This window comes from Hibiscus syriacus, unplaced genomic scaffold (genome assembly GCF_006381635.1).
Source record: "Hibiscus syriacus cultivar Baekdansim isolate YM2019G1 unplaced genomic scaffold, ASM638163v2 tig00110020_pilon, whole genome shotgun sequence".
Lineage (NCBI taxonomy): Eukaryota > Viridiplantae > Streptophyta > Magnoliopsida > Malvales > Malvaceae > Hibiscus > Hibiscus syriacus.
In genome coordinates this window covers 2,506,185-2,628,080 of record NW_024062568.1, presented here as the reverse complement: position 1 = coordinate 2,628,080, position 121,896 = coordinate 2,506,185, and the positions used below count along the sequence as shown (strand labels likewise).

General features: G+C 33.3%; 11 protein-coding genes and 3 pseudogenes across 17 annotated transcripts; 9 read left to right on the top strand and 5 right to left on the bottom strand.

The window, feature by feature from the left end:
- The first annotated feature begins 7,600 nt into the window (after positions 1–7,600).
- LOC120213260 (APETALA2-like protein 1) lies at positions 7,601–10,228 on the top strand. 2 transcript variants are annotated; one of them, XM_039211422.1, is made up of 9 exons: positions 7,601–8,373; positions 8,474–8,499; positions 8,589–8,619; positions 8,700–8,787; positions 8,869–9,014; positions 9,181–9,225; positions 9,319–9,413; positions 9,495–9,721; positions 9,807–10,228. In XM_039211422.1, the coding sequence occupies exons 1-9, from the start codon at positions 7,844–7,846 to the stop codon at positions 9,993–9,995; spliced, it is 1,377 nt and encodes a 458-aa protein (XP_039067353.1). In that variant the 5' UTR covers positions 7,601–7,843; the 3' UTR covers positions 9,996–10,228. The 2 variants fall into 2 exon arrangements, with proteins under 2 accessions (XP_039067353.1, XP_039067354.1); XM_039211423.1 differs by lacking the exon at positions 9,181–9,225 and having other exon boundaries at positions 7,829–8,373.
- An 8,345-nt stretch (positions 10,229–18,573) lies between these two features.
- LOC120213259 (nuclear transcription factor Y subunit B-1-like) lies at positions 18,574–21,634 on the top strand. Its single transcript, XM_039211421.1, has 7 exons — positions 18,574–18,722; positions 18,912–19,165; positions 19,985–20,114; positions 20,341–20,346; positions 20,454–20,531; positions 20,682–20,720; positions 21,399–21,634. Exons 2-7 carry the CDS (start codon positions 18,933–18,935, stop codon positions 21,444–21,446), a joined length of 534 nt encoding a protein of 177 aa, XP_039067352.1. The 5' UTR covers positions 18,574–18,722; positions 18,912–18,932; the 3' UTR covers positions 21,447–21,634.
- A 4,188-nt stretch (positions 21,635–25,822) lies between these two features.
- On the top strand, positions 25,823–28,315 carry LOC120213255 (probable RNA-binding protein ARP1). 3 transcript variants are annotated; one of them, XM_039211414.1, is made up of 6 exons: positions 25,823–26,064; positions 26,151–26,301; positions 26,414–26,534; positions 26,627–26,669; positions 27,473–27,725; positions 28,250–28,315. In XM_039211414.1, exons 1-6 carry the CDS (start codon positions 25,882–25,884, stop codon positions 28,288–28,290), a joined length of 792 nt encoding a protein of 263 aa, XP_039067345.1. In that variant the 5' UTR covers positions 25,823–25,881; the 3' UTR covers positions 28,291–28,315. The 3 variants fall into 3 exon arrangements, with proteins under 3 accessions (XP_039067345.1, XP_039067346.1, XP_039067347.1); XM_039211415.1 differs by having other exon boundaries at positions 25,827–26,064; positions 28,256–28,296; XM_039211416.1 differs by having other exon boundaries at positions 25,830–26,064; positions 28,230–28,301.
- Positions 28,316–30,520: 2,205 nt separating this feature from the next.
- On the top strand, positions 30,521–32,372 carry LOC120213419 (annotated as a pseudogene).
- A 770-nt stretch (positions 32,373–33,142) lies between these two features.
- On the top strand, positions 33,143–37,149 carry LOC120213418 (annotated as a pseudogene).
- A 400-nt stretch (positions 37,150–37,549) lies between these two features.
- LOC120213257 (general transcription factor IIF subunit 2-like) lies at positions 37,550–41,277 on the top strand. The gene is made up of 6 exons (XM_039211417.1): positions 37,550–37,786; positions 39,152–39,260; positions 39,958–40,088; positions 40,225–40,293; positions 40,457–40,603; positions 41,161–41,277. Exons 1-6 carry the CDS (start codon positions 37,571–37,573, stop codon positions 41,275–41,277), a joined length of 789 nt encoding a protein of 262 aa, XP_039067348.1. The 5' UTR covers positions 37,550–37,570.
- Positions 41,278–42,264: 987 nt separating this feature from the next.
- On the bottom strand, positions 42,265–50,894 carry LOC120213253. Of its 2 annotated transcripts, none has more exons than XM_039211412.1 (5): positions 50,684–50,894; positions 50,325–50,595; positions 48,902–49,768; positions 46,700–47,866; positions 42,265–45,439 (listed from the first exon to the last, which is right to left on the bottom strand). In XM_039211412.1, the coding sequence occupies exons 2-5, from the start codon at positions 50,512–50,514 to the stop codon at positions 42,510–42,512; spliced, it is 5,154 nt and encodes a 1,717-aa protein (XP_039067343.1). In that variant the 5' UTR covers positions 50,515–50,595; positions 50,684–50,894; the 3' UTR covers positions 42,265–42,509. The 2 variants fall into 2 exon arrangements, with proteins under 2 accessions (XP_039067343.1, XP_039067342.1); XM_039211411.1 differs by having other exon boundaries at positions 50,325–50,570.
- Positions 43,034–63,931, bottom strand: LOC120213258. Of its 2 annotated transcripts, XM_039211420.1 has the most exons (5): positions 63,532–63,930; positions 63,136–63,311; positions 62,676–62,879; positions 57,229–57,245; positions 43,034–43,044 (listed from the first exon to the last, which is right to left on the bottom strand). In XM_039211420.1, the coding sequence occupies exons 1-3, from the start codon at positions 63,866–63,868 to the stop codon at positions 62,685–62,687; spliced, it is 708 nt and encodes a 235-aa protein (XP_039067351.1). In that variant the 5' UTR covers positions 63,869–63,930; the 3' UTR covers positions 43,034–43,044; positions 57,229–57,245; positions 62,676–62,684. The 2 variants fall into 2 exon arrangements, with proteins under 2 accessions (XP_039067351.1, XP_039067349.1); XM_039211418.1 differs by lacking the exons at positions 43,034–43,044; positions 57,229–57,245 and adding an exon at positions 62,017–62,244 and having other exon boundaries at positions 62,714–62,879; positions 63,532–63,931.
- On the top strand, positions 58,713–61,868 carry LOC120213254 (MLO-like protein 12). Its single transcript, XM_039211413.1, has 14 exons — positions 58,713–58,855; positions 58,966–59,023; positions 59,132–59,490; positions 59,571–59,631; positions 59,730–59,818; positions 59,918–59,992; positions 60,092–60,186; positions 60,263–60,312; positions 60,469–60,509; positions 60,596–60,769; positions 60,858–60,893; positions 60,988–61,055; positions 61,144–61,204; positions 61,357–61,868. The coding sequence occupies exons 1-14, from the start codon at positions 58,733–58,735 to the stop codon at positions 61,804–61,806; spliced, it is 1,740 nt and encodes a 579-aa protein (XP_039067344.1). The 5' UTR covers positions 58,713–58,732; the 3' UTR covers positions 61,807–61,868.
- Positions 63,932–75,222: 11,291 nt separating the features above from the next.
- On the bottom strand, positions 75,223–83,299 carry LOC120213417 (probable LRR receptor-like serine/threonine-protein kinase At3g47570). Its single transcript, XM_039211575.1, has 4 exons — positions 82,471–83,299; positions 76,691–77,101; positions 76,206–76,586; positions 75,223–76,115 (listed from the first exon to the last, which is right to left on the bottom strand). Exons 1-4 carry the CDS (start codon positions 82,844–82,846, stop codon positions 75,223–75,225), a joined length of 2,061 nt encoding a protein of 686 aa, XP_039067506.1. The 5' UTR covers positions 82,847–83,299.
- A 1,276-nt stretch (positions 83,300–84,575) lies between these two features.
- On the bottom strand, positions 84,576–88,533 carry LOC120213416 (putative serine/threonine-protein kinase). Its single transcript, XM_039211573.1, has 5 exons — positions 88,411–88,533; positions 86,792–87,002; positions 85,604–85,841; positions 85,272–85,422; positions 84,576–84,900 (listed from the first exon to the last, which is right to left on the bottom strand). The coding sequence occupies exons 1-5, from the start codon at positions 88,531–88,533 to the stop codon at positions 84,592–84,594; spliced, it is 1,032 nt and encodes a 343-aa protein (XP_039067504.1). The 3' UTR covers positions 84,576–84,591.
- A 5,950-nt stretch (positions 88,534–94,483) lies between these two features.
- Positions 94,484–101,862, top strand: LOC120213252 (aminodeoxychorismate synthase, chloroplastic-like). Of its 2 annotated transcripts, XM_039211410.1 has the most exons (14): positions 94,484–94,670; positions 95,685–96,067; positions 96,438–96,569; positions 96,794–96,861; positions 97,290–97,354; positions 97,591–97,657; positions 97,794–98,066; positions 98,159–98,282; positions 98,601–98,926; positions 99,201–99,280; positions 99,471–99,573; positions 100,033–100,115; positions 100,374–100,991; positions 101,159–101,862. In XM_039211410.1, the coding sequence occupies exons 2-14, from the start codon at positions 95,743–95,745 to the stop codon at positions 101,643–101,645; spliced, it is 2,751 nt and encodes a 916-aa protein (XP_039067341.1). In that variant the 5' UTR covers positions 94,484–94,670; positions 95,685–95,742; the 3' UTR covers positions 101,646–101,862. The 2 variants fall into 2 exon arrangements, with proteins under 2 accessions (XP_039067341.1, XP_039067340.1); XM_039211409.1 differs by lacking the exon at positions 94,484–94,670 and having other exon boundaries at positions 95,667–96,067.
- A 1,017-nt stretch (positions 101,863–102,879) lies between these two features.
- Positions 102,880–108,361, top strand: LOC120213251 (chorismate synthase, chloroplastic-like). Its single transcript, XM_039211408.1, has 13 exons — positions 102,880–103,159; positions 104,435–104,585; positions 104,817–104,893; positions 105,007–105,065; positions 105,529–105,612; positions 105,718–105,810; positions 106,169–106,249; positions 106,434–106,565; positions 106,715–106,817; positions 106,944–107,038; positions 107,306–107,371; positions 107,904–107,988; positions 108,158–108,361. The coding sequence occupies exons 1-13, from the start codon at positions 103,027–103,029 to the stop codon at positions 108,304–108,306; spliced, it is 1,308 nt and encodes a 435-aa protein (XP_039067339.1). The 5' UTR covers positions 102,880–103,026; the 3' UTR covers positions 108,307–108,361.
- A 5,126-nt stretch (positions 108,362–113,487) lies between these two features.
- Positions 113,488–117,774, bottom strand: LOC120213250 (annotated as a pseudogene).
- Positions 117,775–121,896: the final 4,122 nt, after the last annotated feature.

Genomic DNA, 121,896 nt, shown 5'->3' with positions numbered 1-121,896 from the left:
CATTTGACATAATAACCACTTTGTCTATTATTGTTTTTTTCTTTGGCATTTAGCCCTCAACATTTAATTTTAGGTTAAAAAATACTCCTATTTTGGAGTGTTAATTGTGTGTTAACTAATAATTTTCATCCATAGAGAAAGCTTTTTCTCGAGTTTTATATGTATCATGACATGTTTAGAGTTTATGGTGTACTTCTTGCTATCTCTCTTATGTTTTATATTTAATACAATAATTTTTTTCTGTATCCTCCATTTTTTAAAATTACGTAATACTTTTACGTTTATTTATTTTCTACTTATAATTTTATATTCAATTATTCATCTTTACCTATGGTGCTCAAACCAAGTCCTCAAAAAATAACAATAATTTATTTACTACAAAGTCACTTGATTCGTATTATCTCTAACAAATTACAATATAAAAATTTGTGACATGATGAACGTGGGTTGATATGTAAAAAATAAAAAACTAAAATAATTAAAATGATTTCACCTCTTATTTATCATAAGTAGAGCTGTTTATCATATAAATACGAGCGTTTGTTATTTTAGTTGTACTACAAAAGGAATAGTACAATCTCTTAAGTTTCATTAATTAATTAACATCAGTTAATTGGTCTCGAGTTTAACACACACACGCGCATATATATATATATATATATATTTGGGGGTGGGGGAGGAAAGTAGTTGTTCAAATTTAATATGAATTAAAATTTTATTTCAACCAAAATCTCTTATGGCTTAGGTTAGCAAGTTTAATTTATATTTGTTTGCATATAGAATTACTATTTATTATTTAATCATATCAATAAAAATTTTGGGTAAATTCTCTATTTGGTCATCCTATTTATTCTTATATCTTTGTTTTTGTTGTTCGACTATTTTTTTATTAAGCTAAAGATGATTACAAAGTAGTATATGTTCTAAGTACTTTCAACCATTTAACAATGAACAATCAATCACATTTGTAATCGCTGGTGCTCGAACCCGTGACCTTTGGGAACAACAACAATTTCTTTAACCATTAAGGTAAGTTGGTTCGTGAATCATTCAATTATTTTTTTAATATTTGCTAATTTTTCATTTATATTTTGATCATATGTTATTAAGTTTCATCGTTAACTTTAACGGAAATGATGATGTGATATGATGTAATAATAATTTTAGTTCTCAAAATTTACAAGTTCTATCAAATTGGTCACAATGCGAAATAATTAGATAAATCCTTAATGTTAATCAATTTGATTATCATTTTAATTTGAAATGATTTAATAATAATAATAATAATTTTAATTAAATGATTAAATTATCATTAAATTAATATTAATTTATTAAAATAATAAATTATCATTAAATTATGAAATCATTATTACTAAATTATTAAATTGTTACTAAATTATATTAATATTTATTATTAAATTATTTAAATTAAAATGGTAATCAAATTGATAAAATTTTAAAATATTAGTGATTTGTTGAATTATTTCAAATTATGATCAATTTGATAGAATGTCTAAGTTACGAGGACTAAAGTAATTATTATATCACACTACATCATTATTTCCTTTAAGACATAGGTTAAACCTAATAACAGATGACCAAAACAAAAATGAAACATAATATTAGACATGATCTTAAAGGAAACCTAATTGAGCGACCAAAACAAAAATATGAGAATAAGTGAATGATGAAATTGCTGATTTACCCTAGTTATTTTTCGTTTGAGTTGAATCATTTGATAGCCTTTTTTTTCATCAAAGAAAATATGATCGGTGGAAAATGTCAATGAAGTTAACGGTGATAAGTGATAACGATGTTGATGAACAAAGTCAAGGTACGAGCAACACACAAGAAAAAGTCTCTTTTTATGAACCAGCAAGGATTAGACATACATTTAAGGTAAGGTCCCGAAGGACAAATCCGTATATTAACCCCTTTTTATATATACTTATCAATATTTGATTTATTAATTTAAATCAAGTATTGAAGATGTTTATTATCTAAATGAATTTTTTAATTCAGTTTATTTCATTTATAATGTCAATAATCGAACTTCTAATTTTATTTATAATAAATAACATTTTATACGGGAGACTAAGAGATAACATGGGTCGAGTTTGGGTCGGGTTTTGGTCAATTCGACCTATCCCAAAAATTTTACATCCTTCATCCGACCCGACTTGACTAGAAAAATATATATTCTCAAACTGACTCGAACTTGACCCGATTTTTTTAGATAAAATCCAAACTCGATCCGACTCGAATTGAAATAATAAAAAATATTATTTTTATTCAACAAAAATAATTATTTAAATGGAAAATAATAATAATATACAAAGGTGTATTATTGTAATTATTCCTAAATATATAAAGTAAAATTATATTTTTTTGGTTCGGGCCAGATCGGATATTTTTCACTCTAAACCCCAATCCGACCTAACCTGAAATCACCTTTAAAAAACCTGAACCCATTTTTTTTTAAAAAAAACCTGATTCGATCCGATTAGGTCAAATCAAAACCATCGAATTCAGATCTCATGCTTATCCATTGGAAGACTCACCATAATCAGGTGTACGAGCCTGGGTTAATCTTAATTAACTTAGGCGAAGCCTTAAAAACCGAAAACGAAAAAAAATCGCGTATATTTATTTTTGTGGTGTGGATTCATTCTAGATTGATAAGGTAGCCCCAACCATCCACTAATTGAACAATTATTATACAAGAACCAATCTATAAAATTATTGGGTACACTTTGCATTTAATCACTCATGTTTCACTTAGTTTATATTTTAATCATCAAATTTTCAAAAATTTTGGTTTTCTCACTCACTTTTTATTTTCATTTTTTCATTACTTGATCGTGGACTGTGTATCGTCATTTAATATTTTTGACTAAATTTATGCAAAAGCTTATGAAACTTATTTATCACTATTTTTTTTTTCAAATTCAAACAATATAAAGATCAAGAAGGAGAAGAAAAACAATATTCATAGACTTTACGATGAGCGGACAATGGAGATTGTGACTTGAACCAAGATAAAATCAAAGGTTTGATTCGTATTTTGTTGAGTTGAGATAGAGTGACAATTTTTTTTATCAGGATTAAGAAGAAAAAATGTTGAGTTTGAGTGAGAAGCTTAAAGTAGGTTATGATCCACTTACATAATGTAATTTTTTTTTATAGTTTTACACATATTTAGGATAGTTGAATGAGTTAAAATAGAAGATTGAGATTAACCCCTTATTTTTTTAGTGAATATATTCTCATTTCATAGTGTTAATCTCAATCTTCTATTTCCAGTCATCCAACTATCATAAATCATTGTAAAACTAAAAGAAAATTATATTATATAATTGGATTATATATATATATAGGTTTACGATCCAACTATACAATATAAAACCCTTTAGATTTACATAAATTTAGGACTATTAGATTAGTGAAAATAGATGGCTGAGATTGACTCATTGTTTTTTTTCTTCTAGTGAATATATTATCATTTTCTACTGTTAATCACAACCATCTATTTTCAATCATTCATAAATTTATGTAAAACTAAAAAAAAAATACATTGTTGTAACAAGATCATATCCCGATATATATAAGAGTCAACATTGTATTTTGAGATTAGGATGTTGATATATCCGTTGGCCGCCCATGGTCGGCCCCCATTTGGACCGGCAGAAGGTGGCCAAATTGATTTAGTTAATTTATGTGCTATGGTTTGAAGGTTTTGTATGCTTTTCATGAGATTTCACACATGATGGACCGACAAGGGAGAATTAGTTGAATTCATGAATACATAAATGATTCATTCCAATTTCATGTGAATTTCATTATTTGTAGTTATATATATATATATATATTATCAATATTTTAGTAGTTAAATTTATTAATATAATTTCATTTATAATTCACATATCGATATTGAATAAAAGATCAAATGATTTTTTTACGGAGAAATAATTTTTTAATGCATAAAGATTAATTTTATTTATTTTTAATAGAGGGGTTAAAATGCAATATCTGATAATAGTATAAGGACTATTATAGACTACTAACTCCATATCTATTTTGTAAATATATGTAAATCTGCATGAAGTGTAAACAAATTATTAAAATATCAATGGTACAAAAAGGTAAACTACATCAGATACCACCGAATTTTAGGTCTTAATCATTTATATAATTACATTTTTAATTTTACCAATTATGACATTGAACTTTAATTTTTGTTTCAATTATACCACTGAACCATTAACTCGTTAACGACTCAATAACACGACTGGCAACTGCTGGTGTAGCTGATAACTGTCAACGTAGGCACCTCACTAAAATTATGTCATTTTGATATGATTGTTAACGATTTATCGACCCATGGATATAATTAAAACGAAAATCAAAATTCAGTGCAATAATTGATAAAATTGAAAGTTCAGTGGTATAAATAATACAATGCCTAAACTTTGATGATATCTGCTATAGTTTGCCCCAAAAATATCAAATGTACAAAAATTTAAGAAAATATTTGTCACACCACCACATGAGCGGAAGAAAAATATTATATAAGAAATATATATATTATAAAATCCAATTAATAATAATAATTGAAAAAAAATATATATGTAAAACTTATTTAACATGAGTTTGATAATTAGAAATATGATTTATGTAACATCCTCAATATCGGGTTAGTGATCAAATTGTAAAGTTTTAGAATTGGGTGACTAGAGTAGAACCATGGATTAGTTCAATGATTTATTTGGAAATAAATCATAAAAGTTGTTAGTAATTATAAGATGAATTGAAGGACAAAAGGGTCATTTGGCAAGGAAGATTTTTTATTTTTCTTATAAGATAAGGAAATCACGTGGGAATAGATAAAAGGTTCCAGAGTTATTTTCTCTTCTCTTCTCTTCTCTTCTTCCTTTTTTATACGTGAAGGCTTGACTCAAAGGTGAGTTTCTTGGTTTATTGATTAATAATTGATTTTAAGGTTGGGTTATGATCATTAGATGATAATTAAGCTTAAGGAAAGCTTAATTTGTTCTAAAACAACAAGATGAAAGATATAAAAGAGATTAAAGAAAATGAGTTTTTAGATGAATTTCTGTAAAAGAGTTAATAAGTGGATTTTGAGAAGGAATTTGACTTGTCATCACTAAGAATAAGAAATATATGAAGTTAGAAAGTATTAATAACAAAGTTGAAAGTTTAGTAAGATTCTTAAATTTTAAGAATCATGATGAGATATGGAAGATAAATATGGTTTACATGGATATAAGTTGGTTTAAGTAATGGTAGACGAATTTAATGACATAATAGGGGCTTAAAATAGAAGAATTGAATGAAGAATTGATGATTTTCGGGTTTAAAATGTAAATTATGGGCAAGGTGTATCGATGCATATTCAATGTGCATCGATGCACTCTTTAAAGAAGAAACATCGAATGCAATTGGTGCATCGATGCATCCCCTTAAAATGAAAACATCGAAGGTGATTTGTGTATCGATGCATGGGTAGTGCATCGATGCACATGTTAAATAATGCATCGATGCACTTCAAGGGGAAATCGAAATAAACCTTTCTTTTGGTCTAAGAAATGATAGATTAGAGTATATTAATTGGATACTAATATGTATCAATGTATGATTATGTAGATATCGAACACGAACAAGTTCCGGTATGATCATCAAGTTAAGATTCGATCGAAAGAAATGAAATCATAAAGGGGATCGAAACTTAGTGAGGCCAAGGTGAGTGCATCTTATTGCATAGGATTATATGGAAATTGACTTGCGATAAGTCTATTCTGATAGTATAGTACATGAAGTATGTGATTAATATGAAATGTATGTATGCTTGATAGAATGAGTGTATATGTGCTATGTGAATATAGGGTTATGGAATAAAGTATGTAATACTAAAATGTTATTTGAGTTACTTAACAATAAGTCATAAGATTACAGGCATAGGTAACATAAGTTATAAGATAAGAAAATATATGTTTACATGTTTTTGCGGATATATATATATATATATATATAAGATATGATATATGTTTATGTAAAACCATGCAAAATGATATGAGAATGAGATAAAGAGCCCTGTGATATATGACATGAGATATATGAAAGAGAAAGTATATATGACAAGTGAAAGTGAATCATATGATTATATGAAGATGGGAAACGATATAAAGATATTGCTCATGTTATGTGTTATGAGATCTAGAGATATAGTTTGCATGCCAAGAGTCGAGGGTCTACGCGGTCCTTCGGGACACAGTGATCCTTCGGGACATTTCATAGTGGTCCTTCGGGACAAATTTCATAGCCCCTAGTGGGACCCCATACGAGCTGTGGTGATAGCATAGTGCTCAACCTCAATAAACTCACATATCTACAGTTCTCGCATGTATGCATGGGCTAAAATAAAGGATATAATATGAGAAAAATGTTATGTGATACTATATGTTTGTTTGGTAAAATGACGTGTATGTATGTGAAAGTATGATGATAAGATGATAAAGTTATGAAGTGAGGGATGATATGTGAGCATATGGATAATTATTTTATAGATGAACACATGAAATGTGTATAGTAGGAATTAGTATATGTATATGTGGGTATGGTGCTTGTATGTGATATGTTAGTAGAAATTGTTCAAGCATTATTACGAGTTAGAGTTTTATTATATGTTTTATGCCTTACTAAGTCAACGACTTAGCGTGTGATTGTCTCCCACGTAGGTATGAGAAACGAGAGGGGAATAGCGATAAGCAAGACATGTCAGTATTTTCCTTACGATGATCAGATCAGAAACATATTGAACATATGTATTTTGTTTATAGAGTTAGTTGACATGTAGTTATAAAATTTTAAATTGAACATGCTTTGATGGTTTTAAAGAAACAATTTGATTGTAATTATTAATGTAAAATACTCATTTTCTTAAAGGATGAAATTAATATTTTAGTGGATTTTTAAAGAACAGAGTTTTAAAAAGTCAATGTGATATCTCAGACTCAGATACGGGTTGGGGTGTTACAATTTATATATATATATATATATATATATATTATTTTTAAAATAATAATTATAGTTTAAGTTTTATTTTGATACACTATCGTTAAAAATTTAATGATGACATTGATATGTCACCATAAGATAATGTTGTATCGTTAAAAAAATTAAAAAATATCATATCAATAGTTTTATTAATTTTTAATAACGGAATACTAAGTTGAAACATAAATTAAACGTTAAATATGGTTAAAAAAAGTAAAATTTAAGTATTAAAACAGAATATAAGTAATAATTTATAAACTAAAAGCGGACTTTACCTCTTTTTTAAAAAATGTAAAATAAAAATGATGCCTTCAATAAAAAATGTAATAAGAATAAACAAATGGGCACCCTTGCCCAAAAGGGAAAGGGCAAGTGTTAACTATGCTACCTTACTGTTAACACGTTCCTATCTTCTCCTTTTTTTTATTGTTTCTTCTTCCTTTCACCTTTACTTCTCTTCTTTGTCACCAATCTCTCTCTCTCTGTCTCGAGATCAAATTCTATTTTATTTCCTCTCCATTTCTCTATACTGCCGTTCTCATTTTCTTCTTCAAAGTTCAAATCTTTTCACCCTTATTTAACACATCTTTATCCAATGCAGTCTCGTTGATGTTTTCTTATATCATCAATAATTTCCAAGAGTGGAAAAACCCATCTTTTTGAAGTTTGTTTTGGTTTTGTTTCACTGAAGAAACCTCCTGAATTTCTGTAAATTTCTGGGGGAAAAAACGTTGGTTTTAAGAGAAGAAAACAAGGGGGAAAATAAACCATGTTGAATCTTAACCTTGAGATGGTCTCAAGTGAGTCATCTTGTGATGAGAACATCATCATCATCAACAACAACAACAAGATGAATTTAACTCTAATGGAAGATTCAGGTTCTTCAAAATCTTCAATCATCAACGAAGAAGATGTTCCATTATCCAATGCAAAAGATGAGGACTCCTTCAACGACGCTTCCCCGGCATTCGTTTTCGATATCTTAAAGAAGGAAAAAGACGATGCTACAATTGCTAAAACGGTAGAAAACCCTTCGCCGGACTTCGTTTCTCGACAGGTTTTTCCGGTCACTGGAGTAAAAACGGGTCTAGAGTTGGAGTTCGGAACAAAAGCTTTGGCTAGTAGTAGACCCCAATGGTTGAATTTATCTTATGCTGAGTCCACCGGTAAGGCCGAGCTGACGACTGCTCCGATAAAGCCACCACCTAGGAAGAGCCGGCGAGGGCCGAGGTCCCGGAGCTCACAGTACCGCGGCGTCACATTTTACCGGAGAACTGGCCGGTGGGAATCACATATATGGTAATATATATTCATATACAAATATCTAAATTTTTTAAACTATTTTTAGTAATATTCAAATGTAAAATTATTCTAATTGTTCTTGTTTCTTTGTGAATAGGGATTGTGGGAAGCAAGTATATTTAGGTAATTTAAATGATTTATTTTGGTTGAGAAATTGAAGATTTTTTCGAATAATTTCATGCTTTTTGGATTCTTTGTTCTCTGTATTGCAGGAGGATTTGACACTGCCCATGCTGCCGCCAGGTGAGATATTCTTTGCTGATAACTTGTTTATATGTATCATATCTGGTTTAAAATTTTAATAAATTCTTGATCTTATTTAGAGCATATGATCGAGCTGCAATCAAGTTCCGGGGAGTTGATGCCGATATCAACTTCATTTTGAGCGATTACGACGAAGACATGAAACAGGTAGAAGACATAGCATGATCTCTGCAACTTTTTGTATGAATCTATAACTTGATTTTGGTTGTAAATCGTATTTATCTGCAGATGAAGCACATGAGCAAAGAGGAATTCGTGCATTCTCTTCGTCGACAAAGCAACGGATTCTCGAGGGGGAGCTCCAAGTACAGAGGGGTAACTTTGCATAAATGTGGTCGATGGGAAGCTCGAATGGGACAATTCCTCGGAAAGAAGTGAGAATCCGATTCACCAAAGCTTTCTTCTATTTGATCTTTTGGTTGTGGTTGTATTGTGTGTCAATAGATGATCGAGATTAGGCTTTTAGTTACAAACTTATCGTGTCATGGTAAGGGGGGTAAAGATTGTATAGGGTGTGAAATTAATGATCCTTGCTTGCAGGTATATGTATCTTGGATTATTCGACTCTGAAGTAGAAGCTGCAAGGTCTTTTATGATCATAGTTTTATGTTTCGAGACTTTGATTTGATGAAATATGACTGATTCTCATGATTTTCGGTTTTCGGTTTCTGATTTTAGGGCTTATGATATGGCTGCCATGAAATGTAATGGAAGTGAAGCTGTGACCAACTTTGAGCCAAGTACTTATGAAGGGGAGACTACAAATAGTGGAGGTATTTACAGATTTTTGAGTCTGTTATTGTTATTTAGAACGAGTTCATTTGGTGATGAATTTTCCGTTGCATTTGATGCAGCCAATTATCATCACAATCTCGATTTGAGCCTCGGGATTTCAGCACCTTCGGTCGCTCAAAGCGGGAGCCATTTTCATAACGCTGCTAGCACAGGAGAGAGGCTGCAGTTTGAGAGTTCTGCTTCTGCATCTGTGGGCGGACAACCTCAACACAATCTAGCATTTGTAGCTAAGCACCCTCCGATGCTGTCCGGTGTTTACCCCGGTGCTCTTTTACCGTACAATGAGGCACTTCCCTTCGTTTGATTGGCTTCCTCGCCCGTTATTTCCACAATGTTGGACGTAATGAATGAATGATGTTATGATGTGACAGGGAAGGGCAATGCAGAAGAGAGCTGAAGCTGTTCCGTCGTCGACCGGATTCTCGAACTGGGGATGGCAAATGCAAGGGGATCGTAAAATTAACCCAACCCCGGTGTTTCCTACAGCAGCATCATCAGGATTCTCTTCGTCCACCGGCATTGCTTCATCGACTATTCTCCCGTTTAATGATTCCGGATGAAACCTTTGCCTTGCAACACCGGCTACGTCCACGAATAACACTTCTCATTACTACAATTACAGGAGCACTTTACGGAAACTTTTTGTAATGCCTCATTGTGTAAGTTTGATTAGTAAAACGAGTGAAAGCTGTAACAATTGTAGTAAATCCATGGAGTTTGCATTTGTTTCAAGTGTGTAATACAAGAAAAACACCTTGTACTTGTTGACGTTGCAGCACTTAAAAGTTCTTGCTCTCGTAACATTTTCGTGGTCTCGATGTTATGAAATGTTATAAAGTCCTTATCACTCGAGAAATTCGAAATAACACTGAGGTTAATTAAGTCGGATTAGTCCGGGGTGGAAAGAAAGGCTTCTTTAGAACAGTGATTTGGAGATTGAAGAATGAGTGGTGTAAAGAAGCAAGCAAAGAAGAGTTGAGACTTATGATGATGTTGGGGTCCCCCATAAAAAGGAAAGGAAAAGAAGACAAGACTTTGGATTGTAGCAATCAATATTTACAAGATTGGAAACTTTAAGAGATGTTACGATACTCAGGAAGGTAACATGTAAAAAGAGAACGACTGGAAAACAACAATACTGTGATTTACCTGAAAATTTCTAAAAAAGAAAATTACAATCATATCAGAGAAATTCAATATAATATCGAAACTACAAGTATTTGTTACTACAAGACTCGCATGAATTCAAAGGTTTCTTGGATTACCTCTGATCCATGGACGTGTTACCAAAGCTACGTATAGTGAGATTGTTGATAAAGTGAACTCGAGGTTAAGTGGTTGAAAAGCTAAATCCTTGAGTCTACTGGGACGAACCGCTCTTATCAGCTCGGTTACGTCGGCTATATCAACTTCCACGGTAATGATGGCTCGATTGTCGGCTGGTACTATTAAAGAAACTGACCTTGCCAATCGTATATCTCTATGGGACGATAGTGAAGGGAAACGTGCTCAACGTTTGATTGCTTGGGATGAAGTATGCAAGCCGAAGTGAGATAGGGGTTTGGGGCTCCGACAGATGAAAAAGCACAACTATGTCCTCCAAAAAAAACAATGCGTTTCTTATGTAAACCCGATAACATATGGGTTAAAGCGTTCAAATCCTTATATGGAGTTAATGATGACCCGCTCATGTACGCTATGAATCAGCCCCGTAACAAGCCGTTGTGGTCTCATACCTGGAGGGGATTGATATATGGCCTTCAAGGATTAGCTGATGGTATGATATGTCAGATTGGAAATGGGGAAGATACCTCGCTTTTGAAGGATAATTGGTTGGGGCAATCTATTTGTGAGTTCAAAAATGTTTCTGCTACACTTGTGGAGGATTCGACAATAGTAAGTGAATTTATAACTGCTGATAAGATATGGGATTTGGAGAAAATTTTTGCGCAGCTTCCTATGGAGGTAGCAAGTAAGATAATGATATATCTGATACCGAAATTCTCTTCCATGCAAGACTCTCATTGTTGGAAACATTCTGCTAATGGGATTTTCACGACTCGATCAGTGTATATTTCGTTTCTTTGTGAGGATAATGGAGAGATGGAAAACCGATTCGAATCACAAACTTTAACAAAAGAAAAAGAAAACAATCTTTTCTCAATCCTATTCTCTCACCAAAATCCCTTTATCTTTGATCAACCTATCCCTTGACTCCTTGTCTTGTCTCAATCAAGGTAAACCGGCCGATTATTTCTGCTTTCTTTCAAACATTACATAAACAATATTTGTATCAAATATTTATTCGCATTCGATCTCAAATCCGAATAATATAGGTCCAACGAATAAACTTGATGTCCCAATTTACTCATACAGGACCAAGTTGGTTGAGATGTTACAAAAAGGTCCTCAATCTGCTTTATTTTTTAAAAATGAAACCCTATGCTCCAAGCTTCTATATTGATTACTCTGCATTAAATTCAACCTACCAGGCCCAACTTGTATCCCCACAGAGCTCCAAAATCTGATTGTACACTCGAAATTGATGGCTCTTGTAGGGGACCCATTAAATGCTAAAATGCAATATTTTCTTTGTATTTCAGACCCAATAAATGTATGGCTCTTTTATTATGACATATTTATATTTAATTCCAACTTAAATGGTATTTATTTCATATGTGTATAGAGTTGGTACGTGACTAGATTTCCTATAAAATTTGGTAAAATTGCTATTTTTTGGAACTAATGCCAATGAATGTGTAATCTGATGAGACTAGCATCTTTACTATTTAAGGCATCAGTAAAATTACATTTAAAAGTCATAATGAGCTATACTTATGATCATTTAATTATGAAAAGATTTTAATATGATTATTAATTTTAAATTTTAAGTGAATGTGAATTTAGTTTTTGATCCACCTGAACTTGATTTGATAATTATAGTCCTCTATCCACACTTGACCTAGATTTATGAGGGCTCCACCTGACTCAAAATGTGACAAATTTTTTGAGGTACAAACATACATTCAATCTGCTTCGATATGACGCATATAATTATTTTTGTTAAATAAAATAAAAATCTAACTAAAAATAATAATATAAAGATGAGTATTAATATAATTATTCCTAAATATATAACTAATAACTTGAAACTGGTCGGAAACTCGGGGGGAAGAAGCTGATCATCGAGGTCGACAACAAGGTCTGGGAAACCTGCAATATGCTCTGATCGGACGGATTTGGAAGCAACAGTATGTTACTACATAGCTGGAATGATTTGGAAAGACTGGGAGATTGAAGCAACGCACATTTTTCGAGAGGAAAACATAGTTGCCGACGGAAGGACCAAACTGTTCCGGGACACAGAAACAAGAAGCTGTAGAATGGACACACCTCCAGAAGCAGTCTATAACTTCTCGTTACAGGAAAAGGTGATAGAGTAGGTTGGTATAGTAGTTGAGTTTGTTTTCTTCATTTACCGAAAAAAATAATATTATGTAGGGTTACGATGCAATTTTCTTAATAAATCACCGGTGATCGATATATTTATCGATCTAACACCGATTATATTATATTTCTCGATCTAACACCCGTAACAGTAAAGTGCGTCTCCTGAACCGCGCTATACGCTGATTTAGCTCTACGTGGATATAACGCGCGCCCTTCCCCGCGATATACGGTGATCTGGCGCCACGTGAGTATAGCGCGCCCCTAATCCACGCTATACCTAGATATCTGACACGTGAGTATATCCCAACCTTTCACGTCCCTATCCTCACTATAAATACACTCATCCTCAATCACTTTTATCACACTAAATTCTCTCAAATTCTCTAAATTTCTCTTAAATACACTATCTTTTTAAGGTATATTTTATAATATTTGTACTATTATGTATTTACTTTATTTAATATTTTATTAATATAATTCTTTTGCAGATATATAATGGAAGACAGTCTACTTTACTCGGATGGAAATCATATATCTCTACACTTTACTGATACGGTAACATTTTAATGTTTTAATTTAATTTAAATTATTAGTAATATTTAGTTGATTTATTTAATGCATGATTATTATATAAAGAATTAAATATCTCGACACTTTGCTGATACGGTAACATTTTAACGTTTTAATTTAATTTAAATTATTAGTAATAATTAGTTGATTTATTTAATGCATGATTATTAAATTAAGAATTAAATATCTCGACACTTTGCTGATACGGTAATATTTTTAACGTTTTAATTTAATTTAAATTATTATTAATAATTAGTTGATTTATTTAATGCATGATTATTAGAGTAAGAATTAATTTTTGTAATTATTTATTTTTAGGAGAAGGACCGTGTATTAGATCCTTTTATTAGGAATCTTAAGTTAGTGATACCCAGCCGTGTCTTGCTGTATTTAGTAGAGGCTAGATTCAGTTACATAGGTAGATATCAGGGTCACTGTAAGATAGAGTCATACCTGATTTCTGCCTTAGTAGAGCGATGGAGGCCAGAGACCCATACATTCCATCTTCTGTGCGGAGAGTGCACGATTACGCTTGAGAATGTTTCTATGCACCTGGGGCTTCCGGTGGATGGAGATGTGATATCGGGGATAACTTCCGGTTCTTGGACTACTTTGTGTCGGGATAGTCTAGGATGTGTCCCGGAAAATTTTACCGAAGGTAGGATACCGTTAAATTGGTTAGATGCCAATATTCGGGAGTTGAGCGCAGACGCCTCTGAGGATGAGGTTAAGATGTATGTACGGGCATGCATACTGTAGTTGATAGGAGGGTTGCTGATGCCGGACAAATCGCGCAACCTAGTTCACTGCATGTGGTTGCGACATCTTAGCGACTTTCGTCTCGCCGGATCATTCAATTAGGGCTCGGCAGTTTTGCCTTAGTACAGGGATATTATTCTGCTACTTCCAACATGAATCTTCATCGAAATCTTCGTTATCAGCTCCTCAAGAGTTATGTTTCTCTTTAATGATATTTTAACATACTCATTTGATACGAAAACAACGCCGATTTCATCTTCTCGAATTTCACCATTGTAATAAACAATAGCTGAAAATCGCGCCATTATTTGAGTTTAAAAGTGAGGTAATATTATATCTGCAAAAAAAATAACTTAAACAAACCTGATTAAATAAATTATATATGAACGAAAATATAACACAAAATTTTTTTACACATCAACGTAAATAATTTAAATAATATAATTTTTATATTATTACCTGCACCGCAAAACTATTTCGACGTATGCTCCCGCTTTTCAATTTTACAAACATAAAAATTAATTAAAAATAATTATTATAATATTTTTTCAAATAATGATAATAAACAATAAGTATAATTAAAAAATTATAACAAAATTACCTTATAACGAAAAATCGCACGAACTTCTAAATCAAATATAAGAAGATTGTCAGAATTATTACCCGTTGACGGAATTATTGTATTAATTTATAAGAGATGAGAGATGCGAGGAGATGTGAGGAGAGATGCGAGAAGATGTGAGGAGAGATGCGAGAACCGATATTTATAAACATATAAGGCGCGATATCTGCACCGCGTTATATGTAATTATTATATAGCGCGGATCAGGGACCGCGTTAAATATAATTTTGGTACGGCGTATAGCGTGGCCCCTGATCCGCGCTATACCCCTACGTGGCGTATAGCGCAGAGCAGGGGGCGCGTTATACCCCACGTGTAACCCAGTCAGCGTATAGCGCGGTACATGGGGCGCACTATACTCCACGTGACGTCAAATCAACATATAATGCGGTTCAAGTGGCGCGCTTTAGTGCTACGGGTGTTAGATCGAGAAATATAATCTAACCGGTGTTAGATCGATATATATATATCGATCACCGATGATTTTTGAGAAAAATCGTCGGGTTACGATGGCTCAGAATTTTTTTTTATCTTAAATTAGAATCTCACTTTATTTAACCTTATCCACCTTGATATGTCTAAATTGAAACTTAATTTATTTTAATAAAAATTAACTCGATTACATTGAACCCATCGAATTCGAATCAAATATTCATATTTAATCTAGATCAATTGACACTAATTATTAACATTTAATGAATAAAGTGATATAATTGTTAAAAAATTAATATAATTATATATTTTATTACATATTCTATCGATTTAATCATATTTTTAATTTAATTTAATAGTGACACGATAATAGAGGAGTGGAGAATCAAACATGGCCGGCTTGAGAATTCAATACACATCCAAACATTGAGTCTAAACCATTATATGGTCTATATATTCGTATATTTAATTTCCTTTTTAATTTTATATTTTTATGATTATTAAATGAGTAAAAATAAATTGTTAAAATTATTTTATTATTTTTAGTGAATATTTTTTATATTTATTATTATTAATCTCAACTGATTATTTTTTCTCATCCAATAATCTAAAAAAATATAAAATTAAAAGGTTTTATAAAATATGAACGAATCATACCTCTCATATATATATTAGAAATCCACTTACGTCGATAAAATTTTTTACAATCAATATTTTAACAACTTATTCATTGAATTTTATCTAAAAACTTTTTAACCATTGCACGAACCCAATGACATCGATGATAAATGAATTATTGTTATTCTTTAATATTTTGAGTTCGAGCATCAACAATGTAAGGATAAAAGCATTCAATAACAAATGATTATGGATTATCTTTAAACTGATATTACCTTGTACTTATCCATATTTATATAAAAAAATATCCCCAAAAGTTTAAAAGTTTGAACCTAAAATTGAATGTTAAATTTCGAAACCCGGAGTTATAATTTCATCATTGGTTTATTTATAATTTTGCGAAATTTAAAGAACTTGTACAGGAATGTAACCATTTTAGGGTGGTTAAAGGCCCCTAGCGCCGCCCCTGCTTCTGCCATACCCTACTAACCTATTTGATATTTTTTTTGGATGTTTTAATTTTGATAAGAAAATTAAGGGTTTTATTTGATTTTGATTTATTGTAATGTTTGAGGATATTTGATCTGAAAGTTTTGATATTTTATTATAACGTTGGGCCTAATTTTAAATTATATTTTTCTAATAATCACAATTGAATTTTATTAATAAAAATAAAATAATGAATTGAAATTACAATATACCCAAGTATAGAGAAAAAAATGAGGATAACAATCACAAAAAACTCATAAAAAATTATTGACTCTGTCAAACGAGACGCTTTACGAAATGATAAAGGAGTGATGAGCAAATCAAATTATTTGACAGGATATTTTGCTACGCAACACTAATTATATAGAAAACAATCTTTTACCAAAGAGGGGATCTAACTATACATGACTATCAACAAACCAATAAAAAAATAAACGTCGTTTGGGCGAGCATCAAAATGACTGCAAAAGTATGCGAAAAACGTAACAAAAACCATAAGGATCCTGACACAAGAGCAAAAAAAAAATATGTTACAAGGATAGAGACTTTTGTTCATAATTGAAGAAAAAACAAAGCACATAATATGGGAAAAAAAGAATTAATAATAACTTACAGTCGACAACTAACATTAAGAATAATACCATCGTCGACTAAACAAAATCTAAAGAGAAAGAGAAAGACAACACAAAAGTACAGAGATAACTTAGATTAGAAAAAGGAAAAAAACGAGTTGAGTTTGAATGTTATTCCTTATTATTTTTAAATGTGAATGAATTTTAAAATATATAAATCTCATACATAAATTTAGTCAGAATACATGAACTTGATCTGATTGGGAGACTGATGCAATTTCAGAAGAGAATTTTACCAGAAAACCATGTGAATCAGTAGAGAATTTGGTACATGCATTTCGAATGGTGTTTCCTTCACCTGCTTGCCTTTCACACAATACCAGCATGACCTGCTCTCCTCGTGATTAGTGATATCGTATCGGTGTATTTACATAGACGGAGTAAAGAACGAATATTGAATGAAATTAAATTATCAAACTTTAAATATATAAAAATTATGAAATATTTAAACTCGAAATTTAATTGTCACAGCTTGCTGAACTCCTTTATAAGCTCCCCTAACTCAGCTTCAATGATGAGGAGCACATGCTAAAGCTTCGACAAAAACCATCGTTTTTGCCAACCGTTACAATCACGAGTCTCACCGGCAGCCAGAACATGACCCGAGCTTGATTTCATTGCACCATCCGTGTTGAGTGTTTACCCATTTCCAGTGGCACCACTGTGTACCATCCTTGTAAAAAAAAATGCACAATTTGTACGTTTCAAAGTGATTTTTTTTTGGTACTTTTTAAAAGTGCAAATGATATTAGAATTTCGTGCTCAAAAAAAATTAAAAGAGCTCAAAATAGATGTCTAATCCGATCAGTTTAAGTCCATAACAAAAATTCAGTTTTTAATTTGGAACATATCAGAATATAGAAGACCAAAATATCTCAAATTTACATTAATTAGATTTGAAGACTAAAATTTGATGAATGGTTAAATTACCGCTAGGTTATGCAAATATCACTATCTTCTCTTCTTATCATATGTTATGTTTGCGAGGTGACCAATACATTTATTTTGATTATTGTTAATCAGTTTGATTTTAAGCAAAATTTTCAGAAAATATTTATTGATTCGTTCATGAAATTAATGTTACGTTCTATGCTCTTTAAGTATTTAAAATTAAATATAAGATGTTACATTTAATGATATCATAAATTTTTTACTTTAATAAAAAACAACTTTGAACAAAGTTATCAATATCTTAAAATTCATTATAATTCATTGAATATTTTTTAATTTGGGATAAGTCATTACTTTTCTCTTTAACAATATTTTTAAATTTTACAGAAAAAAAAAATTAAATTTCACTTAGAGAATACTAAAATCATTAAAAAAGAAAAAGAAAAATAAAGGAGTGATTGGATGGGTTAACGAGAAAAAGGAAGCAGAAGCAGCCGAAGAACGTGGGTGTTTTCGCCTTATACATAAATATACAGATTCTTTTTCTTCCTTCTTCCATCGTAAAAACTCCATTAAAAGTTTTCATTTTTAAAGAAAAATCCAACGGTTTTGATAAACCCAAAACCAATTTTTTATATAGCAAAAAAAATAAAATATTCCCAATTTCCATTTTCTTTTTGTTCTCCATCGTCCGATCATCTTTCCTTCATTCTCCAAATAATAACAAGTATTACTAACAATTTCTACCAATCCCCTCCTCTCGCGCGCCAACTTAAAAGAAGAGTGTCATTTCTCTTCTTTGCTTCTTAGTTTTTGCTCATCAGGTTACCTCATCTCTCATTTACACTGTATATATAATGTTTTTTTATGATTGTATGTATGTATATATGCTTTGGGTGTGTTTATTTAAGCATGTGTGTATCTGGGTTTCACTTTGTTTGTTAAAATGTATATAAATAATTTTTGGGTACTTTTGTGTTTTGGTTTTGGTTTTTTGCTTTTTCCCCCCTTAGTGATCTAGGTCTTCAGGGGACATGGCGGATGATATGACAAGGGGACCAACGAGTCCAGCAGGAGGGAGCCATGAGAGTGGAGGGGAGCAGAGTAGTTCTCTCTCAAACGTGAGGGAACAAGATCGTTACCTCCCAATTGCTAATATAAGCAGAATCATGAAGAAAGCATTGCCTACTAATGGCAAAATTGCAAAGGATGCTAAAGATACTGTTCAAGAATGTGTTTCTGAGTTCATCAGCTTCATCACTAGCGAGTACGTATACTCTTAATCTGGGATTTTGTTGATAGTCGTTTTGGGAACTTTTGTTGTTCTTTTTTCCTTTTCCCTACTTTTTCTGGACTTGGGAGTTCTATTTTGGATGTAGAATTCTTGTTGGTGCAGTGGTGCTTGAAAAGTTGTAAGCTTTACTTGGTATTATTTTTTCTTACGGGGTGGTAAAGATTTTTTAGGGACTTGATATGCAGTATAGAAGAGGAAAGTAGGCATTTCTGTTGTGGATTGCAACATATTGATACTTTCTTTCAGGAATTTTGGTGGAAGTTGGAAGTGGCTTCACTGGAGTTTGTTTTACTTTCTAGTGGTAAAAGTTTACAATTTGAGGGATGTTGGTTTCAGTGTTTGATAAAATATAGATCCTAATGTTTTTCTGAGTCACTTTTTAAATCAACTATAGAAGCCAAATGTTGTTTCATATTGGTACTTATTTTAATGTTGCTTCTATGAATTGTAAATTGGGGATATGATTTTGAGACTTTGGCTGTTGTTTCTGACATATGCTGATTGTCTGCTTCTCAGAAAAGCTGGAAGTTTGACTGATGCTTTTTTACTTTTGAATGGTGAAGGTTTGGCTTATGAACAATGCACTTTCATATAAAAAACTTGGGTCCTTGTGTTTTTACTTTTTTAATCCAACCTTTAATGATATTTGTGATTTACCTTATGGTTTACATGAGAAGCAGAGTGTTCAATTTGTTGTGACTGGTGTGAAAGATATGCCTGTTTAATGATTGATTTCTTTGTTGGAATTCAGGTTTAGTTTTGTGAAATGATTTGGGATGTTTGTTTGTGCAGGGCTAGCGATAAATGTCAGAAAGAGAAGAGGAAGACAATCAATGGTGATGATCTGTTGTGGGCGATGACAACATTAGGCTTTGAGGACTATATTGAGCCACTTAAAATATATCTGGCCAGGTACAGGGAGGTAAGTGGAGCTTTAACTTGGTACCAATTTGATTATTTACATCACTTTGCTCAATCGAAATGTTTGGATATTTCATTGCATACAACTAAATAATATATAAGGCTCAAACTGACATGATTTAGGAGTGCAAACTTGGTGCTTTGTTCTATTTAATCTGATTATTTCTTTCTTTCTTTTTTGGCCTCGTTCTTGGGGCTGATGTTATTGGAATGATCATGATGCACAGTTGGAGGTAATTATACTCTCTTGTTCGTTACTAATATATATATATATATTGCTTGTAGTTTGTATCTTTTGATAGTGCCTCCTCTTTTAACTGCGAACTTTGTAAACTGGCAGGGTGATGCTAAGGGATCTGCTAGGGGTGGTGAAGGGCCTCTTAGAAGGGATGGAGTTCTTGCTGTCCAAAATCCACAGGTGAAACAATGATATTTACTCTAGATTTTTGATCTTGGAGTGAATTTTGTGTACTTTGCTCTCTTTTCTTTGTTCTTTCGAACATTCCGTAATATACTTGACTGAATTACCATGTTATTGTTCTGCATTGGCGGTGAAAAAATCCTGCAGTTTCCTATCCAGGGGTCATTGAACTATATTAATTCCCAAGTAATTCTCGATCTCTTTCTCACACATATCTGGCTTTTTGTTATTAATCTTGCAAGTATAATTTGCACAAATTCTTGAAAAATGAGGTGTTGAATTAGTAAAGCTTTGCACATCACGGTATGTCACTTTGCCTATCATACTATGCTTTCTGGGTAACATTTTTCACCAATGAGGTCAGGATTCTTCAATATTCGAGGATGAATGATTGGATTATATTATAATTTTCACGGAGATATTGATTGATTGGAGAACCACCTCTATGCATATGATAGATTATCTTCACTTTTACTTGTCTCTCAACTTGTGATTCGGGACAAAAAAGTTCACCCGGAGTCGTTTTTAGCAAAGGTCTAGCCGAACCAACCCATATGCTTGAAAACACCCGAATCAATCATATGTTGCAAGGATTATTATCTGGCGGTGGAAAAAAATATTTCACAAGAGGGGCTGTATCGATATCATATGTTGTATTTAGAGTTTATGGTCATTCAAATATGTCAAATGGCATATATTTCACCTGCATGTTTTTATGTCGATGCGTTAGGTATAGAAGCAGGCTAGCTATACTCTCCACCATCATATACCCACGCTGGTTGCAGTAATTAATAACATTACAGGATTGTCGGATGGATCACCGAAACTTTTATTACAATGATTCGAATTTCTTAAACGTTGCAGGCACAAGGACATCATATGATCGTTCCCTCGATGCAAGGCAACCAGTAGCTGATCCAAGCTCCCTCTACCACTTTCACAAGTGTATTAGGGCTGGTTACATTGTTTAAACTCAAAACTCTTTTAGGATCTTCATTTTGGACTAATCTTGATTATGCAAAGCTACACCACCTTGGGGACTATTTAGGTTAGCTTGTTCCAAGGTGATATTGAAATAGATGATATATCCTTCTACTGTCCATATTGCATCCATTTCGTATCGTTTTTTGTGCGATTGTTATATTTCAATAGATTTCGAAACATTCGTATTATATTGTGTATGTGGTGTTATCATTCCGACTCTTTGGATTGATACATGGGATATTCAGCAGCTGTGGTGCTGACGATCCCGACCACCAACTATGGGGCTGCAACATAAAGTGGAGCCTCCACATCCCTCAAATGTGCACACATCAAGATGGTGCTGTTTCTTCCATTACATGTTCGCAATCATGTAATCGTACCGATCTCGATCCGGAATTCTTGATTTAACGTTATAATTACATCATAAACGCTACTGACCACCGAACAATCTAGGCAGGACTGCCGTGTCTCAACCCTTGCAGTCGAAACCTTGTCATTAGCAACCTATAGCATGAACAATCTCATCGAATCCGGCCACACCTTATCATGTCTTGCTTGGCCCCTTCCCCAACTTGGTTTTCTGGCTGAACTGTCTCTCAATCTTCTCTCTCTGCTCTCTTTGATTCCCCTTTGGCTGCTGCCCACTCTCCTTCTCCCCTTAATCTTATGTAATTGATGATTGAATTTTAGTTCGATTGATATTATTATTGTTGGAACTAATACTACTGTAAAGCATTACATTAGCAATGACTAGTAAAGTCTACATCACAAGAAATGAAATATATTTACCGTGTCGTGGAGAACTAATGATTTAAAAGTGATTTTAGTTTCAATTGGAACCTCGTTCTCAAGATTAACATATAAACTTTCAGGTTCAGATATCCGATTAAGGACGATGGAACTCGAATGAAATTACTCTTTTTCGAAGGAAGAGAATTATGACAATAAATTAAAGATTACTTTTTAAATAAAAAATTGAAGGGGTAAAACTGCAAAAAGAAATGGACGTCCCAAAGGAGGGGTAGTTAGAGGCAAGAAGGACGATGGAACATTGTTTTAGGGCACTATGTCCTACAATACAGTGTCTTTCCCTTTGCCAACTCAGACCACCATCAACCCCTGTGTGACCCCTCATTCCTCATATATTTATTAATTTCTTCCCACGACACTTGGTGGTTGGCCACCCCATCATATTCCCATTAAACTACTTATTATTTTATACACCAACATTCATTATTATATAATTAGAGTATACCAGAGACTACTTAATTATGTTTAAATGATCGTTTTAGTTACTAAATTTTCTTAAGTTAGAAGATGACTATTAAACCTATCAAATTATTATAAAATGGTTAATAAATTTATTAAAATGTTATAAAATGTTCATTGAATTATCGAACTTTTATGCTTATTATAACGTTACAATGATAATTTTGTAATAATTTAATAAATTTAATGATATTTTATAATTTTTAAAAAGTTAATGACTAAAATGATTATTCGAATGTAGTTTATTGACCTTAGATGTACTTTACTCTTATTATATTTATAAACAGACAGAGGAATACAATGGCATTTGCTTGCTGCAAGACAGTTGGCCACGTTTCTTGTGTATCCATTTATCATTGGATTTGAAACTTTCTATGTATGTATGAATGGTGTCATGTAAACTTTCTATGTATATATTATGTATGTGTAAATAATGATCGTGGAAGTCCGTCGGTGTGTGGATGAACGTTCAATGATAGTGAGGATGGTTGTCGACGGCAATGGATTTGAGATGAAGAATTTTAGGGGTATTTGAGGTTTTTGTGAATTTTTAGGTTGTTTTGTGGAAAAAAAAATAGATAAAGTTAAGATTTTAAAAAATAAAAAATGATAATAAATTAAAAATTATGTCACGTGTCAAACAGTAGTTAATTGATTGATCGTTAACATATTTTTTTAACACTTGTGACATAATTGACCTTAAAATGATAATTTTGAAAAAGATAGACACATACTTTGATGAGAAAAAAACTTTAAGCACCTACAGTAAACAAAATATTAATTTGAGCACTTATTTTTTGATTGAGCCTTAAAAAGAATACAATGAGTATGTATAACAGTGTGGATTTGGTCTAAGTTTCAACTCGAACCGACTCAAAATTTTTAAAAGAAACCAAAACCATCACATCTTCAAATATGTTTTTAAAAAGAAAAATTTTAATAGAAAATTTCAAATTTCTTTATATTTTAGATATTGTCTTTATATTTTTTTATTGAAAATATGTTTTCACCCCTAAAATTTTATGAGTTTGTCTCCTAACATAACATAAAATTTTATTTCTGTCCCTGATTAAGGAGGAATCAAAACCTGGTCAATTTATGATTTTTTGGTCAGTAGTTAGGATTAAAATCTTATAATTATCAAATTATCTTTAAAAGTAATTATATAAATCAAATCCATTAATTGAAGGATAATGAGCATTCAAACCCATATCTTTATTATTATTATTATTATTATTATTATTATTGGGTCGTTAAAGTATTAATAGTTGGATGTTGTGACAATTTGATGTTAATGTGTGTTGATGTGGAAGTGAGACAAATAAATTTTATTCTATTTCATCATTTTTTATCAAAATTATGATTTATTAAATCATTTTTTAATCATTTTTAGAAATCATCATAGTCTGATGTCTTTTAAGATCACCCCAAATACTGATGAACGATTATTACATTATATTGTTCTATCATTTTATTAATTTAATTTTTCTGAAATTCTCTTCAAAATTCATTATTTTTTTAAATAAATATTTTGAATTTTTTATTTGAGGTGTTTGTTCAAAAGTTCATATGGTAAGAATTGAGAAACCCTCTTTTGAGAAGACAAACAACAAAACTTAAAATTTGACACCACTAAGTGATCTTAGGAAAAGACCAGATCATTAGAATTTCAAAACTTTACATGGATTTTATCGAATATGAGCAAGAGCCGTGAAAAACCATTTCAAGAAGAAAAAAGCATAAACGATGAAATACAAACGTTTAGATATCAATCTTATCGTGAATGACAACTAGTGTCAGGCATAGAAAGAACAGGTGCCTTGGTCCATGTCAATTTGTTTTTTTAATGTTTAATTAATACTAAAAAATATATATTTCAAAGAAATAAATAAAATAATTTTTATCGGCCCCTTAATTGAACAAATTATATTTCTGAGAAATAAAAAAAATATTTTTACCCTTTAATAAATTCATAATTTTGCTCCTGGTGACATGCAATAATTGACCCGACAGTAAGAGGAGTGGATATTTTTTTTGTAGAAAAACGAAAAAGAAACGATCACATTATCACAGTGTCAACAATTAAATGACCTAATAATAAATAAAATAATATCAAAAGTTTAATGCTAAAATTAAAACATTTTAAAGTTCAATGATAAAAACCATATTCAAATTAAAGTTCACCTACTAACGAGATAAAAAAAATGAGATATTTTAAAGTATATAAATGGCCTGCAAATGGTTAATTTATGTGTAGACGTGCATGCAAATTTGATAAAACAGCGTGCTGAGAGCATCTAAATCCATCGTCCAAAACGACATCTCCTTGGGACTTCACGTTGCGTAACTCAAAATTCAGTTATCTTTGTGGGTCTCTTTTCGTTTTCTTCGCCGGCTTTTAGCTGTCTCTCCCTCTTTCTTCTACTACGCGCCACCCTCATCATGTCTCACGCGCCTCTCCTATGGTTTTCTTTCCTCTTTTGAATTTAATTTCGATCCACAAGATTACTATTATAACATTCAGAAGGACGTAAATTCAAATATATTTAAACGCGTATTAACTCTTGATATACAACTAATGTGAAGTTCGAGATATTTTTTTTATATATATTTTATCCTTTATGTTTAGAGTTTATGATTCTTACTCTTAACAACGTCATCTTAAGATTAAAATATGTATTTTCTTTTGAAATTCTCCATATTCATTTTACCATCAGTGTTAGGAGTTTATATCATTTTCAAATTTTGAACTTGATTTTTTTCCTCGAAAATATAATATAAGTAACGTATCTTATCATTATATTCAACATAAAATCAACCGGAATAGTAAATAAGATGTGTGATCACGTTGATAATGTAGTTATGTAGTCATAAGCACAGAGTCTCTCTGTCTTGCCTATCTGTCTCCTTTTGTTTTTCTTCATCTCTTCCTCTTCCTTAAATTTTCCCTTTCCCTCCTCATTTCCTTCTTGGGTCTCTCTATCCAAACACCTTATTTTTCTCAATTTCCTCAATTAAGTCTTTATTATTTTGGGAAAGGAAATCATCATCGGTTTTCTTATTCTGCTTTCTTTTCTCGTCGTTGCTAAACGCCATGACTATGAGTAACAGTATTGGGCAATTAGGTGACACAACTTTAACCAAAGTTTTCGTTGGCGGCTTAGCTTGGGAGACTCCCGGAGATGCCATGAAAGAGCACTTCGAGAAGTACGGTGAGATCCTTGAAGCCGTCATTATTTCCGATAAACTCACCGGCAGATCCAAGGGTTATGGATTCGTAAGTTCCTTTTTTAATCAAATGCTTCCGGTGTCAGCTGATTCGTTTCTGGATTTTCTTAAAGTTTTTTTGGGGGAAATTTTTAGGTTACATTTAAGGATGCTGAAGCAGCTAAGCAAGCTTGTGAGGATCCGAACCCTATCATCAACGGCCGCCGCGCCAACTGCAACCTCGCCTCTCTTTGTGCTCGCCGCCCGAGGTCCACCTCGGGCTCCGCTGCTCATCCACCACAACAAGGTATTTACGTATTTTTTTATTTTGAAGAGAGAAAAAATGGTGTAATGGCATTTTTGTGAATATAAGCATCATGGGGGTCTAATATATGGGTTTTGATCGAATTAAATTGAAGGATCAAACGTTGGACCGAGGGCCACGTCAGCTGCACCTGCTAATCACTTGCAGTGGTATTACCCAGCAGTGGGGACACCGGCGTCACACTTTCATCATCATCAAGCCGTTCCTTTCTATAGGTATTTTATTTCTTTCGATTTTTATTGAAGTTGTATGGTATAAAATGTAGACATCGTCGTATCTTATAATTGTCTCTGCTCACTTGTTTCAGTTACTCTCCCACGTACATTGCCACTGATATGAGCTACAATCATGTAAGTGATTATCTTTTTCCTTTCTTTTTCTTTGGGTCAAGTACATCAATGGTCATAGAATTATACTCTAATGATCGTTTTGTTTACTGGATTTTTAAAGTTTATAAAATAATTATTAAATTTATCAAACAAACTGTTACAAAATGGTTATTAAATCCATTAAACTTTTATGTTAATTATGACGTCTCAATAATCATCTTATAATAGTTCGACAAATTTAATGATCATTTTATAACTTTTGAAAGTTTAATTATCAAAACAACTATTTGAACATAATTTAATAACCTTTGGTATATTTACCCATTTTTTTTCTTTTTTTCTCACCTATGTAATAGTAGTATATGATAAGAATTTCAATTAGATCTTTAGTTCCAATTGAATAGGGTAAATATACTATTTGGCACCTAAAGTTATTCTTAGGCTTTAAATTTGTACTTGTGTTATATTTTACTTCAAATCGTTACTTGAACTTAATTCAGGGTTCGAATTGGTATTTATATTTTTTTTCTTTCCAAATCGATACTTAAACTTGGCTTTCATCGAACATGTTGATACCTAAACTCGGTTTTTGTCATTACATTATGGTACCTTCAACTGTGAATATAACATAAAATATAAAAATGTGTGGTATAAGCTAAATTTAGAGATCGATTTAGAAAAAAAGAGTATATGTATCAATTTAATCCTTGAAATTAAGTTGAGATATATAATAATGTATATTGAAAGGATGAACTCAACTTCTAATGGTACAATTTTTGAAGAAATAAATTTCTAATACTTCATATGTTTATATGAAGCAACAGAAGCTAAGCTACAATGGAGGATCCTACATGAATGGACATTTCTCCCAAGTGTATCCAGCAGGGCAGGCTATTGCAGGTGCAAACACATTGATGCCAATGTACCCATTCTACCATTATCATCAATCACAAACAATGGGGTTACCGGCATCAGCCACACACATCTTCTCCTCAACAACGGCTGGGCCCATCACCACAATTCCAACCGCCGCCGCCATCATCTCTAAACCTGCTGCTGCTATTGCTCCTAATTCAGGTAACAATCCATTGGTACTTCATGATGGTCACTCTCATGGTAACATGCTCACCTCCTTCACATTATAATTAATGTTTTATGTCTAAATGTGGTCTGATGAAATGAATCATGGTGTCACGTGAGCCCCTGTTTGATTTTGGATTTGGGTCCACTGCCAACTGGTTCTTTCAGGAAACCATGTGCTGGGGGTTGGGATTGATCCACTAGGTTTAATATGCAACTATTTGTTTTTAAAAAAGAAAAGGATGAATGATTACATTATAAACCCTAAATTGAATTAATTAAATCTTTTAATGATATTATTATCAAGTAGTAATACATAATAGTTCTGTTTAAGAATAGGTATGTGAATCAGATACGACCTGTTTTATAGAGTTGAATTTTTTTATTAAAAAGATATTTTTATCAAATTGTATTAGTTGGAAAATCAACTGGACCCATGCCCATCTATATTATTTTTAGGTAAAAAATAAGACAATAGAAGAACTGATAATAAAAAGACAGTTTGCTTTGCTGTGGAATAGGTACAGTTGGAAGAGGTGAAAGCTTGAAGAAGATTGGCTAAAGGGGGAACCTTTGGAAGTTGGAAAAGCTGCTCAGATCAACGTGATATATTATATGATCTGTAATTTCCAATATATATCAATATTTTATGAAACCCCCCAAAAATGTATTATTTAATTAACATTTTTTTTCAATTTTGCTCAATCTATTATATTTATTATACTGATTTTAAAAGGATCAATCCATTTGATAAAAGACAGATCTCAGCTTGGACATGGGTTCTGATATTTTGGACAATGATTTTAGGCCTACTTAAGCTGGTTATGGAATTTGGGTTTAAGTTTAATATTGGGCTTGGGCCTGAACGAACAAAATTGATGTCTATAAAACTTTTTTTATTAAGTTACGGCGAATATAAAATAGTATATGTTTGAATGATTTTCAACTCTTTAATTATCAATTGAAAGTTTTGACTTAAATTTTATCAATTTTGAAAAAAAAAAGAGGACAAAAGGAGAATGATTTTAGTGTCAGTTAAGTCACAAATATAGATAAATATCAATTGAATGATTATGAAGAAGAATGTCGACTAAAAAGAAAAAGACGACTAAAATTTTAAGTTAATTTTATAAACAAAAATACTTAAAATACATCATTTTGGTGTTGTAATATCACACAATTAAACAATTAACGTTCGAATGATTTGAACAAATAAAATTCAAAAAATTAAAGATGACTTAAGAAATTTTATAAGGGAAAATTACTTCAAATACCATTGAAGTTTGATCGATGACTCATTTATATTACTGAACTTTCGATTTTATCAATTATAATATTGATGTTTGATTTCCGCTTTAATCATGTTACTTCGTCGTGAAGTTAGAAATGAGACGATGATATGACTAACGATTAGTGACGTGACATATTACATCAAAATGACATCTTTCTGGTGTAGCTATTATGATGCATAGAATAACATTGTTTTAGGCAATGAACTTTAGAGATGTAGCATGAACCCCAGTGACTTCGGCAGTAAAGGAATTGTTGTTATTCCTTGAGGTCTCGGGTTCGAGCATCAGGAATGCTAGAGGTGTGAGCGTTAAGTGTTCAAAGGCCGAGAGTGTTTTTTGAACATATATTACCTTGTACGTACTCCGAACTATATAAAAAACTTTAGCGACAAAGACGATCAGTGACGAGCGGTGATTGATTATCAATGATAGCCAAAAAGTGCAGTACAAAAAAAAAATTAACATGTTTAAAAGTTCAATGATAAAATTGATACACCCCTAAAGTTTAGAGTTTAAAACGACGTTATTTAAGATATTAGAACAGTTGCATCAAAATGACATCATTTTGATCTGACATATTATGTCAGCAACCGTTAGCCATATTACGGTCTCGTTAGTAACTTAACAGTGGAGTGTCATAATTGAATATAAAACTAAAGTTTGATGCTATAATTAGCAAAATTAAAAGTTTAATGGTATAAACGAGATAATGGGAAAAGTTCAGTGGTATATAAAGTAGTTTCTCCTTTTTATAATTAAATGGCCAAAAATTGTCACAACCGAAGTTAAGCGTCGCTCATTCCTCTTGTCCAGACCAACTGTTGAGCTGAAATAGATGTCCAGCACAGGCCATGGAATAACCTTAAAACAAAACGACGTCGCTCACTCCTCTGGTTCAGATCACAAAAGAAAAAGCAAAAAAGCTGGAGCAGAGCATTCTCTTCACTTCCATTCTCTTCTCTGGTAATTTCTCATTTTTTCTAAATTCCCATGGTGTTTATGTATGAAGTATACGTAGTTGAATTTATTCTCCCTCTGTTCTTTGTTACACGTCTTCGAATTCTTGAAAGTGTTGTTTTCGGTTGATTCAGTCAGCTGGGGTTTGCTTAAAACCTTTTTTTTTCCTTCAAGTTCTTGTTACTGAATTCGCTCATTTTTCTGTGTTCTTTCTTGACTTGTTTAGTTCTTCGTTGCTGTTTCAGTGGAAACATAAGAACAATGAACTTAACTCATTGAGTCCAGTAGGTTGCTTTAGGCGTAGTTGTGCAGATTTTGCTTTTTATGGGAAGTTTGAATTTGTAGTTCTTGAAATCTAAACTAGTTTTGGCCAATTCTTCCTGCTTTCTTTAGGAACTTTTGTTTATATTTAGCTGTTTTCCCACGTAGTATCTTTATGAATTGCATACGTTCTTACCGTTAGCTATTTCATGCATAATCTCATAATTTGAGCACTTACAGGATCAAAACAGCAACATTTCTCGATCCCGCTGATAAGTGAGGAGTTGCAATTAAATACTGGTTATGTGTGTTTTGCTTCTTCCAGATCTTAGAGCACAAGTGGGCATGGCCGTTTATGCAACCGGTAGATATCAAAGGTCTTGGTTTACATAAGGTAATGTGTGTTGCATTAATGCATTTTTCCTTTTGTGTCATTTTAGTTTTCCAGATATAAAGTTATTAACTGTCCATTTACTTGTTATCTATCCTGTTTGAGTTGAGGAATCTGGTGGGTGTATTCTAGGAATGCATATGAAAATCGATAATTTCTTGAGTCGAACTATAGCGTCCTTTTTAGGCATCACTAGCAGTAGTATCTACCTGTAAGAACTGCTGCATGTATTATTGGTGCTTATCTGACTCTTTCTAGAGAGTTTTGGAAATGGTTTCCTAGTTTTATTGATTAATTATGTTACCTTTGCTAGGTTATTGAAAACCCAATGGACTTCAGTACAATAAAAAACCAAATGGAGGCCAAGGATGGTACTGGATATAAGAATGTTCGTGCTATTTGTGCCGATGTAAGATTGGTTTTCGATAATGCAATGAAATACAAGGAGAAAGGAAGTGATGTTCATCTAATGGCCAAAACGTTGCTGGAAAAATTCGAGGAGAGTGGCAGCTTCTTCTTTCCAAAGTAACCGAAGAGGTAACTCTTGTTTCGGGCAGTCTTGGCATGACTCTCTCCTTTGGATTTTGTGGCTTGTAATCGTAACGTCACTGGGTTCAGTAGCATTTCTTGTGCTCGAGTAGAATAGTAAATTGTTTCCATCTTTTATTTCCCGAGTTTGTAAAGAAAAATCTTAAAATTTTGTGCTCACAGGAGAAAAGATGTGAAGAGGAGGAGGCCGAAGCACAGTTAAACATGCAGCTTGTACGAGGGTCTTCTCATGCCGAAATGTTGCAGGCAATATCTAATGAGGTATACTAAAATTCTGTAAATAGCTTGATATCTTCCGGATTGCCATAATTGATTTTCCAATTTTCATTATGTAGTTCAATCTTCAGAGTATTTACAGATACCTTATTCTTTTCAGTTTTACGAGGTCGATACACATCTCGAACAGCTCAGAGATACCGTCATCCGAAAATGCAGGTGGTTCACGATGTTATACATGGCGAAGTGAACATTGTTGGTAGGTTACAAGTTGAATGCTATTCGTTTAGTGTGATATTTATTTATCTTTTTCAAGTCTAACAACAACTTATATAGTTGGGTGCACGTGTTAGCTGTTTTTCTATCGACAACATAGATCAACAACCATTCTGATGAGCCATTATACTTGGATTCTCCTGTGGGTATCAGACACGGATATGTTCGATTATTTTTAAGATTTTTATGTATTTGGAGAGTTATATCTCCACATCCATGTCCAAATATGCATCGAAAATGGGCATCGGAATTAGGTATTTCAAGAAAAATGAAGAATAGTTGATGAGTGGAATAGTTCAATCTGTATGTTTTCAAACATAGGCTGTTGAATGGTAAAATTTGTTGTTTATGAGTCTAGTCTTCTTCTGTAGCATGTTCTATGATTGAAAATTTCACTTTGTTAGAACTTAATGCAAGCTTAGGATTGTCATTACAAGTTTGGCTCTGGAAAAAGAACATTAAAAAAGAATGAAGAGTCGGAGTAACATAAGCCTTGCATAATGTGGTTTGTTAAGTTTTCAATTCGAATATTCTTTATTTGTTCCGGAACAATGAACCTAATCTTGGAAATGGCCTTTCAGGAAAATGTCAACCGAAGAAAAAAGAAATCCGGGGACTGCCATAGCTAGATTGTCCCCGGAGGATCTTAGTAAGCATAAAACAAACAAACATGAGAACTTGAATTATTTACTACCCGTGTAAAAATAAGTGGATCTCATAAGGATACAAATCGGATCATCGGGTCATTTAATTGAATTCAACACTCAAAAAAAAAATTCTTTTAAGTTATAAATCAAAAGGGAAAAAATTCTCATTTACGATTCATGGTCGATTTTCGTCGAAAAACCTTAAAGAAGGCTAAATCTCTATAAACATCTATTTGAAAGCCTTTTTTTCCTTATTCACCGGTTTCTTCTCATCCGACGGAGTTTTAAAAAGAAAAAAATCAAAATAAAAAAAAACAATAATAAAAGTAAAAAAAACAATTAACTTCAAATTCTTTTTATTAACTTGTATCTTTCAAATTACAAAACTTAGGTGATTCCTCTTTTCTTTTTCTCCTCTAAAAAATTGTCCTCCCTTTTTTACACAAGTGCCTATAAATAGGCTCCTAAACACCATAAAAGACTTTAGCATATTTTCATTAATGCTAAGTACATTAATTAAAAAAAACTAAAATAATAAAAATATCTTAAATTTCCCTAAATAAACTATGAAAAGTATAAAAATGAATTTAATCACAAATATTTAATAAAATAATTAAAAATTTGTAATAAATTAAAATAAACATATATTGGGTTCCTATGTTCGATTGATGCCTTTCAAAATGCTCATCGGTGGTTTTTTTCGGCAGCAGTTGGAGGAGGATCAGAAGCTAAATCTACTGATTTGAAGGAAACATATTTGTCAGAGAGTATGGATTCCTCCAGGAACAAAAAAAAAAAAAAAAAACAGTTAGTAGATCATAGCACATGACTAAGTTCTTTCGAATTGTTATACTTGTGGGTTGGTTTCAGTATGATCATCAAGAAAGTGCTGATGATTATTGCTTACTTATATGGAAGCACCCTTTGTCTTTTTTTATCCCAAGGTCGTTGGTAACTTTTGACTGGTTGCTTATTTTTTTTCTTTTCTGGAGGCTAATCTTTATAGCAATTCTAGATGATTATAATAATGTTCGTTTCAAGAAGAAGAAGAAAACCATTTGACCATGTATGTTAGTTGCAATGCTGATAGTTTATGACTATGCCAAGTGTCATATTTTTCAAGAGTACGACAGTCTGTTCAGTGACGTTCAATTTATTCAGAAGTTACTTGTATCAGTTTCATCTATGTAAGTGAACTCGCCGGTTTAGTTCTTAGGAAACCACTGAAACCAGGCACAAGAATGCAAAACGTACATTAAAATCTGGAAAGGAATTTCTTTCAAATATCAACAAGTTCTTGCAGAAAGAGATGCAGGTAAGTTGAAATAACATTTATGATGCCAAAAAAGTCACTATCACTGTATCACATGATGTGATGAATATGTTGGTTTAGTTACCTAAGACCAAATTTTATTGAACCTTCATGATAATAGGAGTTGTTTTGCTGTGAAGATACCTTTTATGTTGCCAAAAAGGATACTTGTTCATGAAGGTTGAAAACTGGTTTTTAATTCTGCCATATGCTATATGTTGGATGTATACACTTTCTGCGTCTTCAGTTTGACAAATTTAAAAGTAAATAAACAAATTAAATGCGAGTGTTCAAGTATGATAACTATTGCTATTTGTTACGATCTATTCCAAAATACTATAATAATCATACCTAGTACAATGTTGCCTGTTGTCTCTTGGAAAGAGCTATTCCTATATGAATGCAATTTAAGTTATGAGTTCTTTCTTCTTTTGTTGGATGAGAAAGTATTTTGACCTCACTGTACCCAGATATGTTCATTTCCTTGGAATCAGTGACCAGCTAAATGTAGAAGTTATTGTTGAATATTAGGTTTCATATGATATGAATGTGAAGGAGGCACATATGACACATCGGTGAATATTATAATCTCTCTTATATATCTTTAACATCATGAAACTGATTTTTGTTTCTTTGCCTTCTCGTGTAGCTATTGCTGTCAGAGATAAACTTGAATCACTTTGTAGGGAGTTACAACGTCAAAACAAAATGTTAATGGTAGTTTTCTTTGGATGCTTTGTCACTTTTTGATTTATTGCATTCTACCGAATATTTGTTCTTGATACGCTTTGCACATAGTATGTTGACCTTATGATTATGTTACAAACCAACCATAAAACGATACAAATAATAGTTCTGATCTCAACTGTACTTCCTATATAAAGGGGCTCTTACGTACGTTTTAGTGTTACTTGCTGTGATAAACATTTTTTGAACCTCTGGTTTCTTCTGTAAGTGTTTGACATACTTTTAATCAAGTGATAGTGAATCTTCACGACAAATATAATTATCGAAGAAAGCAACTTTCCTTTGGTTTTACCATTTCTAATTCCGATATATTTGAATTCGTCGATGGTGATTTCTTATCATTATCTGTTTTAAATTTTCTATTTCCGTGACGAAGATTTACTTGTGCTCTTTGAGCTATTTGTCTTTCTTTTATTAAGGTGCTGATGGCTCGCTCATGATTCCACAGGACGAATGTAAACGGGTATCAACAGAAAGGCAAAATATAAGATTAGATGTATCGGCGGGGTTCCATAATGCAATCAAGGTTTGATGCTCCCATTTTGATTTTGAAAGTGGTCATGGTGAATATGCTGACTGGTCCATCTCTCTGCAGCCATGTTAATAAGATCATTGTCTAAACTGTTAAACGTGATTGATACCATGACAGCGGTTCACATAGCATATTTGTAGCATAGGTCAACAGAGAGTAAACGCGGTAAAGGGAACTGTGTCATAACTCGTCAAGATAGAACTGCAAGTCTATTAGTTGAATTCGAGAGCTGAAAATTGCATCTCTTGTTGGATGAATCTATGTTACTGGGACTTAAGTTTAAGATTGGTTCCCATAAGAGATTCACCCTGAACATATTTTACTGGTAGTTTCTTAATCTTCTTCCCCCTTCCCCCTCCCCCCCTTTTCTTATAGGATGTGACCAATAAGCTGGAAGAACAGAAGAATGAGTGCCTATCTCAACTGAAGGAGAATGAGATGTAAGAGACGGGGATTGCATGTCCAGTTATTACAAATATTGCCCTTCAAGATTGGTGTCATCTATACTCTGAATGTTACTTGAATCACTAAATTACATCTCTTTTCTATTCTGTTTTTCTTTTTCTCTCAAGGATAATTTAATTTGGACATCCGATCTCCCTTTTGAAGTTTTCAAATATATTGGCTTTTCCAAGTAAATTTCCAAAGAATTCCTGCAATCTGGGAAAGCCTCATCTCACATATATAATTTATTTTGATTTAATGGATTGTTTTAGCGGCAGTTTGTCATTACTTGGTACTTCTGGACTTGTTCATGTATAGGTCAATAGATAAGTTGAAGCAGTTCGCTGATCAATATGATCTCGCTGAACAACAATTTGAACAAAAGATACGGGTTAGATTTACCGGTATAGCGAAGGTTTTCCATCTCAAAATACAACCAAATTGTGTTGTCTAGAACTGTGAGCTTAGCCTTGGACATTTGACACAGCTAAAGCAGAAAACACTAGAACTAGAGCTTGCTGATCTAAAAATTAAGCAACATGAAGAGAGATTGATCCAAGAACAAGTGCAGATGAAAGCGTAGGCAGAGCAACTGTCACAGTTATTGGCAACTGAAAAGAACTTACGCGCGCAGTTGACAGCCGATGGAGAAAAATTCCAACAGTTTCAGGTCCCTTTTTCCATGTCGTTTATCATTTTGTTTTAGTTTTATTCTTTTTTCTCTTTAAGCTGATGAATATAATATTAGGTATTGTGTGCTTATGTGATTTGTCTTGGATGGCTGACGCCGGATTTCGGTAAAGAGGTCTTATCGGAAGGTTTGTTGTCACATGCACAGCATCATGATTTAGTATAAAGCTACAGTTTAAGTATCCGTGTCCAATACCCGTTTCCGATGCATATCTGGATATAGATTTTGGGACATGATCCTTCAAAGATCCTCCAAATACATGAAAAGAGCTTTAAAAAGTTGAACATACCCGTGTCCGAATAACTGAGACTTTAAAGTCCTTTCGTTGTAGGAATTGTAGTGGAATGCTTTTGTAATACCTTTCTAGGCAACTAAGAAGTCACTCATTGAATGCACTTCACTGGTTCGACATCCTCTGCGTATCGACTGCTGATTAGTGTCTCCATGCACTTCACCCGTGTCTTCATTATGTTTGACACTCCACTAAATTTTGCAGGATGCCTTGTTAAAGAGCAATGAGGTCTTTGAAACATTTAAGCAAGAGATTGATAAGGTACATTGTTTTCCTTTTACCTTTGAGGGAGATACATTTTCCTAGGATACGGGCAGTATCCGACATCCATATTTGATGCATATCCGAGCATAGGTATGGGGATAGATTCTCTAACGACATGGAAATCTTCGGAAAAGGCGAACATATCAGTACGATAAGTACGATACACAATCATGTTCGACACTCGTACCCGAATCAAGTCCCGTGTCGTGTTACGATTTTGGTTAAGTTACCAATTATTTTTCCTTTTGCATATAAATTAGATGGGAAAATCAATCGAGGAACTGAAGAAGGAGAATGCATTCTTGAAGAGCAAATGTGACAAATCAGATGTTACTCTCGTAGAATTTGTAGAGGAGTTCGCAGTTAACATGTCATTTTCATTCTTTAGGAATCATTCTCTCTTTCAAGAAGTGTTTTATCTACCACTAATCATCGTTCGTCTTTGCTCGAGCAGCGCGAACTGTTGAAGAAACAACTGGAGAAGATGAAGAACCAGAAAGAAAAGCTCGAATCGTTGTGCCAACTGGAGAAGATGAAGAATCAGAAATAAAAGCTCGAATCGTTGTGCCGATCTTCCGAGTTTATTAATATGTAAGGTGATAGTAAAAGACGTAAAAAAATGGTAAAAAATATATTATAGAACTAAAATCGATGAAGAAGATGACGAAACAAAATAAAAAATTAATTATTGAACATCAATGTTTATACAAATCAACGTTAAACTATCACGTCACCCAAATATTAATCGATGTTTATATTAAAACTAAAATTCAGTTTTAAAATTAAAACGTTTTATAATTTAATTATAAAATTAATTTTAAATTTTAAGTAATTTAAAATAAAATAAAAACAAACAAAAGATCTTCCGAGTCCCAACTCCGTATATCGTTTACCAAAAGTTTGTATGTTCCTTTCCTTCTTTATTTCTGCGAAATTATTTTTAGACATTTCGTCTTCCAAAGGAAATCTCCATGGAAAACAAGGATATCTACCTTGAAACAAGCAAAGCCGAAAGATCAATGTGGTTAATGAAGTGCCCTCGTTTGGTTTCACGCTCTCTCCAACGCCCTCAACCCTCCTCCTCTTCTTCTTCAGCTTCAGCTTCTCCTTCTCATGCGGTTGCCAAAGTTATTCTTTCCATTGACCCTCGTGTCTCTAGTGATGACAATGACTCCTCTTCTCCTCAGGTTTCCATCTTTTTGGAACGATAACACTGTGTTTATTTGTTGGGTTTCGTTCATGGCATGCATTTGTCCTTCTTTATCGTGTGATTTTTCAGGGATTTGTTTTGTTTATCTGGCTTGATGGGTTTTAGAGTTTGGAATCTCTTTTGGTTTTCTGGGTTTGTTTCACTGCATGCATTGCTTTTCCCCCTTAGTGGAATTTGATTTTTTTCTTCGCTTTTTAGTTTTCCTCTTATGTTTTGTGTTTTTTACGAATTTTCTAGTATAACTATCGGTTTCAACCCATTCGATAACAAATTCTAATCGGATACTGTAGAGACTCATTATGGGACGATACTTCCAACTCAATTTTATCTAGTTTTTTTTTAGGATTTTTGAAATTCTGGTTTTTCATGCTGTTTTTTTCCTGTTTGCTCTTTGGGTCATAAAATAATGAATCTTTGCTGAGTAGTGTATGCTGAAAGCTTTGAAATTCAGTTGGGTTTTGTTCTTTACCATAGTAATGTATTAAGCAAGTAACGTGTTTTGCTCTTTGGGTGAACTTATATGTTAATTCACAAGAGATTGCTTGCATGGATAGTTTGTTAGTTATAGAGAGATGAACTTTTTTTCTATAATTATTATGACGTTCATATGGAAGAATGAATCTTGTTATATTGGTGGCATTGGCTTATATATATGTATATGTGTGTATGAATATATATATATATATATATATATATATATTATTCCTAGTTGTGTTGTTGTTGAGTGTTAGGTTGTTTTATTCATAATTGATGATTTATAGAATGGCTTGATGGTGATAACAGTAGTCATAGTAATGGAGTTGGTTGAAAGTTGAAACCATAAAACTTATGACTATCCCTGTTGATGAAAGTTAGCTGAAAGAAATAATATGGTTTCAGAAGTGGTTGAAAGACCCTAGCAAATGATGTTTAATGATAGAGCTTGGACAAACCATTAGAAATTATAACAAAATGCTCAGCCTCCCAGGGCTTAAGATTTGTTTTCAATGGAGTTGGGCAGCTTTTCAATCTCGTTTGGACGAGAAATTCAAAAATGTGGCATCAATGTCTTGAAACAAAATTAAGTTTGGTTCTTCTTAGCTGTCATAAAACTATAGTGAATCACAAAAATGAATTTAGCCCTCGATCAAACAATTTAGGTAGCTCTGAATTTACTTTTTCTAGGTGTTTCATATGTTCGGGTTCCTTTGATTTCCATTACATTATTTTACTTCCCACAGTTTGTGCTGTCAGTTGAGTTTTCTTTATCGGTTGACTGAGCAAGGTGGAATCATGTTCTTTTACTTGGAATAATAATGCTTTGATTGTGTTCGTCTTACATAAGTTGTTTGTTGAACCTCAGTTTACCATGGATTTGGTTGGCACAGAAACTGGAGATGTACCGAAGAGTTATTCCATGGACATGACCAAAGACTTTGTTCCAATGTCTGTGTTTTCACAGACATCCCAAGGTAAGCCTGTGTCATTCCAGGAGAGACCAGCCTTTATACCTTGCCATGGATAAAATGTTTCCACGTGTAAGTTTGTCATCTTGCATTTTACACGATATCGATTTCTGAGCTACTTCTAATCAAGTCTTGTGCCGTCACTTTACACGGAAATTGGGGAATTGGGATATTACTTTTTCTCCTATTAGCACTAAATTGTACTGCTATAATGTGTTCTTTCTATTCTCTAAAATAGGCTCCTTGACAAATATTTGAATGTATTATCAATGTTGCGATGCAACACATCACCTTTTTCAACTAAGGGTTATTCTCCTGGACTTAAACTGTTTTTGTTATAACTGAAATATTGATAGAACAATTTCGCTTGACTTTTCATGTATTGGTTATGCATAGAATCTGGGAGATAATCCATTCTATTTGGCTTATTGGAAGTGTAGATTCTAAAACTGTCATTCTATTACTTTGTTGACATTAAATTCAGTTTAAGAAAATTCCTTTTTTCCAACAAAAATTCAGGTCCAACCACTTATTTGGGACACTTCTATCTTGAAATATTATTGATGATCAGATATGTTAATAATTGCCCTAACGGAGGTTCTTTTGAATCATCAACAAAATATCTGTTTAGTGCAGTGAATAAATTCACAATTTCCTAATTAACACTACTATTGATATTTATGAAATTTGTCTTATGTTGCAGGAAAGCTTGCAGTTGAGGGGAAAATACTAAACAAGTTTGACATGAGACCTCATGATGAAAACATCGAGAACTATGGGAAACTCTGCCGTGAACGGACAAATAAATCTATGAACAAATCCAGACAGATACAGGTTCTAATAATTACTTTATATATCTGTGTCCTTATTTCCTATACGGTATTTTTGGTGTTATTATTTACCACATATTTTACATTCCCTCGTCTCCTTTCCCTTTCCCACAAATTTTTTCCCCTATTTTACATTTCAGGTCATCGATAATGACAATGGATCACATATGAGGCCAATGCCAGGGATGATTATCGCTGCTGTATTCAATGTCCGCATGCCTACGTTCTTTACATGTTGAATTATCTAAATATTATGTTCTTTTACTGATATTTCCTGTGGGGTCTGTTTTCATTTGCTCTCATATATGCAATCAGAATATATTTATAATATGTCCACCATATGTATGAGAAGATCTGACGTGTTTGCAATAGGAAAAGAAGAAGGCACCTGCCAAGACATTAGATACAAAAAGAACACGGAGGGATCGTGGAGAGATGGAAGATATTATGTTTAAGCTCTTTGAAAGGCAAACGAATTGGACTTTAAGACAACTGATTCAAGAGACAGACCAACCAGAAGTATGCTTCTTACTCAATTATTTCTACTGACATGGTAACTTTTGAAACCTTAATGCTATTGGCATTTCTATTAATTCAATGCTAGCTGAGCCTGTTTTAAATTAAAGAGGGTTTGGAAAAATGTTTCAGAAGATATAGTATTTAAAATCAGCGATAAAGATTTGTTAGAGATGAATTCAGTCTAGGGTAGGTGTTATTTTCTATGTTGCTCCGATTTGTCTGGCACTAGTAAAAAGCTGAACATCCGTGTCAAACACTGCCCCTTTTTCGGCACTTATGTTCGAGTCAAAGAAACATAGGCTATTTCTTTAGAAAAACAAATCTGAAATTATTCTAGCGGGGTACAACAAGTAGATTGCTTGAAAATGTTTAAGATTTTTCTAAATGGATCATCAATCTACAAAAAAAGTCAGGGTATAACCTATTGGATTCCACTAAATATGATATTCGAATGATTAATTGTCATCGACTCAAAGCATAAATGACTCATTGTCGTATTGCATTCCGGACAATAGCTTACAGTTCTCTGATTCTCCTTCATACATCTCTCTTTGAAGCAATTTCTGAAAGATATACTTAAAGACCTCTGTATATACAACAACAAGGGAACTAATCAAGGGTCATATGAGCTGAAACCGGAATACAAGAAAGCTACCGATGGCACTAACTCTTAAGTAAGTTTACTATGCTTTTTTTTTTTCATTTGGCCAGAAAGTTCACAATGCTTTATAAAGATTTTCTTCAGTTGATGTTCATTTGCTCTTTTGCATGTTCCTGAACTACTTCATGCCTTCTTTTATGTTTCTTCATTGCATTGCAGAATTATCATCCAATTCAGGAGAAGGTTCAAGAAATAACCAAAGACCATCTGATTCTTCTTTTAGTATATAGATGGTTTCAACAGAGAATACTAAATGATGCCATTTTTGTCATTTCTCAACTTGGCTCAAGCATATTGGGGTTTCATTTGCAGTGTTTTATCATATGACATCATTGGTTTCTTCCAAGTTTTTAATTATTTGATTTCATTCTGGTAAATATGGCTTTTTTATTGTTCTTTTTATGTCGAGGCTGATTTGTTTCTTTTTCAGATGATTGAGGATATATGAATAAGATGTTTATATATTTTGGGGGTAAAGAGATAATTTCAATAATGTTAAATAGAAAGACAAATTCACCCCTAATCACCTATAATTTTATTTATTTTTTCTATTTTTCTTTTTTATTCAACAATTTCAGTCTATTTAATTGTAACCCACGATTTTTAGAATGAATAATATTTTCTTTTATTATTAATGGTATAAAATATAACAATATGAAATTAAAATAATTAATGATATATGCACCTACAGCAGCTACAGAAAAGTTAATTTTATGAATATTAAGGTTTAATAATGTAATATTAATACTTTATTAATAAAATTAATATAATAACACGTTTACTAAGTATTGTAATCAGAGAAAGGTTTCTTCTCCTCAATTCGAATTAATCTACAAATAAATTAAATATTAATAATTATTAAAAAATCACACATAAAATAAATTGGATATAATGGAATTAGTAACCAAAAGACAAATGTTCTCTAAGGTATATCTAAATTGAAATCGAAATTTCTTTCAACCTGAACTTGAAAGACTATCTCGTTTACACCCATTTACCTACTAAAAACAGCAAAATAGCAGGATTACCCCTCCTAATCTTTTACATATTATTTGTGTATTTTCCATCAAATACAACAAGTACAAAGACAGCTGCTACAAATATTACAAAAGGCACCTAATATATTTTTTCTTTCTACAAAAAAGGACCCCCCCCCCCGGGTCATGATTTTCATCAAAAAAAATAAAAACTATTATACAGCGTGCAGCAAAGAGCTATTTTGGCTGCCGAGGAATTTGGTTTCTACTACCTGCGTATGTTCATGTCTCCCTTACCTTTACACGACTCTTCTTCCCTCATTCTGCTCCCACTCTGTCCACCATATGGTTCTGTTTTCACAAACTGCATCCGAAGCATAGCCACGGGATCAGAAAGATTAGAGCAGGATCCCCCTACAACATTCACTCCAACCATTTCCCTTCCCTGCTGCGGTAAATGTGAGATTGCATCAAAGTCATTTTGTCTTTGCATCTCAGAGTACATTCCTTGATGCTGCTTTATATCTGCAGCAAATGGTACGACCTTGGTACGATCATGCCCCCTGTACGCTTGATAATCCATCATGGTGCTGGTGCTGCTTATTTCTCCTGGGATCAAAACTGAAACGCCGTTCAAATTTCTCTCTGTTTTCCGAACAACAGTCTGCAATGCCTGATGCTCCCTTTCAGATGAGGATGAAGGATAATTGACAAATGCAGCAGGATACTTTGCCACTAAAATAGCAGAGTCTGGCAAAGATGACAACCCAGTTTGTATCCTGTTGCCATCCCAACAACCATAACTTATCTTGGGAGCATTTTCGGGTGCAAAAATAATGTTTTGATCAAACTTCGATAAATTTCCATTTCTGTTATGACCTGACAAGTTTAGATCTGAATATTCCGCACTTTGTTTCGAGAAATGAGCCACCTTTTCATCATCATGGGAACTGGAATTGAGTATCTGACCAAACAGCTTGACATTTCCATCCCTGCAAGATTTTCCTGTATCCAACAGACTCCGAGAGTGGGATTTCTGCCGACTGTTGGCTACCTCTAATTTTTGTACCAGTTGTGGAAGCTCGGCTGCTGGTTTTGGACCACTGCACTTATGAAGATAATCTCGAGACAAAAATAAGCCAGTAACACCACTATCTGATGTTGAATGCCTTTTAACTTCAGGCAACCGACTACAACCGACATCAACATTTATTTCTTTCAAAGTTGAGATTTGCAAATCAGCAAGATCCACCAAAGGCTTTCCAGAAAATTGCTCGGGTTCGTGTCCACTAACAGCTTTATGAGCCTGTTTGTCTTCAGTCACCGGAGAAGCAAGTGTTGATGACAACCTATCTTGGTTGCATATGTTCTCGCATTGAGAAGTATCAGAATCATGTAATGAAGAAATTTTAGCAAACAAACTTTCATCTGGCAATAATAAGATAGAAGGCTTCCCGGCGGAACCTAAATCAGGCGGGACTTTATGCAGACCTTCAGGGTTGAAATTTTTATCAATGGACCCATCGCCAGTTCCATTTGAATCCGGCCTACATATAATTTGACTGCCAGTCTCTGCATTGCATTTTGTATCATGTTCATCCGTACATTTTTTGGACAACAAAGTTTTCTGTGCCCCCCTATTATTTCCAAACCCCTTAATAAAACAAGTAGCATCAGATTTGGGCTCAACCAATGCATCTAAACTAGAAAGACAAGGATCAACTGTCCCCCCATGAGATGCTGATACTGCAAGGGAAACACCTTGTTCAACAACGAGATTTCTTAGAGTATTTAAATTGGCCAAAGCAACACTTTTCTGAACCTGTAGTGACTCAGCCTGGTTATCAACATCCATATCATCAGTACCACCTTCGGAAATTGGCCCCGTCTGGTCTACATCAGAAAAAATAGCTTCCACTGCCTCAGAATTTTTGCTATCTACTAGCCTCCTATCATTTCCCTCTGCTATGATCAAATCAGTTTGCAAACTCGCCTCTGTGGTAGGATCCAATTCATCCACGTTCATGCTCACGATAGTGGGAGGCAAGTTGTCTTCCACATTAGATCCCAACTTATCACCACAAATAACTGAGCTCTCTAGGACAAAAGCTTCTTCTGTATCAGTTCCACCACCGTTGGCATCATAACTCATGGGAGTACCTGAGTTTCTGGTTCTCTGATGCATCAAGTCGAGTCCAAGGCATTTACGGACCTTGCTAAAGAAAATCTTGCACTGATCATTGGATCTTGTACCAACATAACGTGAAATCATTTCAAAATCTTTACCATAAGAGGAGACAGCCTGTATAAAGATGGTTTTTTCCTCATCAGTCCAATGAGCAGAATCCATTTCCCCACAACTCTCATCTGAACAGGTATCCTCGTCAACATTCTGCAAGACATCAGATGTTGAAGGCCTTTTTACCACAGAATCAACTTTGTGGCACATCCGGTCATGATGGTAACTCTCTCCAGGACCAACAGAACTAGTGATACAGGAACTCATTGCCTCTGAAGAGAAAGAACCACATATACCTGCTAAAACATCAGCAGCAACAGTATCTTCATCACTTCCAACAATATCAAAATTAGATGACCTTATAGCAATGCTATCATCAACTCGAGATGTTTTAGAATCAAACTGCCTTCCTAAAGAGATCCTACCAGAAGATTTATGCCGGTTTTGAATGCTACTTTCAGCATGAGCTGCTATAACTGAAGCTGCACCAAGAACATCAAGGGATGCAGCATTTTCACAGCTCTGTTTTTTCACTGATGTCAACAAGTAGGTATTCACAGCAGACTTCCCCTGCTTATTGAGATCATTCTTGTTCTTTGTTTTCTCAAAACATTCAGACTTGTGATTTTTGTAATAGAACTCCACACAGTCTGCAGTAGTCTTGTGATCAAGAAAGGAGGCAATTTTTCTGAAGTCCTTCCCAAAGGCAGCCAATTTATCTATAAAAATTTCCTTCTCCTCTGATGTCCAAGGATTGATCAAAGCTCTTTCCTTCTCAATAGCAAATGGATCTTCAACCAATCCATTACTAGAGATAAACCTTGAAACCTTCTCTTTCTCATCCAAAATTAATGCTGGCATTTTCAAAGCATTCCTGTGAATCCTTCCATGGGAATCTGGTAGTAGTTTGCTAGCAGAATTGATCATCTCAGCACTAGGTTCCAGGACCAGATTTCCAGCTACAAAAACAACCCCAAATATTAATTATACACATCATCACAGATAACTTCATCTTTAAATAAACAATTTTCAAGAATAGAAAGGAAAAATGAAAATCCAAGTCAAAAGCCACAGGCTTAATATACTACAAGGAATTATAAAAAATTACAACCATCAGGAGTAACAATTTTCTTAAATGAAAGCATTTCAGTGAAAAATATATATATATAAGAAGATAGTACATGTGTTAATCAAGTTTTGCCAGGAAAATCGAAGCAATCAAGCAAATCCCAGCTATGACTAAAACATTCAATTTTAAAATAGTTCCTGACGACCATGATAAGAATATTCTTGCAGACAAGCAATCTGTGCTAACAGCGCATACATATAATACATAAGGCATTGAGGAAGATAACAATCCTACAATTTACCAACTATCAACATTGGAGGGGAATGCAGTAACACACACCAAAATAACAAATTTCATGCAATCATAATAAATGCAATAAGTTTCACCAGACAAAGGTCAAAGTATGGTTGCTTTCTATTTACTCCGAGTTATTATCAAATATCCACTAAAAACCCAGAATCTCTAATACCATTAAGGATTGGTCATTTATGAAAATGCATATAAAAGCCCTTTGTAACCAAGAAATAACTTGAACATGTCAAACAATGCATCTTCCACCACGAACAGAGATTTCATAATACAGAACAATGAACTGACTCCCAGAACTAGCATTGTGCAATTCTTTATCAGAAAAGGATTGTCATGGAAGTTTTTATATGCCTTGTTAGTGTTGATTAATATTTGACTCAATATCAACTGAACACAGTTCTCTTGGCTTGCCTTGATCATAAAAAATTCAACATCTATTTACTTGGCCTGAGAGAACTGAACCTTGATTATCCACTTATCTCTATTGAAAATAGAAACCTAGCTTATAGTCCATTTTTCCATTCAAGATTTTCCTTTATTTCCGATACTGATTTTCAGCAACACTTCTATAGTAATTTCATTTCCAATAAAAAATGAAAAAGATGGGGTATCACAGTTTTAATCTTATGAAAAATAATCCTCAACACTGCACCTTACATGCATCCAAGGAGACAAATGATCAAAAGATTAAAGGTAATTGGAATGAGATAACAGATAAGAGAAGAGGAAACAATATACAAGTGTCACATAATCTGAAACAATGCCACTCAAACCACATGCAAAATCATAACAAACTGGCATCAAATGTAAAACATTCCAAACAGGAGGCTCAAACAATTACCAGGAGAAGCAACTCGAGAACGAATGGAAGATTGATGCTTTTGGTAGCCACCATGAGTTGAACGTAAACTTATTTCATACTTCTTCAGGGACTTTGCACAGCATTTTCTCATCGAAAGCGAACGCATATCTTCCTTCCATGCATTCTGAAATGCTTTAAATTTAAATGTCAGAACTCTCTCCTTAAATCTTAAGTACTGCTTCCGCATTGCAATTTTTTCCCTGATTGCAGTATCAGACTGTGTGCACGCTACATTAGCAATTTCAGAAATCTCAACGCCGTTGAAACTTTTTGCCAATAGTTCATTAAATACATCAGAAGCTACGTTAGCCAATTCCTTATTAGTGGCCAATATTGTTTCGTACATAATTTTCTCTCCACTAGCATCGGAGCTTGAAGATTCTGAAACAAGTGCATCATTATCAATCTTTTTTAGCACACTGCCTTCCGCAGAAATGGTAGTCGCAGTCCCTTCATTACCTGAACCAGTACGTAAAATCACTTCCTCCATTGTCATCAATTGAACAGAACCCAAATCACCAGAACTTTCATGGAATTTGACAATATCAGATGGAGAAACTGCTTTCTCCAAAGACAATGGTTCCACAAATTTAGATGTTGCCGTTCCAGGACTATCAATATCCCCAACTTTAACATCATCATTAACTTCTTCCAGCGAACCATTAGAAAGGTGCAGGTTCTCCACAAGAGCATCACAATAATCAATCTTCAAAGGGGCAGGTCGAGAGATCATACCGGACGCAGCCTCTGGTTCCCCACGAGCTTTCCCATGTTCCTCAACAGGAAGAGAACTAGACGTTGCTGGGCAAGGACATTCCTGTCTGGTGTCACCTTTCAAAGACTTAAATTCATTTTCATGTGAATCAATTTCAGATTCAGTCATCTCCAAAGCCTTCAAAACATCACCTTTCAAAAGTAGCAACTTGCTTATTGCAGTAGAGAGAACAAAACAAGAATCTACTGTATCATCAGGTTGAAGCAAATTAATAAGAGAAGTGCCCATATTAATAATTGAATTGATATCCGACTTTTCTAAATTAAAAGAGGGTTCTAGATGATTTTGAGACCCAATACTTGGAGAACCGCATAAATTAGTAATATCATTACCAATATTTGCAGATTTGCTAAATGACTCTTCTTCCAAACCTGAAACCAGGAACAATGAGGTAATAAATGAGAAGCATTCTCATTACAATCAAATGCAAGAACAAATATACAGAGAGAAAGGGAATCATTTAGCATCCAGCAATTTGATATTCTCCTATTAATTAGGAAAAAAGAAAAAAACTCTAATTCGGACATGGTTTGGAAACTATAAATGCAAACATCCAATATAAAATCAACTATTAATAAGTGGAAGGACCCAAAATTGATTATACAACCACAAGAAACCCAATTCTGATTAGATGTGAGATAAACACCCAACCTGTAAAACTAATTGGTAATAGGTGACTGATCAATCTTGAATATAAGATAAGACACACGATACTTAAACAAGTGGGATACCACTGTTTATGAATGTGAAACTTAAAAAAAAACAACTAAAGAATAAGTCGGTCAACAATAAAGCAATCAATGCACAGAAATCAAAAGTTTCTTCTAACACATGGGTCAAATTCTCAAATGGGAATAACCAATCCAGACGTTTTCATCCTTAATAACAAAGCCCTAAAATTCAACAGACATGCTACATGCATTGACAAGTGAAACTTAACTGGTATAAGGAAAATTGATATCACCTCATAAAACCATAGAGTTAACAGATAGTGTTTACTCTGCGGGAGAAGTGGAGTGTCAAGAATGTATAAGCACTCAAATAATAGCTCCTAAAGCAAGGGAAAACAGCAAAATGCCATGCCAATGAAAAGAACCACATAACTGTTTAAGTTTGTTATGGCCTTAAAAAGGTGTATGTTGAATGCACAATAACAGTATCAGTATTCTAAAAATAATTAATTGGCATAGGGGCGTGCTAAAACACTTGTGAATTGTGAATGCTTTGTACATCATCCAACACTACATTTCATGTTATTAGAAAAGGTCCGGTAGGCAGAGAGGTAGCAAATCAGGAACATTATTAAACAAAGAATCATGCCAAGACTGTGCAACTCCAAATATATACCTATTTTAGGTAATCTCCTTAAAACTGAAAAAAAATATATAACAAAATCTAATATTTACCAGGTGAGGAACTGCAAGCAACAGATGAAGGAGTTGCAGGAGAAGAACAGTCAGAAAATCTAAGGACTCTAGGACTCTTAACTGCCAAGTTAGAACTCGGAGAATTTTTCAACTCTGTATTTCGGACAGAAATCGTAGCACCACCTCTGTTTGTGCTGGTATCAGGGCCTTCAACTTTCTTTTTCTCATACTTGGCCAGACCCTCACCCCATGCAAGGCGTGCCTTCTTTCTTGACATTGTCTCAACAGGTCTAACAGATGTGACACATGCTGCTGCATCCCCAGAAGGAGACTGGATGGGGTTCAAATTTTTCTTTTGCAACTCAAGTTTCCCTTCACCAGAGTCTACACCTCCTAAGCTCTTTGAGCTACTTGAATGGCTAAAGCCTGACCCCCGTGAAGACAAGCTTCCAGAACGACTCCACTTCAGAGGCTTCCAATCAATTGAGCCTACTGAATTCTCTCTTTGACATTTTTGTCCGGTGCCTAACCCATTTACAGCACTTGTCTTATTGTCATGCTGGCCTTTTTGAATTTGATCCCATGAGTTTACATGGTCAGAATGAGTATGAGAATGGTAGGATGGCATATCATCCACCGACCGCCGCTCATTATCAACATGATGAGGTCTCCCAGGAGTGCTTGGGGACCCATTGCAGCTTTCCCAAGAATGACCTCTCCAATCTCTCTGGCTATAAGACACACTGTTGTTTTCCCTACTGTTTTGAGCATATTTCCCATCTACACGAGGATCTGAATGACAGAACTTCTCATCATCCAAGATCTTGTTGCCTGGTCGCGATGGGACATATCCATGACCACCATTTTCCTCAGCAAACAGGTGCCAACTGCCCTGCTTACCATGGCCTTCATAGAAATTAAAGAAACAAAGAAAAGGTAACAAGTATTAACATGTGCATCGTATGTATATTCTCCAAATGGGAGGGGTCAAAAAATCATACACCCAAATGAGAAATATTTAGTAGAAAACTAAAATTCTCCATTAAAACAAAAATGGCCAAGTAGAATACTGTAAATTAAAATAAAAATCTCAATTTATATAATCAAACTATATGATCTTCTATGACTGAAAAATAGTAATCAAAATTCCTATCCCTAATGAAAAGAAAACCCTACCTAGAAAATCAAGAACGTTGATTACTTAAATAAAGCAAAACGAGCAGGAAAAAAACTGCCTGGGAAAAAAGAAAAATCTCCATTAATTAGAATGAAGATATATATAATCTCTAGTAATACAAAACATAAAAAATCAAATATTCCCAAAATAAACTAAAACAAAACATTAAAACCCACGGATCAGACCGGTCCTTAATTCCTAACACCATAAAATAATGAGGATTGAAATTTTAAAATAAGAGACCGCGGGTGAAAAAACGGCATAAAAAGGAAAGAAAGAACTTACCAGGAGGGCGACGGAAGTCGCCGGATCCCCAACGAGTAAATTCTCTAAAAGACCCATGCTGATAAGGCGACATCGAAGAGGACTCTCTCCATCGCTCTGTCAGTGACTGCTGAGGCAGCGACTGCGTCCTCTCGTGCGTCCTCTCCCTGTAAAAATCCTTCCGATCCCAAGGCAACGGTTCAGACGGCATCAAATCGCATTAGGCAGCAGCCACCGTTTTTCTTCTTTTTACCCGATTACCGAACCCTAGACAAACCTATCTTCTAAAAACCTAAGAATAAAGAAAATAATCTTCTATGGCTTCTAAGTTCCAGAAAACTTCAAATAAACCTATGAAACTTTTTCCAACACAAGCTTACCAAACCGGACTTTGCGGTCTCAGTGAACGGGTCCAACTCCGTTGAAACGGTGGTGATCTCCAGCCTCCGAAAGGTTTTCTTCAATCCGGGAGAACCGAAGAGTGAAATTTTCTAAGATTTTCTCGTCGCTTTTCGGACGAGGCTTGTTTGGAAAGAAAATCTAAGGCGACAAAGTGTGAGAACATGAAGGTAAAAGCCGATATGAGATAAAGAAAGCCCTAGAGAGAGAAAAGGAGGAAGAGAGAGATAAGCATGGTGTCCGTACCTCAACGCTGCTATTAAACCAGAATTGAATCAATTTTCACGTCCGATAAATTAAAAATATTATATTTAAATGGACCTACCCCTGATTTATTGCTCCTAAATTACCCTTGAATTTGATTGAAAATTACGACTCAGTCACTTTTTTATTCTATTGACTGATTTGCCCTTGTTAGATTTCACGGCAAAAATTACATGTGGTTTATTGATATCATATAATTATGGGACACGTTACATTTTTACTCCTTAAATTTGATTGTTTTCAATTTGATCCTTAATTATATATATTAATTTTATAATTTTTAATAATGTGGTATTATGGTATTATATCATATTATAGCTAATATATATATATATATATATATATATATATATATATATATTTATAAATCTCAAAATTTTGTGTAGTATTCATGTACCCATTTCATGTTCTATAATATTATTTTATATAATTGTATAGTATCTATATTTAAAAATATATATAAGAAGAGTAATTTTCAAATCAATACTTTTTACCTATATAGCATGGTAAAAAAATTAAACATCAAAATAATATTAGTTGTTTATTTATTAAAATAGTAAGTTCTTAATGTCATATGAGATAAAGATATTATATTAATTATGTTATTTAAAATATATCATATCAGTTGTCTTTTAAAGGTGCGTATGACAAAATATGATACTAAAAGAATGTATTAAACGATCAAAATGAAGAAAAAAGTCGCGTCTACAAGTAAAATTAAATGAAAATTTTATCTAAAAATACGGGTGTTGTATGTCAATAACATGTGGTTGTATAAATATGAATACGAACATAAATTAAGCGACAACAACAAAAAGTGTGTATGAATTTTATCTTTTATCATTTAACGAGATTATTTAACGAGGATATGTATAAAAGTTTATAATTAAACCTCTGATAAATTTTATATTTATTCAAAATGAAAATTAAATTTTTTAAATATATATATATATAATATAAAATCTAATAAAATGACGGAGAAAATAAATTGTGAATGGTCCACGGAAGCATGATTTATATAAGGATTATTAATTCAACTTAATTTATTTTATTCATAATGTTGAGATTCAAATTTATGATCATAAATAATTATAAGTAGGTCGTCCATTTAACTAATTCAAATTCAGCATAAAATTTAATCGATTAATTTAAATTAAATAAATGATCTCTAATTGACGCAAAGTCATTATTTTCTCAAATCAAATGGATAACATTAACCGTCTCAATATGAATTAATTTATTAATTTTTTTTTAAATTAATGAGAATTATAGTTTTTTTTAAAATATATTATAAAGTTTTCAAAAATTTTCAAAAGTTTATTTGATTAGTTTATTAACATTTTCTCTTGTTGGTGTTACGATTTAGAGAGAGAACCCGCTAAAGAGTTTTGGTTATATTCAAATTCTCAAGGTTTTTTTTAGTATTTGTTGTGTTTTTTTTTGTTTAATATAAAAGTAAGTGTCTAAATTATACTCTAAGTTAATTTTAAATGTAAACAAATCATCAAAAATATATGTCTAACGTTTTCTCCGTTACACATTTAGGTGTCTAACGTTTTCTTTGTTAAACTTTTAAGTGTTTGCACAATAACGCATGTTAAAAAACCGTTAAACGATACGTGTCACATTTATATTTTTGGTTAATGTAAAAGTAAGTATTCAAATTATACTCTAAGTTAACTTTAAGTGTCTAACATTTTCGACATTACACTTTTAGGTGCTTATATAGTAACGATCGTTAGATTCGTCATTATCTCACACGTGTTACATTTATATATGTATTTTCAAATTTTCATTTATTAAAAATAAATATTATTTTGAAAAATTAAGAAAAAAATTCCTCCCCCACCATGGCTTGCGCAAAAAAATTTCTTCCTCCTCAGTTCATTCAAAACCCCTTTATTATCCTCGTAAATCCTTAAAATTAACTTAGTTGAGAACGATAAATTTCAGATTAATGGATTTAAGTTTGAATTTATGGATTTAGGAGGATTGAGACAACGACAAGAGGGATGGACGGCAATGGAAGTCCGACGACAGTTGAGTGATCGTTCAACGATGGTGAAAGCGGTTGATAATGGTCGATGATTGTCGGTAAAGGGATTGAAATGATATATTTTAGGGTTATAGTGCTTTAAATTATTAATATTATCATGTTTTTTTCTAAAAAATATTTTTTAAACATATAAACATGATATATATCACTTAATAGTTTTTTTTTAAGTGTCGTTATTGCATAGGTACTTAGAAGTGAAACAGAGTAAACATTAATCACCTATTTTTAACAAAAAAAATCGTTAGGCACTTAAAGTTAACTTATGATATAATTTGGTCACTTATTTGTGTATTAAGATTAAATATAAACTTGACACATTAAATATAAACTTGACACGTGTCACTTAACAGCTCTTTTAACTATCGTTATTGTGTAAGCACTTAAAAGTGTAATGGAGAAAACGTTGGGCACCTAAAGGTGTAGCAGATAAAATATTAGACACATATTCTCTTACGAAAAATCCTTTAGACACCTAAAGTTAACTTAGAGTATAGTTTAAACACTTATTTTTGCATTAAACTTTTTTTCTTTCTTTTTGCTAATAAAGTATATGGATAAATTATTTTGTAGTCCCGTAAGATAACCACTCATGTAATTACCCTTAAAAATAATAAAAAATTATTTATCCTGATTATAAGTTATTTCCATATCACTTATACTATATATATGTTTGATGGAAATAAATGAATTATACTAACTACAGACGGTTCATTTTTTTCTAATTTGAAGGAATAACTACAGTTGTTTGGCTTTGGTTTCCATAAAAAGGTGAAAGAGGGATAAATAAAGGAGTACTTTTTGATTTTTTCTCTCAATCTCAATCGAATAGTTTTACAAAGACTCTTAGTGTTAGCATTAAACATAAAGTCATAATAAATAATTATTTGTAAATTAATCTTTTTAATAAATATAATTAATTTTAATAGATCACATGAATTTACTATACGTAGCTATCTCCCGATGAGTGTTAGGCGTATAATATCCCACCTCTGGAACTGCTCTTCCAAAACCTTCACTACAGAAATTAACCTTATGGAGAAGATTAAGAAGAAGTACATATAAAAGTCACATCAACAATTATCAATAATAAAATATACGTAAACTCCAAGAAAGAGACTATTTTGCTTTTGTTTGAAATATACATATATTAATTTGCTCATTTTTCCAATAGAAAAGCTAAATTACAATTCGAGATATAATACAGAGACTGTCGTGATAATTTTACCCTCAAATATATTATTTTTTAAAATGAAAGTAATTTGCATCTAATTTTTTATTAGTTATACTAATTTAAAATAAATATATAAAACAAGGTCGTAAATGTAATTCCCCGCAAAATATACGAACAAGTCAAAGCCACGTAACGACAAAAGGTGGCCCGACGTCAGTACACGGCACGTGCCGTCGCACATGCAAATTTTTTTTTTGGGGAAACGTCATAGGCAAACACGTGTAAACAATCTCCCACTTGCCGTCCTCTCGCTATCCAAGTAACTTCTTGCACACGCCAAAGCAACGCGTGAGAATAAATCCAGGCTGACGTGGCGGATCGAAGGCGCCATTTCCGCACCGTCGGCAGCAAAATGCTGATTCTTTTTATAATATTCCATTCTCTTACATTATAATATTGGGTGAAGTAAATAAATTGCCACTTAGTTATGTTTATATGATTTTTTACTATTAAAGTTTTAAAAAGTTATAATATGATCATTAAACTTTTTAAACAGTTATAGAATTATCATTACACTATATCAAATCACTACAAAGTGGTCATTAAAATATCAACTGTTATAAAATGATTCTTAAACTTATTAAGAAATTTATCATTATTCTGTAACGTGCAATGACCATTTTGTAATAGTTTGATAAATTTAATAATTACTTTATAATTTTTGAAATTTAAGTGATCAAAAATTTATTTTAGTATGGTTCAATGACCATTTAATGTCCTTTACCCTATAATAGTCCATCTTGTTTTTTTCACATATAAAATGGGTAAAGTATATTAAAAGTCAATAAACTTGTTCAAATGATCATTTGATCATTAAACTTTTAAAAATTATAAAATGACCATTAAATTTTATTGAATGTTATAAAACGATTATTAAATCTATATTTTTACACTTATTTTAATATTACAATGACTATTTTATAATAATCGACAAATTTAACTAATTTTGTGAAATAAAATTGATGATTAATGTTGAGTAGATGCAAATGACAATGACGTGATTATGGGAATTGTCGTTTATTCGGCATGGAGCTTGAGACAAGAGGACCATTTTATTTGATTGTTGAGATATGAAATTCGATTTTAAACCAACACGTTTTTCGATTGTTTTAAAAGTGAAAATTATTATACACTTTAAAATCAATGGTCACTATGATGGCCGCATGCGTCATTTCAGACCTCTCAAATAATTCAGATCAGGTTCAGGATGTTACAGATTTAGTTGCAAGATTTTCTGGATGATTAAATTGACAGCATCGTAATAATTAAGTGACCATTTAAGTAATTTACCAATCTTTATGTTCTTTTTGGTTGTTAGGGGTTAGTTGAACAATATTTTATCCTTGTTTATTTATGGATAATTTAGAGGCCCAATAACTATGAATTGCCCTTTCGTTGTTTGGAAATGAGTTTTCAATCAAAATTTTATTTTGGTTCAAGTCCCACATTATTTAAGCAATGTTCAAATTTATTTGTAAAATAGGTTTATTGGTTTATTTTAATTGAATTAACCCAAATAAAAATATCTCTATTAGACCCAAATTAATCTAACTATAAAAACTTATAACAATTTTCAATTAATTTAAAAATCGACATAATTAATCAAACTTTATTTGGTTCAATTAATAATATTTTAAAAAGATTGATTTGGTCAACTGTTAAATTAAAAATTGATTATTTCAATTTTAACTCATTCGGGATAATCATTGACCAAATTAATCGATTGAACACATATTTAATTATATTTTCAATATTTATTAATCAATTTATGTTTTTGTAAAAATTGATATATTTTTATACTCTGAAATTATTAAAATATAATATTTATTCATCATTTTTTTCACATATATATATATATATATAATCGATTTTATACATTATTTGAGTAAAAGTTTGAGTAATAACAAGTAATAAAATAATAAATGATAAGATAACGACAACCGAACTAAATTAACTAAAAAAGTCGGCATTTGTGTGTGGTTTTTCATTCAATCGGAGAGGAAGCGAATAAATCAAAGACTCCGAGGTTCTTCTCTGTATTTGGTCCACTTTTGCTGCTTTGGATAATTTAAATTATTAAAAATAAAGGAATATTGAGAGAATTTATTTGTATAAGTTTAAAATAATAAGAAATTATTAAATATTATATCTTAAAATTAAATAAAATTAAAATCTAATTTAATTTAAGTTTAAATTAACATAGACATAAAATATCATTATACTAAAATTTTTAAGAGGACAGGAGCCCCTACCACTCCTAACTTACGTACTCTATTATTTTTGCAGGCAGGGAATTGGAGTGCAAGATAGGGCATTGACTATTATCCAATATTAATGTGTTGTTTTTGTCATGGGTTTGCATCCATAATTAGTCCATTCGACCTACCAAAGATGAAATTAGAATCAAGTGTTAAGGGGATAAATAGTCCATTATGCCAAAAAATTTAGATCTCTCCCTCCTTGCATATCTTGTCTATGTTACCTATCGAGGCTATCCTATTAGAGACGAATACGAGATTCGAACTCGATGAGTTTTGACTTGACCTAATAAGATCGAATTTTTGAAAAAAATATGGTTTCAGGTCAAATTGTTTAGATTATGAGTTCAAGTCGAGTTGAACTCGGGTTTAGAGTGAAAAATACATGACCCGACCCAAAAAATAATGTAATTATACTTTATATATTTAGGGATAATTACAATAATATATCTCTTCATATTATTTTTGTCAATTGGATCCCTATTTTATCAAATAATATTAAGAATTTTTTATATACATTTGTTTCGGATCGGATAGGGTACGAATTTTATCTCAAATGACGGATCGAATTTCGGACGAATGAAACCACTCTAAACTTGACTTAAGTCAAATTTCGGATAAATAGTGTAATTTTATTGAGTCAGATTAGATTAACCAAAATCTCAACCTAACACGACCCATATCTATCTCTATATCTTGCCTATTAAATGTTTCGACATAAAATCAAACAAAAACTTTTTCTTCATTATTTTTCTTTAATGTCAAGAGATTGAGAATTATCTTTGAACAGATAATGCATTGTACTTAGCCCAAATTAATTAGAATTAAGTTTAAATGTGAGGCTTATTGATTTTTTTCTGGTTAACAAACGGTTAGTTAAAATTTCAATTTTGTAAGCCGAAGTCGCCCATGATAGAAGACTCAACTCAACCGTCAATGCCAATCATGTGAAGACATGGTGGGGGAACTCATTTTTCAACATTCTTATGATTCGTTTTTGAAAACTATAGGTTACGAAGATTATTCCATACATCGACTTCCACACTTTTAAATTTTAGGGCACCAAGAATCCATAAAGTGAATTCAATTATAAAATAGAATTTTATTATTTATAAAAGTTATAGATTCGAATAATTATATTTATATGTGTATATTGTTAATTAGTTAAAAATTTTAGACATAATAATAACTTTTTTTTTTCTCCCAAAATTTTCTGCCAAAATGAAAAAGCAGAGGTGGTGGTCAAACCCAAAAAGGTTAGACCTTAGCAGAAAAGGCATTTTATTAACAACAAAAACAATGGGAGGTGTCATTTTTGCTACACCATACGCGGTAATAGCTTTGACTTAAAATTTCAAAAATACCCTGCTAAGCTCTAATAATTATTTATTTATTTATATCTTCAAAAAATATATATATTTATTTACATTTTGGACTTTGATTATTTTGATAAATTTTCTTTTACTGGCATCTTTTATGGTTGGAAGATCTCTCCATTCTTGGGTGAAATTTTTATCAACCAATAGATATTGTGTTCTTGAATTGTTTTGCGACGTTGTTTTAATACGAGTTTTGTTTCTCGACTCTAATGAGGAAAAATATTAGATGGACATGATTTATCATGTCATCCATGGTTACAATCAATAAATTCCATTCATCTCATTTTTTAAGGTGAATATTCATTTCTTTCATACATATAAATAATGAATAAATAATTATTTAAAAATTATTTTGAAACGAATGGATTTTACTAGCTAAAATTACAGATAACATGATGAGTCGAATCCATAAAATAATTTCTCCCTAAAGAGAGTCTTAGAAGCACAAAACGATATGATCTATCTATTTATACAAAAAGTAAACGTAAAATGGTATAAACAAAGTGGTATTGACATAATTGACGAAGATTAATATAGTGGATCTATTGACGTAAATCATACGTGAGTTTATGATTTGAGTTGATTTTAGTTATTGGTCTACAAGATTTGGCCTTTACAAAAACGGTGGGGGATTTGGGTCAACGATTCACTTTCTCTCTGAAAAAGTCGTCGTCTTCTCACCTTGTATATGCAATAATGGTTATCTGCAACTCAAAAAAACTATTATATAAACATCACCTTTCCTGCATTCTTTATTACTTAAATCACTTTGTTTTCTGGTTCAAATTCTTAAGAAAATTAACAAACGAAGAAGAAAGTTGTTCTCTTTTCCGTCGTTGGTAATGGCGGATGCTAATAAAGCACGTTCATTGGAAGAGACGCCTACGTGGGCTGTTGCTGTGGTGTGTTTTGTTTTGGTTATCATTTCAATCTTCATTGAACATGGCATTCACATTGTAGGCAAGGTAATGCATGTTTCTTACTGTATTCCGATTTTTCATTTTTCTTGAAATATTCATGATCGAACATATACTAGTATCTGACACTTGTAACGTTGTTTCGACCTTTTACGCAGTGGATTAAGAAAAGACACAATACATCTCTTTATGAAGCACTTGAGAAGGTTAAAGCAGGTGATTGAACTTCACTTATACTTCTTTAATCTTGATTTATTATCGGTTTCGAAAGATGTTAGGAATTTGGAAGCGGAAAAAATTAACAGATTCTTCGTTCCTTTGTAGAGCTTATGCTCATGGGATTCATATCCTTGCTGTTAACAGTATTTCAAGGCCCCATATCTGAGATTTGCATACCAAAGCATGTTGCAGACACTTGGCATCCGTGTGATAAGTACGCCGAGGCTCGAAAATATTCTGAAAAAAGTTCGGGTAGGAAACTTGTTGGATTCGATGACGATGATGACGATCGTTACTACGTTCCTCGACGCAGTCTCGCGTCGAAATCCGATAAATGTTCGGAACAGGGAAAAACTGCATTAGTTTCAGCTTATGGTATCCATCAGCTCCACATATTCATCTTTGTGTTGGCAGTTTGTCACATTCTTTACTGTATCATAATCTATGCTTTGGGAAGAACTAAGGTAAGGAAAAATGAACAGAAAATTTCATTCACTGAGGTTTTCTTTTCTTCCCCTTGCTTTAACAATGAAATGAATTGCAGATGAGGAAATGGAAGGCCTGGGAAAATGAGACAAAGACAATTGAATATCAATTCTACAATGGTATGCATGTGGTTTTTGAGTAAATTTCTCTAATACGTGCGTCGAACATATGCACGTTTATTCATTTAGTTGAACAAAGTCGAACTGTTCCGTTGCAGACCCGGAGAGGTTCAGATTTGCAAGGGACACATCATTTGGGCGTAGACATTTGAACTTTTGGAGCCGTTCTACCGTAACCCTTTGGATTGTAAGTGCAACTGGACATGTCGGAGACTCGAGTAATTCAAGAAAAATGAAAAATCGAACTATGGTGCTGAATTCAGATATAATTCTTTGTTGATTGCAGGTCTGTTTCTTTAGGCAATTCTTTGGTTCAGTCACAAAGGTTGATTACTTGACACTGAGGCATGGATTTATCATGGTAAGCTTATTGGCCATGTGATTCTATGGAGATTTTAGGCCAATTTCTTTGCTGTTTCCTGTTGATAGCTGAAACTGCAATCTACCATGCTCTCTGCAGGCACATTTGGCACCCGGAAACGAAACGAAATTCGATTTCCAGAAATACATCAAGCGATCGTTAGAGGATGATTTTAAAGTTGTTGTAGGGATCAGGTTGGTTTCTCAAGTCCTTCAGTTACGTTAGTTTAAATGTTTACAAATTCTAACTTAATGATTTATGCTTCTGCAGTCCAATCATCTGGTTCATTGCTGTTTTGTTCTTGCTTGCCTACACACATGGTATGGATTCCATCATGTTCATAAACTATTGGATATGTTAACTTGTTTTCCAAGTTTTACCAAATATTTGGAGGTTCATATCTGCATATCGATGTTGAATATGTGTCTGATATGAACTCACTCATTCTTTTGCTGCAATTTTCTCTTCATCAACAGGATGGTACTCTTATTTATGGCTGCCGTTCATGCCCTTGATCGTAAGTACAATACCATGTACATGTTTTTTTTCTTTTTGGTTCGGGATAATGAGCAAGAAATTGAATCCGAAATTGGGGCTTTGCAGATAACTTTGATGGTTGGAGCCAAGCTGCAAGTGATCATCACTAAAATGGGGCTGAGGATTCAAGACAGAGGGGATGTAGTCAAGGGTGCACCCGTGGTTCAACCGGGTGATGACCTCTTCTGGTTCGGACGCCCGCACTTCCTTCTTTTTCTCATTCACGTCGTTCTTTTTACGGTAATTCTCCTTTAATCTACCAACGTTAAGCCGACCGTCATAATAATTGTGCTAATGCCTATACATTGATCATCCATTTCACTTGCAGAATGCATTTCAGCTGGCCTTTTTCGTGTGGAGCACGGTAAGCAATCCTTGCACTTCTTTTCCTTCCCGTAGCCTGTTCAACTGATTGATTACCGTATCTAATAACTGCTTATTTTCATCGTTTTTTTCAGTACGAATTCACCATAAAATCTTGCTACCACGAACATGTGGAGGATGTCATCATTAGAGTCTCAATGGGGTGAGTACATGGAACTTTTTAGGCCAATGTTATTGCTTTGGCAATGTGAAAACTTGGCTGATAAATTGCAGAATGTGCAACTTTTCAGGGTCATTATACAGTTTCTTTGCAGTTACGTGACTCTTCCACTCTATGCTTTGGTGACTCAGGTAAGAACAGAATCGAACCTTCAATAAACCCAAAAAAGTTATAAACATGATGTAAAAGCATTGTTTGATCTAAAATAATCAAAATCGAACTCGAAATTCAGTTTATAACAATGGAAATGATACTAAACTTGTATGTTTCGTTTTGTTTACAGATGGGGACTAATATGAGACCAACCATTTTTAATGATAGAATTGCAGCTGCACTCAAAAACTGGCACCATACAGCAAAGAAACACACCAAACAAAGCAGGCAGCTGCATTCCGAAAATACAACACCGTTTTCGAGCAGGCCTGCAACTCCAACTCACAGGATGTCACCGGTTCATTTTCTGCATAACTATCCCCGAAGCACTGAAAGCTATCGTATGTCTCCGGGGCATTTGAATGATCAATGGGATCCCGAATCGTTTCGTTCTCCAGGACACCACCATGAAATCAATGACCTTGCTCATGATAAATCACTGGTAGAAATGAGGGAAGTAGATAGGGTAGTTCAAGAATCTAACTCTTCTTCACAGTTCCCTGCTACGGCACCTCGAATGATTCGAACACAACATGAGATTGACATCATTCCGTCTGATTTCTCGTTCGCGAAAGAATGATCGAGTTGATAAAGATCAACTCAGATTAAAGGGTCACGAGGCAATAATTGTCCAGTTGTAGATTGTAACAATACCCCTAAATTTCCGATGTCAAAAGTCATTTCGTTCCGAAATTTAATTAAATTGAATTTTCATGAAACAAAGTCTCATATTAACTGAGCAAATACATTGGATTGATTAGGGCACTGAAAGCTATCATCAAGTGTGTAAATACAAAATAATATTTCGAGGTATAAACTAATTTGTAAGAGTTTTTAAAGTGTTGTGCCTATTGAGTGATTAAGGCAGACTTGTGCATAACCTTTGTAGTTAATGGATGAGACTCTTCGGAGCAATCAAACGTGATCGTGTCCGTCTATGTGCGGCTCTTCTCAACTACGTCCGGCAGCTAATCTCTCAGCTGCCAATCTCTCTTCCAGTGCTCTAGCCCCTCTTTCCCTGCAAGGTCACATAGAGGTTAGAAACTGATCTTTTCTCATCACAATGCCATTGTTCTGTTCACAATCAAACAAAATCGTTTATCATCTTAACCACACACATCTTATGCAATATACGCCGGGGAAGCACCCCAGAAAATTAGAAGCTTCATCATTTGTCCTAGAGATAGAGGATACATCGAATTATCCGACATGGGTGAGGTTTTAAGTATTTGGTCTTTAGATTTTGTTGTAAGCCAGGGTAAGTTTGGTATATAGACTGTAATTTGCTTCCCTCATATTCTTATTCCTAAATTATACAACTTCAGGAACAAGGCCAGATTCCACTACAAATTTCATTGAAATGATGTCACTGAACTTACTAAATGCGGCTGAAGCAGTGATTGGTGCCATTCCGGCATTTTTTATATATTTAATGTATCGGTCAACGACATTAAGTGCTCAAACTTCAACTAGACCACATTTCTGACCTTTGATAAAAGTGGGGCCAAGGACTAGCAATGTTTCTTTCAACACCATCCCAAAGTTGTACTGTGAAGAGTTCTCATCAATATCCTTAGCTGGACTTGATATTGAGAACTTTTTGACCCCTGTCATGCGAATTCTAATTGCAGCAGAGGCAAAGGATGAGAGAACCTTGCAGAACAAAAAAAAACATAAGCCCCAATAGACTTGGTGTAACCAAATGTTCATGGAGATAATACTAGGAAAAGCGAACAGAAAATATAATAGATGTCGAAATAGTATGCCTGATTTAAATTTAGTCAAGAATAATATGTATACATATATATTTGAATCAATGTCTCATCCTATAATCTTTTTTAAAGGATAGATAGAAGAAGTAGAAACCAAATATTAGTCATAACTTGATTGATCAATCATTTCTAACTACCTCAAGGAGTCGAAAAGCCACTACATGGGGGCGGAGACTGAAATAATCAGCTACTTCTTCCGCATCATAAACTTCTGGAAGTGGCTTTGACCATTTCTTTGCCTGGTAGTAGAAATAACTCGCATAAACCTCCAATGCTTTGAGATCAGCCATCATCAAATCCAAACCAGACAGTTCTATCAAAACAATCATATTCGACTGTCAATAACTAAAATCAGGATAAATTAGAACTAAAAACTTCAACTAAATTTCATCCATGTATGGTTTCTCTTCAATCATTTCTCACTTCTCACCTCTCACCTCATTTTCCTTTCTCCTTAACTAACAATAATCAACAATTAATTACGAATTAGGCCAAAAACAAAAGAAACAGAAAGAAAAGGCTTCAAAATGAACCTGGATAGTAAGGTTGAGGCCACAAAGGCGGTTGCGGAGGGGGAGAGAAGTTAGGATCCTCGAGATTCCGAAGCCAAACGACGTCGTCAACAGCTTTCTTCGCTTGAGAGATCCGAAAGGTTTCGCTGGCCCAATCCACTCCTCTTTTAACTCCTTTCTTCAAGAACTCCATGTCTCTACGTACAACATCACCGAAATGATTGAAGTTACCAAAAACAGCCTGTACGCGTCGTGGTGGTTGCTTCTTTCTCCTATACGTCGTCGTCTTCACTGCCCCTCTGTTCTCCCGCAGCGCCGTCACCGACATCGACGATGTCGGTGACGTTAGTAAAGCCATCCTCCGATTTTTTCTCTGTTTTATCTTCTTCTTTATTTATTTATTGGCAACTGAGTTGTGGTTTGTGGCTGAGGAGCGAAGGAAGTGGAGAAGAGAACGAAGCAGTGACAGTGTGGGGATCTACTACGGTCAATCTGAATTAAACTTGACGGTTTGAGAGTAGATGATTGGTCAAGCAAAGTTATCTGATATCTGGCGCGCCAACTGTAAAATGACAAGTGTCGATGTCTGGTCGAATTCGGATGAAACCCGAAAGATCAGGGACTTTTTTCACCGCAGCCAAAATTTTAGCAGTTGGCGCTTTAACTTCGTATACCGTTATGAGTATTAATTTGAGTAAAATACTCAAATGATCCATTTGTTTCGATATATTCTGTTATGGTAACTATTTTTGTAAAAGTTTGATTTTGATCACTTATATTTTTGGACTATAACATTTTGATCAGTTGTACGTTAATATCCGTTAGATTACTGACATGACACATTAACAGAAAAAATAAAAAAATTCTCTCTTCTTCTTTAACCCTGTCTTTTTTATTATTATCACCGTCGTCGTCGTTTACTACCAATGTCATCAATCGCCGCACGATTCTTGCTCAAAATCTAACCCTTTTATCAGTTATGATCCATTTTCTTAAACTATCAAGAGATAGAAAGGAGAGGAGACAAAAACTATGAAGTGGAAAACGCATGCAAATATCATATCCTCTACAAACAGTGTGGATTACGGAATGCTATTAGAGACTTGGTTAAATATTAAAAGGAATAACCGAATATGCAATTTGCATTAACACAAACCAACTCTCATATCACACAATACAATAATTTTATCATTGTTAGTTGGATAACCTAATATTTGAACACCACCACCAATGAAGCCTTGGTAAAACTGGTAAATTCAAAGACCTTAAATCCTTAAGATGTCAGGTTTGAGACTCATTATATATATATTATTATGTATGAACTATAAGTTAGTTTATCGAGATGAAACGGTTAAATCATTTGAATGACAATGGAAGATGTCATTGAAGAGCTCTTAAAGGACCTGTGACATTTGTTTGTCAAAATGATGACCTAGTTAGAATAGATTTGCTTTGTTTGTGGGCTGTTCTCTGCTATCTTTTTCTACCACTTTGTATTTGTTTGGTTGTGTTTTGTTTTCTTTATCATTTTACTCTTTAAGAACATTAATACTAACAACAAAGAGAAGCTGCAAATCAACATACTAGTTTTAATTACCAAAACAATATTATAATTTATTGATTCACAAACGGATGTGGTTTATGTTTTATAAAGATTACATACACATACATACATATATTTATATATATATACATATACATACATACATACATATATATATATGTATATGTTCTCAAAGCAGAGTTTTATATGAGAAAACCGTAGTTCTTCAAATACCACCAGATGCAATGTGAATAAACCAGAATACTGCACTTTGTCTGACAAAAGCCTCTCGAGTCCATTAATATTATGGAACCTTAGGTACCTGCAACATACGAAATTTTCATATAGTTCAGTTACTTTACTTTCTTTGTATTTTCTATTGATATCTAATTTTACACCCCTAAATTTATAATATAACTTTCTAAAAGTTTACACCCTTGAAATAAAATCATGCAATCGTCCCCTGATTTTATGTGCCTTTAAGTCATGTAGTGACTGATCATTTTGTTAAGAACAATATGTTTACTACAGCATAAGAAGGCCTTATAGTATACCTGCAGATTGAGCAGCATATAAAGTTTTGTGCTCACGACGCAAGCGTGTTGGACGAAGAAGCTTGTCTCTAATAGAACAAAGTTTTGAAACAACATCACTCATGTTGCTCCGCTCAGTAGGTGATTCAGCAGAACAAATGAGTCATATTTCAAATACTGAATTCAAGTGTTGAAGATGTTTGTCATTGAGAGTGATATTTGTAAGTGTTCCTTGTCTAGATTTCTCTTGAAGAAGAATGGGATCGATAAGTTCAGTCACTCTATCAGGCAAAGCTGCCACAACAAAGTTGTGAATGTTGAAACCTTCTTTGAACATATCATTAGTCGGTCTTTTTCCCGTAAACATCTCTAGCAATAGAATGCCATAGCTATACACGTCACCTTTTGTTGACAACTTGCCTCCCATAGCATATTCTACAATTAATTTATTACAAATTATATAGTAACATTTGAAAAACTGCTTCCAGATTATGTAACATCCTCCATGTCGGGTGAGTGATTGATTTGCAAAGTTTCAACATTTGGGGATTAAAGTAGGATGATTATATAGTTTAAAAATAAAGGTTAGTAAATATGAAATGAAGGTAGGGACCAAATGGTCATTTGGAAGGAAATTTTTTATTAAAATAAAATGTTATGGGATATATGAGACCCACGTGTGGCATAGGTTCCAGAACTCTCCCATTTCTTCTTCCTTCTTCCTTATTTTCTTCTCTTCCTTCTCTCAACGTGGGGCTTGCAATTAAGGTAAGAAACTGAACTTGGTAGTTTCTTGGATTGTTAAGATTGGAAATGAAAGTTGGTATGTTATATAAGATAAAGGAAACCTTATATGACATTAAAACAACAAGATAAGTGATTTAGAGAATGATTTGGAAAATGAGTTTTTAGATGAAATCTTGATAGGAATGAGTTTTTGATGTTTGAATCAGATTTTTGACTTGTCAGTAAGCTAATTAAGAAGTATGAAGTAATAGAATGGAAATTAGAACAAGTTGAAATTGGAGTAAGATTCTTCAATTCTATATGGATGAGGAGTTTTCTTAGTTTTAGAGGTATTGAATGGTTAATAATTAGTTTAAGTAAGTGTATGAGAGCTAAGAGTGTTAAAGGGATTGAAATAAGTATGTTTGAGCTGAAATTAGATGATTTCCGGGCTCAAAATAGGATTTCTGGGTTAGGGGAATCGGTACCCATTCAAGGGGAACCGATACCCCTTCAACGAATATGATTTCCAGAATGCTAGAGGGGAATCGGTACCCCCAGGGGGGGAACCGATACCCCCTCATCGTATAAGAAATTCCAGAAGGCTATAGGGGAACCGATACCCCAGGGGGGGGAACCGATTCCCCCATGAGAAAAAGAAGAAGAAAGAAAAGAAAACATGACTAAACTATAGATTCTTTAAATTAGTAAGCTATTAAAGCTTAATTTCAAGACATAGACATCTGATGATCATCTTAAAAATTATGTTTATGTAGATACCGAGCCTACTCGAGTTCGGGAACAATCTACAAGTAGAATCGATCGAGGAAAAGACAAAGAAGTATAGGTGAGTGCATATGCATAGCATGAATATAGTAGTATATTCAGTTCTGGACTTGTGATAAGTCTAGATTCCATATTTTGACATATGATTACATTCCATATTATGATACATGACATGAAATTGTATTAAATGTATTACATGACATGAATTATATTATATGTATTACATGACATGAATATGCAGAAAAGTTATATGCACTATGTGATAAAGGTATGTAAATGATATGCCTATGTGTTAAAGGTATGGAAATACTATGTCTACGCGATATGAACTACGGGAAATGTATAAGCCCATGTTATGTAGATGAGAACTATAGGTATAGTTGGCATGCCAAGGGTAGAGGGTATACTCGGTTCTTTAGGACACATATATATCCTTTGGAACCTGTGTGAAGTCTTGAAAGACACATACTTGATCCATAGTATATGTATATGATTCTTAAGGAATTCTACGTGGTCCTTATGGACAAAATTCTACGGGCACTTCGGTGCAATTCTACGGGCACTTCGGTGCAATTCTACGGGCACTTCGGTGCATTTATACGAGCTGTGGTGACAGCATAGTGCACAACCTCACATTACTCAAATACCTTAGGTTCTCAATATGCTATCATGGGCCAATAAATTTATTAATACAGAATAATGAATGTTACAGTCATACGCTTACAGGTATGGATATTGATGAAGTATACTATATTGATTAAGTACATGTTTGCATCTCATATCATATGATCCTGACATTTTGATTACATTACATTGCCTTATTATTATTGCCTCACTAAGTCGATGACTTAGCGTGTGAGTGTTTCACACGTAGGATCCGAGGAAATTAGACGAGACAGGTGAAGCAGCTTTACAGTATTACTCCTGCAACCATCAGATCAGAAGCAACTTATCAGTAGGTCATTTTGTTATGTAATAGCAGTTGGCATGTAATTAAAGGGTTAAGTTGTGTATGCTCTGAATATTTTTGTAAACTCATATTACAGTATGTATATTATTGTATTTTCTTAATACAAGTTCAAATATTTTACTATTATTTATTAAGAGTTGTGTTTTAAAGTCAATGTAGTATCTCTGGCTTATATCCGGGTCGGGTATGGGTTGGGGGTGTTACATTTAATGGTATCAGAGCTATGGTTTAGCCGATTCTAGGCATAAACCAGAGTCTATGGAGTCTGTAAATGGAATACATGCCAACAAATAGCGAAAACTTCTGATCTGGTATAGTATGAGTATGCTGTTTTGCTAATAGAACAATGTGTTTATTCTGATTAGATGTCCGGACATAATAGCTCCCGAAGTGAAGCGGGAGAAGATAGGCATGCTGAAAGCAGTAATTCACCTGCCCTGGCCAGGCACGGTGAAGAACAGGCATCTCAAGGAGTGCCTGTGCAAGATCAAGATACGTTCTTCAGAACGTTAGACGCTATTCTGACGCGTCTTCAACCTCCTGCTCCACTAACTCCAAGAATTAATGTAGCAAAAGAGTTGAGAAGTTTAGGAGCTCCCGAATTTAAGGGAGAAGCTGAGGAAGGTCCGGTGTCAGCGGATCTTTGGTTGAATGATTTGAAAATCATGTTAGATGGTCTCCACTGTTCCGAAGTGGAGAAATTAGATGGAGCTGTGTCTTTATTAAGGGGTCAGGCGAGGATATGGTGGACGAACGTCACCATGAGGATGTCAACCGACCAGTTGAATTGGTCTTTGTTTTTAGAAGAATTTAAAAGCAAGTATATTGGGGATCAGTTTATCCGCCAAATGAAGCAGGAATTTATGAGTTTGAAGCAGATGAGCCGCTCTGTGTATGAGTACGAATGTGAGTTTAATAAGCTGAGCAGGTTTGCAGCTGAGCTTGTGCCTACTGAAAAAGACGCTTGCGAGTGGTTCGTGGAGGGCTTGCGCCCTAGACTTAAAGAAATGTTGATAGTATTAAACCTGTCCTCGTTCCAGGAGGTGATCAATCGTGCAAAAGCTCTTGAAAGGGCTCAGAATGAAAGATTTGGGGACTCGAGAGTTCAGACATCAAAGAGGACGACTACTTATTCTGGTTCAACACCAACAAAAAGGGGAAGAGACTCGGGATTCCGATCACAAGCTAGATCAGAATCAGTTGCATCGTCTGCTAGGGGAGCAAGTCAGGCAAGACCTAGACAGACGCAGTCAGTGGAATCTGGTGTTGGGAGATCTACTCCGGGTCAAGGGAGACAGTGTCAGCAGTGTGGGAAAAACCATTATGGAACTTGTCGTATGGCAGCTGGGACTTGTTTTCGATGTGGAGAGGCCGGACATTTTGTCCGTGATTGTCCATTGATTATTGGTGAGCCGGCACCATCTGGAAGAGCTGGTTCTTTCTCACAAAGAGGACGAGGAAGAGGCAGAGGAAGAAACCCGTCTGAATTCTCTGCTCAACCTGAAGTGCGATCCACTGCTCGAGTATACAACCTAAAGACAAGTGAAGACCGTGATGACCCTGATATTATAGCAGGTACTTTTCAGTTGTATGATAAATTAGTACTGGTACTGATTGATCCGGGTTCTAATTATTCTTATATTACAAGTAAGTTAGTAAAGGAGTTGGGGATTCCCTTAGAAGCTACGAGTAATGAGATTATAGTAACAACTCCGTTAGGCCAGAGTGCCCGGGTGAATAAAGTTTGTAAGGGGTGTCCCATAAAGATTCAGGGAATTGAATTCCCTGCTAATCTGATGGAATTACCCTTTGACGAGTTTGAAGTGATTCTGGGAATGGATTGGTTGTTCCGGTATTATGGAGATGTTAGTTGCAGATTGAAAAAGGTAACTCTGAAAAGTCCAGAAGGAATAGAGATAAGTGTGAGCAGTGAAAGATTTAATCCTTTAGCAAATGTAATATCAGTGATGTCTGCCAAGAAATTATTGCTACAAGGATGTCGGGGTTTTCTTGCAAATGTGATTGATTCAAGAGCTCAAGAGAAAAGGTTAGAGGAAATTCCAATAGTTCGAGAGTTCCCTGATGTTTTTCCTGCTGAATTGCCAGGATTACCTCCGGATAGAGAGGTAGAATTTCAAATTGAAATAATGCCGGGAACAGCCCCGATTGCAATGGCACCTTATCGAATGGCTCCGAAAGAATTGCAAGAGTTAAAGAATCAATTACAAGAGTTGCTAGAGAAGGGATTTATCCGACCAAGTGTATCGCCTTGGGGAGCTCCGGTGTTATTTGTTAAGAAGAAGGATGGATCAATGCGTCTTTGCATTGACTATCGACAGCTCAATAAGGTGACCATTAAGAACAAGTATCCCCTTCCGCGCATTGATGATTTGTTTGATCAACTAAAAGGAGCTTCGGTATTTTCAAAAATCGATCTACGTTCGGGTTATCATCAATTGAAGATCCAGGAGAAAGATATTCCGAAGACAGCTTTAAGAACGAGATATGGTCATTATGAATTCATCGTAATGCCATTCGGAGTAACGAATGCACCTGCTGCTTTCATGGATCTTATGAACAGAATTTTTCAGCCCTACTTGGACCAGTTTGTTGTTGTCTTTATTGATGACATACTGGTGTACTCGAAATCCCCTGAAGAGCATAGCACACATCTGAGGATCGTCTTGCAAATTTTAAGAGATAAAAAGTTGTATGCCAAATTGTCCAAATGTGAGTTCTGGTTAGAGGAAGTAATTTTCCTGGGGCATGTGATCTCGGCAGTTGGGATTAGAGTAGACCCTCAGAAAGTTAAAGCTATAATGGATTGGGAAGTTCCTAAGAATGTGTCTGAAGTTCGGAGTTTTCTTGGACTTGCCGGTTACTATCGAAGATTCGTTAAGAATTTTTCGATGATTGTGCTGCCTCTAACAAAGCTAATGAGAAAGAATGTAACATTTGTTTGGACTTCTGGATGTCAAGAAAGCTTCGAAGTTTTGAAGAGAATTCTGACGGAAACTCCGATATTGGTTCAACCGGAATCTGGCAAGAATTTTGTAGTATACAGTGACGCATCCCATAACGGGTTGGGGTGTGTACTAATGCAAGAAGGAAAAGTAGTAGCGTACGCATCGAGACAGTTGAAACCACATGAAAGGAATTACCCCACTCATGATCTAGAAATGGCTGCTGTAGTATTCGCTCTCAGGATTTGGCGTCATTATCTTTATGGGGAGCGTTGTTACTTATATACGGATCATAAGAGCCTGAAGTACCTGATGACTCAAAAAGAATTGAATTTGAGGCAACGTAGATGGGTAGAGTTCTTAAAGGATTACGATGTGATAATTGACTATCATCCCGGAAAGGCTAATGTGGTAGCAGATGCTCTGAGTAGAAAGACGTTTGCAGCTTTACGAGCTATGGATGCAAGATTATCTTTAACGGGAGACGGTGGTCTTTGTGCAGAATTAACCCTTAGACCAACATGGTTGGAACGAATAGGAGAATTGTAAGGTAAAGATGGAATGTGTTTGAAAAGAATGGAGCAAGTAAAGAACAAAGAGATTAAAGACTTTGAGATTAAGTCAGATGGAAATCTATATTGTAAAGGAAGAATTGTAATACCCGACAATGAAGACTTGAAGAAAGAAATATTAACAGAGGCTCATTACAGTCCGTTAACGATGCACCCGGGTGGAACCAAGATGTATATGGATTTGAAGAATCGATTTTGGTGGTCAGGGATGAAGCGAAGCATCACAGAATTTGTGTCTAAGTGTTTGATATGTCAACAAGTCAAAGCCGAGCATCAAGTTCCATCAGGATTATTGCAACCGCTTTTCATTCCTCAATGGAAGTGGGAAAATGTTACGATGGATTTTGTTTCGGGGTTACCCTTGACTCCGAACAAAAGAGAATCAATCTGGGTAATTGTTGATCGATTAACTAAGTCAGCGCATTTTCTCCCTGTTAGAACGGATTTCTCTATGGAGAAGTATGCAGAGCTGTATATTAGAGAAGTTATTAGATTGCATGGAGTACATGTTTCCATAGTCTCTGATCGAGACCCTCGATTCACTTCTAGATTCTGGAAATCTTTGCATGGAGCGTTGGGGACTCGTTTAAACTTTAGTACGTCTTTTCATCCTCAGACTGATGGGCAATCAGAGAGAACTATTCAGATATTGGAAGATATGTTGAGAGCATGCGTAATGGAATTTAAAGGATCATGGGAAAAGTATTTACCGCTGGCAGAGTTCGCTTACAACAATAGTTATCAGTCTAGTATAAAGATGGCCCCATATGAAGCATTATATGGAAGAAAATGTCGTACTCCATTAAATTGGTATGAACTCAAAGACCGAAGTGTTCTTGGTCCGGATTTAATTCAAGATGTAGAACAGAAAGTTCGAGAAATTCAGCATAACCTCAAAGTGGCCTCTGATCGGCAAAAGTCCTATTCGGATCTTAAAAGGAAAGAAATTGAATTTCAAGTTGGAGATAAGGTGTTTTTAAAAGTGTCTCCATGGAAGAAGGTGTTGAGATTTGGTCGGAAAGGAAAATTGAGTCCTCGGTTTATTGGACCATATGAGATTGTAAAGAGAGTAGGACCTGTAGCATATCAGCTAACTTTACCACCTGAGATGGAAAAGATACATGATGTTTTTCACGTTTCAATGCTTCGAAGATATAGATCTGACCCTTCTCATATCGTGACACCAGAAGAGATTGAGGTTCGTCCTGACTTGACTTATGAGGAAGAACCGATTCAAATTTTAGCACATGAAGTTAAGCAATTGAGGAACAAGACCATTCCTTTGGTCAAAGTGTTGTGGAGAAATCACAAAGTAGAAGAAGCAACATGGGAGCGTGAAGAAGATATGCGACATCAATACCCTCATTTGTTTGTGCAATGAAAATTCGAGGACGAATTTTCTTAAGGGGGAGAGATTTGTAACATCCTCCATGTCGGGTGAGTGATTGATTTGCAAAGTTTCAACATTTGGGGATTAAAGTAGGATGATTATATAGTTTAAAAATAAAGGTTAGTAAATATGAAATGAAGGTAGGGACCAAATGGTCATTTGGAAGGAAATTTTTTATTAAAATAAAATGTTATGGGATATATGAGACCCACGTGTGGCATAGGTTCCAGAACTCTCCCATTTCTTCTTCCTTCTTCCTTATTTTCTTCTCTTCCTTCTCTCAACGTGGGGCTTGCAATTAAGGTAAGAAACTGAACTTGGTAGTTTCTTGGATTGTTAAGATTGGAAATGAAAGTTGGTATGTTATATAAGATAAAGGAAACCTTATATGACATTAAAACAACAAGATAAGTGATTTAGAGAATGATTTGGAAAATGAGTTTTTAGATGAAATCTTGATAGGAATGAGTTTTTGATGTTTGAATCAGATTTTTGACTTGTCAGTAAGCTAATTAAGAAGTATGAAGTAATAGAATGGAAATTAGAACAAGTTGAAATTGGAGTAAGATTCTTCAATTCTATATGGATGAGGAGTTTTCTTAGTTTTAGAGGTATTGAATGGTTAATAATTAGTTTAAGTAAGTGTATGAGAGCTAAGAGTGTTAAAGGGATTGAAATAAGTATGTTTGAGCTGAAATTAGATGATTTCCGGGCTCAAAATAGGATTTCTGGGTTAGGGGAATCGGTACCCATTCAAGGGGAACCGATACCCCTTCAACGAATATGATTTCCAGAATGCTAGAGGGGAATCGGTACCCCCAGGGGGAACCGATACCCCCTCATCGTATAAGAAATTCCAGAAGGCTATAGGGGAACCGATACCCCAGGGGGGGAACCGATTCCCCCATGAGAAAAAGAAGAAGAAAGAAAAGAAAACATGACTAAACTATAGATTCTTTAAATTAGTAAGCTATTAAAGCTTAATTTCAAGACATAGACATCTGATGATCATCTTAAAAATTATGTTTATGTAGATACCGAGCCTACTCGAGTTCGGGAACAATCTACAAGTAGAATCGATCGAGGAAAAGACAAAGAAGTATAGGTGAGTGCATATGCATAGCATGAATATAGTAGTATATTCAGTTCTGGACTTGTGATAAGTCTAGATTCCATATTTTGACATATGATTACATTCCATATTATGATACATGACATGAAATTGTATTAAATGTATTACATGACATGAATTATATTATATGTATTACATGACATGAATATGCAGAAAAGTTATATGCACTATGTGATAAAGGTATGTAAATGATATGCCTATGTGTTAAAGGTATGGAAATACTATGTCTACGCGATATGAACTACGGGAAATGTATAAGCCCATGTTATGTAGATGAGAACTATAGGTATAGTTGGCATGCCAAGGGTAGAGGGTATACTCGGTTCTTTAGGACACATATATATCCTTTGGAACCTGTGTGAAGTCTTGAAAGACACATACTTGATCCATAGTATATGTATATGATTCTTAAGGAATTCTACGTGGTCCTTATGGACAAAATTCTACGGGCACTTCGGTGCAATTCTACGGGCACTTCGGTGCATTTATACGAGCTGTGGTGACAGCATAGTGCACAACCTCACATTACTCAAATACCTTAGGTTCTCAATATGCTATCATGGGCCAATAAATTTATTAATACAGAATAATGAATGTTACAGTCATACGCTTACAGGTATGGATATTGATGAAGTATACTATATTGATTAAGTACATGTTTGCATCTCATATCATATGATCCTGACATTTTGATTACATTACATTGCCTTATTATTATTGCCTCACTAAGTCGATGACTTAGCGTGTGAGTGTTTCACACGTAGGATCCGATGAAATTAGACGAGACAGGTGAAGCAGCTTTACAGAATTACTCCTGCAACCATCAGATCAGAAGCAACTTATCAGTAGGTCATTTTGTTATGTAATAGCAGTTGGCATGTAATTAAAGGGTTAAGTTGTGTATGCTCTGAATATTTTTGTAAACTCATATTACAGTATGTATATTATTGTATTTTCTTAATACAAGTTCAAATATTTTACTATTATTTATTAAGAGTTGTGTTTTAAAGTCAATGTAGTATCTCTGGCTCATATCCGGGTCGGGTATGGGTTGGGGGTGTTACAGATTATATGTTATGTTTTTAGATTATGTTATGCTAAGCTAAAGTATTTAAACGATGACTGGAAGAAATGGATAAACTAAACTGACCTGGTGGAGCATAACCAATAGTTCCTCTTAACCCAAGAGAGCTTGACTGATTAGTAGAATAGTTAAGCAAATCTTCAGCAAGGAATTTTTCCAAGCCAAAGTCACTTAGATGACCAACCATTGCCTCATCGAGTAGAATATTGCTTGGCTTGAGGCCGCAATGAATAATTGGTGTTTCACAATGGTGGTGCAGATATTCAAGTGCATGAGCAACATCGATGGCCACATTAACTCTTTGGAAGAAGTTTAAGTTTCTCATCATCTCCGGTTCATTGATAGCAGTAGATGGATGCAGCCAATTCTCCAAGCTTCCATTTTCCATGAACTCATAAACCAACGCTTTAAAATCATTACCTTGGTAATCGACACCTGAAATGGCTGTTAATACCTTGACAAGATTCCGATGCCGAATGTTCTTCAAGGCACATTCAACCATGAAACTCCTAGAAGCTCTCTGATTCAGAAGATTAAGCACCTTTATTGCAATAGTTTCTCCACTCTCTTCAAGAATTCCCTTGTACACAGAACCAAAGCTTCCAGATCCAAGAAAATTCTGCATGGAGAATCCATCAGTGGCCTTTAGGATCATTTGGTACGATAACTGCAGAAGTGAATTCTCAACACAAGTTGTTGTTGGTTGCTCTTTCTTCTTTCTAAACCACAAGACGAGGAGAGAAGTGAAAACCAAAGTCACTCCAAAAACCACAACAACAATTGCAATTTTCAAGGAAGTGTTTGATGATGTTTTCGAGTTACATCTAGACAAGTGTAACTCAGGGATTCCTCCACAAAGCTTATTGTTTCCCTCAACGAACGTAGCGCTTGCATTCTTAAAGACTCCTTCAGTTGGTATCGCTCCCTCAAAATCATTAAAAAAGAGATTTAAATACTTTAACGACTTAAACGTCACTAGAAATTCTGGAACCCCACCTGAAAGATTATTGTCGGACATGTCCAATCTTACAAGACCTCTCAATGAACTAAAAGATGAAGGGATGGGCCCTTCAAACGAATTCCCATCCAACAACAGCTTCTCTAGACCTACACAGCTGCCAAGATTGTTTGGAAGAAAACCAGATAACCTGTTCCTGGAAACATCCAATTCACCTAGTTTTTCTAGATTTTCTATTTCAAGAGGGAGCTCACCAGTCAAATAGTTTGATGATAAGTCTAGTGCAATGGACATGGATGATAGTCCAAGTACTTGAGGAGGAATGGTTCCACTAAGATTATTATCAGAAAGATCCATTACCAGCAAATTTTGGCACTTACCTAGACTTGAAGGAATGCTGCCCTGAAGAGTGTTAAGCTCTAAAGCAAGTAAGGTTAACAATGTTAAATTTCCAATAGAATGTGGAATAGTCCAGAGAGAAAATTACTATCAACATAAAATATGTTTAGCTTATGAAGCTTGCCAATATTGAAAGGAATATGACCTGATAGATGATTTTCTGATACCCTTAGCGACTCCAAATTGATGAGATTTTCTATCCCATCCGGGATTCTTCCCCACATTTTGTTATCTTCCATTACTAATTGTAAGACGGCACTGGAAAAATTACTAATGCATTTGGGAAATACCCCTCCAAAATTATTTATGCTTATATCTAGAGATTCTAGTTTGGTATCATTCACTAAAGTGCAGAGAAAGTTCAAGTCACCTTCTCTCCCATGTCCCAACTGGTTTGTGAATACGGTTAGTATCCGTAGTTTATCCAGTTTTTCCAATGACGGCACATTTCCATTGAGTCTGTTACCATCCAATTCAAGTACATTCAGATTTGAGGCATTGGAAACTGAAATTGGGATTTGTCCAGAGAGTTGGTTATCTGATACAGAGAAGTACTCAAGATATGTCATAGTGATTGCTAAGTTAGACTGAAGTGTACCTCGAATCTTGTTTCCACCAATATCGATGACTCTGATATTAGAGAGATTGAACATTGCAGTTGGAACAATGCCAGAAATTGCATTTTCAAATATGGTGAAAATTGAAAGATTTTTCAGCTGCCCCCAAGCTTCTGGTATGATCACAGTTAATCCATTAAAAGAAAAAATAATTTCCTCCAGAGATGACAAGTTCCCCAAGGAAGGTGGGATATTCCCTGTCAACTGTTGTTGAAAAGGTTCAAGACTTTCAGATTTGACAAGAAACTCAGTGAAGCAGGTATTTCTCCTGTTAGCTGGTTGCCTCTCATACGAACAACTATAAGCTTAGAACAAGCAGATAAATTGGAAGGAATTTCACCACTGATGGAGTTATTGGTGAGGTCTAATGTTTTCAGTCTTCTTAATCGACCGATTTCTCGAGGAATCTGGTCATAGAAGCCGTTGCCAACAAGATTCAACTTCCTAAGAAAGCTCAGGTTTCCAATGTACGGTGATAATGATCCTGAGAATTTGAGGAATTGCAGTTCCAACTTGGTGACTCTCCGATGCTTGCGACCGCATGTAACACCGTGCCACTGACAGAAGTGAATAGAACTATTCCATGAGTCCATAACCTTGAGCTGATCAAGAGTTATCTTGCCTTTGAACTGGAGTAAAGCTTGTTGATCAGTCTCGTTTCCTCTGGCTAAAGGGATTGCTGTTGCTAAACCAAGACTCTGCAAGTTGAAGCATGAGAGAATAATTAAAACTTGAATGGAAACAAGGGACAAAGTGGTGGAACTTCTTGATAGCTCCATCAACTTGAATCAATTTCTTAACTGATGAGATTGATTTGTGTTTGAGAGTGGTTGGTTCATCAAAAAGAACTAAAGTATAAGTAGTTTCTGAACTCTGATATCACCCAATTCTATCTCCATTCAATTGGTTCAAGTTTTCCCCCTTCCAAAGTCATGTGGCTACGAGTTCCATGGGACCCTGCTCGAGTTAGATGAGTCTATACGGGGTTGTTTTTTATGGTCAATATCCCCCCATAACTCGGTAATGTCCACAACTTCCTATCAGAAAACATTAATTTCTAGTATGATAATGGGAGACTTCTCAAGTAAACGCTGCATTGAAAATTATCGTTTAAACTGGAATATGCATACAATATTGATCTCTGCTGTCAGCGACCCAGAGATGTAGAGTTGCCAGACTTGACTGATTCTAATAGAGAAAATAGTCAGTTGCTGTCATCTTCAACATCAGCTTTCCTATGACTATAGTGACGCCTAATTTTAAAATTTCGCTCTCCAAACATAAAATTATGTGTCCGTTCTACCGTTACAACAACTGTGATATACCAACAAGGTGAACTACCCTCAACCACCATCCCTAAATTTATCCATCAACAAAATACAGTTGGCAATAATATTTGCATTTATATATGCTTATATGTTTTTCGTTTGTTTCATTTAAATTTTTTACATAAATTTGTGCATGTTGTATTTATATTATTTTCCGTATAATGTTGTGTTTTGTATAGTTATTCATAATATTTAAACTTAGGTAATAGTTTTATTGTTAATATCACATTGTGTTTAATTTACAATATATTTTACATTATTCATTATCATGTGTTATGTTTTCATTTTCTCAAGTAAAATATTATAAATTTATATATTTTTACAAGTTAACAATTCTTCTTACATGGATTTTAATAGTTATGATTATTTCATTTTCATAATACCATAATATGACATGTTATAATTAATTTAAATATTTAGTGTTATGATTCAATTCGCTTCATAAGTTGTATAGTTTTATTATAATAATTTAGTCAAATGGAATTCGGGTCATAATCTCTAACGAATTTATGTTTTATAAAGATGACAGACAAGCGCTATATAATTAGATATATTCTCAAAGAGGAGTTTTCTGCAAATATCAGATGCGATGTGAATAAAAGAGAATAACTGCACTTTGCATGACCAAAGCCTTTTAAGTCCATTGATATTATGGCACCTTAGGTTCCTGCAACATATGGAAACAAGGAAACCTATAAGCCATCAAATTTACATGTACTGAATGTAACCAAAATATATTTTACTCGTTCAAATCATTAGAATGAAGAATACCTGCTGATTTATCAGCACCTAAAGTTTGGCACTCATGACGGAAGAAGCTTGTCTCTAATAGAACACAGCTTGGAAACAACATCACTCATGTCGATCCGCTCAGTAGGTGATTCAGCAGAACAAGCGAGTCCTGTTTTGAATATAGAATTCAAGTGTTTAAGATGTCTGTTATTGAGAGTGACATCTGCAAGTGTGCCTTGAATAGCTCTCTCTTGAAGAAGAATGGGATCTGTAATCTCGTTCACTCGATTAGGAAAAACTTCCACAATAAAGTTGTGAATGTTGAAACCTTCTTTGAACATATCATGAATCGATTTTTTCCTCGTAAACATCTCTAGCAATAGAATTTCATAGCTGTACACATCACCTTTTGTTGACAACTTGCCTCCCATGGCATATTCTACAATTAATTTATTACAAATTAAAGAGTAACATTTGAAAAACTGCTTCCAGATTATATGTTTTGTTCTTAGATTATGTTATGCTAAGATAAAAGTATGTAAAGAATGATTATAAAAATGGAAAAGATGAATAAAGTGAACTGACCTGGTGGAGCATAACCAATGGTTTCTCTTAACCCAAAGGAGTTTGACTGGTTAGTAGAACAGTTAAACATGTTTGCAGAAACGATTTTTGCCAAGCCAAAGTCACTTAGATGTCCAAACATTTCCTCATCGAGTAGAATATTGCTTGGCTTGAGGTCACAATGAATGATTTGTGTTTCGCAACAATGGTGCAAATATTCGAGTGCATGAGCAACATCTATGGCCACACTAACCCTTTGGAAGAAGTTTGGGGTTCCCATCGTCTCTGGTTCATTCAAACCAGTAGATGGATGCAACCAGTCCTCCAAGCTTCCATTTACCATGAACTCATAAACCAAGGCTTTAAAATCATTGCCTTTATAATCAACACCTGAAATGGCTGTTAATTCCTTGACAAAATTTTGTCGTCGAATGTTCTTGAAGGCCTCACATTCAGCCAAGAAACTCCTCGAAGCTCCACGGTTCTGAAGATTAAGCACTTTTACAGCAATAACTTCTCCACTCTCATTAAGAATCCCTTTGTATACAGAACAAAAAATTCCTGAACCAACCAAATTTTGCATTGAGAATCCATCGGTAGCCCTTAGAATGCTTTGGTATGATAACTGTAAAAGTGAATTTTCAGCACAAGTTTCTATTGGCTGTTGTTCTTTCTTCTTTCCGAACCACATGATTAGAAGAATCAACAATATCAAAGTCACTCCTAAAATAGCAACAACAATTGCAATTCTCCGTCGGAGACGAGTGTTCGATGATGTTTTCAAATTACATCTGAACAAGTTTAACTCAGTGATGCCTCCGCAAAGCTTATTGTTCCCTTCAAGAAATGTAGCGCTTGCATTCTTAAAGACTCCATTTAGTATCACTCCTTCAAAATCATTGAAAGAGAGGTTTAAATACTTTAACGCCCTGAAGTTTACATGAAATTCAGGAATCTCACCGGAATGATTATTGTCAGATATATCCAATGCCTCAAGACCTCTCAATGAACTCAAAGATGATGGAATGGGCCCTTCAAAAAAAATTCCATTCAAGAATAGCTCCTCTAGGTTTTTCTAACGAAGGCACGTTTCCACTGAATTTGTTCTCTTGAAATTGAAGTGCATTGAGATTTGAGGCATTGGATATTGAAATTGGGATTTGTACATACATTTGCCTTTGGGCGGCGTTTGGTTGGATGAAATCCCTTAAAATGGATAGGAATTGGAATTTAATTTCACCACTTTCCTATGTTTGGTTCAAGTTTTTCAAGGGAACCCTCACATGAGGGAAAGTGAATTTCATCTAAAATTGGATGAAATTCAATTCCCTTGTTGGAGGGAATTGAAATTTGACCATAATATCTTCATCAATTCTTTGGTAACTTATTCATATATTGAATAAAAATATTTTTTTATTATTTCGGGTCGGGTTTCTAATTCATATATTCGGGTCAGGTCAAGTCGGGTGAAACTTTATTTTGGTCGGGTCGGATCGGGTTTTTTTAAGTGTGATATTCGGGTCGGGTCGGGTTCGGGTTTAGGGTAAAAAAAACCGGACCGACCCGAAAATATATATAATTCGGGTCGGGTCAGATTAAGTCACTACTTTTATTAAATACAAATAATTTTTTTATTATTTCGGGTCGGATTTCTGATTCATATATTCAGGTCGGATGAAACTTTATTTTGTTCGGGTCGGGTCGAGTTTTTTAAGTGTGATATTCGGGTCGGATCGGGTCGGGTTTGAGTTTAGGGTAAAAAAACTGGACCGACCCAAAAATATATATAATTCGGGTCGGGTCGGATTAAGTCACTGTTTTTATTCAATAAAAATAATTTTTATTATTTCGAGTCGGTCGGATTTCTAATTCATATATTCGGGTCGGGTCGGATGAAATTTTATTTTGTTCGGGTCGGATTTTTTTAGGTGTGATATTCGGGTCAGGTCGGGTCGGGTTCGGGTTTAGGGTGAAAAAAACCGGACCGACCCGAAAAATATATATATAATTTTACCTTATATATTTATGAATAATTACAATAATACCCCTCTATATATAATTTTTTTCAATTAAGTTAATGTTTTTATTGAATAAAATAATTTTTTTATTATTTTGAGTCGTGTCGGGTCGAGTTTATAATTCATATATTGAATACAAATAGTTTTTGGTATATTTTTTGGTAACTAATTAACATACTCCAATTGGAATGTATCGAAATATTGCTCTATTTTTTGTAACTTATTAACATATTTTGATTGCGATGATTTTAACTTATAATGTTTATTAACATGATTTTTATAATTTATTGAAATGAATAATCAATCAATAAAATGAAAAAAATAATATTTTTTAATCTTTTATAATATATTACTACATGTAAGTTGTAAAATAAACTAAAATAAAGAAAAAAAATAAGAAGGGTAATTCTATCATTTTACATTACTGAAATCAAATTCATCTGGCATGTCTGCGAACAAAACAGAATATGAAATTTGAATCCAATTCTATTTTCTACCAACCAAACATAATATGGAATTGGATTTTAATTCCATTTACTGCCAATTAAACAGAATATGAAATTTGATTCCAATTCCTACGGATTACAATTCCTTCACAGATTCTAATTCCCTCGTAAACATTCCAGCGAACCAAACGTCACTTGGTTTCCGCTACAGAAAAGAATTCAATATATGGCATCGTGATAGCTAGGTTAGAAGGAAGAGTACCATGAATATTGTTGTTTCCACCGACCGAAAAGAATCTGATATTGGAGAGATTGAACATTGAGACGGGAACATTCCCAGAAATTGCATTTGTTGCTACTGTGAAATATGAAAGATTTGTCAATCTTCCAAGAGCTTCTGGTAGAATCCCAGTTAATCCATTAGCCGCCAAATCAAGTACCTCCAGGGATGACAAGTTCCCCAAGGAAGGTGGGATAGTCCCTCTCAAACTGTTGTTTCTAAATCTCAAGAATTTCAGGTTTGTCAAGAAACCCAGAAAAGCAGGCATTTCTCCAGTTAGCTGATTACTCCTCATATCAACAACTGTAAGCTTAGAACAAAGAGATAAATTAGAAGGAATTTCACCGTTAATGGAGTTATTAGCCAGTCCTAGTGTTTCCAGTCTCCTTAAACGACCTACTTCTTGAGGAATATGGTTGAAGAAGTTGTTACCGTCAAGCTTCAACTCCCTGAGAAAACTCAAATTTCCAATGTATGGTGATAAAGATCCCGATAATTTTAGGGATTCCAGTTACAACTTGGTGACTCTCTGATGCATGAGACTGCATGTAACACCACGCCGTGACAGAAGTGACTCGAACTATTCCAGGACGCCATAATTCTTAGCTGATCACCGGTTATCTTGGCTTTGAACTGAAGTAAAGCTTGTTGATCAGTCTCATTTCCTCTGACTAAAGGGATTGTTGTTGTTAAACTAAGCAAGTTAAGACTCTGCAAGTTGAAACAAGAGAGAAGAATAACAACTTCAATAAAGTATTGTTCGAAACACTTTTAATCATTTGAAAATGAACACTCAAATATTTCTACATACGTCATGCTCGAACATAGAACCTCTAAGAATAATAATTATCTCTTTAATCATCAAGTTTGCGTGATTTGTTCTCCATATTAATCATTTCAATGGTTTTTATTGCAAAAAATCATTGTTTGACTCAAATTGAAGTTGAACTTGTAAGCTTTCATATATTCAGGATAGTTAATGCCACCTGTGAAGAGAAACCGAAGTTTCAATATCATCAATTATTTCCACGCCATTCAAATTGAGAAGATATCGGATTTTGCTGAAATAAATAATTAGTACATTTACTTATTTACTTATAACAACAAACTATTCACTTAAGATTATATAAAGACTGTATAAAGAAAAATATTAAAAAAATCTACTTAGAAAGCTCAAATAAAATATAAATACGAATAGATATGATCGTATTGACAAACGAACCACAAAAGAGATCAAGCTAGTTAAAGACCACTGACAAACTACAAACTAGAGCCAAGTGTCGTGAGAAAACTATCTACGAATGCAAATCACGTATCCAAATTTAATTCGATGGACCAAAGTAGGGAAGATCAACATGACAACAAATAAATATCATCTTGATCAATCATGACAATATGAAATCCAACCCCGAGAATGATAAACAAAAACAACGACCAAATGATCGAAAACATGCCAAAAGATAAAAAAAAAACGTGACAAATAAGCAGAAGAAACGTATCATAAGAAAGCGAAGGTAAACAAGAAAATATCAGCGACGGTGACAAACACCAAGGTTGGTACCGCCTGCTGCCAACCAAAGAAAGAAAAGGAGCAAGCGACTGAATTTTTTTTAGGGTTCAAGAAAAAATCTTTTAAGGTTTGGTGAGATATCCTTTGCATAATTTATAACAATTACAATGAATATATATGTATACTTGTAACAAAAATCAATCAATACGACCATATGATTATAATCCTAATCAATGATTACAATGTACAAATATAATTATCCAGCACTCCACACTATAAATCTTATAGTTTGTCATTAAACCGAACAACATATTTTAAAATTATATACTATTATCAAAAATAAAAAAGAAAGTATGTTTACAGAAAATTTCAGTGATAATTTTTTTAAAAAAAGGTTCAATTTTGATTTCAGTTCCACTCCAATTTTAATTTGACATAATTCCATTAGGATCAAAATTATAATCAACCCTGAAAAACTTAACAAATTGTTATTTACAATCCATGTATACTAATACAAGTATATGATCTTTTTATGAAGGTTGTAGCCGAGGGCTTAACATTTTGGTAAAGCTTGACGAAGGGGAACGTCGATTTCCGATCTTTACATCCATGATATTGGTAATGAGTCCCGGATCGGATATCTGCGAATCCCGAATATCGACCTCGTCGCACATCATTTTAATGGCCGTCGACATGTACGGTCGAAGCCCACATTTTTGTTGCACACAGATCAATCCTACTTTGAGGAACCGATCCACTTCTTGTTCCGAGAAGCTCCTCTTGTCCAACACCGGATCCACCAAGTGGACCAACTTGTTTGATTTGTACATCTCCCATGCCTTCATAAAAAAAACCAACTCATAAGATATTAAGTCTGTTAAGTAAGATTAGACATTCAAATTATAATATTTCGAATGAAAAATAAATAAATTAAAATACCGTCTTATAACGAATCTTCAAAATATTTTATATAAATTAATCAATTAATAAATTAGATATTAATAATAAATCTTTAATATCTATGAATTGTCAAAAACTACTTTATTGAGAAGAAAATTCAGTCAGCAACTATAAAATTTGACTGCCAAAGTTGGACGGTGGGCAGGTAAAGTTCGGTTGTATTGTTACATTAATGGAAATATGTTTTTTATGTTGTCGTCTCCTAAACAAAGATATAGGAAGTGAAAGGAAAAATAAGAAATGCATATACCTTTTGAACAAGAAAGAACTCGCCAACTTGGAGATCGAAATCGATGGCGGTTCGACCACTCACAATCTCGAGTAATAAAACTCCAAAGCTATAAACATCTGATTTTCGTGTTAAGTGTCCACTCACGGCATATTCCGGAGCAAGATAACCTCTTGAATACAAAAAAACAAAAAACAAATAATTAGATGATGATATAGGTCACCTAACCATTTTTTAAAAGATGAAATTTATAGACTTAAAGCTTGATTCCAAACATTTGTAATTCTTTTTTTATTATTATTTTGATTGTGATCTAAAAGAAAAAGAGATGAAGAAAAGGGATAGAAACTTACAATGTACCTGCAACTCCGGTACTAAGGTGAGTGACATTGTCGGAGAAGAGACGGGAGAGACCGAAATCGGAAAGTTTAGGGGTGAAATTTTGATCGAGAAGGATATTACTAAGCTTGATATCACGATGGACAATATGTGGCTTCACCTCCTCGTGGATGTAGGCAAGTGCCCGACCTATCCCTAGTGCTATTTCTTTCCTTACTTTCCAACTTAGCTTGGCCCTATTTTCCTCTCCTCCTGTTATACAACAAGTATCGAATATATATCATAAAATAGAAAATGTAAAATATTATATAAAAAATAGGGACGGAGTTATTCAAGATATAAGAGAGATTCCTACTCCCAAATTTTAGGTTTTAATATTGCAAGTTTAAATATTTATCATAAATATTATATTGAACGTTGGTACCCTTATATTTATGGTGCTTGAATTATAGACCTCAATGAATAACTAAAATTATTTTATCACTAAGGACGCTTTGATTCGTGCACTTTTTAAGTTACTATTAACTTTGAAGTATGGATGGGCATTTTTTACGAAACTAACACGTTACCCAATCTAATCTTATAGGGTTATTTTCTTAATTAAAAAAATCGGATTTAGATTTGATTAGATTTAAAAAAAAAAGTTTGTAAGGTTGGGTAAGTTCAAGTTTAGGGTTTATAAAAAATACTTGACCCGGACTTATAAGATCGAATATATATATATATATTTTTTTAAAAATTAGGTTTGTGTTAGGTTGGATTTTTATATGGTAAGATCAAGTCAGTTCGGGTTCGGGTTTGAGTCTAGAGTGAAAAATATACGATCCGAGAATAATTGTATAATTTGATTTTTATATATTTAGAGATAATTGTTATAATACCCCTTACTCTATGTTTTTTTTTCACTTAGTTTCCCATTTTACCTAATGAAAATGAGAGTCACATATATTTGTGTTGGATCGGATACAAATTTTTACTTTAAAAATTAGGTCAGATTAAGGGTGGGTGGAGTTTTTCTAAACTTGGGTTAAATTGAGTGACAAGTGAAAGAATATTATATTCTGGTCGAGTTTAGATGGGAGTCAAAATTCAACTCAACCTATATCTATTCCTACTTTAAAATTAGACGATTTAATCTTTTTCATTGTCTAATCTTAATTATCTGATAAACATATACATATATAAGAGAAGGAGAAGAATACCGAGTAAGGTTTGAGCTAGACTGTTGTTGTCCATGTAATCATAAACAAGAAGCTTAGAGGGTCCATCGATGCAGCCACCGTGGAGTTTAACAAGGTTTTGATGGGTGATGTTTGAAATGGAGGCTATTTCGGACATGAACTCCCTGTTGCCTTGCTTTGATTCAACTGATAAAGCTTTCACAGCTACCCTTCTTCCATCCTTCAGCCTTCCCTTTATGTTCCCAACCAAACACCATGTTAGTTCCCAGAAAATGTTTTTTCTTTTTTCCTTATTGGAAAACAAGAATAGACAAAATTTTGATGATGTCTCAAAGATTGAGCTAGGTTGGAGCCCACCACGGCGGCTCCCTAATAAGTTTTTCTTGCATTACTAAATGCATCGCATTTAACATGAGAATGACACATCTATGTATTTGATAAAAGTGATAAAAAAATTGAAAAAAATATTTTTATTTATTATTTGATAGAGTTAAAAAAAGAAAAAAATTAAATTAAATTTTAAAAAATATATATTTCAAAATTAACTATAGTCTCTTTTACACTTTCTTTCGTTATTTATCTCTAAATTGAAGTGTTTTTTTTCATACGTAATAATAAAATTGACCACCATTCTAATTTTGTTTCTCGTCAAATCTACTCAAAATTTATTTTCTTGCTATATTTTTGTTATATCTTCCTAATTTTCCATTCAAATAAAATTTAATGTTTTTTTTGATGGAGTGAAAAATGAAAGGATTGAATGAGAGAGATAAAAATAAAATAAAATAAAATAAAAAATTTAGCGTACTCAATAAAAAAAGTTAAAGAAATCATTTCTAACGTTATACGTAAAAATAAATCATTAGGATATAGAATGTAAAAGGAAGAGAAAATATGAGAGATGTAATTAGTTCATAATTATATTTTTTTTTCAATTCTATCTAACAATAAACTGAAACAAAATTATTTTTTTCTTTCAATTTTTCATCATTTCGGTTAAGTATGTTTATAAATGCTGTGTTAATTATTTTATTGATTTTATAGAACGGGTGTGCCAAAATTTAATAATGCTACTTTAAAATATTCATTAATGAAACTTATTGTGATTATTATAATTTGTAGCTATACAACTTTGCTATAAATGTTAACCCCCTAATCATAACATATAACATAAAGTCGATGCATGAACCTGAGTTTTCTAAATCATCATAAAAAATTAACAATAAGAGATTATATATACATATTTTTTAATTGGAGTAAAGTACAATATAGGTCATTAAACTATGTTCACATAATTAATTTGAACATAAATTTTTTAAAAATTATAAAATGATCATTAAATTTATCAAATTATTATAGAAGAGTTATTATGACGTTGTAATAAATATAAATTTTCGATAAATATAATAATCATTTTGTAACTTTTAAAAGTTAGTGACTAAAACGATCATTTGAATATAACTTAGTAACTTTTAGTGTATTTTACCCTTTTAATTATCGTGCATTGGTAGATATATTTGTATAACGAGAACAAATTATTAGAAATCGAACTCAAATATAATATTGACCATGATATTATTTTAACATAATAATATGGATCTTGAAAGAAAAAATATATTTAAAAAAGAAAGTAAAAGTACCTTATAGACAATACCAAATCCACCTTCACCAATTTTATTGTAAGGTCGAAATCCATCGGTTGCAGCTTTCAATTCATCATATGAGAATGCGTGAATGTTCCAAAGTGTTTGTGAATCTGTCATTTCATATAATACATTAAACTCCCAACTAACAAAAAATAAATAAGGATTTATTTATTTATTTATTTATACAATAAGGATTTTTTTATTAAAAAACATAAAAAAATGATATATATAAATGATGATGATCAGTGACAAACTAACAAGGGAGTGAGAGGAGTATTGGACTCTTTTAATTGTAATTTTAGTCTTTATTAATTTAAATACTTATAAATTAAGTTATGATTTCTTTCAAATTCTAGGATTAAATATTTATTGTTGTTATTAATTTTAAAGTTTGATAATTTAATTTCCTTTTGTTTAGAGATGATAATGGATCCGGTCGAGTTAGATTTTCGACCAATCCGAACCAACTTAAAAAGCATACCCCCTTTTTTAGAATCTGATCTGATCCAAGTTTAGAGAAGTCACATCCGACCTAAAATCTGGCTTGAATTTTAGAGTAAAACCTACATTCGACTTGATCCAAAAAAGGGGTATTATAACAATTATTATCTAAATATTTAGAAAAAAAATATACTATTATCTCAATTTGGATCGTAGATTTTTCATCTTCAATTCAAATTTGACTGACCCGAACTCATACTTTACAAAATCCTACTCAAACTTGCTATTTTATTTTTTTAAATTACTAATTCTATAAAATCAAATTAATTAAAACTCATCAAATTCGAATCAAATTATTATCTTACTCCTATTATCAAATCATGATCGTGACCCCATGATATGCATGAATAATTATAAGGTCAACTTGAAGATAGCGATACTTTAAAAAAGCTATTAGTATAAATAAATAAATAACAGTTACATATTTATATTTTTAAATTCCATTTGATATTCTTTGAATTTATTCATTGCCCTTGGACAATGGAAAAGCACATTGATTTCCTCTCTCTCTCTTCCTAATTTCACCACTCTTTAGTTTCAATCTTAAATATTTAAACTATTAAACAAACTTAATGAAATATATACATACTGAATTTAATTCGATTAATATTATTATCGATACATTATATAAGAAAATATAAGATCATACATATTTAAACATTCAATAAAAAGACTGGATATTATAGACATTATGCAAAAAAATTGATAGAATACATCTACACATATTACATTATATATATATATATATATATTAAACCATACACATATATATGCACATACCAAACCCAAAGATAGAAGAAAAGCATGAAAAAAATACAAAGAAAATGAAGTAAATAAAAAGTTTTGGTCCTTTTGGATGCAAAGTTTTTTATGTACTAATTGCATACCTCGATCATTATGATTTGAAAAGTCTTCTGATGAAGAAGAAAAAGAAGAAGAAGAAGAGAAACAATTCAAGCTTGAGAAACAGAAATTCATCATGTCGAATCGACCGTTTCGAATCAGTTATGTGAGAAAAATTTCCTTTTCTTAATGATCCATCAAGAATCTTGGAAATTAAATGCAAGAAAATAGGGAAGAAACCTGAAAATTTTCAGTTGAATGTGGAGCCTCAAGAGAGTTATATATAGAACAATAATGGAAGGAAACGAATTATATATACATAATTGGATATTATTTAATATTAAGTGCAATTAGTCATCAATAGAACACATAGACGACAAGGCAATAAATGCAATACACACTAGACAAGCCCCTAATGAAATTGGACGGTTGAGATATTTGGGTTTACGTTTTTAACATGTATTTAAAACCGTTGGATTGGATTTGATCAACAGGATGGGAATGGGGTGGCTGCGGCTGTCTATGTTGATATATTATTTTATGGTACAGTTTTGATTTTATTTTCATTTAATAAATTTGACTTGTTTGATGAAATTGCGCAGTGAATATAAGAAAGTCCAAATATAAGCTTCGAAAAGTCTATGGAAAACTGGTTGGACCAGGCAATACCAATATTATTATTACAAGTTATGTATTCAAATATGTAGCGCACAGTAATTTCATTTCTTCCTCAAGTTCTATATGCATGAATGCTCTTTTTACATCTAACTCCCGAAGTTCGAAATCATGCATGACCATAATATCAAACTAGGCTCCAATTAAATTCTGTTTAACAATAAAAGAAAACACATTGTGAAGTGTACATTTAGAATCTGATTGTAATATTTTGAAATCAACCTTACTTGGATTCTTCAACTCATGCAGCACTCCTTTATTTCTTCTTAAACACTCATTTACAGCGAGCATTCATGTATTATGTTTGTGAAGTGATCTCATCTCTTCTTATGTAACAATCATCCTTTTGTTTGAATCGTCACAACATACTATCTCAAAATAAAGAGATGTACTTAATATATCTAAGCTCTAATTTACAGTTATTAACATGAGCATCTGCATGACACTAAAAAATCTTAAAATTAGAGTATTTTGTAGGAGTACTGCTCCGTATCTTTTATGGAGTCTTTTTTCTCAATAATAGTGGACGAATATTATTTTATTAGAGAGTATGACGAATTGTAAAGTGTTTCACAATACTTCTAATTTTCATAATACATTAAACAGATTATAACAAAACTTTTGTTATTTCGATAATGTACTTAACGAGTCATGATTATTAAATTTAGTTCTACATATATTTGTCATGTTACAGAATCTATAACACTTACGTACAAATTTATTTAAAGAAAGTCTTGGAGATAACAAATGACGTTGATTATTTAAAATTTTGTATCCCGACGAAGAGTGATGATTATTATATTATATCATATCAATAGTTAATGAGGAGATGAGATTCGAGTATCCATAAATTACTAATAGATTATCAGATTAAATCTAATGAAACTATACTAAATAAATTATTATATTCATGTAACTTTACATACATGAAATGATACGAAAATGTTAAATTATATTCAATATGTGTTGTTATATATATATATATATATATATATATATATATATATTGTCGATGATTTCACAGATTTTCTAAATCTCGTTTTATTTTTAACTATTTTTTTGTAGGATTTTAATTGTGTTAAGAGTGATCTAGATAATATATATTATTATATATAAACTGTGCATGGTAATTGGAGAAAAACATGGGACTCGGTCTTTTGACACAAAATAAATAATTTTGTTTGACCGAAACTAAAGATTTTAACTCAAGAAGTAATGAGACGGTCCAATATTCAAAAGAAACAAACGAGGAAAAGTCGGTCAAGATCTAGAAGTCCACAGCAGTCTTACAATTTTGATCCCTAATTTTTAAATTTATTTATTTATAGGATACAGTCCTACAATTTTGATTTTATTTTAGGACCAGGTCACTTGAAATTCCTCCTTCTTTCCTCTTAGTTAATTTCGTATAAAAATAAAAGATTTATTGGTATATATACATATATAGCATTATTGATATTTGATTTACTAATCGATTAATTTAAGGGGTCTAATATCTCATCCTACTAGATCAATTGATAATTTATACATATTCTTTGATATTTGATCGTTAAACAAAATCAATAAAATCATATAATTAAATGAAATTTTTTATTATAAGATATAAAAAATAAGAGAAATTTAAAGAAAAATATATAAATGTTTATAACTTGATTAAATCGAATCTAGTGAATCAAAAAAATTTAAAGACACATAATGAAAGGGTCTTTGTTACATAAATGTTTATAATTTGACTAACTTGAATTTCACCTAAATAATGGGTACTGTATATAATTTCATATGAACGGATCTTATTATTATCATTAATAGAGTAAATTATACTTGTGACACTTAATTTAGGAATTAAAATATTATCATCAATATTTTAATTTTGTTAATTAGATCACTTAACTATTTAAATGATGATAATCAAACTATCTATCGTTAATATTTAACGGAGGAGGTAATATGTCAATTAACAAAATTATTATAATTATACACTTAATCTTCATTGCTTACACGTTCTATCGATTTGATCTTAATTTTATACTAATTTTTTTAACTATCACATTAGCTTGTCAGTCAAATGTTAACGACAAATAACTTAATTATCATCATTTAAGTAGTTAAATGGTCTAAATAACAAAACTGAAAGATCAATAATTAAATAAAATTATCCTATAATTAACTGGTCACAATTATAATTTATTAATAATAATAATATTATTATTATTATTATTATTATTATTGATGATGATTCTGTAAAAACTATTTTTGTTCTTTAAATTAAGTTGTTTAGATACCAGAAATATCCATTTTCTTGGAATGGATATCCCCTTATGACTATAGGTCCAATTTAGGCCCAAATTAGTATGGACATGAGCATTGGCTTAAGCCTAGAACATTTAAGGTCCAACTTGTCTTAATATGATATGTGTATATTGTTGATACAAATGTTACATATATCTTTATTTTAAAGTAATAAGTATCAATATAAAAATAAAAACATGATTTATTATTTTAAAAAATCAAAGTACTATGAATCATAGGGTTATTTAAATAATTAAAGTATTGTGAAAAATAAGGTAATTTTTTCATTCTAATCTTCTATGAATCATCGAACAAGTATGTTTAGATCTAAGATGATTAATCAATGACTTTCCACTCAATTTAAAAAATATAATCCATAAAATATTAATTAATTAATGACTCTTCGTCTAATTTAAATTCATAAATTGTTGATCAACTTTTATCATTCACAACTCATTTAATTAACGTAAATCTTCATTCCATATATTTAATATTTACCGTTTAAAATATTCTTTTAAAGAAATGTGTCACAATCCGTTGAGCGATCTCAATGGTAAAAGGGAATTTTGTTCTGTCTAAGTTTCAGGTTCGAGTAATATCGTCTACAGAGTGTGTGCATTCATTAACGATTAACTAATAAAATTCTAAACAAATATTATTTTATAATGGTCATATACTACTACTAATAATAATAATAATTAATGAACCTCTCTTTTTTTAATTAGATTATAATAATGAAGTTGATGTTATAATTAGAGCACTACCAACCTCTCTTTGTCCCACTCATATGAAACGATTATATGAAAAATAAAGTAGAAACAAGGGTCACCCCTCACCAACCATTTCCATTAAACAAATAAAAACCTCATCAACAATACATATAAATATAAAAACATTTTAAGAGTTAAAATATTATAATGGGAAGTGAACATGAATTAAACAATCTATCTCGTCAAATGAAATCACATGTTGTTCATTGTTATTTAAAATGTAATAAATATATTTATTTGCTTACCTTTTATTCGTTTTGTTTATTGCGTAATCGTGTTGTTTACAAAGTGAACTACTTTTGAGTTACCAATTATCTACAAATATATACAATTATAATAGTGAATAATGAATAAATAAAATATCATAATATTATATTACGTCATCATCAATTAAAATAATTTTATATTTTTTCTGCTATCATTGTCTTTAAAATATAAAGCGATATTTTCCATTTAAAAAACTATTATCGTAATACTTCATTTTTTCTGAGAAACTTCTAATTTATTAGTGTTAACAATCTTCCTTCTTACTTATCTCAAAGATTTTAATTAAGTGATCAAACTATAATATTTAAAAATATAACCTATTTATAACAGACATAATAATGGAATGATCTAGAATTTTTAATTATAAAAGATTAAACTTATTAAATTCTTTTGAATTATGACTAAATTAATAGAATGCATAAATTTTGAGAGACTATATCAGATTATATTAGACTTTTGTTTCAATTTTAACGATAAATTGATCTAGTTGTAATAATATTTTAATTAAATAATTAAATTATAATTTTACAAACATAAACTTAATAATTGAGTGACCTGAAAAATAGTTAACCCTAATTTATTACTTGTATTGATATGGGAATGCATGTATGGAAAATCTTGGGATTTTGAAAGGCGGTAAGATTTTGTTCAATTTCAATTTTTATTTTGATTATTGACATCCATATATTGTCCAATGGCCAGCATAACCATGAAATCTGGTGTCCACCCCATTTTTGCCCCTTGTGCTATTATCAGCCCGGCTTAGGCGCCTGTCTTCCCCACTACCTTCAATTCCCCGTGTTTCTTCCTCTCATCCCTCCACCATTCTTTCACCACAACACCGCCTGTTAATAACACCAATATCCTCTGTAAAACCATCAGTTTTATTTATGTTCTCACAATCTTAAGGTACCCATCTCTTTCATGCTCTCTTTTATTCTCTTCTTTTTTCATGTGTAAGATCTGCTTATCATCCTTCAGCCTCTTTTCTTATGATGTTTTAGTAGTTTAAGAAAGAATGGATTTTTCCCATTTCATGTGTTTTGCTTTTCGTTTTTTTTGAGGGCATTGGATTGAACGTGCGGAGATTTCTGATCCAGTTAAAAGATATATGCTTTATCTAAAGTTTCTTTCTTTTTCTATCCCCAAGTGTTAATTGATTTGCTGACAAAAGCTTCTTTTGTTTTCTATCCCCAAGTGTTGACTCTTCCTCCTTCCATTGCGAATTTCGTTTGTTACTGCTAAATGTTGGTTCTTGCTTACTTTAATATGGGTGCTTTTTAAATTTATTGAACTGTATTGGATTGTGATCTCGGTGTTGTCTTTCGTTGTTAATATTTGCCTTTGTAATAAAAGTTGTCACTGCGAGTTCATATTGCACCCATGATTTAGTGGGTTATTAGAGGTTCCATATCTGATTTTAGATGACAATTGATCTGATAATTGAACTTCAACAATTGGTCCAAAAGTTGGTGTTTATGGCTACTAATACTAGTTAGGCTCTTCACAATTTGCTTTAAGATATTAATCAGTTGAATCAAATTGGTAAACTGGTAAAAAGGAAGTTAAAAACACAAAAGAGCAAACGTGATAGTCGGCTGCTTGTCTTTACCATGTTTTTATCTGTCTTTCCGACACTCAGTCAATCCCTGATCTGTAAAAGTTACTTGAATGTTATACATGGTTTCCCCTTTCAATGGCTATAGCTGTATTGTGGAATAGGTTAACATCAAAGGCATCCATTGGTAGAATTCGATTCTAAAGTAAATTTGTTCGTTTTAAGCATGGACCTTAAATGCCTAAGTAGTTTCCTTGATCTGTATTCTGTAGACGGTGAGAAGAGCACCGTCACATTGTGTAGTAGTCATTTCGGTTTGGAAAAGTATAATTTAAAAAAATCTAATGAGAAGAACTTTTTTGCAGAAGGTAAGGGGAGTTCTTGTGAATATTTTTGCCAAACTTCCCTTTTGAGGCAAAAAAAATGAGCTTCAGTTTATGTTCTTCTGAACTCATATACCCCGATATAGAGGGTTTGAGGAATACAAAGGCAAATCCAGTGGCATCTAAATCTTTTAGAAGGGCTGGTGATTACATCAAAAAGCATTATTTTCTATCCTCGTATTCTGATGCTAAGAAAATGGTGATATCAAGTCATCTAATTCCTGGCCATTTAGAAGGATCATTCATGGGAAACAAACGGCAGGCAGATCCCAGAAGGAAGCTGGAATTTGTGAGGACATTGTTGATCGATAACTATGATAGCTATACATACAACATTTACCAGGAGCTAAGTGTCATTAATGGCTGTGAGTTTTCTCTTCCCATCTCCTTCTTACTTGTGTAAGTCATCGCGTGTTGAATATATTTTTAGCAATCACTTACTGTATTTCTTATTTAAATTCTTTGTGTTGAATATAATCTTATGTAGCTTAGAGTCAGAATGGATCTGTTCATTATGGTCTAGAATGGTTTTTCGAATATTTTTTAATTCACAATTTCTTTTATTTTATTGCTTCACTCGGGTAAATCATTCCAGTTCCACCCTTGACCTCTAAGCTTTTTTATTTTGTTTTCTGCACTCTGCATGATGGAAACAATTCTTGTTATTGAAGAAACAAACATTAACTTGATGGAAGCTGTCTCGACATCTTTCCTTATGGTCTGCAATTTTTTCAGTGCCACCAGTAGTTGTGCGAAACGATGAATTGACATGGGAAAACATCTGCTCTTTCTTATATGAGAAGGGTGCATTTGATAATATTGTTATATCACCTGGACCTGGTTCTCCAACATGCCCAGCAGATATAGGTGAGACTGTTAGAAGCAGAATTCAATTTTTATATAGGGGCCTTTTGGCTTATATAGAAGACTGAACGAGTAGAGAGTCAGGGCTTCGAGTTATTATGAACAATGGATAGTAATTTAAGTAATATAATGCAATCAGATAGTTTTTGACTTATCTATTTGGGTTTCTGAGAGTTTCTGATAAACCATTTTACGACATGGCTAATAAACCAGTTTGAAAATGACAGGAGTGTGTCTTCAGCTGCTGTTGAAGTGCTGGGATATCCCTATTTTGGGTGTTTGTCTTGGACATCAGGTATTTCATTTACATGCATTTGCAATGCACTTATTACCATTTTTTAATGAAACAAATTTGTTGTAACTTCTTCACTAGTATGTGGTTATGTTTGAATGTTTATTGTATGTATTATTTTCAATTCAGTTCCATTCGACCTTGATAGACTTAAAATAGAGCTATTTAATGAGGCCTTCTAATCTTATCAAAAAAAAAAATAGAGCTATTTTTTTGTTCCTATGCGAAATTCTTTTTCATTATTTAATCTATGATTTGAGATTTTGTTTGCTGGACTTGAAAGTATTTGGTCAGCATTCTTTTTTATGATGAAAAGCTTCAATGAAGGTTCTATTTGCACCTATTGCATTCTGATCGATTTTCTCTCTTTCAGTCTCTTTCATTGGAGTCTGTTTGTCCGTATTTAACTCGATTGAAATTTGATTCGGCAGGCTCTAGGTTATGCTCATGGTGCTCAAATCATCCATGCATCTGAGCCAATCCATGGACGCCTAAGGTATTATGATCTATGATTACAAGTTTGTCTTGTTTGCTTCATAATGAGTTGTGAAAAAATTGGAGAAAGTTTGCTTTGTAACGAGTTTTGACAATTTTCACTTCAACTAATTGTTCATTACATAGCATTGAGTTTAATACTGTTATACACACATGCAAAACCATGTCTTACTTGCTCCTAATACATGGAAAAAGTTTTTATTTTCATTAGTATTTAATGTTTCTTGTTCTGTACAGTGAAATTGAGCATGATGGCTGCAAGCTATTTGCTAATATACCATCTGGCAGAAATTCAAGGTTCAAGGTCAGCCTTCTCTTATTTTTTAGCTTGAATGTGAAAACAATGGTCTCCCCGTTTCTTTAAAAGCTCTGTTGTCACATTAAACAGCCGATGTCAGGAGGTGATTGTGTAGTTTAAGGTTGGTTCTTTATTTTTACAGGTTGTTCGATATCATTCACTTGTTATAGATAGAGAATCTCTCCCGAAAGAGCTCATACCAATAGCTTGGACCTCCTCTGATGACACACTTTCTTGCTTTGAGAAGTTTGATGCCATGCCAGATGCTTATGAGAGTGAGAGTCCACAAGCAAACTTTGATTCTTTTTCAGCACGAAATGGGAGTTATTGCGCTTCCAGACATGTTAATGGAACAAAAAGTAGAAATGTTATCATGGGAATTAAGCATGCTACTTGTCCTCATTATGGCGTGCAGGTAAGCTCATGGATTATCTCGTTTTAAGCTGTGCTTATCTCATTCTATCTGTACTTTTTGCCATTCTCTTGACATCCATCATATTACTTCAGTTTCATCCTGAAAGTGTTGCAACAACTTACGGGAGACAGATATTCAAGAATTTTAGAGAAATAACCGAGGATTATTGGCTACAAAGTTCATCATTCAGCAGTGACAGAAATATCCACTATACTGGTAAAATGAAACTCCTTTTAGAAACATAATTTTGTTATTTTTGTGTTGTGTACTTGCTTTCTACCCTGCCCTCCTCTTGGCTGTTCACGCTCTTTCTGAGATGGGCATTTCATTAAAATAATAACTTGGAATATCATTTTTATGATATTAAATACGATTTTCTTATGGGGCCTCTTATCATTTGTCTGAGTACTGTTTAGACAATTTGAAATTGCTTAATGATTCGACTGAGACATCTACTTTACCTGCTGCTTTTTTTAATCTTCTGCTTCGTCTTTCGAGATGCATATGCTTATCTGAGCAGTAAACTTGTTTTAGCGTCCATGCAGGTACCCCATGTTAATAGACTGTTTGGAGCCATTCATACAGGGAGACAATCAGTGAAAAAGGAAGATATCCGGTTGGATGGAGAAGCTCCTAGCAATGGGGAATTTATGCAAGGTGCAGACCAGAGAACATTTGGATTTTTTGATATGGTCAATGTTTTGCCGCCGAGCGTGGGTGCTAAGTTTCTAAGGTTGAAATGGAGGAAGTTTGATCACTTGGCTAGTGAAGTTGGTGGCGCAAGGAACATATTTTCTGAACTTTTTGGGAAAAATAGGGCTGAAAACACCTTTTGGTTGGACAGTTCATCAAAAGAGAAGGTTGGTTTATCACTTTGCGAAATCTCTTTCAAATGGAACATAGCAATTTTCAGTCATGATAAAACTTTTTGCAATAATGCATTATTGATTATCAGATCTAAGTTTAAATTATCTGATTGGCCGAAGCAAAAGACATAGTAGTCTGTTTAGAAGCAAGTCACCTGAATCAAATGGTCTATATTTTAGTTCTGGCTAGACATAATATAGGTGTAGTAAATAGCTCTATTTTATGATCAACTATCCTCTTGATCTTAATTTTCTCCTTGACATTCAGGGAAGAGCACGGTTTTCTTTCATGGGGGGCAAAGGTGGAGATCTTTGGAAGCAATTAACTTTCAGATTGTCTGAAGAAAGGTTTGAATAAAATCTATTATCTGTCATCTTCCAACTAATTAATCAAAGTTTCTTTTTGTCTTCAGAAATATTTTGAGATCTTTATGCTTTTACCCCGGTCTATTTACATGATTGATTGCTCAACAGTCGATTTTCATTAGTTGTTTTGAGTATCATAAAATAGTTAAGAAGAACTTCATCCCTTTTGTAGCAATGCAACTGGTAAATGCGGAGGTCATTTATTGATTGAAGATGCTGAAGGCTCTACTCACAGCAAATTTTTGGAAGAAGGTTTTTTCGATTATTTGAACAAGGTATTTATGGATTTTGATGGATGTATTATTCATCCCTAGTCAGTACATTAGATAGCTTCGATCGAAGATTTCAGAATATAAAGAGAAATTCAAACATACTTTATATGTTGCTCTCACTCTTTTTTCCTTCGAAGGACTCGTAGCATACATTTGTGTCCCAACATATATCTAGACATAACAGTGGAAATACCTAGGACCCTCCAAACGCATGGAAAAACTTAGAAAGATCTGAACATACCCGTGTCGGAATTCATCCCATTGTATGTTGGTTATCAAATGGAATTCATGTTAGTTTTTGGGTTGTATGCTCCAAGTGTATATAATCTCTCTCGATGACTGTATAAATATGTTGGTTATGCTTCTTCGAATCGCACTGAAAATTATTTTCTGTTTTCATTCTAATTTATATGATTAAACAATTCAGTTTTATAGTAATTCACGTTTCTACTCATGTAACAGGAGCTTTTGTCACTCTGTCATGAGGTAAAAGATTTTGAAGGACTGCCATTTGACTTCTATGGTGGATTTATAGGTTATATAGGGTATGTTGTTTGTACAAATGTTGATTTCTTTCGATTATTTTCCTCCCCTACTGAAACAAAAACAAAATGTTCTTTGAGCTTGATAGCTGCAATCATATTTTACCTCTAGCTATGATTTTATCCGCTTTTCCTTCTCGTGTGTCGTTTCCTTATTCCGATAATACCAACAGTCACTTGGCTCTGAGTGTATTGGGAAATGGATTTATCATGTTATAATCTAAATCTTTCTCATATTGCATGAATTTGCTCCTATTGCAGGTATAATCTTAAAGTAGAATGTGGTGCGGCATCTAATGCTCACAAATCCAGAACTCCAGATGCATGTTTTTTCTTTGCCGATAACCTTATAGTTATCGATCATCATTCCGATGATGTTTATTTGATGTCCTTACACGAAGGAAATACAATTATAACACAATGGCTGGATGATGCCGAAAAGAAGCTTGTCAGCTTGAAAGGTTCTGCCACAAGAAAGTTAGATGAGTGGATTTCAAATGCTGTGGCGAACTCTCCGCATGAAGCAGGCTTTCATTCTGAGAAATCCCGAGAGCAATACCTTAGTGACATTGAGAAATGCCTGAAGTACATTAAAGATGGAGAAAGCTACGAGCTCTGCCTCACAACTCAGTTTAGAAAATTCATTGGGGAAGTAGATCCTTTGAGACTTTATCTTCATCTTAGAGAGAGAAATCCGGCTCCCTATGCTTCATGGCTAAATTTTTCGAAGGAAAAATTATGCATATGCTCTTCTTCTCCCGAGAGGTTCTTACGACTAGACAGCAATGGTATACTAGAAGCCAAACCGATTAAGGGGACCGTTGCTCGTGGTGCAACATCAGAAGAAGATGAACGGCTCAAGTTGCAGTTGCAGTACAGGTAATTCCGCTATCTGTATCTGGTGGTATGCGCATGGTTTTACCAGATTTCGAACCTGTTTAACTAAAATAAAAAGCATGATTGATTTAGAGTCATAATGTATGTTCATATCATTCTCTTATTTCATTTGGAGTTTAAGTATTAACTAGCTCTCACTCTTCCCGCAGCGAAAAGGATCAGGCTGAAAATTTAATGATTGTCGATCTTCTAAGGAATGACCTGGGTCGTGTTTGTGAACCAGGCACCGTACATGTGCCTCATCTCATGGAAGTGGAGTCTTATGCAACTGTTCATACTATGGTGAGTACGATCCGAGGGAAAAAGCAGTCGAATGTTAGTGCTGTTGATTGCGTCAAGGCAGCGTTTCCCGGCGGTTCAATGACAGGGGCTCCGAAGTTGAGATCAATGGAACTTTTAGATTCCATCGAAAGCTGCTCCCGAGGTATATACTCGGGCTCCATTGGATTTTTCTCCTATAATCAGACTTTCGATCTCAATATCGTGATAAGAACAGTCGTCATACACGAAGATGAAGCATCTATAGGTGCAGGAGGGGCAATCGTTGCATTATCTGATCCAGAGACGGAGTATGAGGAAATGGTGTTGAAAACACGTGCTCCGGCCAATGCCGTGATGCACATTAATGTCACTTAGTGTCGCCGGAATCAAATACAAACATTCTTTGACGTTAGTTTTCATTTCAGAAATATACGTCGGATCTGCAGAAAAATGCAGTAGCAATACAATGTTAGCTTAGTTTACCATGTTTCTTATACCGGATTTATTTCTGCCATAGCTAAACCAAAGTTCTTTGTTTCGAACAATGATGTTCTGAACTTTGTACTATAAATTTCTGGCAATACAAATTTATGTCTCTGAATCTACTGTTTTGCTTGTATGTCTCAGATTGATGGATTATATATGAACTTATTATGTATTTATGTGTGTACATATATTAACTGAGCTCAACTTTAAAAAATTGCGGACTATCAAATTTTTAGGGGTAAATTGTAAATTTCATACGTTAAATCATAAATACAATGATGATATGACAATCATATGTACGTGGATTACTATATATATTGACATGAAATCTAATGTTATCCATGCTATTTTTATTTTTTGTCTTTTTTTATCTTCTTCCTCCAAAAATAAAAATTTTAAAATTTTATCATTATTTTACGTCGGTATTACAATTATCATTTTTCGACATCTTTGATCACTCAAGATATCAAAGAACTTGTTGTCTCCTACCATTATATCAGTTTATATTTTACTTAAATCACTTTAAAATTCATAAAACTCAACCTCAAATCTAAAACTCATGGAATCCTAAATCACTCTTATCTATACTATTCACCATTCAATCACCATGGAATCAAGATATACAACTCGCTTCTTCCTTCTCCATCTCCCACGTTAGGATTTAGAAGAAGATGTTTCGTCATAAAAATTCAAAGGAAATTTTTCTCACAAAAATGATGAAAGAAAAATGTTCAATCATAATATCGTTAAATATTTAACGATAAAGTGACCGATATAAGAGCATATTTAAAGTTATGAGTAAACTTAAAAAAAACAATTATAGTGACCAAAATAAAAGTGATAAGAAAGTTAAGTGACGAAATTTGTAATTTACTCATTATTTTAATTAAAAAAAACTAAAATTTCATGTTAAATCACTTACCAAGTTACCATAACCTTGTTCTTAAATCCCATAAAAATTGTAAATATTCTGAAATAAAAAAATAATTATTTTCATTGATTAAAGATTTGTGTAAAATATTTTTTTCTAATTAAACTTGTAGAAGAAAACGAAGAAGTGTTAGGTGAGCATGTTAGTTATAAAATATAAAAATAAAAAATAAAAGAAGCACACCAAGAATCACAAAACCCACCAACCATAAAAAAACCCCACCAACCCACCATCCTCAAAATCCTTCTTCCACCGAATCCTACATTGTCATTTGCTCAATCGCTTCTTCATCTCTTTCCAGCTCTATCCATTTTCGGTTTTCAAGTTTTCAACGCTTTCATGGCTTCTTCCATTACACTCAAGCCTTTCCTTGGAGCTACTAAACCCAACTCTTCCCTTAATTCGGATTTTCAAAGACTCTCTATTTCCTCTTTTCGCATCTCCATCAAACCCAGAACCCACAAAAATCTTCGTAAGTTTTGTTATTTGAGTTTCAGTTTTCAGCTTGGTTTCTGAATATATATATATTTAAAAGATTTTGCTTTGCTTTGTTTTGTTTTGTTTTCTTTTCTTTTTTTCTTTCTTTCTTTGTATCTCTTTATGGGTATTGGGTTTTTTTTATTGATATATTTGAATTGGAAGCAACACCTTTTGTTTTGAAGTTGGGTCTCTTTGCAAGATTATTACTTTCTGGGGAATTAGATAGTTATTAACTTAAAATTTGTATGTTTTATTTGTAATTTTTGTGTGTTTTATGCATAGGACTAGTGATTAGGGTTTGATTGATCACTGTTAGAACTTTGCATCACGTTAATTCAATGTTAGGTGTTATTTTATGTTGTTTTAGAGAAACCTTGTTGTCATCATGGAAAGAAGACGTTTAAGGATGTCTATATGGTATTACAGTGATGCGAATTTATGTAAATCAATGGCCACAAATGTTGACTTTTATGCTATATTTTTGTCGTTATACAAGTCCGTTTGTTCTAGACGAATGTTTGATTTTAGGTTCATATGTTTATGGCAGATATAATGTTGTTATGCTCATTTGTTTTTACCCTGGGAGTGAGCTGGTCTGATCGATGAGATTTTTAAGTCCAATAAATACAATAGGCTAAAGATAAATGTAGAAATCTATGGTGTTACGTGCTAGTTGACTTGATTAGAGTTTTCATCATTAATATTGATGGTCTGTAAAGTACACTGAAATGCTATTTTTTTCTGTTTGATCATAAGTATGTTACATGGACTTGGATGTGAGCTTTGGGTGTGGGCATGTGTCCGACATGGATACACACTACAGTCCCATATTTGAATATGTACGGGGCACAAGTGCTTGGAGAATGAAGAGTCCAGTCTACACATATAATAACCATTGATTTTTCTGTTTGATCATAAGTATGTTACATGGACTTGTATGAGTTTCAAATATGGGCATGCTTCCAACATGGGTACACTCTCTTAAACGGTGTAATTATGTTAGTTTTATAACCCGTGGAATTCTTCTGTGCTTGAATCAACTTTTTGTGAATCACTGGAGTTACCAGGAATTCAACCATTGGAATTACTACGTTGAGGGCGTGTTTTTGTGATGTGCTGATGAAGCTTAAATTATATGTTTGTTAGACATTAAACTTTTTTAGTGTATCCTTGCTGCACCTGTAATATTCTTAGAAATAATTTCTCCAAAAATAATACTGGGGGAAAGTTGAGCTTCTGAAGTCTGACAAACGATACTGCCTAACAGGGATACAGGCAGCTGGGAGCACATTTGGAAATTATTTCCGTGTCACAACTTTTGGAGAATCTCATGGAGGTGGTGTTGGTTGTATAGTTGATGGATGTCCTCCTAGGATTCCTCTCTCAGAAGCTGATTTGCAAGTTGATCTTGACCGAAGGTACTGGATTTTGAGAATTTGGCGTTCTATTTAATTCTTTTGCTTGCCTTTAGATAAGGTCAGTGTGATTTGTGTTCATTGCACGTTGATCTGGTGGTAGTGCTTGTGAACAGGGTTGGCCTATTAATGATGGAACACAGTACCATAACTTCTTTTTAGTCATATAATATTTCATCTCTTTGATGCAAATATCTCTGTTCTTTCGGACTAATAGTCAAGAGATTTCTGCAGGAGGCCAGGTCAGAGCCGAATTACTACCCCAAGGAAAGAGACTGACACATGCCGAATATATTCTGGAGTTTCTGAAGGTAAATCTTCTTTTTCCCTGGGTCTTTCGAATTTTTAGCGTTATATTGAGCCATCATTGTTGCTGTTTACTGTTCTTTTTTGTGTTTAAATAGAATTTCATGACATACTGCAGGAGTGACTACTGGAACACCTATCCATGTATTTGTACCAAATACTGATCAGAGAGGACATGTGAGTATTATATGTTTCTAGTCTAAAATGGGAAAACTAAAATGAAGTTGAACAATCATTCTGTTGGTCTTTTGACTTCTGGCTTAGGATTTAAAATGTGTACAATATATTTTGAGACGTCGTTTGAAATTAATCTATTTTTTGGTTCATCATAAGAGAGTTGATATTACTGAACAATAAATGGAATGATAGCTCATTAAAGAACCAAATGATGCAACTATATAAATAGTGAACGAAACCTGATTATGCAATCAAATGTCATACCCATATAAGCCAAATTAATCAGTTAGATAATGTGAAAATCCCCTTCAAAAAAAAAATCTCTAGTTGCCCCCTCCCCCAAAAGTCAAGTGCCAAGATCCATCACTGCATATAAAACAGCAAACATTTGCTCGGTTTTGATTTCATCATTTGTTCCTATGGGATCTAGAAGGATTCATTAATGATTCCATTCTACTTTCAGGATTACAAGGAAATGTCAATAGCTTATAGGCCATCTCATGCAGATGCAACTTATGACATGAAATATGGTGTCAGGGCGGTGCAGGTAATACCTTTTAGTTATCAACCCAATATCGCATTCTGTTCCATCATTTTTAAGAGATACTGACTTGTTTGAACTCAATCATCTGCATTGAACTTGTAACTTAAGGGTGGTGGCAGATCATCAGCGAGAGAAACCATCGGAAGAGTTGCCCCTGGAGCTATTGCTAAGAAAATTCTCAAGCATTTTTCAGGAACTGAGGTATGCTTCATGCTAGTGGGGTTGAACATTTATCCTTTAATCTTGTCATGTGTGATTGAATTTATCTACTCCATTCTTTGAATTTGTGACAATGTTTGTACTTGGTGCATTAGTTGTGTGCTTGTTTAATATGTTTGCACAAAACAATAAATCCACGATTTTACTAACAAATACAAAGATATAGCTGTTACCCTGACATCCGTGTTTCACATTCAAAACATCTGTTTTGTGTTCAACTAGATGTTTAGAATCACTACAACTCTTCTTTAACTATGTGTTAGGATTTTCCACTTATATTACCGAATTGTCTGTCTTTTTATCTTTGGAGTTTCTTCTTAATGTTTGTCTTGTCTTTCAGGTTCTTGCCTATGTCTCACAAGTTCACCAAGTTTTGCTTCCAGATGGCTCAGTTGACCATGACACTTTAACACTTGACCAGGTCTTGAACTCGGCACAATTACTTTAGTCTTAATCTAAAATCATCTCTTTCTTCAATTTCCTCTGATTTGATTTTTCAATTTCTGAATTGCGTTTTTCCCAAGATATATTATTCATTTTGGCCTACTTTCATTTCTTACCAATCAGTTTTGGCCATTATCCAACTATTTTCAAAATGTTGCCAGATAGAGAGCAATATTGTAAGGTGCCCAAATCCCGAATACGCCGAGAAAATGATTGCTGCTATTGATGCTGTACGGACAAGAGGAGATTCTATTGGCGGTGTTGTCACATGCATAGTGAGGAATGCCCCACGTGTATGTAATCTCTCCTCTCTGATACTCGCGTTTTACATTGAAATTTAAGATAGCCCTTGACGTTAAAATGATGGAAATGCTTTAATTATGCCATCGAAAGTCTCCTGGAAGTTTCTATAGAACTGAAAATCTACATTCCTGTATGTCAGGGGCTTGGTTCGCCGGTTTTTGATAAGCTTGAAGCAGAGCTTGCTAAGGCTGTAATGTCTTTACCTGCAACCAAGGGTTTTGAATTTGGAAGTGGATTTGCAGGTTAAGAAATTTCTTATACTTTCGTGGTACTATTGTTTCACTTCAAGTTGGTCAATGGTTTGTGCGGTAATTTTTCAGCTTAGACTGGAAGTTTTGTTTATTGTCGTGTAATAAACTCCCTTACAGGTACTTTTCTAACCGGTAGCGAACATAATGATGAGTTTTTTACTGATGAACATGGAAGAATAAGAACAAGAACAAACCGCTCTGGTGGGATACAGGTATTTGGATGACTCTTTATTTTTCTTGAACTAGCATCTCCAACACCAATGTGCGGCTCATATCTGAATATGGTATGGGGATATGACCCATCAAATACGTGGAAAAACATTGAGAAAATTTAAGATATCCATGTTGGACACATACTTGTGTCCGACACTCACTCCCAAGTCCAAGTGAATGCGTTTGTTTCTCCAACTTCTTAATTCTTGGGCTAAATACACGACTTCAGCACGAGCATAATATGGGATTGAAATGTTGACTTACAGGGTGGAATTTCCAACGGAGAAATTATAAATATGAGAGTGGCCTTCAAGCCAACAGCAACGATTAGTGTAAGTTTGATTTTCTTTTTCCTGCTTATACAATCCTACACTTTAGCTTTTGTGATTCGTGTTATATATCTTTATAGCATATAATTTTTTTTCATTCTTTAAATTCTGTATGGATTAGTAAAACAATAAGTTATGAACTCGCCAAGGTTGGCATGAAATAGTTCTTCAGTTTTTGATGCTCTTCATGGTAACTACACGTTTTTTATATGTTTTCCGGCTTCATTTTTCTTAGAAGTAGTGGTGTTTGATAATGGTGTTCAAATACATACCTGGACATGGTTATATGGGTATATCACCCTCTACATGCATAGAGAAAACTTGGAAGAAAACAGAACATACCATCCCCGATGCATACCTATACTCATATTCGAGATCGAGTAACATTGCTGCTACCTTTGCTGATTGTTGATTAATCACACTTTTGTATTAAATTAGATTACAGTAATCCTATTTTTGTTTCACACAGTTCTTTTCACACGGTTTTGGGTTCTTAATTGTGTTGAAATTGTTGTTTTTGTGTTATTTTTTGCAGAAGAAGCAGCACACGGTGAATCGAGAGAAAGAAGAGATAGAACTACTAGCCCGTGGTCGTCATGATCCTTGTGTCGTCCCTCGAGGTATTTTGTTGAACTATAGTTATCCTTTGTTCTTTCTCATCTTTCCTAGATTATGCATTTTCCTTTTGCGGCTGCCATGTTCCCAAGGCAACTAGATTCCTTGGCTTGCAAACAATGTCCCACTAATAGCTAGGATTTTAATCTCTGGTTGTTGATTCGGGTGATGCAGCGGTTCCGATGGTTGAAGCCATGGTAGCCTTGGTGCTCGTGGACCAACTAATGGCACAACATGCACAATGTAACCTTTTCCCTATTAACCCGGAGCTACAAGAACCGTTGAGCTTGAATTTCCCGAACTTCGAACCGGCTAATCTATAGAATGGTTATGGAACCAGTAACACCCTCTTGCTTTCATCAACTCTTGAATTTTCTTTCTTGAATACCAAGCGTTGAATACTCCATTTTGCATGAGAAGGTTGTGGTTTTAAGGCTTTTTTTTTATAAAAAATCCCAGATGTGCTGTTTCTGGTTTGCCCTACTTTATTTGTTTGTGTTTTCTCTGTAATAATAATTCTAGAGCTTGATTTATTTCCCTTAGCTTGTAAACAAATTATTTGATATTAATAAATGATTGTCGAAGAATTATGAAAATACAAAGAAAATGGTTAAACTATATGAAAATTTTGAAATTTTCAGAAATGCAAGTCGCTCCCTTCAGCACTCTTCTCGTCTCTCTGTCCATTATTGAGTAAAATAATAATACCAACATAATAAGATACATGAATGGTTTAAATATAAATATTTGAGTTAATTTCATCAAACGTCTCTAAATGATGATCATTGTTTTAAATTGGTCATTAAACTTTTAAATATTCTAATTTTATTCTCAAATTATGATTTTCGTTTTTAAATTAATTTTTAAACTTTTGAACATTTCAATTTCATCTCTAAACTATGACCCTCATTTTAAGCTATTCCCCAACTTTTGAATCTTTCAATTACATCCCCAAAGTAATCCAAATTTGTAATTAGTTTCGAGTATAGTTTAACCAATTTTTTTTAAAACATATAATAATATAACTCGGCCTAATGATTTTATTAACAAAGGATGTGATTAATATATACATATAGTTTGGGATGAAATTGAAATATTCAAAAAGTTTGAGGACTAATTTAGAATGAAAGTCATAGTTTGAAGATGAAAACGAAATGTTTAAAAGTTTGAGGATTAATTTAAAATAATTTATTATTTAGGTAAGAAAATGAAGTATTTAAAAATTTAGGGTTTAATTTTAATGATGTATGATGCAATTAACTCTAAATATTTATATAGTATGTGATAGGAGGTTCTATCTTCGTGAGAATAGAACATATTCCATGGTTAGCCATTTATTTTTTCGAAGAGTATTTACATTCAAAAAGATTAATTATCGATGTCTTTAAAGGTTATGAGTTCGAGCACCAACGATTGCAATGGTGATCGAACGTTCATTGTCAAATGATTAAGAGTATTTAGAACAGATACTACTTTGTAATCACCTTAACGTAATAAAAAATTAACCGTTACTACTAGTAATTGATGTCCTAATTTCGATTAAAAGTATGATTATAATATGAAAAAGTATATGAATTAGTAAACCTTTGAATTGACAATTCTAAAAAGAAAAGGCCCTTTCTAATGGCTCCCCCCCCCCTCTTTGGTATAGGTAATAATTAAATATTTTCAGTTTCTTTACCTTTACTTTCCTTTGAAAGCACTTTCTCAAAAGGTGTTATATAAGTTGTTTAAAGTCAAAACAATATTTGATAGGAAGAAACTCTTTTTCAAAGGTAAATATAAATATATATATTTTCTTCAAATAAATATATTCTTTGAATTGTTTAAAAAAAAATACACATGTGCTTTAGTATGTCATTGTTTTTATTCAATAGTTGACATTTCACTTGCAAAAGGTGATACTTTCATCCTCACTTTGAATGACACAACTTTTATATAGTATTTTTGAAGAAAAAAATAACATTTTATTTGATGCACTATATTGGTCTGATCATTTGATGCCCCATGGGTTTCTGTTAAAGTCGCTTACAGCTAGAAGCTTGCAGATCCTTCCGGGAATATGGGGAAGCAGTGCTGCAGCACTTGGAAAACTCCATTGCTTCGAACCCCAAGCTTCAGAAAGCCCCAGTGATTATTGAAACGAAAAGACATCAATTTATGTCCAACATATATCAAAATTAATTAACACGAGAATACAATCAACATTCAACAAAATCGAACAACGTCCAATATCTCTCAAGATGCTATTCTACCATTCTTTAGATATCCGCCTATTAGTGTCATGTATATGTTGTGATTACTAAAGAAAATGATAGTAGTAGTCATTGTATGACTCAAAAACAATAATACAACATTAATATACGATGGTGTAGTCTTAATACCAAATAATCATAGATAAACCCTAAACACAAATAACCATAACCCTAGTTTAACAGCAAGTAAATTTTTTTTTTGGTAATTTAAACAATAAACGAAAATTAATATATGGATTAACAACGGTGTTTCTTAATTCTAACACCCAATTAGTATCAATGCCGCTAAGGGCTTTGAGTTGGGACCGAAGCACCGCAAAGAGGGCAATGCCTATTCTTAACCAACCATTGATCTATGCAAGGTTGATGGTATAAATGTTTGCAGTTAGGCAGAAGTCTATAGGAATCTCCGTCTTTGAACTCTTCCAAACATATAGAACATTCGGTGTAATGTGATTCGATTTCTCCATTCTTGTATCGAAAATCGGTCCCGCTTATGGTTGGCCTTGAAGTTTGGTTGAGCTGTTGCACGACGTTAATGATTATCACATGACTTGGTAACGGATTTTCGACATCTTCGTTATTAGTCCGACGTTGTGTGACACCGACTACCGGATGGTTTGCTCCCTCCCGTAGACATCTAAGCAGTAGCTGCGGGCCGTTCCCGGGATCTATTTCGTTCATTAGCCGTAGGCATATACGCACTTCCAATACAATTAGTGCAACCATGAACGGCACAAGAAGACAAAACACAATGTATGCTACGATGTGTAGTAGCATGGTGAACAAAATAAAGAGATTCAAAGATTTGTGAGAGAGATTTGTAACACTGATGGATTTATATGTATATTTATTATTGTTACAGTTCTATTAAAATTAGAATTCTTTGTATTTATTAAAATATAATATATTTTCCTCTTTTTTCTAGGTATCTCTTATTCTACTAATATTCTTTCACTTCATTTTTTATAACATAAATATTATTTTTAAAATATATTTAAAAACAAATATATTTTTATATATCGAAACTCACACTAAATTCAATTGTGTTTATTTATTTTTTTATTTTTGACTTTTTCTAACTTTTGAAGATATTTTTTTTAATTAATAAGATATAATGATAAATTTAGTCTTACAAAGAATTCTAATTCTAATATAATTCTAACTTATAAATATATATAAATCCATCATTATTACAAATCTTTCTCACACATATTTGAATCTCCTTATTTCGTTCACCATGACACCATTCCTCATAGCGAGCTTAGTGTTCATTATTGTATGGCTGTTTACGGCTGCAGTGATATTTACGTTTGTTGTATGTCTTCAAGATATCAAGGATCGAGATTTCAGAAATGAATCGCGAGCAAGCTATCCTGTAGTCGGCGTCATGCAACGTCGGACTAACAATGAAGATCTTGAAAATCGGTTATCAGGTCATCTGGTAGTCGATCACGTCGTGCAACAAGAACCATCGCAGATTCAGCTTAATGAAACTTCAAGCCCAACCATGAGTGGGACCGTTGTTTGATACAAGAATGGAGGAGAAATCGAATTACGGTGCACCACCGATTGTTCTAATGCGTAATATTAATTTTTGTTTATTGTTTAAATTACCAAACTTATTAATCCATTGAGCCATATTAATATTTTTAGTCATTTGCTAGTATGACATAATAGGATGTTTGCGTGTATATATATATATGTCTAATAATATTTTTTAATATCATTTTTTCAAATATTTTAATCATTAATTTTTCATCTCTTTGACCTTTAATTTTTTTTTTAAATTTCTAATAAACTCAATTAACTGATAAAAATAATAAAATTATTCATCTAACATAAATTAGCTCATCTTTTTTATCACTACTAAAGCAAATTATTTAGTCTTTTTTGTGTGAAAAAAATCCAAAAGTTATTTAAACATAACACAAATATTTAAAAATAAAGCATTAAAATTTGTAAACATATAGAATATATATTAAAATTATTAAAACTGTATAAAAACAGAAAACGTGATTTTTTTTCAAAGTGGAAAATTTATTATTTTTTCTGTTAATTAATTTAATCTGACAAAAAGTAAAAATGAAAAAAAAATTAAATACTAAATATTATTTTTCAAAATAAAAATGTCATTAATATATATATATAACACATTTATTTATGTATGTTACTTATATTTGAATTCAAATTTATTAGAATATCTAAACCCTATTTCATGTTTCATAAATAGTTTATTCTTAAAAGTAATTCAATTTATATAGTCATGATTATTTTGATAAACTAATATGCTCATAGAATTCATTATTAAAAGATCAAATTAGTTTAAGTTTGAATTTGTTTGATGGCTTGAAATGAAGCCATATTAGCCGGAGTCATGCACCCCAAATTTAAAAAAAAAAAAGGTTTTAACTAGTTGAATACGTTCTGTTGTAAACCTTAACCAAACAAGGTATTTGGTTCTGTGTTTCTGCCGCGTGTAGAGGGCCTTCATGTCCTTGTTTCAAATCCCAGTAGTTCCATCTTTTTCTTGACTGCACTTTTGCCTCGAGTAGAGTTGAAAGGTGCTTCCCAATCGTCTCTTTCCATGAGCATCGCTTCACAAACGGGCTTCCCTTTGCCTCTACTCGCCACAACAAGCACCGGCGGCAGAAGCTGCGGAGAGAGCTCTTCATACGATAACAAGAAGCAGCAGCAAAAGACACCGACCGACGTGTATGAATATTGCCCCAAACGGTGCAAGTGAAGCCACTCCAAGGAAATCTATTTTACACTTTTGGCCAAGTAACTTCCATATACCGTGGTGCAACAAGGCATAGGTGGACTGGTAGCTACGAGGCTCATTTGTGGGATAACAGTTGTAGAAGAGAAGGGCACATCGCACACCGCACAAGGAAAGGAAGGCAAGTATATTTGGGAGGGTATGACAGAGAAGAAAAGGCAGCTAGAGCTTATTGACATGGGGCTAGACTGTCGGCTTACTGGTCCGTGCGGCCCTTAGATGTCTTGCTCGATTGCTCAACGCCTAAGGCTGCCTAAACTCTTCGGTTGTTGTTGCTATAACGTAAGAACGATGGGAAAGTAATGAATACCTAATAAATCATTTTATTTTTCTTAAATAGTCTAATATTTAAGTATCTGTTAATATTTAATTTGATTTCGTCCCTGCATGGAATGGAAAAAAATCCATATAATAATTATAATAAATTATATTTGGTACAAATTTTCTTGAGAAAATTTTTCTTCTTCTCTAGGTGGTGGATTTAGGGTTAGGTTGCTTGAAAGCAACAGTAGGAGCAATCCGACAGCTCTGCCTCTGATGTTCGAGCACAAGTTGAGCGGCAAAAAAATCGAGCTTCTCGAAATTGGTTTGGTCGGTCAACTTTTTTCCGTCGAACAATACCGATTCGACGTTCTTTTTGCTTCAGCATCTCGTCGGCGATGGCCGTCAGCATCTTTACATTGCTGGGGCTGGGATTTGTATCTATGTTCGCCTCACATCGCCCTAAACTGCTTCCATTTGCCTGTCCCACCACAAATTTTATTGCAACAAGAGAATATAGTCGATGACTACGAATATTGAATATAAATACTTTTACGTTCTTCACTTATGAATTGAAAGATAATATATTTAAAAATATTTGAATTTATGTCTTCTTGTATGTTATAATAACAACTATATTAATCAAATTCAGACTATCGATAAAAAAATTAAATATCCATAATATTAGAGTTAATTACATTACACTCCTCAAACTATGACCTAATTTTAAAATAGTCTCTATACTTTTGAACTTTCCAATTTCATCCTCAAACTATGATTCTCATTCTAAATTGATCCCCCAAACTTTTGGACGTCCCAAATTCGTCATGAAACTATAACTCTCATTTTATATTGGTCACTAGACTTTTGAATGTTCTAATTTCATCCCTAAACTTTTGAATGGTTTCGGGAATGTTGTTGGAATATTAACAACTTTAAAGATTAATTTAGAATAAGAGTCAAAACTTTTTGATGAAATTGTAATGTTGAAAAATTTATAAACCAATTTAGAATGAATGTCATAAAATATTATCACACTATATAAAAGGCTAAAAGTTAATTTGATATTGATTTTCAAAACTACAATGTATTATGAGAAAGTATTTTTTTTTAAAAATTTGATTTAATATTTAAATGTTTAGCATCGATGACAAAATATGTTATTTAAGAAAGTAAATAATTATTCTAAACATGACCTTGTAAGCTAAAAGTACACATTGAAATGATATTTAAATTATAAAATATTATAATAATAATAAAATATATCAACTTGAATTATGATAAAAATATATAAAAATATATTTTTAATAAAAAGTAAAATTATAATGATTCTACATGGTTTATGAATAATTCTAAAAGTATATTTCAAATGCAATAGTCGGAATTGTTAACTTTCACATTTAGGTTTAAAATTAATTTCCAAATGCACTTTTTTCCTCAAAGCTTATTTGTTTAACATCGTTTAGGATTCCAAAAGTAAATTTTAAACTTCAAAATAATTTTCAACTACAATGTTTTTTTTTTTAGTAATTTAAGAGGATTACAAATTTTTCTTAATTATTAATAACATATACACATTCCGCAAATGTAGTTATTCGAACCTATAACCTCAAGGGAGAATAACACTCCCTTTAACCACTGAGACTACTTATGAAGTTATAATAGAGACGGTGACATGAATCTTAAATAGGGATGGACATGGGTCTGGTTGGGTCAGGTTTTCAGTCAACTCAACCCGACCCAATCCAAAATAATATATTTATAAAAATATTACTTCTATTCAATAAAAAAATAAAGATTTAATTGAAAAAAATAATATATAGAGGGCTATTATTGCAATTATCCCCAAGCACATAAGGTAAACTTACATTTTACTTTTGGGTTGGGTCGAATCGGATATTTTTCACCCTAAACTCAAACTCAACATGAACATAACCTCTACAAAATTTGACACAACCCAAAACTGATTTTTTTTTAAATTCGAGCTAATAAGATCAAATCGAGTCGGAATCAGATGAATTTGGATCCCGTGTCCATCCCTAATTATAAATGGCATATTTTCAGCATTACTCAAATGATGTCCCCACGCACTTAACCATGCTTTTACTTCTAACAAACAATGCAACAAATCAATTGGAGGTTTTCTTAGAAGTGTAGGAAAAACATTACCATAGGACTCAATTCGAAGCAAAATAGGAAGAAATTTTGTGAAAGTTTTCTCTTACACAAATTCAATGATGCTTTAAGTGTCCCATTCTCAAAATAACCGTCAAATTTGAGCAAGAAGGCACACAAAATTGAAACAACTTTAGTTTTCAAATTAACCCAGGGTAAGTGTATATATTTAGGATTGATAATTTAACCGAATTCGACAGGTTATGGCTCAACCTATACTATCGAAGTTTTTATATAAAAATTTAAATTCAGTTGGTGTTAGATTTTGTAAAAGATGAGGTAGAATTCATGTTTAGGGATTTGTTTTATTTAAAATAAATTATTACCTAATTCAACCTAAAAAAATAATATAATTTTCTTTTATATATTTAGGGATAATTGTTATAACATATTTCTATAAAATTTTAATTAGTCCCTAACTTATTGAATAAAAATAATATATATATATATCAGCTCAATTCAGATGTAGTAATCTTTACCCCAAAGTTCTAGTTGTGTTTCCGATCAAATAAGACCTCCCTAAATTCAAGTCAAATCAAATACGATTGGAGAAGGTATACTTATTAGGTCCAGTAAAGTTGGTCAAAACTTGAACAACCCGTTATCATCCATATATATATTTCCTAGAATTTCAATTATGATAATAACTAGAGATGATTAAATTATTTGAACCAACTTATTTTGATTGAATCTAATCTTATAAGGTCAGAATTTTATTGATCGAAATTGATTTTAAGATGAAAATTCCCGACCTAACACGTGATAATAATATAATTCCCCTTTATTATATATATATATATATATATATATATTATAATGCTCATATCTATATATTATTCTATTAGCTACCTATTTATCAAAAAAAAATTGTGGTAGATTGAGTTGAGACAGGCAAAAATTTTACCTCAAAATTTGAATTAGATTCAAATCGGGTGAAAAATCATCAAATACCAAGTCGAATTCAAATGAAAGTTTTTAATTTCAAATCGAATTCAAGTCAAATAAAAAATTGACTTTATTTGACATGTGCTCATCCCTAGTAATAGAATTATCATTAATACATCATATAAGAAGACGTAAGCAACCATACTTAAACCTTCAAAATATATTGATTTAAAGGTGGGAAGTAGTTTGGATACTCCAAGTATTGTATGAAAATACCAATAAAGTTGAGTTTTTACGCAAAAATATATTACCTGAATTCTTACGTAATTACTGCTTCTGCATTGTCTGAACGCCATGGCAACGGCTTGGTCCACCGAGTCGGCCGAACCATCTTCGGATATTCTAGCCATCGGTTTAGCCCAATCCTTGACCCTCCAATTCTTGACTTGTTCATATTCGTAGCTTATCTCAAGTAACGAACCGGTCCCCAATGACAACACCAACAAATCCTCTACCCCTCTAACGAAATGGAACTCCTGTTTATTATGCAACACGTGCGTAATCGCGGCGGCTGTCGGGTTGCTCATTGCTAAGCTGCCGTCGATTGCCACGCAATTGGTTTGACCATCTACGGACCGCAACATAACTGGATCAAATAAACCCGGTTTAGCCAACGTGGCCCGACATACATCTGATATCGGGAAGTCGAAACCGTCCGTCTCCAAGGCGTCCGCCCTCGAAAACAGAAACGGCGCCGTACTGGAAAGATCAAAACAGGGGATCAAAACCGGTTTCAGTGTATCCTTCAACGTCAAACACCTCCCGTCGGAGGCCTTGAACGCCTCCTTCACCACCTTTTTCAAACCGGTTGAACTCGAACCGGTCGAATCGTTTTTCAAAATTATCTTCAAAATACCGTTTTGTTTACCCTTCCCAGACCGGTATATCCGTTTCGCATTCTCGACAAGGAACCGCCACGTCGCTTCGGTAGTAAAGATCGGGCGGCTGCCATCTCTGGTGGCGATTAGCATGGCGATGAAGATACCACCGACGCCAGAACCTGCGGCGACGTCGGCGTTTGGATTACCCGACTTAGATTTCAACGCGTGTTCAAGATAAGCCAAAGCTTTCCCGCTAATAATCCCTCGCATGCCGCCGCTATCGATGCTCAAGATACAGATTTTACCTCGCTGGTTCTTGATCGCCGACGAGGGATTCTCATCATCCGGTTGAATCAACGGTGGCGGTTCAGGCGCCGGCGAGACCGGTTTCGGAATCCGTAGCTTCTGATGATCATCGTAACCAAACAAAAACTTACTTTCAAGAATCGAAAATATCTCGTAGCTCAAATTATCTGTGTCGATACTGGGTTCTTGCATCTCCAATGAACCAATCGAGGACATTATCAATACCCCAAATTAAAAAACACTAAAAAAATCGAAAAATCTCTTCTTTCTATAAACTCAAAGACCAAAGTATTTTGAACACTCCACTATGTTGTTGTTTGTTTCTCACATGAAAAATTCGTCTGCACAGATGAAAAACTTGGTGAGTTCAGCTTCAGAACAACGAATTAACAAAATTAGTATAAAACAACAATAGAATCAAAGTATCACCTTCTTAAAAAAAAGTTTGTAAACACTCATTTTTTGGGACTTTAAAGGGCTTATTTAATATATATGATAATATATAATGATAGTTTATGAAGTATATAGTATAGTTTTTGAAAATATTTTTTTAAAACATATAATATATAGTTTTTAAAAGATAGGTTTTTGAAAACATATAATATATAGTTTTTAAAATGGTTTTTTTTTTAAAACATATAATATATAGTTTTCAAAAATAATTTTGAAAACATATAATATATAGTTTTTAAAAGATAATTTTTGAAAACGTATAATATATAGTTTTTCAAAACGGTTTTTGAAAATATATATAATATAATTTTGAAAATATATTATATAATTTTTGAAAATATAATATATGTTTTATAGTTTTTAAATAAATATATAGTACATATTATATTATATATTATTTATTGTGTTATTTAGTATTTATTATTTTATTCATTTATTTACTTAATTATTTTTATTGGTTTTAGGTCCAAATTAAATATGGGTCCAATAAGAGTCCAACATTCAAGTCCAACAAAGGAGCTCAACCAAGCCATGCCAACTTGACCCAGCAAAACAGCCCCGGTTAGAGGGTTTCACCTAGCCCAAATTAGTTTTAGAGTTTCATGCTTAGCCAAGGGTTAGTGTCGCACGATCAAGGGAGGTCAAGAGCCAAGCATGAGTCTCGCTAACCACGTGATCGGTAGATCGGGGCTAAACTGGTCGAGATTTTCGGCCAATAATCGGTAGATCAACGGGAACGTGAACAATACGAATGAGTCAAATAATCGGGAAACAATCCTGTAATGCTCTAAGATAACCCCGAGATATTCGGGACCACAACGGCCGGCTCCAAGGCTATAAAAGCCTCTGACCAAGCAAAAAAGGACCATTGAAAAACTCAACGAACAACGCATAAAAAAACCCAGCGAAAAATCGAAGCAATCCATAGCAACCAAGCAACATATCAACAAAGTAATATCATTGAAGCGAGGTATACCAAACATACAAACAAAAAAACAAAAGCAAAGAGTGCTCGAGACCGAAATCAAAAAGCAAAGCTTAAAGCTTTGTCTCGTCGAGGGACACCGAGAACGTGTAAGGGGCTTCGTCGGAAAGGACGATCACCGGAAAACGAAACATTTCCCCCCAAAAAAAAGGTAAGAAACCGAAGCTTGTTTTTCAGATCTACACCGATTGGTTTTGTTTTGGGATAATCGGGCTTGAGTTTCGTGCTTGCCAGGTTGGAAGGATCATTTTGGGTGTAATTTGGTTTTTTCAGCCACCGAAGGCGGTGACCGGAGCGGCGACCGGGCGGAGTTATGGGCTGGAGAGTGATCAACCATTGATCGGTTGGAAAGGGGTTAAAAGCATTTTGAGGGTGAGAGAGAGTTTTTTTTTAGTGAATAGGTTAAAATAAGATTTTTTTTGAGTATTTATAGCAGAGGATTAGAGTGCAAATACAAGAAAGTTTAATTATTTTCGCAGTCTCTGCACTTTTGATGTGCAATTCATTTTGGTCATCTGTTGTAAATTAGCTCTGAAATTTTAAATTAATTCAATTTGGTCCTTATTTATATTTTTATATTTTCGCAATTTAACTACTTAACCTTTTATTTTTATCATTGCAGTTTTCAATTAATTTCAATTTAACCCCCATTTTAATAATTTCTAATTTAATCCTTGTTTTAATTTTCTTTTATTTATTTAATATTTAATTATTTATTTTTACAATATAACATTTATTAAATTGGTACTTAAATTTTAAATTAATTCAAATTGGTAAATTGAGGTTTATATTAAAATAATTTCGTAATTAGGTCGACTCCCGTATCCGATAGATTTTTGGTAAAACGCAGATCAGGTAAGTGATAAATTAAGATATCCGATCAACCTAATTTTAAATGATCGATGACGGCTCTAACATATTAAATTTAAGTCGAACCCCGATTCCGACCCCACCGGAGTACGGTTGCGACAAGGTTCAATCGACGATTCCCATAATTTCTATTTCGTTATCATCAAATAGAACAAAAAGGCATCGAAAATGAAAGCCAAAACCCCGGATGAAGACAGAGAAAAGAACCCAGAAACGAGAAAGATGAGGCAAAGGCAAGAACAACAGCAGCAGTTTGCTTACAGAGGATGTCTGTTTATTTTAGTTTTATAAATAAATAAATAAAAATCCCACGGAAAACTCCATTTTTCATTTTGAATTATTTTAATATAAACCTCAATTTACCATTTCAAGGTTAACCAACGGTTGTGATCCTTTGTTGGTTTTTGATCGAACGATCAAAGTTGTTTCAATGCCATTGGGTCCGTGATCAACTGTCAAATTATGTAAAAAAAATTAGGTCAAACTTGGTTCTATCACTTCTTAAATTTTGGATGTAGTTAGGGTAAAATATACTTTTAATCCATCAGTTATCATTTTTGTTCTGTATGATCTCTTAATTATTATTATTTTTAAATATGGTCATCTAAATTTGGGTCTTTCACGAGTCATCGTTACAATTATATCGGTCATTGAATTAATTTCTTTGCGACCATAGCCTCTTATTCTTATTCTAGCAACATTCTAATTGATTCAAAGAGGGCAGTTTCCCACGTTCTTTTATCGACTTGTTCTACTTAAAGATATCTTATTTATCAATCTTTTATTTCAAAATAGGATGCTGTCATACTTCATAAAATTTACATCGATGAAGTATTTTCTTCTTTTAAAAAATTTATTTATTTTTTTAAAAAATATTTAAACCAAAAACAATTATATTATAAAACAATTTAAGCATAGGAGAGGGACCAAAATATAGGTTTTTCTTTATATATAATTTATCTGTAATCTCCCGAGTTTAACCGCGTGGGGCCAAGGCACCACCATCGTCGGCAAAAGAATGGAGCGCCACTAATTATGGACAAAAATATATTAACTTCTTTGTGGACAAATTTACCCTTTGTGTTAAAAAGTGGGTTTCCATTTTGGATTAAAAAGGAATTGTTGGGTAAAAAAAATGGAAACATTTAACACCGGAAAAGGATGGTGCTCTGTTTTTAACTGTTTTACTGTACACTGCAAGATAAAATTATTGTTTGGGGACAAGTTGGTCAAGAAATTGACTGAAGTTGTCTCTCTCACCCGCGCATATATATATATATATATATATATATAGATAGATAGATAAATAGAAAGAGGATTATGATATAGTAACATAATATACTTTATTTATTTATTTTATCAACAAAGTTGATTCAAGTGGTAATTAATTTGACATCGTTTAAGTAATGTTTTGAATTCAAGTCCTTATGTATGCAGAAAATCCTTATTGGGAGATTCACCCACTAGAGTAAGGTGTGCAACGTGGGTTGGTCTGGAGGCGAAACTTTAAAATCAGGAGGGCAACAAAAAAATAATATATTTTTTTAGTTTTATAAAAAATTAAGGTCATCAAGTAAAAATAGACAAATAAAGTTAAATTCGAAAATTGAACCCTAATGTTGATTTAAAGGTGTAACAACATTTTTTAATACTTTATATAACCACTAATTAATTGTCTTTGATGACAAATAACTTGTGAGGCAAAAGGAATCTACTCCACTAATTTCGGTAGATGGTCTCCATAAGCATGATTAAAATAGAGTGAGAATTTGTCGAATTGACAAGTTTTGTAGGAAAATCAAGATCAAAGGTGTTGCATTAACCTTGTATTGGAATATTTTAGTTAACACCACATTTCATCTTGTCGCGGCTGTCTTTCGGTTGGGTTCGAAATTGGATTTTAATTTGAAAAATGTGTTAGAGTCACCACCGATCATTTATTTAAAAGATAAAAACGGATTGATCGGACACCTTAATTTCTTACATGATCTGCATCTTACCAAAGATATGTCAGATTCGAGAGTCGGTTACAGTGAATGAAGGATTAACACCCTTGAACA

Coding starts and splice junctions, on each gene's coding strand:
- LOC120213260 (XM_039211422.1), top strand. CDS start 7,844: ATGTTGAATCTTAACCTTGAGATGGTCTCAAGTGAGTCATCTTGTGAT. Junction 8,500..8,588: donor TGGGAAGCAAGTATATTTAG/GTAATTTAAATG, acceptor TCTGTATTGCAG/GAGGATTTGACACTGCCCAT. Junction 9,414..9,494: donor GGAGACTACAAATAGTGGAG/GTATTTACAGAT, acceptor CATTTGATGCAG/CCAATTATCATCACAATCTC.
- LOC120213259 (XM_039211421.1), top strand. CDS start 18,933: ATGGCGGATGATATGACAAGGGGACCAACGAGTCCAGCAGGAGGGAGC. Junction 20,532..20,681: donor TTGCTGTCCAAAATCCACAG/GTGAAACAATGA, acceptor AAAATCCTGCAG/TTTCCTATCCAGGGGTCATT. Junction 20,721..21,398: donor TGAACTATATTAATTCCCAA/GTAATTCTCGAT, acceptor TAAACGTTGCAG/GCACAAGGACATCATATGAT.
- LOC120213255 (XM_039211414.1), top strand. CDS start 25,882: ATGACTATGAGTAACAGTATTGGGCAATTAGGTGACACAACTTTAACC. Junction 26,535..26,626: donor CAAGCCGTTCCTTTCTATAG/GTATTTTATTTC, acceptor CACTTGTTTCAG/TTACTCTCCCACGTACATTG. Junction 27,726..28,249: donor TGCTATTGCTCCTAATTCAG/GTAACAATCCAT, acceptor GCTGTGGAATAG/GTACAGTTGGAAGAGGTGAA.
- LOC120213257 (XM_039211417.1), top strand. CDS start 37,571: ATGGAAAACAAGGATATCTACCTTGAAACAAGCAAAGCCGAAAGATCA. Junction 39,261..39,957: donor GTTTTCACAGACATCCCAAG/GTAAGCCTGTGT, acceptor CTTATGTTGCAG/GAAAGCTTGCAGTTGAGGGG. Junction 40,294..40,456: donor TTATCGCTGCTGTATTCAAT/GTCCGCATGCCT, acceptor TGTTTGCAATAG/GAAAAGAAGAAGGCACCTGC.
- LOC120213253 (XM_039211412.1), bottom strand. CDS start 50,514: ATGCCGTCTGAACCGTTGCCTTGGGATCGGAAGGATTTTTACAGGGAG. Junction 49,769..50,324: donor CGACTTCCGTCGCCCTCCTG/GTAAGTTCTTTC, acceptor ATTTCTATGAAG/GCCATGGTAAGCAGGGCAGT. Junction 45,440..46,699: donor TTCTCGAGTTGCTTCTCCTG/GTAATTGTTTGA, acceptor TTGTTTTTGTAG/CTGGAAATCTGGTCCTGGAA.
- LOC120213254 (XM_039211413.1), top strand. CDS start 58,733: ATGGCGGATGCTAATAAAGCACGTTCATTGGAAGAGACGCCTACGTGG. Junction 59,491..59,570: donor ATGCTTTGGGAAGAACTAAG/GTAAGGAAAAAT, acceptor AATGAATTGCAG/ATGAGGAAATGGAAGGCCTG. Junction 60,894..60,987: donor CCTTTTTCGTGTGGAGCACG/GTAAGCAATCCT, acceptor CGTTTTTTTCAG/TACGAATTCACCATAAAATC.
- LOC120213258 (XM_039211418.1), bottom strand. CDS start 63,868: ATGGCTTTACTAACGTCACCGACATCGTCGATGTCGGTGACGGCGCTG. Junction 63,312..63,531: donor GCCTCAACCTTACTATCCAG/GTTCATTTTGAA, acceptor TTGTTTTGATAG/AACTGTCTGGTTTGGATTTG. Junction 62,880..63,135: donor TGGCTTTTCGACTCCTTGAG/GTAGTTAGAAAT, acceptor TTGTTCTGCAAG/GTTCTCTCATCCTTTGCCTC.
- LOC120213417 (XM_039211575.1), bottom strand. CDS start 82,846: ATGAGGAGTAATCAGCTAACTGGAGAAATGCCTGCTTTTCTGGGTTTC. Junction 77,102..82,470: donor ATTCTTTTCTGTAGCGGAAA/CCAAGTGACGTT, acceptor CTGTATCAGATA/ACCAACTCTCTGGACAAATC. Junction 76,116..76,205: donor GTCCGACAATAATCTTTCAG/GTGGGGTTCCAG, acceptor TACCAACTGAAG/GAGTCTTTAAGAATGCAAGC.
- LOC120213416 (XM_039211573.1), bottom strand. CDS start 88,533: ATGACAGATTCACAAACACTTTGGAACATTCACGCATTCTCATATGAT. Junction 85,423..85,603: donor ACCGGAGTTGCAGGTACATT/GTAAGTTTCTAT, acceptor TTTGTATTCAAG/AGGTTATCTTGCTCCGGAAT. Junction 84,901..85,271: donor AGTTCTTTCTTGTTCAAAAG/GTATATGCATTT, acceptor TTTTTTATGAAG/GCATGGGAGATGTACAAATC.
- LOC120213252 (XM_039211410.1), top strand. CDS start 95,743: ATGAGCTTCAGTTTATGTTCTTCTGAACTCATATACCCCGATATAGAG. Junction 97,658..97,793: donor GCAGAAATTCAAGGTTCAAG/GTCAGCCTTCTC, acceptor TTATTTTTACAG/GTTGTTCGATATCATTCACT. Junction 98,927..99,200: donor ACAGTTCATCAAAAGAGAAG/GTTGGTTTATCA, acceptor CTTGACATTCAG/GGAAGAGCACGGTTTTCTTT.
- LOC120213251 (XM_039211408.1), top strand. CDS start 103,027: ATGGCTTCTTCCATTACACTCAAGCCTTTCCTTGGAGCTACTAAACCC. Junction 104,586..104,816: donor CAAGTTGATCTTGACCGAAG/GTACTGGATTTT, acceptor AGATTTCTGCAG/GAGGCCAGGTCAGAGCCGAA. Junction 105,066..105,528: donor ATACTGATCAGAGAGGACAT/GTGAGTATTATA, acceptor TTCTACTTTCAG/GATTACAAGGAAATGTCAAT.